The sequence below is a fragment of the Rattus norvegicus genome, chromosome 18 (genome assembly GCF_036323735.1).
Source record: "Rattus norvegicus strain BN/NHsdMcwi chromosome 18, GRCr8, whole genome shotgun sequence".
In the NCBI taxonomy this organism is placed as follows: Eukaryota; Metazoa; Chordata; class Mammalia; order Rodentia; family Muridae; genus Rattus; species Rattus norvegicus.
This window is the reverse complement of record NC_086036.1, coordinates 60042513-60186691: the sequence shown is the minus strand read 5'-3', so window position 1 is coordinate 60186691 and position 144179 is coordinate 60042513. Positions and strand designations below refer to the sequence as shown.

Sequence of the window (144179 nt, the reverse complement as noted above, 5' to 3'; positions counted from 1 at the left end):
GTATGTGTGTGTGTGTCTATGTGTATGTGTGTGTGTATGTGTGTATGTGTGTATGTGTGTATGTGTAAGTGCATGTGTGTATGTATGATCGAGTGTGTGTGTGTGTGTGTGTGTGTGTGTGTGTGTGTGTGTAGGCGGGGCACCTATATGTATGTCAAAGAGATGGACACCAAGAGGAAGTAAATTTTCACTGATACATTTAAAACCTTGAGGGAGAAACTCACAGCACCTTTCTTCATTTCCTCAGGAGTGGAGAAAGAAAGCAGGGCTTCTGGGTGCTCAGGGCTTGTACTCTGGCCCTACAGCTTTGCTTCAGTCAGTCTGTTTTTACTTGATGTATGGCCTCTCTGATCTCAGAGGCATGCTATAGAGAGGACCTAGGCTCTAGGTGCTCCTCAGAGCGTTCCCTTGAGAAGGGAAGCGCTTGTCCCTGACACCCGGTGTTGCTGGTGGTTGGGACCAGGCCCGGATGTTTCCAGCTTCTTGACCTCTTACCCACATAGATTTGTGAACCATCAAGATAATGTTATTTAGAACAGTGTGATAGTAGCATGTACTGCCAAGGGTGATGTGAGCCACATGAGTAAGAGTACTCAGTGGCCCCCAGAATGAATCCTGGGCTCTTTTTACAGGACCTAAAGGAAGGACTGTTTCCTATGGAGCACAGTTTTGGTGACTCTCTAGTTGGTCGGACAGATTAGGTTATACATACTTTTTCTATAGGATTTATGAGAATCAGCTTGTGTACATCCAGTCAGAAGCAGAGTGTTGGCAAGAGCCCTGGAGAGTGAAGATCTGAGACCTTGGAACTCTACAATCTAACAGATGGAGAATGATGTCCCAGCTCCAGGAGAGACAGCGATCTCCCTTTTCTTGGCCCTTTGTTCTTCCCAGACCTCTAGCTAATTAGACAGTTCCCACCCACACTGAAGGTGGATCATCCCCATGAGTCCATTGACCCAAATGCCGAGTTCTCCCAGAAACACCCTCACAGACATACCTAGGAATAGCATTTTACAAGCTATAGGCATGGCTTTGACCCAGTCAGGTTGACATATAAATCTGTACATGTGCTTTTCTCTTTTTCCTTTCCTGTTTAACTTCAATAATATTTTTGGTTTTGAGATTATATCATTTCCCCCTTCTCTTTTCTCCCATGTACCCCCTCTTTTGTTCTTTTTTAAACTCATGGTCTCTTTTCATATATTCATTTATCTTACTGTGCGTCTCTTTTCCTACAATGAGTTTTTAATCATTCACAAGTCCAGGTATGCAAAGACATAAAGGAATAAATAGGAGATTCTCCCTAAAAGGTTACCAGAGGGCACACTTTTGCCTTCCTGAACTTACATCTTGAACCAGTTCAGGGCAAACTGCTCTGTCTATTCTTCATACCCAGATACACTGGGAACAGACCCGAATAGAATCTGTTTCTCTTAGTTAGGGTCTTATTGCTGTGACCATGACCAATGCAAGGTTTTTTTTTTTTTTTTTGGTTCTTTTTTTCGGAGCTGGGGACCGAACCCAGGGCCTTGCGCTTCCTAGGTAAGCGCTCTGCCACTGAGCTAAATCCCCAGCCCCGACCAATGCAAGTTTTATAAAGGACAACATCTAATCGGGGCTGGCTTACAGGTTCAGAGGTTCAGTCCATTATCATCAAGGAGGGAACATGGCAGCATCCAGGCAGGCATGGTGCAGGAGGAGCTGAGAGTTCTACATCTTCACCTGAAGGAAGCCAGAAACAGACTGAGCATCCTCTGGCAGCTAGGAGGAGGGTCTCCAAGCCCATCCCACAGTGACACACTTCCTCCAGCAAGGCCACACCTTCTAGTAGTGCCACTCCCTGGGCCAAGCATAGGCAAACCATCACACTAAACGTGAATGACACCAAAGGTTGAGAACATGTCATTGTTCAGAGATTTAAGTACTCATAGTCCAATGCCCACAGGAGGTTGAGGGATTCTGAGGTTGCCGGATGCATTGTTTGGAGAGGGATGTGTGTGCACACATGTAGACACACACATGCACGCAGGCACATGCACACACATTGTAGTAGACATCTTTATAGAGCATGAGCACACAGGGAAAAGGTGAATTGTTGAGGAGACATCTGAGCATCTCTTTAAAAGACAGACCGTTCGATTTTATGCCTCAGCTTCTCTTCTCCCTTTCTTTGTCTTCAAGCCTACATTAGTTGGTTCCTGTGATCATCCCCATTTTTCTTTTTTTCTTTTTGGTTTTAAGATCTACACTGTTTTCAATCCATGAGAGGCTTCTCTAGAGATCCACCACACACCCTTGAGTTGTCTGAGTCTAATACTGATTCCGGGATCCTGGAGAGCTTGCCTGGCTCTCTGGTTCTATGTATGCCATTGTATTTGAATAACTGCTTATATAAATATATATGACCTCACATGGTCTTATCTTCCTCCAGGGTTGTTAGATTGGTTGCTTGCTTGCTTCTACAATATGCCTTGGAAATGCTTGTATTTCCGGTAAACATGGAAATGCTTGCTTAACAACCTTAAGGCAAATTCAGGGTTTAACACCTTCTTGTTTGAACAGATAGATGACCATTTGAAGACCGATTTACTTCCAACTCTCGGACCGTGCTGTCGTCCTGAGCTTTTCATTGATTGATGGGTTCCTGCCTTTCTAGCTTTTGTCCTCTCAGCTTTTGAGCGATTTCCGGAAGTGCAGAGCAGCAATTTACCATCTCTTCTTCATCAGCAAATGTTCCAGAGCGGAAGCTATGGCAAACAGTGTGCTTCCCACTGCTGTGTTCAGGTAATTGTCCTTACCGCCTTGCCGGGCCTTCGATTCTTTTACTATGCTGTCCCCATGCTTCATCCACGTGTCTAACTATTTTCTAAGGAGGATCCATCTGAGCTGATTACTCTGCCTTTACTGGTAGACCTGACAGTGCGTGGGTTCTGAAGGACATTCCAGGCAGTGGACAAATTGGGAATGCGGTGGTTAGTCCGGATTGTCAACTTAAACTAAAAACGATGCCTAGAAAATGATTACGGCAGATGGGAATCATAAGGGTGGTGGCAGAAGGAATGGTTTAATTCACTGATGGATTTTAAATTTGAATAGGCTACTGGGATGCTGTGGAGTTATGAAACGTGGGGCCTAGTTGGGAAAAGTTGATCCATCATTGGAGGTTGTTTGTCTTGCCTGTTGCCTGCCTACTGCATCCTGTCCATCATGAATTAAATGGTCTCCGCCTCTCCACATGCTTCTACCATTGCTAAGATGTTCAGTTTCAGGTTGGGCCTAGAAACAGTGCTGACAACCGTCACAGGCAAAGCCCTGCAACTATGGACTCCAAGAAACCCTTCCTCCCTCAGGCTTCTGTCAGGTGTTTTGTCTTGGTGACAAGCAAAACAGTGAATACAAAGAACAATCACACGGAATCGAGAAGGATCGTGGAGGTGTTTGGAGGACTGAAGGTGTTCCGTTCAGCTCAACATTCAGCCTAGCATGCACAAGGCTAGGGGTTCAGTTTCCCAGCACTACAAAAGCATTAAAAAAAAAAAGGAAGGCCAGACAGGAGGTAAAAGGGCTAACTCTCTCCTTTCATCCAGAACACTTGATCTCTAGGTTTCACAAAGAGAGCTGACTTCCTAAAGTCATCTTATGACCTCCGTGTGCACACCAGAGCATGTGAACCTGCACACACACACACACACACACACACACACACACACACACACACACGTACAAGCACAAAAATACATGCACACACACATAGAGGCATGTTACATGCACACATACAGTAAAAATCATAAAATTTAAAGATAATATATAAAATATATAATAGAAACAATAAATTGAAAATTATAAAAAATAAATGGGGAGTTGGGAGGGATAAATAAATAAATAAATAAATAAATAAATAAATAAATAAATAAAATTGAATGAACACATAAAACAACAAAAACCACCGTGAGAGTATTTGGGAGAAATGGTGCCTTGAACACCAGGTTCACGACTCAAGAAATAAAACAAAACAAAAGAAAGAAAACAAAAGACACAAGATATCTGGAAAGCAGGAAAGGGTGGCAGTCAAGAGTTTCAGGTGATAGTTTACAGCCTTATGACTCAATTGCAAGATTGTCTTCGGGAAGAGGAGAGATGAGGAGAAGAAAGCAAAACCTGTTGGGAGACTACTTCCTAGTGTTTGACCAAGGGAAAGAAATGGAGGCAGGGAGCAGAGGTAGGAAAAGTCTGAGAGGCAGAAACAAGAATACTTCCTGGCTTCCAGAAAATTCCTTGCTGAGCATCAGAGGTAAGTGTAAGGTTGCTGCTGAGTCCTGACACCTATGTAAGCACAACAGGGTGCGTCTATAGAATTCCCTATAATCAGATCACTCTGGAAGCGGGAATAGGCAGGAAAATTAGCTCGCTCTAGCTGTAGGGCTGAGCAAATGAAAGTGGTTATGGGGGAGGTAAAGAGCAGGGCCACCCATCCTCTTGGGAGCGTGTAGGGGTTTCTGTCATTGAGACAAAGATTTTTTTTTCTTCTTTTTAATTTGGAAGTAGAATTTTTCTCCCCCTTGGGGTCTTGAAGCCCGAGAAAAGCGAATCTAGTGCCCTGTGAGGGAAGTAATTTCCAAGCTCAGATAGGAAAAAGCAAAAATCAATCGGAAAGTTAGTTGTCATGAACTAGGGCTTAGAACTGGGGCTGCCTCCCCTTGACCTTAGAAAGAATTGCCCTGATCGAATTCCCAGCTTTCCTTGCGTTTGCTCCTCTTAAATCTAGGTCCTTAGAGATGTCATTCAGCAAAAATAATTTTAGATGATACCTACAGTGCTCTTCAGGGCTGTTTGGACTGGGTGACAAGAGCTTGCAAGCAGTGTGACATCATCTGTAACCAATAATTTCACAATGGGAGCAAATCTGTGTTGGGAGCCCTCCTGGAATAGTCTTTCTAATGACAGCAGCCCATTGGGACTTTGGGCAGGTTAACAGAGCTCCTTGGCCATCTGTAAGATGTGGATTAACAAGAGCTTCTCCCTTGCAGGTTTTTGGTAATAATTAAACTTCATTTAAAGCTTTTAGGGTAAATCCTGACACATAGTAAATTTTCTGTAAGTACTGGCTGTTATTTTCCTTTAAATGGCTTTAGCATCATCCAATCTTTTATTTATTTAACAAGTAGCTTATACATGTCAACCATTTATTAGGAAACATACTAGTTTCTGGAGACTAAAAAGGAGTACAAAATAACCCTTGCTTCTAAGCAGCTCCCCAAGGAGGAGGAAGTTAGCAGATTTCAGGCAGGTAGCATGGGCGTGTAAGAGACTTCCAGTGCAGCGAGTCATGAAGGGTTTCTCAACCAAAGAAATTCCAGAAACAAGAAGGGCTATATATAAAGGGCTATAGAGAAAAGACAAGGTGGAGTCCACAAATGCTTTCTTCCATTCTGGTTGGCCGTGTGATGGAAGTTGGTGAGAAGTGGGCTGGGGATATGAGCAGATCCTTGATGAAGGAAAGCCTTGTGTGACGTGATAGACCTCAGGCTTTATCCTACAAACACTGGAGAACCATTGACTGCATCAAGTAAAGAAATGACAGAATCAAACTAGTGATTTAGAAGTGAACTGACTACGATGTGAGTGATGGACTGGAGAGTTCTAGACAGTTCCAAAGTTAAAGCCCCTTTCTCTCTGTCCTTCATCCACCCCACTTCAAAATTTTGGACTGTAGAGGCCATAACAGGCAGAGCAAGTAATGTTAACTTTCAATTTTGCCTTCAATGGAAGACAGTAGCTTCCTTCTCTCACAAGCCATCTCTTTGGACCTTAATATGTCAACTCAGGCTGGAGAAATGACTCAGTAGTTAAGAGCAGTGACTACTCTTCCAGAGGTCCTGAGTTCAATTCTCAGCAACCACTTGGTGGCTCACAACCATCTGTAATGGGATCTGATGCCTCCTTCTGGTATATCTGAAGATAGCTAAATTGTACTGATACACAAAAATAAATAATTCTTTTAAAAATATGTCAATTCACCTGTGTTGTAATGGAGAGTTCAGTCGAGATCCTTTTAAAGATTCCATAGTGAAACCTCTTAAGAGATGGCTTGGCAGTTAGAACACTTGCTGCCCTATTATGAGAACTAGAAATCGGCTCACAAACACCTGTAACTCCAGGAGATATGGTTTGTCTATGGGTACACACACACACACACACACACACACACACACACACACACACGCACAGAGATACACATAAGACTTCAGAAATGATGGTAATAAAGCTGTGAGTTAGGTCAGAGGTTCTGGGAGAGAACAAGAAGATTGGAGACATATTAAGTAAGTGAAATTGTTATCAGTCAGTAATGAGATTAAAAAATCATCGAGGATGAGTCCCAGACAGGTGTGGTGTTACAGTTCTGTCTCCACTATTTGGGAATTGGAGCTGAAGGATCAGAAGTTCGAAACCATTATTGGATACAAGTTGAGTCTGGGGCCAGCCTGACCTGTGTAAGGGTCACCTTACCAAAACAAAGCAAATGAAAACCGCCTGAAATAAAACAATGAAAAAAAATGTATGACTCCAAGTTTGTGGTTTGTGGATTAGATGATCCTGTGTACTAATGCTGTTCGTTATGAGGAAGGTAAGAGCCACGTTTGGAGAAAGGGAGAAGTTGAATTTTAAGTGAGGTTTAGGAATACATAGGCATATGTATGTTTGTGTACCTATGTATGTATGTATGTATGTATGTATGTACATGTGTATGTATTTATACAAATCCCAGATGAAATGAAGATGAAACGAGTTATTAGTATGTGGGTAAGATCAGCCAGGAAGAAGCTACAGTGAGACAGAGCACGGGAGGCCCCCATGACTGTTCCCAGGAAGATTAGCACCTGGAAAAGACAGAGCAGCAACGATCAGAGATACGGGGAGTCATGAGAAAGGATGGCGTTTCAGAAAGGAAGGCACAACAGAATCTCTGGGGCTATTTGGAGAAGGATCTTCCTGATGGGCGGCAAGCAGAGTGCTGTGAGGTAAAGAGGGATGAGGGGTAAGGCAGTGGTGGTGTGAGAGCAAGCAGTTGCTTCAAATACCCTCATACACACCGAGAAAAAGAAATACCCTACTATGCAGATGCCAGTGGAGATCCAGGAGAAGGGGACTAGGAGGAGATCGTAAGACAACGGAGTCGTAAACAACCCAGGCTCTCGCAATTAAAATGAAATCATAAGAAAGAAGTAGAGCTGGGAAGAGGCAGCTCACTTGGCTTGGTGCTTACCTAGCAAGCATAAAGCCATGAATTTGACCTGCAGCATCCCATAAACCAGGCATAGTGGGGCAGGCCAGTAATTTAGGAACTTGGGAGGTAGAGACAGGAGGATCAGACGTCTACCATCATAGTGAGTTTGAGGCCATCTTGGAAGGACTACATTAAAACCTGTCAAAAAGTGGGGAGGAAGATCTTACATCATAGGGTATAGTGGACAGTGAGGGTGGTGACAGTAGACGTGGTACAGGTATCAATGTCCTAGGACAGTAAGCCTGTGTGGTAAACCAGGAGGGGCAGGGAATCAAGCCTTGTGCTATGGTTTGCTTGTGAGATGTCTCTCAAAGGCTTATGCATTTGAACACTTGGGGGCGCTGTTTGCGGACTCTTTGGGACCTTTAGGAAGCATGATATATCTGGAGGAAATGAGTCCCCCTGTGTAGTAACTGTCCTGGTCTGTGGAAATATGAACAAGTGACTCATACTCCTACCATAAGCTCCAGATGTTATAGAGCCACCGTACTTTCTCTGCCACGATGGACTATCTCACCTCAAACTGGGAGCCAAATAAAACCTTCCTCTTTCAAGTAGTTTTTTTGTTGTTGTTGTTGTTGTTGTTGCTGAGTATTTCTTCAGAGCAACGCGTGTGTAACTAGTTACAAGTAGATAATATGCTGTGCCCCTGTGCAGAGTGCTGATGTGAGAGCCTCCGAATCAGTGTTAGTAAAACTACTGAAACTCAGGCTGGAGGTGTGTGTATGGGGAGGGAACAGAAGGTAACAGAAGGAGTGGATTGGAGATCTTAGCAAGCGTGTTGTCAGGAAGGCAGTTAGTGCTCTAGGCTGGATAGAAGTCAAGATGGCAGGAGGCTGGGGAATGAGGAAAACAGAGGAAAGAGGCAAACCTCTGAGAGAACAGAGAAGAAGCATTTTGATTCCAGTTTAAGATTGTTTCCACCAGAGCTCCCAGGGACTGAACCACCAACCAATCAGTACACATGGAGGGACCCATGACTCCAGCCACATATGTAGCAAAGGATGGTCTTGTCCAGCATCAATAGGAGGAGAAGCCCTTGGTCCTGTGAAGGCTCGTTTCCCCAGTGTAGGGGAATGTCAGGGAGTTGAGGTTGGAGAGGTGGGTGGGTGGGAGGGGGAGCATCCTCATAGAAGCAGGGGGAGGGGCATAGAGGAGGAGGTAAAGGGGATAACATTCGAAATGTAAATACATAAAATATCCAGTAAAAATAAAATTAAAAAGAAAAAGGAAGATTATCTCCAGTCAAAGCTGAAGATGGTAGGTAGGGTATAAAACAGGAAGTTGCAACATTAAAAAAACCAAAGCCAAGCTAGGGCATAGAAATAGACGCTCTTTTCCATCGTGACTGTTGGCCAGCACAGGAGTTAGTCTGAAGACCCCTTGCCTGCAGCGGATGTGGAAATCCTGGAGAGTTTGCTTAAGATAGTCACTTTAGTTTAAAAACTTTTAAAATGCGTTTTTTTAAACCAAAATATAATTACATCATTTCCTTCCTTCCCTTTCCTCCCCACAACCCTTCCCATGCACTCTCCTTCTTGATCTCTCTCAAATTCACGGTCTCTATTTTTTAAATCGTTGCTATACACACCCATAATGTATGTATTTACAATACAACCTGCTCGGGCTGTCTGATGCTACTTGATGTATATGGTTTCACGGCTGACCATTTGGTATTGAGTTTGGAAGCTTTGCCCTGGGGAAGACTCTCTCTCCCACTCTTGGCATTCCTTAGTTTCCTGTAGTCCTGTGTCCAAGGTTGAGAACCCATGAAGTTTTCCCCTTTAGCATGCCTACTTGCCTACTGTGGCTGTCCTTGTTCGGATCTTATTTGGACAGCCGTATAAATGAGACCGTGTGGGTGTCGCTTCTCTGACATTTTAAGGAGACAAAAATTTCACAGCAAAATCTCCGATCCTCTGACCACTGTGGTTTTTCTACCCCACCTTCCATTGTGATCCTCGAGCTTTATGCCGAGGAGTTGTTTTGTAAATGTTCCAACTGGTGTTGGGTGCAACATGGTCACTCGTTTGTTCTCTGAATTTTGATCAATTGTATTTTTCTGTAATGGTCTCCGTCTGTTGCATGGAGACATTTCTTGATGGGGGGGGGGTGAGACCTGAACTTATCTGTGGGTATAAGGGGAAATACTACAATGTAGTTAGGGATTATGTTGGTTTAGGAAAGCGATACTTATTAGTTCTCCTCCAAGACCTCTGTTGCTAACCCTGAGTGGTTACCTAAGTTTCCAGTATCAAACTTGGTTTTCCCACTTGTTCAATGGCCTTACTTCCAATGAGAGCTGTTAGTTATGGCCGTGTTCTTCAAGCCACCGCTACAACCTTAGACTCATGGTGCCGTGCCGGTCATCGTGTTTTATGGACTTCATAGCTGGGTGTGATTCCTCTGCTGTGTTACTTAATCATGGCATATGTTTCCTCAAGTCTAGTTGGATCATTAACTTCCGAAAGATGGTAGGGTCTTTTAAATTCGTGTGTGTTTGTGTCTGCGTGTGTTTGTGTTGGATGCATATACAAGTGTGTGTGCAGATATACTCACCAATGTGGAAGTCAGGTTTCTATCAGGATATATTCCTCATTTTTTTTTCCTACCATATCTTTGGGAGACATGGTCTTTCTGTAAACCTGAAACATTTCAGCTTGCCAGAGAGGACCTTGTCTCCAACTTTAGGGCTGCAGTTTCAATGTTCACTGCGCTCCCAGCTTGCTTGTTACCTGAAGAGCCTTTTCCCAGTCTCCCTGATAGAGTGAGTTCGCTTTTGGTTGCTAACATAGATGATGCTGGAGAGTCCTCATGATTATTTGTGAAAGGAAAAAGGAGTCAGTGGATGTCTTGAAACTAAGTACACAGTAAAGGCTTCATGGTCCAGACTTCTACCAACAGGCTAGCTCTGGGAGCGGGCGTTTCAACACTCCCGACTGCGATCATCGAACAAATCATTGAAATTCAATTGCAGTACCAGCACATTTGAAAGGGATCTGATGAAAATGCAAAGCAAATGCTGTCTCCTGTGACTTCCGCTAAGTAAAATAAGCCTGGAGGGGGAAATAAACCGTTTCCTAAAACTTCACACAGGGAGAAAGCAGAAACTTTTGGGAGTCATGAGCAAGGACTAGTATTTCCAAAATGGAGTTTGATTAGGACTTTGTGAAGCTAGAGGTGGTTATGAAAACTAATGGGGCAATTGGGAGGTGCTGGGAACCATAATCAGCTCTGGAGAGGGAGCGATAGAAATGCAAATCTAAAGCTGCCCCTGGATCCCCTGGCTAAGTGCAAACACCTAGAGGCAGAATCAATTTTTCATTGCTCCATGATAGCCGTCTTTTCTACAGGGCAAAGGCAGAGGGGTAGGGAGTTTTCAAAGTTCTCAGGAAATAACAGGTAAACAGATGATGAGCAATTACTGCCGGTGCTGACTTGCACCCCCTAGCTCTTTTCTCCTCTGGAGAGGGGATGGTATCCACACGCAGGCTTCCAGCCTTGGTCACAGTTGGCTACTCCAGCTACTAATTAGCTGTGATTGTTCCCATGCTCAGGAGGGAAGGAAGGAAAAGAGAGGATAATGAACCAGGGGTGGGCACTTCAGCACTGGTCTGGGGACCAAAGGAGAAGCTCTGAACAGGAGATTAGGTTTGTTTTGTTTTTTGTTTGTTTTATTTTATTTTTATTTTTTTTTTTATTGGTGATTCTGCCTGCTTGAGGGTTTTGCTGGGCACTTGCTCTAGATCACGTGTGGGGTGTATGTGTGTGTGTGTGTGTGTGTGAGAGAGAGAGAGAGAGAGAGAGAGAGAGAGAGAGAGAGAGAGAGAACTGATGACTATGCTTTTTCTCCTTTTGTTGAGGATGAAAGCAGATTTGGTGATGTGGACTCCATTGTAAGAGAAGAGGGGTAGAGGTAGTCTACTTTCCCCCAAGGCAGAGAGGGCCTTGCTCCCTTGGCTAAGCCTAAAAAGGCCTAAGGGCAAGAAGGAAGCAGGGCATCTCCTGGCCACTGAAAACTTCTATCTCAGAGTAGAATAACAGTGGTGTGGAGACCTGACCATCAGAGCTAGAGATCTGGGAACACTGGAAACGTGGGACAAAAGGTGGAAGGAGGAGTGCGGCTCCTTAAGTGTGGGCTCCACACAGAGACTTCTTTGTTGAAAGCATCTACAGAGGCCAGAAACCGAGTAAGGACCGCCTCAACAGCCACAGGTTGTGTCGGTTGGGTGATGCCCTCCAGGGCTGCAGGAACAGGTTTGTCTTCTCTACCAGTTAAAGAATTAAAAGGAGGGGGAAGTTTGAAAGTCGAGCAAAGTCACTATTTACTCAAAGAGAATAACTTTACTAGTTTAAAAGAGAAACCTCAGTGCTGCGTCCAGGGTCTCAGACTTGACTAGGGCAGAAACAGAATGAAGAAAAGAGAAACATAGATGGACAGATGAACAGATGGACAGAAAGCAGGAGTTGGGTGGTCTGTGCTCTTGGCTGGAGAAACCACAGCACCCAGGAAGTGGTCAATGTGTTTATTACATAGAGTTGGACAAAATATACAGCTGAACCATTTTTGTCTTAAATGACCTTTTGAAAAGATAGATTTTAGATGTGTTGACCAGAATCAGAGCTCTCATCCTAAAGTGAATAAGAGGTCATTTATTTTGGGGCTATTATGAGGGCCTATGGCCTGGGAACACAGATTTAGATTATCCCTAAACTCCATGGTCCACCATGAAAGGCATTTCATGGGGTTTTTATATTGTTACAGAACAAGAAAATTCACAAATCAAGGCAAGTTTGAAATACATCAGTGGGTACACCAGAGAGGCTGATACATTGAGAAGGGAGAAGCTTTTCCATAGGCCCAAGATGTTCTTTGATGGCATTCTCAGCCCTTGGATTGACAGAAGCTAGTGTTCTGTTAAGTTAATAGTTTCTAAGAGTTTTTTTTTTTTAATCTATTATCACAAAATGTCACATCTAAAGTAACTGCTTCCGTGGCTTTGTGGTTATTGTCATGAGGTGTTAGTTCAGATACAAAGGGCAGCAAGAAAAATGATTAGCTTCTGTTTGAACCCACAGAATTCCAATCTCTGTACAAATCTTAGTTCCAATCGGTCTGTCAGTCTCTGCAGACACAGAAATGCCTACCAGGAGGCGTTTTCTTCGTAGCCACACAGAGTTCCTCTTCAGGGATTTTTCTCCATATATGTGATATCTAGATCTTTCCCTCATACCACATACAAAAATTAACTTTAAACCACAGATATGCAAGAAATAAAACTCTTAGAAGAAAACTTTTGTGGTTTGAATATGAAAGGTCCCACGCACAGGTTCAGATGGTGAAAGCTTCTACTGGTATGATTTTGGTTTTTGTTTTTAGTTTTTAAAAATTAATTATTTCATTTATTACATTCAAAATGTTGCCCCCCTCTCTCCTCCCAGAGTTCTTCATCCCCTCCCCCTCTCCCTTTGCCTCTGAGAGGATGCTTCCCACACCCTGTCCTGGAGCATCAAGTCTCTATGGGATTAGGCACACCATCTCCCACTGAGGACAGACAAGTCAGTCCTCTACTATATATGTGCGGCGTGTGTGTGTGTGTGTGTGTGTGTGTGTGTGTGTGTGTGTGCGCGCATGTGTGTGTGCGTGTGTGTATGTGTGTATGTGTGTGTATGTGTATGTGTGTGCATGTGTGTGTCTGTGTGTCTGTGTGTATATGTATATATATGTGCATGTGTGTATGTGTATGTATATGCATATGTGTGTGCATGTGTGTATGTGTATGTATGTGCATGTGTGTGTGCATGTGTGTGCATGTGTGTGTATGTGCATGTGTGTCAGTGTGTATATGTGTGTATATGTGTGTGTGCGTGTGTGTGTGCATGTGTGTGTCTGTGTGTGTCTGTGTATGTGTGTGCGTGTGTGTGTCTGTGTGTATATGTGCGTGTGCATGTGTGTGCATGTGTGTGTCTGTGTTATGTGTATGTGTGTGCATGTGTATGTGTGCGTGTGTGTGTCTGTGTGTATATGTGTGTATATGTGTGTGTGTGCGTGTGTGTGCATGTGTGTGTCTGTGTGTGTCTGTGTATGTGTGTGCATGTGTGTGTGCATGTGTGTGTCTGTGTGTCTGTGTGTATATGTGTGTATATGTGTGTGTGCATGTGTGTGCATGTGTGTGTGTGCGTATGTGTCTGTGTGTATATGTGTGTGTGTGTGTGTGTGTGTGTGTGTGTGTGTGTGGACCAGAGCTCCCAGGGGTCCAGGTTAGTTGACACTGTTGGTCTTCCTATGGGGTTGCCATCACCTTCAGCTTCTTCAATCCTTCTCCTAACTCGTCTATAGGGGTCCCCGACCTCAGTCCAAAGGTTGGCTGTAAGTATCTGCATCTGTCTCCGTCAGAAGATAGCCATGCTATGCTCCCGTCTGCAGGCACAACGTAGTATCAATAATATGATTTTTGGGAAGATTCTGGAAACTTTAGTAGGTGGGGTCACATTGGAGGAAGGAAGGATCTGGGTATAATAGAGTTTAGGCCTGGGTTCAGTCCCTTCCTCAATCTTCATATTTTGTGCACCATGAGATGAAACGTTTCTTCTGCCGCACACTCTAATTGTTATGATACTCTAGCCAAATGCGTGCAGCCAATGACTGTGGACTGAACTCTCTGAAAGAGTGAACCAAATAAGGATTTCTTCTGTGGTGTATGTGTGTGTATACACAGTCATGTGTACGTGTGTGCATATGCATTCCTCTGTATACATCTGGGTGTACTTGTGTATGTAGACCAGAGGTCAACCTCAGGTTTTGTTCCCCAGCCACTGCCCACTTTATTTTTTGAGACAGGATTTCTTCAGAGCCTGGAACCCATCGAGTAGGTAAGGCAGGCTGGCCAGGGGGCCACAGGAATCTGCCTGTCTCTGCCTTCACAATGTTGGGATTACAAGGACACATCACCACATCTGGCTTTTTCTTATGTTGAAGTTGTGAGCCTTGCCTTTAATCGCTGATCTATTTCTCCAGTGCGATCTGGATTTTTTTTTCTTTCTTCTGGGTTTCAAACTCAGGTCCTCATCCTTGCATAGCCAGCATTTTTACTAATCTTAAATCTCCTTTTCTTCTAAACTGCTTTCTTTTTCCTGGATATTTGACCATACATGTGTAAACTTAACCTATACGAAAGATATAATTTTCATAACCTTGGGTTAGGGAATGGTTTCTTAGATATGACAGCATTAAGTATCAAAGGAGATCAAATGGGAACAGAGGAATAGAGTAGAAACTTCGTAGATGAGGCCAATACCTGCAGGGGAACCCAAATCCACACGTGTCTCTGGCAGCCTTGGCACTGACCTCCAGGTGCGGATTCGTAGTGCTCCGAATGAAGGATGCTCTCCAGTCTTAGCACTGGAATACCTGGTCTCCAGTTGGTGGCATGTTTTGCTTCTGTTTCTTACTGTTATTATTGTACAGAACTATTTCCCCAGCCAACCTGGCACCATCTTAAGTTCTCCTGGGTCTGCTTGCAAAAGTCCATCCTCACTTAGCCTGTTGAGTGCTTATCTTCTCCTAGAAGGAGGAGGTGGGAGGATTGTGGGTCCCTCACCTAAGTATACAGCCTCTGGCCCCAACTAAGTGAAAAAAAAATTAACAAAAGGGAGGACGAGTACTCCTAAACCAGGGAGAAGATTTTTTTATTGTAGACACAGGGGAGAAAAGCAGGCATAGGGAAGGGTCCAGGATGAATATGGTTGGCTGCCTAAACAGGGCATCAGAGGAGAGAGCAGGAGGGAGAGCAAGAGAGGAGCCAGCAACCAAAAGATGTGGCCCTGGCCAAGGGGCCAAGAGCCCAAATGGTAGAGATCTCCAAATGGGCTCAGGCTGAGGGGTGGGAAGCAGAAGCTGAGCCCCTGTGAGGGAGAGGTTTAGGGTAGGGGGTGGAGTGAGGAATGCTGGGAATTTTTGTTGGTAATAAAGGGGTGACATAATCTCTTACTACTTCCTGCTGAAATTGGGGTGTCAGTTCTGGGGCGGAATGTTGTCAGACAAAGCTGGGAAGGGAGAGAGGAATGCAGGCTGGGGAATATCTGTTTCACTTGTTGCCCAAGTTCTGTGGCATCACTTCAGGCTAGTGAGGGTCTGGGCCATTCTGAAGTCATCTTGGATGTATGTTCCAAGAAGCCCCAGGGCTGGCCCATTGTAGGCAGTATTGGAGCAGCCTGCAGTTTAGAAATCTGCTAGGACAGATCCAAACTAGGAACAGAAAGTAAGTTAAAAGGTTAGGGGAATGTTTGGGGGTGTACATTTGAAACTTCCAGGCCTATGGTCCTGGTAGTTAGGAGAGGGGAATCCCAAGACCAGGGAAGAGAGAGAAACAGACAGGTAAGGAAACTCAGGAGTAATTACGGGAGTCCATTTGACCTGTGGATTCAAGTCAACATCTTGAAGCTTAGAGGAAATTCTTTAAAATTACAAATATATATATATACATCACTGTTTATAACCTGTACTGAAATCTACATTGTAGAAAAGGCTTTAGACTCATGCCTTTAGGTCATGGTTAAAGTTTGGGGAACCAAAAATGATTCTGGGTAACACTTTGAACGCTCTTTCTAGAGGCCTGATATATAGATTGGACAGAGATTTCTTTCTTTCTTTCTTTCTTTTTTTTTTTTTTTTTTTTTAGCATGATTGAGAAGCACTTTTAAGTTTACACTTAGAAGACAACTAAAAGAAATTTGAACTTTTGAGCTCGTGTTATCAGAACTCCATTGATTAACGTTAAACTTCTGAACTTTCGAAGTCTTAGTATAGCATTTATCTTAGACCTTTACGACTTGCGTTACACGCATTAAAACAGTTTTTGAGAAAAACTTTAAACCTCCCCTCCCCTCCCTGAATCTATACATTCACCACAAGATATAAGTGGTTGATTACTGAGATCAGTCACAGCAAAGCAAGTCCCTTTAAATAAAGGAAGAAGGAGTTGGGGATTTGGTTCAGTGGTAGAGCGCTTGCCTAGCAAGCACAAGGTCCTGGGTTCGGTCCCCAGCTCCGAAAAAAAAAATAAATAAAGGAAGAGTAAAAAGTTACATGGAAACCCGTTTTGTGAGTTTATCTCTTTAAGAGAGAAATCTGTCAGCAAGGTAAACTGTTTCTATGCCTGCCTTTCTCTGTGGACGCCTAGTAGCACTAGGAAAGTGAGGCAGATCCTTACATGAACTGAACTGAACAGGAAGCTGTAGTCTTGGTCAAAGGAGCTGGGTGCCTGCTTCTGTTAACATAAAACTACAGTTGGCCATCAATATTATCAGAGATCTGAGGAGGGTACATTATTGCAGGAAGTATAATCCAAATGGCTTATGGATCAATTAAAATGACAGAGATTTACAGCTACCGTGGTGGCTACCCTAAGCTCCTATGGTATTGATAGCTTCACTGGACGCAGAAGTAGTTGCTCTTCAGTCGCCACACAGGACAACATTGGCTTCCAGCTACCAGACCCGGAAGGACACAGATTTTCCTGAGGAGAAGGAATTTGAGGAAATTGACCTATCTTGGATATTCAACACAAAAATGCCCTGTGTGTTCACAGATTGGGCAGGGCCCTGGCTACAGTTGGGGCATGGGGCAGTTCCTTCCAGTGGTTGGCGTTACTACAATCCAGGTCTATGCCCCATAGTCTTCTTTGAAGACCTTAGAGTTGGGTCAAGGACCTGCCATTTCTGATTATCATAGGAAGCTTTTTCATTAAATACCTTAACTGCCAATCTCTAAAGGATTTGAGGACCATTATCTATTAAGTGTACCTGATTCAAAAGAATTTTACTCGCTTTTAGTTACTGGCTTTAGGCTTAGCCCTGAACACACATACAGGAGGCTAATTAGCTTGTCATCGCAAACTAATTGCATTTGAACTTACCATGGCTACAAGCGTAGCTCTGAGAACATTAAAGACTTCGATCCTTTATGAGGTGACTGACCATTAACTTGCACGCCTTGATTTCAAGTTTACAACAAGTTAGTAGCTTTTATAAGATTAGACTTTTACATCTTTATATCTGTTAAGTTTGAGACTTAGAATTTTGAGCTGACTACGTAGTTGAAGTCCCTGTAGTATCAAAATAAAGCATAAAACATAGATACAGTCTATAGAGAGATTGGGATCTCTATCCTTTACAGTGCACCATTAAGGCATCTCTCGGTTTCTGTGTGACTCAGTTTATCCAAGTATGTAAAGCTTAAGTCAATTGCTGTTAAACCCGAGTAGATCATAAAACTTTATAAGCCTTATTTATCAAGCATATGTTGTTCCTTATTTAAAAGACTTAGAAGCTTGGTGTTTAGCACTTAACAAGGACATAGATCAGATCTAGATCTCTAAGTCAGTCAGTTTTTGTTAACCTGAGTATATCTTAGGCATTTATCAACTATACAAAAATTTATATTAATCCAAAATACTTTGGAGACTGGCGGTTGTCTTCTTAGTCTTAGTGATACATGGAGAGCTCTTTATGGCTAAGGAGTTCTATAATTGCTGCTTTCTACTACACGGCCATCTTAAGATGGTAGGGAAGTCTCATGGCATGTACACTTTAGCAAAGATGGCTGCCTGTCACAGGATTGCCTCCCTACCTCCTGATGACATCATTAGCCAAAGGCAAATCACATGGTTGCCGTTTGAAACATCTCTTTTCCTAGCAGACTTATTTTTGAAACAAGAGTTGAATCCAAGTTAATATGTACCTATATGTGTATGTACATAGGTATGTTTACATACCCCATAGTCCTCAAATCAGTGGTCCTCAAATTCCTCAGAGATTTATTGAATATGGCATTTAAAGTATTTAATGATAAAGCTTTCTGGGATAAACAGGAATGGCAGATCCTAGATGCAACTCTCAGGTATCCAAAAATGACTATGGGGCATGAATACACTTTTGAACTAACGACTTTTTGTTACAAGTTTTAAGCCAACTTTAAAATAAGTATTTTATTATTTTATTTTTTGCCCATTGGTGTGAGGGCATCAGATTCCCTGAGACTGGATTTACAGACAGTTGCGAGCTACCATGTGGGTGCTGGGAATTGAACCTGGGTCTTCTGGAAGAGCAGCCATCGCTCTTAACCAGGGAGCCATTTCTCCAGCCCTTAAGATAACGTTCGTTTCAGAGTTTACAGATTCTTTAATAATACTCAATGAATTTACAAATCCCAAAATAAAGACAGTTTTCGGGGTTGGGGATTTAGCTCAGTGGTAGAGCGCTTACCTAGGAAGCACAAGGCCCTGGGTTCGGTCCCCAGCTCCGAAAAAAAGAACCAAAAAAAAAAAAAAAAAAAAGACAGTTTTCCACAATAGTCTTCGAAGATTTCTTGAGAGCAGAGAAATCATGGAGATAAAAGATTTTTAAGATTAGAAAGTTGGGAAACTTTAGAGATAAGAGACTTTGGGAGCATTTGCTTGTGGAGTAGCAGAAGTCGTTACCATCTGCAAGAACTTGGAACTCAAGTGTGACATTGAGTTGTACTGAAGCCAAGCTATCTTGAAAGCTTGAAGACTGAGACCTAGTAGCTCTAGAAATCATACCTTATTCTTGGTAGCTCAGAATCATACCTTGACTGGTGGTAAGGACCTTAGAAGGAGGAGGAGGTGTTGTTTACAGCTCCCAGGGAAGGAATTTTAGCAATGAGTGCATATCTTGAAAGCAGTAAGTACAGCAGGCTTTAATGAAATCTCTGAGCTCAAGAAGGGAATCGAGTCTTTGGAGAAAAGGAGGAAGGGTTGGGACAAGAACTCCACCCAAGGGAGGGTTCCATTATTTGAGATGTTACAAGGGCACAGAGAAGCCGTGTACATAGCAGGCAGCTCATAGCGGGAGATGAGAAGGAAAACAGGCTAAGTGTCTTATGCCCATGAGGTGGGCAGCCTGGAGAGGTTAGCAGGGTGATGCCTCAGAATGTGTAACAGGGAGATGCCTATGTGGTGGATACCTAGGAGGGCGTAGCAGGAGAAAGAGAGAAAGAGAGGTGCCAGGTGCTGGGTGCCCTGGATGATGTAGCAGCTTGCAGAGGCCAGAGATAGGACACTTACTGAGTAGGTGAGGAGAGAAGGATGGTTAGGTCAGATGGATCACAAACGTGGCTGACTCTTGAATTTGGAATCAAATATGGGGCTTGGCAGAAGCCAGCAGAAACAAATGATCCACGCATACCGTAGGATAGTCAAATCAGCAGCTTGGTTCAGAGAAATCGGGTCCCTTCCTTGTAAGAGAGCTTGTTTATGCCAATACCAGATTTCAGCACCAGATGAATGAAAAAAAATGAAATAAAAGAAGATATGACTACGCCTAACATATGGAGATGCTTTTCATTGTAGATATAAGGGAGAAAGCAGGTAGAGGGAAGAGTCCAGGCTGAACAAGGCCAGCAGACTAAGTGGCCCATGAGAGAAGAGAGGGAGAAAGAGAGAGAGAGAGAGAGAGAGAGAGAGAGAGAGAGAGAGAGAGAGAGAGAGAGAGCGCACAAGAGAGGAGCTGTGGACCAAGAGATGCAACTCTGGGCAGAGAGGCCCAGAAACCAGGAATCCCGGAATTGTCAAAATGGCTGAGTTATGCTGGGATCAACCTGGGGCAAGACAAGCAGAAGACCAGCTTCTGAGAGAGTAACAGGTTTAAGGTAGGGGGTGGGGTGAGGAGTGCTGGGAGGAGTGGTACTGGAAGAACTGGGAGGTGCTACAGGTACTGAGCAATGCTGGGAGAACTGAGAGAAGCCACAGGTTCTTAGAGATGCTGGTAGAACTGGGAGGAGCCACAGCTACTGAAGGATGCTGGGAGAAGCTAGAAGGATGTTGGGAAAACTGGGAGGAGCCATAACTACTATGATACTGGAAGAACTGGAGGAGTTACAGACGCTGTGTGGTGAGCGGGTGGGGAAGGATGAGGGGGGAGGGAGCTGGCCTATCTCTGCTTTGATATGTTAATAAGCACCACAGTTAAGTATTTGGTTCCAGGTTTCCGAGACCTAACATCAAGCAGTTGGATACAATTCTGCTCTAATCGCCTGGGGCCTTGGAGCAGGCCCTAACAGCTTTAACTGGGAAAGGATGAGAGGAGAGGCCTCTATCTGTGCAGCCATGGGGAAGCCATCTTCGCCACTGGGTTCAGATCTTCCAGTGTGGCTGCTATGAGGTCACTTGTGCTCCTTCTGGAGACCCTTCAACATTGCTCTACAATTAAGCCTAATGAGCTGTACGGACTGTGGTAAAATCATCTTGTCTTGTCATTCGGACCTTAGAAGGAGGAGGAGGAGGTGTTTTCATCTCCCCCAGAGAAGGAATTTTAGCAACGGGTATATAGTGTGTGACCTGAGAATTAATATTAATAATTAAGATCGGACTGAAAGAACCTATGTTTGCTTTAGTCAGGGCTATCAAGGGAAATAGGAATGGCTGGCATGATGGCTGCCAATGAAACACCATACCTAATACATTTATTGATACTTAATAAACTCAGACATTTTAGAAAGACAAACATATTCATCTGTATCTCTGACATAGCACATCCTGGGTATAAATCTTGGGCATCTAAATGGTTTGTTGTTAAATTTGTTCGTTTGTTTATTATGTGTGTGTTAGTGTGTGCTCCATCCAGGGTGTGTACATGTCAGGGTAACTTGCAGTACTTAACTGGTTCTCCCCCTTTACCCCATATGGGTTCCATATTGAATGCAGGTCACTGGGCTTGACGAGCACCTCTACCCACTGAGTCATCTTGCTGGTCCTCCTTGTTTTTAGACACAGTCTTGCCATGCACGGCAAACCGGCTTCAAACTTGAGCTCTTCCTACCTCTGTCTCCCTAGTGCCAGATTATAGGTTGCACCAACACATCCAGCCTCTCAGAAGTTTTGAGCAGTCACAGTTAGTCGCCAAAAGATGTGGATTGGTTATGACTAAACTGAAGCAGCTGGTTCATGGCAGTTTGTATGAATGGTCTTTATAAGAACAGCAGGCACATTCTAAAATTCTTCTATTCATCACATTCCTATTGTCAAAGCTAATTGTTAAACTAGGTGTCATGGTGGGATCCTCCTGTCCTACCACTCAAATGACTGAGACATAAGAATTGCTGTCTGTATACCATTTCTATGTTATCTAAGACATGGTGCATAACCTTTCAGAGTCCAGATCTCTCTCTCTCTCTCTCTCTCTCTCTCTCTCTCTCTCTCTCTCTCTCTCTCTCTTTCTCTCTCTCTCTCTCTCCTTCCCTCCCTCCCTCCCTCCCTCCCCTCTTCCCCCCTCCCCCCTCTCCCTCCTTCCCTCCCTCCTTCCCTACCCCCCCTCTCTTTCTTTCTTTAATAAAAACAAAGGGGCCTTGCTAGCCACTAGGGATCCTCAGTCTTGGTGTATGCCAGCTACCATCACAGCTTCCTGTTCTGAGCAACAACGGTAGGTTATGGTGGCCGATATGGGAGACGTCCAGTGGTCGTCTGGCTTGACCAATCTTGACACAAGCCAGGAGGGGTTATGTGTTCTCTAAGATGCTTCCCCCTGTCAGATAGGGCCTGATTCACTCTGGTGTGTGGATGGCCTTTTTATTTTAACTTGTATCAGCCCACACTAGGTGATAACTGCTTTGCAAGTCTGGTAGCTGTAAATCGTTTCTTCATAAAGTGAGTTCTGTGTGTGATCATGCTAATGGCATTGGGGTAATCAACAGATAAGGATAAGGGATTGGTGTGTATAAACAAAACAAAACAAAACAAAAACATACAAGAAAAAAAAACCAACCAAACCAAACCAAACCAAACACCCCCCCCACCGCCCAATATAAGATTTTGTGTGTTTTGAAAATTTAGCTGAGCATTTGAATCCATGGGAGATCTTTTAAGATGATATTGAATGTGATAGATGGCAAACACGGTCACCCTCTGACTCTTCTCTTGGTAGTGTGATTTTGCATCGTTCCCACTGAGGGGTGAGATTGCCTCATTTCTCCCTTATGAATCTGGGCTGGACTTTGATGTTTTGTTTTCAGTCAACAGGCTACAGCCAAAGTGACCTTACCAGCTTCACATTTGGGCCTCAAGGAATTTTTGGTATTTCCTTTGAATCCTGGAATTCAGCTGAGCCCTGCTATCTGGGAGATGAAAAAACTAGAGTTGTCCAAACTCAGGCCATCCTAGTGAACCTCAGTCAAACAGAGAACCAGTGGCCGATACTGTGAATGAGTTAGCACAGTCAAGATCAAAGAACCACTCAGCTGGGGCCAACTCAAGTTGGCAACCGCTAGAAGTGTAAGCTATATATTTTGGCAGAGGCTAGGTTCCCTGTGAGGCCCCCAAGATCTATATATGTTTGTCTGTGTGTTTTGATTTTTTCACAGGTGACAATACATTCTCCTTTTGTGATACCATTTGTACAAGGGCAAGACCACATAGAGCAGGCTACCTTCCAAGTTTTAATGAGTGAAGAATATGAAAACTGACAGGCATCCCTGCATGTTCTTTTAGTGATAACAAGAATGACAGGTTAGTTGCCCAGAGAACATGCGTGTCCTTCCAGGAGCCAGGCAGAACGACTTTGCTGTTCTCTATGAACCCTCAATGTGAGGAATAATATACCTAGTTCTTTCCATCAAAATAGAAAGAAGAGCCCAAAAGATGGCTCAGCTGGTAAAGATACTTGTGGCCAAGTCTGGTAACCTGAGTTTGATCTCTGGAACACACACACACACACACACACACACACACACACACACACACACACAGTAAAAAAAAAGGAAGAAAGCAAACTGAGCCATGATCAATGAATTAAAGCAGTTTATTTGACATTAATTGTAGAATTTACAGCACTACTATTTAATGATAGGGATAAAAATAGAAAGAATCCAGTGTAAGCTGCGTTGCAGACCAAATGTCGGGGTGGGGGAAATGAGCCATCACGAAAATGCAATCAACATTCAAAGAAATCTTCCAAAAAGAAAGGACTGGGAACCTACGAGGGTGAGCACCCTCTCAATACCGAGGCGTAACCTTCACTCCTGCCAGGATCTCAGGGCAGTCACGGAGTAGACACCCTGTTGATTATCGCCAGAAAATCGTTCACCTCAGTGTGACTTAGTGCGTCTGAGATGGGGTCAAACCTGGGAATAATGTGCTTGGAAACATAAGAGGGTGAAAAGAAGGCAGTGGGCCAGCATTGGGGCTTGCTTATTTATTCTTTTCAAAACAGGAGGGATTAAATAAACGGACTCACAAGGGATTGGCTAAAATAAAGTCCTCCACCTCCAATGAATTTCCTGGAGATAGTGTCAGCAAAGGCAAATAGGCAAAAAACGAGAGGTGTGCACATGACTGGGGTCTCATGGCTGTCTCTAAGTCAGGATGAAAATTTACGACAAGCAGTTGGATTTCTGCTAAAGGATTAGAGTCCTGGATCCACCACCACCCAGGGCAGGAAACAGAGTCAAGTCCATAGCAGGAAGGCCCACACTCCACAGCCCCGCCCCTTCCCGCCCCCTGTGACATCATAGGCCTCTTCCATTTCCAAACTTTAAAAAAGGGGTTAGGGGGCAAGTTCTCTCTTTACCTCCTCCTTTCTCTCATGATGGTCACTTTTAAATACCACCATAAAGCAGCTGAAAGACTAGAAGGGAGGCTCAAAGCCATATAGGCCAGCATGTAAAACTAGTGTTTCTTTAAACCCAAACTGAGCATACCTGAGGCCAACGTGAGAGTTGAACGAAACTATATACAAGAAAATATATTGGAATTTGGTTTTCCTTCTGTTTGGTGGGAGCAGTAAGAATTCACTGGGCAAGAAAGATTCTGCAGATCTATGCTAATCAAGCAAGGACCTGGTAGAAATATTCAGAGGAGGAATGAATGGAGGAGGGGAAGGCCAGCTCTTTCTCCATAAGCCATTGGAATGTTTTCTTTGAGAAAAGTAAAGGATGCAGAAGAGAAGTCACTAGAAAGTTAGTTTCCGATTCCCCTGACCCGTGAAAATCTTTGGTATCGTGGGTTTGTAGAGAAGGGACTGAAGTGTTTGTTCTAGGGACCGAGGAAAAAGATTTGTTGTTTAATGATATGTCCTAAGAAGGTACTGCTACATCGTATGAGCCCTTGGCCCCGAATTTCAGTAGCTCTTAGTTAACATCTCCAGGCGGAGGCTTGCATTCTTGTTTTGAGAAATCCAATGAGAGCCAGGTGCTCTGTAGTCTTTCATGAAGAGCTAGCTATTGGCTCACACTGGCCTTGGGTGATTCAAAGCAACCTGGTGGTGGTTGTGGTGGTGGTGGTGGTGGTGGTGGTGGTGGTGGTATGTTGTATTTTACATTTAAGGAAGTATATTCTAACTATGTGGCTCTTAGATGGGAAGCCTGTGAATACTTAACCTTTCTCCTCAAATAGCAGACTCCCTGACTTTATCTGAAAAAAGAACATGGACTAGAAACTAAGCTGGGTCAAGCTAAATGCCAAATGGAGCCAAAGGAAGGGAAATGGGAGAATAAGCCAAGTTCTACAACTATTTGAAAAGGATGCTCAAGCAGAAATAAAATAGCCATCAGTGGGCCACGTTTTTGGTAGGCTCAGTAACTGTGGTTCAACCTGACCCTAAATATGATCAACAGCTTGGGTAACCTGCCTAGCCCCACTGAGGTACAAGATGACGACCCCCCCCCCCACCTGCGTGCTTTCCCATCTAAGAACCATGAAGCAAATCACTTAGGAAAAAACACTTGGAAGCCCTACCTTTGATTCTTAAGGAATTGCCTCAAAAATCATAGATGCAAATGTATGCAGATATAGGTAAATGATATGCAGAGGGTGGCTAGGAAGGCTACTGATCTGTAAGAGTCTCCTTCTGACTTTGGTGAAGAACTGAAACCCTTGCAGGAGTCAAAATGGAAGAACATCCTTGAGTGAAGGAGGCTCAGGATCCTCCTGGGTGGAATCTGAGGTGAGTGGATACTTAGTGGTTCACAGGAGATACAGGATTACCAAGTTCCCTCCCTGCTCTTTACTGTGGGGATTAGGGTCTACCTTCATGCTGGCATTTGCTCCTGGGTCCTTAGAGAAGTATTGGGGTCCTAAGAGATTGAGGCTGGAAAATATGGGCCCAGGTCTCTTTAAAGCTAGCTGAAAGACACAGAGATCTCTTCCTAGTGCCCCAAACCTACTTTCCAAGCCCAGGCACGACCATTTATTTCCCAGGCAAGGTCCACACACCTCTGCAGGAGGAAAATCCAGGTCAAGTGGAGGTAATTTTGAGGTTCTTGTGTTTCCAAGGAAAAGGATTCATTGGCACAGAGATTGAGTAAAAACCCTTTAATAACAAAATAACATTCACAATGAAGCTACTTCAGTTGTCTGGAAAACTCAGCTTACACTTGATTCAACGTATCACTTTCCACAGTTTTTTTAAAAAAAGGAAATAAAACAGCATAACAAAATATACCTGGAATTTCATAAGACAAGTCTTCTTGGCAAATTCTAGTGAGCCAGACCCCAGGGTTGCTTGTTGTAAAAAGGGCCAGGCATGCTCCTGTCTCACACACCCCTTTGGATCAAAAATAACGCTGGAACATTGTAGGTATTATAACATCTGCATCAAGAGGAATTGTTTGTTTGCAGGCTTGTGAGTAGGAGGAGAACTTCTGCAAACAAATAGGGACTTGATTTACTGCAGAAGACTTATGTAAAGCATTCCGGGAGATTAAACACCATTACAATCAAAGACTGGCTTACAGAAGCTGATTTTAAAGTTCTCGTATCCATTCCCATCTTTGGCAGATTAATAAAAGGAAGAATAAAAAAAAACCCAAAAGACTACATTACAATGCTGTCATTATCACAACCTACTCATAAGGCCGTTCGTTCCTTGGCGCCATCAGTGAAAGAACATCTCCGACGTCCTCACTGACAGACACGCGTGCGACGCTCTGCTGTCTGGTGGTGATTTCCAGAACTCTGCATGGCAGACTGGTGCTCCGCTGTTAGTCCTCATCTCCGTTCTCTTCTGCAGGACTGCAGAACCTGGCAGCTGATTTAGTTGTGCGGGGAGCATACTGGTGTAGGAAGTAGGTATGAAACTCAAAAGCGGATCTCAGAACCCAAACATAAAAATATGTTTGCCCAGTCCCCTGGGTCAAAAGCAGATCTCAGAACCCAAACATAAAAATATGTTTGCCCCTGGGCCTGAAAACTACTTCTGGAGACAGAGAGACCTCAAAGACTGGGGAATTCAAACAAGATGGGTTTCATAAATTGGTTCTCAAAAACACAAACCCTAAAAAACCATAAAAACAAAAACTTTATAGTCCCCTTTAGAATATAGACAGCTTTGTAAGGAGCAATCTAGAGTCATTTGTGACCGAAGGAGGAAAAGTCTGATAGACCACGTGAGTGAAAGTTTAGGGAATGACCACATATTCTTGTCCAAATAACTGGTGGGCTTCTCTGTGAGAGTGTACAAAAAGGCCAGGCATGGATCACTGATACAGATGCTCTTTAACTGGGAACTGACAACAGAGTTCAATCCCCAAGGGGAAAAATCCAGAAAAGTGAGGCCTAGATGAACTAGCCTTGTCGTATACATGGCCCAAGAGGTCTGAGATCATGAACATAATGCTAAGATTCCCTTTAGTGGGATAAAAATTTAGAGGTGAGCTGCTCTCTCCAGCTCCTTTCTAGTTTGCTCAGCTCTATCTAGTGATACATCTGGGTTATGCGGCTCCCGATTTGTGGGGGTTCCAGTAGTCTAAACTCCAACTTGGATGACTTTCTCATTACAATTCAAGCCCGGTTCGATCTGACTCATAGCAAAATCCCAACAGGTGTGAAGGCATTTCTCAAGGTAATACATTTCCCAAGAAAACCGGTATGATCACTGTCTGAGGCCGAACTGTGTACGTTATTTTTTCACAGTTTAATGTATACACAACTGTTCACGACGGCTAACAAAGAATAGGCACCCATGCATAAACAATGTCTGTTGAACCAAAGGGGAGGATCTAGTACGAAAAGGAAAACGTTGCTATCAAGACCACAATGCATCACACGGCTAAGTTTTTAGTCTCATGCATAAAATCATAGCACTGATTGGCAGTTGCTAATTATAATACTACACCGTTAAACACAGAACAGTCAGCACAAATGTAGAAAATAACTCTCTTATTTTTCTTTTCAGCAGAGCAAATGAACACAGATTGTTTTCTCAGCAAAATATGAAACTGTAAACTTTGGGCTCAATTCTGCAACTTTCCCCAATCCAGAACAAATAAAGTCCAAAGGGGGAGAAGAAAAATTAAAAAAAAAAAAAAAGAACACATGTTTCTTTTTTTTTTTAAGCGCACATTTTCATCTATTACAAAAGCACAACCTAACTGTATAAAGCTTTTTTTTCCTTTTTTTCTCTTTTTTTTAAATCACAGTTACCAAAAGAAACAGTGAATAATTTATTACATACGCTATAATAACATTACTCTAAACACTATTATCTATGAGGTATATCTGAGAAAATTCGGTAAGGAATTGCGCGGTCTGCATTGCCACCATGCCCAGGTTCATATTAAAGCTTTGGAACCATGAGGGACTAGAAAAGGGGGGGCAGTGGGGGAGGCAGAAGGAAGAGACATAGAGAAAGAACCTTTGGTATTGGTACAAATCTTTTTCTTTGCAGGGTTGCGTTGCAAAGCACCACAGTACAATAAGCCTACCAATCTACTGTTTGGAGGCCCAGTTGAAGCTGAGGTATTCACCGGAAGGATTAAGAAAAGCACAGAGAGGTCCAGACTGGCTAAATCGTTGCTTTGGTTCAAGCAAGGCACTCGTCCCGTGGTAATGTCACACTTTGCAAGTGAAGCATGAGGCTGGGGGTGGGGGTTGTCGCTGAAGAGGGGTCTGCTAGTGGAGATATTTTCTGTGTTCAGGCTGCTGTTGTTCTTTCTAGGTCCTCCCTCCTAGGGGTTGGGTGGTTGGAAGGCTGGGGAAGGTGATGTTGCTTACAGGGAGTTGCTCTGCTGCTTGGGGAATTTATTGTTTCCCAGGTATTCTGGGGGATGTTTATTGCCAATAGGAATTTGGTGATCGACTGCTTGGAAAGAAAGCCTTGCAGGTTTGCCTAAGTCAGGAGCACACATAGAGGGAGGTCTATCTAGGTTAAAAGAACTTTCACATATGCCTGGATGGAGCATACAAACTTCAGAAAGATGACTGGCTGGACGTGGTGGTTCACAACTGTAACCCCGCCACTAAGCACATAGAAGCAGAAAGATTGAGAGTTCAAAGCCATCCTCTACATGATGAGTTTAAAGCTACCTTGGAACACACAAGACCCTGTTCTTTTTTTTTTTTTTTTTTTTTTTTAAGAGAATGAATGAAAAGAGAGGGGAAATGGTGTGTGCTTCATAGTCTATAAGTCTGTTGTAAATTCCTCTATCGGCTACACTCTGTTGGGGTGTGCAACGGAGGGGTAAATTGATCTTCCCTTCTTAGCTTTATCTAAGAGCCTCTTTAAAAGCTCAATGATAACTATTATGTGAAATGTAAAAATGTAGTATTCGGTAAAGAGCTCTGTAGACTAGAGATAGAAATCAGTGTGTAGCTAATTCCCACTTGACCAAAAGCTAAAAAAGAGCCGCTGGCTAATTTCTAATCACACTGGTGAATGATCCTAATAGTGATTGAGCCATTTTAATAGAATCTAAAGAAACTTAAAGAAGACCAATTAAGCCTTGATAAGGGAAAAAGAGAAAAGTAACTTTAGCCATTATCTAAACGGGTCTATCCATTCGTCTGATATTTTGGGATATTTTTCATTTGCAAGGAATACACTTTACCATCGAACAGTGTGAGGCTTATTTGCATTTCTTTTGTAAATAGGATTGGCTTAGAAATGAAATGGGAACTGTTAGGTAAAAAAAAAATAAAGAGCAGTTTTTTTTTAAAAAAAAGCTGACAGCTGGAAGAGTCTATCAGAGGTGATAGTCAGGTGCCCTTGCTTGATAAATACTGACTTCAGAGTAGCCGTAGTAATAAACTCAATAGGTCAAGACTGGGCTTTCTCCTCTCACCGACTGCAAGCTTACTTATTCAAGATGTTGTAATGGGTGCACTCCAATGTCACATTACTGTTTGAGTCAATATGCCTCCCAGGGCAGAACCCTGAATGAGCCCTAGAAGTTCAAGGCTGGCCACCCTACTAAGCAACATAATTTAGGGTGCGAGTGTTCGAAGATGATTCTTTAAAGGATGAAAATATTAATCCAGAAACTACAGCTTCTGTTCATTGCTAAAGGATTACTACTCTCCTAGGCTCAGATAACTACTTTGATTTGGGCCCCAGTCAGGTAAGGAGTGACTCCTAAAGTCCCTCCCAGCACTCCTACGCAATGCTTATTTCTGTAGTTGCAGTAGCTTGGGACACTTTTCCCTGTGATAGCTCCAGAGGTCCAGAGGCACAGGCTAGGACTGCAAACCCTTTCCAAGCAGTCTTCTTCACCAAATTGGAATGGGAACTTTATAAAGAATCCAGTGACAGCAGTGTCCGGACTCGCAAGTTGAGCGCGTGGGAGGGGGCAGCAGACAGACGCCAGAGACACAGAAAATTTCCCTTTCCAGGTTAGCAGCCGCCTTCGTTCGCACACATCATTGTTTCTTTGGGGAGTCTGAGCTGTGGTTGTCCATACTGTACGTCAGAGAGAAGAGTTCAAATCATAACAGAGCACAGGCGAAATGCAGACCGCACAGAGAAAGGAATCTTTGGTATCTTTGGTGTCGTCAACACGATTAAAATTACAAATAGAAAAAGTCAGTGAGGTAGCCTCCTTTGGTTCTCACTACAAATAGAAAGTTTTTCCGTTTTTTTTTTTCCTTTTTTTTTTTCTGCTTTTTTTCCCTTTTTGTTTTCTCGCTTTACACGCACACTGAGTTCTTTCTTGGAAGCAGCTAGTATAAGGGTTCTCTCTCTCTCTCTCTCTTTTATTTTTTTGGTTTTTTAATAATTTCTTATTTATTTATTTATTTTTCCAGTTTCGGTTACAGAAAAGCCCAGAAATCCGGGCTGGTGACGCTGGATCTCAGCTCAAGTTCTGAAGCAGGTTCAGGCTGACCGATCAGTCACTGCTTGTCCACAGACAGATCTGCTCTGTTGTTCTGACAGCAAACAAACTGCAGTGCTCTCTTGTTTTAAATAACAAACACAAACTATACAGCGCATCTGTCGCAGATGCTAAATAAGTTAAATAAATAAGTTACAATAGAAAGGCTCTGAGGGCCCCCCATAATTAAGAGGTGAAGCTCGCCTGGTACCAGGTGGGGCTGTGAACTTAAATTCAATAATTTAATAACCATTAAACCATCTTATAAGTTAATCCAAGAAGGGAAATACACCCAGATTGTTTTTTTTTCTTTTTCATTTTCATTGTAACCTATGTTTCTTCCCTGTAACAGAAGTTCACCGCTTTATGAAGCATACTACATTCTACAGCAGCCAGGGTTTTGCATCTCGGATGCTCCGCGGCTCTAGATCATGATAAATAAGAACAAGGAGTAAAATCAAACCAAGGGAGGAGAATTAAATAATTACCCGCATCCTACATGCTAGCATACAAGGAACTAATTTAAATAAATTAATTATATTAATAGCTTGTTGGGGTCGCAACTGAAAGAGAAAGGTTAAAACATAGCTGAGGTGTGTGTGTGGGGGGGTTGTCTTCCTTTTTTTTTTTTTTTTGGTGGACAAAATGGGTCATTTCGCTCTATAGTCTAAAATAAAATAAAGCAGCAAAGTATAACTTCTAAAGCTTTATCACATTAAAGACCACTTAGATGTGACAAACATGGAGGAAAAATCATCACCTCCTCCCCTCCCTGACCTAGCTAACACAACCTCCACAAGACCACACCATCATTCTTTCAACCCTGGACACCAGGTCCGCTTTCTGTCACTGGTTTGCACTATACTCTGCATCCCTCCCCCCACCCCGACGCCCACCCCGTTCTTTTGTTCTTTTTAAGGTCTTTGGATTTAGCTCTAGTTACTAGAGAACCAGGATAAAGCTATTTAACCAAAGTCGTTAAACATCTAACACAGACGAGAAAATAATATCGAACGTTCCACCAAAAGTTCTTTGTCGTGGCTGCACCCAAACGAAATTAATTTCAAGTATCGTGATGAATGAAGATGGCGGGATACTTTTGCTTACGTCTCCGCACTTTGGTTTTCAGCATTACAAAGAAATAATAGAGACAAGGTCCATTGTCAAAGTATCACATACATGTCGCACGGTGATTTGAAGTTTATTTATTGTAACAGGTTACAATTTGTATATGCTTTAAGCACGTCTGTACCCACTTGCATGTACACAGTCTAGACACCTCTAGGCAAATGGATGTGGACGTAAAGTCAACTGTGAGGATCTATGTTGAAATATGTATCTAGATCTGTATACATTCAAGCTCCCAGACTGTGTAAATGTCAGGCAGACTTATCTAACAAGGACAAGGTCTATGCCATGTAAAATGACTGCTGCTAAAAATGGAGACAAATGGAATATTCCCATGAAATGACTAACCTTTGGTGATTCTTTTGTTTTTCCTTATATACATTTTTTTCCCCACTAAAAATGTATAAACTGGGTAATGTCAAGCAACCTAATTCAAAGTCTAGAGAGGTAGAGTTTGGACTCTAGCTTTTGCTTCCCCATGACTGTTAGTTGTGTAACTTGAGGTCAATGAGCACTTGAGGTCCTGTGGACTTATAGCATAACCCATGGGCACTGATAAAAAGTTTTGCATATATATATTTTATATATATGACATCCTGTTATTTTAAGACTAAGTTTTGTTTCATAAGTACTTGGGACTTTCTAAGGTAAATCAATCATTCATCTACCCTTACCTCCTACCTGGCAAAGAAACAAAGCATTGATAGAAAAATAAGACTTCACAGTTCCAAGCAACCACCTGGGATACTGTTCTTCTTGAGTGGGACTTTTTTTTTTTTTTAACAACTGGTCTCTGCAGTTAGCCAATAGCACAGAACTGTTAAGCCATCCAGCTTTGAAAATAACTACCAGAAAGGCTCTATCCCTTCCTCTTCACCTGCTTCCCGCCCATTCACTTGGTTTGACTAGCAAGTCAGAGCGTTACTGCCCTGTTGCTACAAGACAGTAAGAAGTCAGCCCTGATTGGGTAGGAATCTCAAAAAGATACTGTCAAAGTAGTGTCTGGGCTATGTGGTCAACACAAATACCTACTTTCCCCAGTTTTTAATGACCCTAATTTTTTTTTTAAACAATCTTGGTTTGTTTGTAGATTTTGAAAAAAATCCAACTAGACAGGCTCCCAAAGACCCGTTTCTTCCAAAAGTGTATTTCTATGATATTTTGCTAATATCAAGCTAACAGATACAACATGAACAGTTTTGATAATGGAAAGTTCCTCTCTGTACCTACTGAATAGTGGTTATTTGTTTGAAGATTATTCAGTTTGATTATGTAAATTTTAATTATTAATATTTGGCTCCGAAACTCACTGCTCACCTTAAGAAACTATGTGTGCACGTGTGTGCATTTGTGTGTTCGGGTATATGTGCATTAGGTTTACCTTCCTGGGTTTTGTTTTGCTTTAGCCTGAAGGAACGACGAGATTGGGTCTTGAATGCTGAAGCTGCAAAGAGCCTTTGAGAAAACAGGAACCATGTATCCAACTCTGATCTTTCCTTCCTGCCTCAGAGTAGCCTGTACCACTATATGGTACAAACCAAATACTCTATTCCGTTATGGGAAAATCTTGTAAATACTGGAATTACATCTTATTATTGTCATTGTACTTTTAATATATTATCTATCCTTTAAAAGAATCCTAAGAATGAAGGAATCGAATCTTCATTTTTAAAATCGCATTGAAAACAAAAATAAAGCTTAGTTATATGAAGGCTTAGGGAAAAATATACCTTTCACTTAATAGCTTTGGATTTCTGTCATCCTATGGAGGTGAAATTTGGTTGTGAGCTCTTCTTCCACAGCGTCCCACTGTTGTTGATGGTGGCAGTAACCTGAAACTATTTTTGGATTAAGAATGTAGACTGTAGACTATAGCAAGTCCAAATAGTTATTTCCTCTGAAACTGTTATTTAAAATAAAAAAATCAAAGGCTTTGAGAAAAGACACTGGATTAAATTTTATAACCTTTCAGCATAATACTTTTTCTTTCAGCTATCTAGCAAAACAATACTTTGGCCTGAAATTTGGACACGTGTGTACAGATGCACCTACACATTTATGTGTTTGTGTGTATGTAAATAATTTTTGAAAGCAAGTATTCTCTTTGATATGATCTGAGATAGAAGAGCCATTTATGGAGAGTTCCTAGAGGGAATGTCGTGCCTTTTTCCTCCATGCCATTATCTTCCAAGGATGCAGAGCCCCAAATGTTGTTAATGAGTGTCAGTCACTAACCAAAGCAAGATGCTCTGTTCTGCAGTCTGTATTCAAGCGGAACCACTGTTCCCATTGTCCACAAGTCACAAGGACTCATTTTGTAAGACCCAAGATAATATTCATCTGACCAAGTTGAAATGGGAGGAAGCCTCTGAGGAAATATGCTTTTTCTTGGTCATTTGACCAAAAGTCCATGAATTATAAGCAAGGGACAAAGGGAAAATGAAAGGAACACTCCCTAGGTAGGATAAATTACCAAAATACCACAGGGTCACATTCTCTCAGCTTTAGATATGATGCCCCGTACACAGGACTGCCCACATGGGTTGAGTAAAGAGTCAAGGCAGATGATGTGGATGTGGCTCTCCAGGGACAGGGATCTGGAACTCTCCTCACAGTCTGCTGTATGTCTTTTCTCCAGGACTTTTCTCCTCCCCTCAACAATCCTGTTCTACCCCAGTGCCAGCTATGGTTGGGCTCAAGCTTGTCAGTGCAAACTGGTAATTACCACCCTGAGGAGACCTGATCCACCTATTGTGATAGAAGCTGGACTTCCCCATGAGAAGCCTGTGTTGGATCTACTCAGCGAGAGGGATCTAGAATACTCTGATGGATAAGGGCATGGATAAGGGCTGGAAAATGGATTTCTGGTGTTCTGCTCCACAGCAGATGGGAATGAATCACCGAGTATTCCCAGCAACGATGAAGGATAAGTTTCCCACTGCCAGCAGCACAGCTCTGAGTTAATCTGGTGGATAAACCTTGCTTCTGACAGTTGAGGCGAATAGAGATGACTGAATACTCACATCATGAATCCATTCATCAACAGGTTACAGGTAGAAATGCCTAAATGGACTTCAACTTTTACCATGAACTTATATGGAGATATGAGTACAACCACAGTGACTAATTAACGCTGGGATGGCGTGAGAATGGGCACAGTTGTGAACTGAAAACTCAACGAATGGTGCTTATGACAAAACAAAAAGTTGAACAGCAAAAACTTTGGGTTATCACCAATGCGGGTTAGTCTATATGTGTCCTTGTACATTTAATATATATCTATATATATATCTTTCTTTAGAAATGCAACTTTACAGCTGATCTTTTTTTTTAAAAAGCTAATAGAAAAGTAGAAACTGGTCATTCTTTTTACATGTTTCCCCACCCCCAAATGAAGCCCTGTTAATATGTGGCAATCACATGAAGATGAGGCTGTCAATTTCTCTATAAATTCTTTGGTTCTGGAGAGGATGGATCACCTAGACCCCCTACCCCCGGTCCTTGTTCCCCTCCCCTCCCCTCCTCTAATGACAAGACTGAACACAGAAGCAACCAAGCCTAAGGGTTAAGCCACGGACATTCAAGCGGCAGTAATATTTCCCATGCTCTGCCGAAGGGAGAAAGGAACATCTTTCAGTACCCCCAGCATCTCAAATTTGGAGTCCATGGAACCTTATGTGTAGGGTTGGGCGGGGGTGGGGTGGGGTGGGGAGGATTCCATGTTGGGTAAAAAGCCATGAAACGAAACTAAAGGGAAACAATAAAATCAAACAAATGATCCTTTCCTTTTGTTGCTTAAAGAAACAAAATCGATTACCTTTGTACAGATCAATGACGCTATAAGTATTTTAGCCAGGCAAAGGAAGGTAATGAACTGAGACAAAAAGGTGTGAGAATCCTCGTCTTTGGTATTGTAGCTGTTGAGGTTTCTGTTGCCGTCTCCATGTTCTTTTGAAAAAACTGCATAGGCACAAATTAAAGACAATCTTCAACGTTAAGATCACCGAGTGAGTCGTCATATGAAGCAGCTGCCGTTGAGGCTCCTCTGTACTTTGATTCGTGTCTCAACCCTTTCTTTCAAATTCTGCTTCCAAAAAATAAAATAAAATAAAAGATAAGAGTGTCCCAAAAGGTCTGTTCGAACACAGTGTGTCTTCGGTGGCTTTGTTGTTTCCTCATTCTAGCGTGCTTCTTTCCGTTGGTGGTGATTTCCAGTGATTGATGGAATCGTTTACTCATCCAATGGGACAGTTCTGTTTTGTTGCAGAAGTAGGTGCAGAAAAAAAAATTTCTTTGGTTTCAATTAAGTAATTCATACAAAAGTCAGTCTCAAGTGTCTGTAAAGAGTCATCGAAGCTTTTGGCTTGCTCCGAACACCTCGTGGTGCCCACCTGGGGCCATTCACTGGTAAATATGCACATAGCGACCTTTGTAATCTCCCAGAGTTCTGTGGGCCCTCTTCCACTTGCTATGAGAAGGTGACAACCAGAGCCGGCGGCGTGGTGAAGCCACTGCCTGGATGTTTGGCTAATGTCATTGACCAGCATAGCTGGTCTACTCAGCCAGGTGGTGAGCCCAAGACAAGAGCCGAATGCCACTCGGAGTTACAGAGGTGCTCTGATCTCTAAAAGTAATCACAGTATTTGTAGGCTAGAAAATGGCAGGTAACAAATATCTTTGGTTTGCAGAATTTCTGCTTCTTTGGTGTGCTGTGTTCTCTCCAGATTCCGTCGGCTGTTTTACAAGGACGAATCAGCAATGGAAGAGAGTTAGGAAGAGACGACAGGAAGTGGCTTATTAAACTGTTTCTTTGTAGAAAACAATAGAGACATCCCAACTAATGGGATGGGATAGGGGACAATACGAATCGGCAAGAACGACGAGAATGAACCGTAGTCATGATGCACACAGGAGGAACTGGGTGACTAGTAAATCAAGGAATGATCTAAAAAAATCTAGATCTTTTTAAGTGATGCGTTTGCTCCTGTACTGTAACAGTTAAATTGGCCTCCTGAGTGTGCGTCTGCATTATGTACAAACAGAATTTGTAACAAACTGCAAAGTGTGCTTGAAGCCATATTCCCAATAATTCCCTAATGACTTCACGACAGTAAAGACAGATGTAAACCGCCTTGTCAAACTGGATGCATTGAAACCAGAACCTTCCTTCTGTCTGTTTATCTTCGTTGTGCTTGATACTTTGAGCTCAAGTGAATTGACTTTTTTTTTTTTTTGACGGATCCAAAAAGACCACATGAGATTTCCAGGAGGTAAGGAAAAGAAAAAATTGTAAACTGAAATCAAAGCTTTCTAAACTATCCATTGAAAAGATGCCTGAGTTGGAAAAAACAGGTCCTTGGATTTTTTTTTATTGATTTCCATATTTAAAACTTGTGCTCAGTAATTACCATTCTGATTTTTTTTTGTAAAGTTATGGCTGAGAAGTTTAATATAGTGTGATAGAAAGAAGCTAAGCACTTGAGGCCTTTCTTGATAAATACTTCTCTTATCGTAGTATTTTGGAATTGTCTATGCTCAGGCCAAATACCCACAATTACTCATGGGGAACTAATGATAGCAAGAGGTTGACAGGGCCTGGATAAGACCATTGATGCTTACAGCTACACTGAGTTTGGTTGACACCGTGCTGTAATTGATTCACTCCAAGAAGGCCCCATTTGGATCTCTGGGTTGCTTAGCATACTCAGAGGACAGTGTCTGGTTCAAAGAGATTAATTTTCGGCGTGCACGTGGACTCTGTAGCCATTTCAAATGAAACAAAAGAAAATGGACACCTGGCCTATGATTACAGCTAGATTAGAAGTTTCAAGAGAATTGTGCTTTCAAGTCACCAGTGAAGGGCCCCAGTTAAGAATCTGATGTCTTTGTGATTTTTTTTTTCTTTTTGGTATGGTTTGGTTTTGGTTTTGGTTTTGGTTTTTGGTATGTGTTGTCCTCATGTGGAGGTGACTTGTGCCCAGGTGAGAGTCTTTGCATCATGCTTTGGTACAAGTGCCGGAGGTGGACGAGGAGCCCCCTGTGCCTAGGTCATCTTGCCATTTCTCCAGGCTGCGGCGCCGGGCATTCATGAAGAAGTTACTGACAGTGGTCAGCTCCAGCCCAAGTTGCTGGGAAATGGTGATCTGCATCTCCTTCGAAGGGCGCTTATTCTCCTTGAAGATGGCAAACAGTGTTCGGCGTTGGAGGTCCGTGAACACCAGGCGGGATTTCTTCTGGGAGTTGTTCCTGTCTTTGTTTGGTTCTTGCTCTTTGCGTTTGCATGCTTGAGGGGAAAGAAGAAAAGGGAAAGGAGTCAGTGTGGTACTGTGAGGACCTGGCAGGGAAGGTGAGCCATTGAAAGCACTGACAAAGTCATAGAGGGGATGGAAACTGTTAAGCTTTACCGAGTAGATTGCCCGAATGTCAATAGCAAGCCAACCCAGTTCATCCCGGTGATGGAGAACATCGGTTAGCAAGCGGGGATTGGGAGAAAGGAGAGGCAGGGCTGCTTCTCACCGTCTAGTTTGGATCTGATTCACCTTGCTTTTGTTTTCTTTCCTCTTTTACTCCTGTGCCTGCTTAACCCTGAAGCCAGCTGTGGTGGAAGAGGTGAAAAGGCCGTACATCAGAGGAAGAACTGGTGTGTGTGTGTGTGTGTGTGTGTGTGTGTGTGTGTGTGTGTGTGTGCGCGCGCCCCTTAGCATATCCACCCTCTGGAACTGTTGTCGGTTGGACTGAAATCACTCTGTCCAGACGCATGAAACAAGGCTGGAAGTTCACATGATTCCAGACATTGTGAACAGGATGGGAATTAAGGTGATGACACAAAGTCATCATAATCCAAATCCTGTCCATCCAGACATTTATAAAGCAAAACAACAACAAATTATTGTCATCATCATCATCATCATGGAAAATTTGATTTAGTCAGTTCTATTTTGGCCACTTTAAGGTGAAACCAATATGGGAAAACAGATATGTGCCTGCTTCCTTATAGCACCTAGGACTGCCACCAGCTCAGGGATGGCACCACCCACAATGGGCTGGGCCGTCCCCCACCAATTACTAATTAAGAAAATGCATTGCAGCTGGATCTTACTGAGGCATTTTCTCAGGAGAGGCTCTCTCCTCTCAGATGACTCTAGCTTGTGTCAGGCTGGTATAAAACCAGCCAGCACACGTGGTTCTCAGTGTCATGAGGGCTAAATAATGCAGCTCATAGAAGTCACAATGTTGAGATGTGAAAACACAGGTTACCGTGATTTGAGAGAGTCCTAAGCTTCCTGGGAGTGTTGCATAGCTTGGACGGTGTTACCTGAGAAAGTACAGGGGGAGATAGGCCGGGCAGCCTCTTCTACAGTCAAATTTCACTGGGTACCTGACCCCCAGGATGGGACTTTATGCTGCTGAGTGGTGAGTAGATGCTTTTCTGCACATCTCAAAGCACTGGTGTATATGTGTGCCTAGACCTTAGTCCGGGCATTCTTGCTCATTGTATTTTGAAGTGATATATCAGTGCTCTTGTGAGTTTAGGATTCATGGTTATCTAGCTGCTTATAGGCTCTTACCAAATTCATATGCTGAGATCCTAGTCAAGGGGCAGCATTAGGAGGGTGGAGTTGGGGAGGAGTGACTGGTTCATGGGGGTAGAGCCCTCCTGAGTAGGACTACTGTTCTTATAGGAGTGCTAGTGGGTGTCTTCCAAATGTGTGGGGACGCTCTGTAATACCAACAACATGAACCAGGAGGCAGGGCCCTGATCTTCTACTCCACAACCTCCAGAACTGAGACGAATGAACTTCAGTATGATATTTTGCCATAGCAGCTGGAATGGACTAGAAGATTTAACTCAAGGACAACACTCATGAGGAAAATGTTCTGTAAACCGAAGCTTCTCTCACCTAATTTGAGAACATTATCTATGCTCCATACAGAAACAAAGAGGACTCACTCCTGAAGTAAACAAGATTTGACACTGTCCTCCAAGGGCATCAGGAGTAGAGGGACCTCTGGTGGGAAAACTGTTGGGACATGTCAGTTTTGGCAAATAACTCTTCCTGGTTTGTCCTTCTTTTCTTGAGAAGGAAAGGGAGGAGGAGGAGGGAAGAGGAGGAGGAAGAAAAAAGAGAAAGAGGAAAAGAAGAAGGAAGAAGAGGAGAAGGAGGAAGAGGAGGAGGAAGGAAGGGAAGAAAAGAAACAAAGAAACAATGAGAATGTGTCACACAGTCTTCCAAAAGTAAGGGTATCCACACAAGAAATATTCTAGGAGGGCTTAGAGTTTTCTCACGAAGGGAGAGTCCCTGGAGATGTGGTGTCAGACTATAGTTACTGAGACTGCCTGCCACTCCACACTTGCACAGTTTTCCTTGCACACTTCTTTGTGCATTCCTGCCCCTGTCCACACCACCAGATTCTCACAGCTTGTGATTATAGAGGCTCCCATCCGGCCCATGGCGAGACTCTCATGTCATGTTTCAGTTCATCTATCAAAGTGATTCTGAGCCAGAGTCACCGGAAGAGCACTTTATAAATACAGATGTGGAAGCAGTGCGGCTTTATGGGTGTGAGGTGGGGCACCAATGTTGAGATTCTGCACCTAGATTAGCTTCTAGGTGATGCTGCCCCAGATGGTCCACATGCCTCAGCCCGAATAACGTGTACTCTACGATCTCCCAGGAGCACCTGCTTATGTTCAAAGCTCTGTGGCCGGAGGTACCTGGGTTCAAATTCTGAATTCTACTTCTAAGGCTTGGGATCTCAGAGTATCCTAACCATTCAGGGCCTGTATCCTTGAGTCAAATAAGGAAACCACAGTGCCAGTGACCACTCACCACACTACTCCAGCAACTCTGAGCTATAGACATCAGGCAGGATGATTTTCATCTTAAAAGAAATAAGGGGACACCTAGGAAGTGAACTTGATGGTCCTGAGGCCAGGCTTCCTCCTTTCCTTCCAGAGAACAGTATCTGTTGGAAGGGGAGGGACGTCTGTGGAGGGTAGTTGTTAGGACTCCTCTCCTGAGATCTAGAGGGATACTGTGCTTCCCCCAGGCTCTTCTGAGATCTGAGAAGCATGTGCTGTACCAAAGACACCAGCTGTGCCCTGACCTCCTGGGGTGGAGGAATCTGGAGGATTCATAATAAATATCAATGTGCAATTATCACCTGATAAATTCGGAGCGAATGTCTTCTGTAAACATTGGCTAAAGTCCTCTGTCAACTCACCCTCCTCCGGATTAGTCACCAGCCCTCAGTTTTCATACCAATATTGATCACCCTTCAGATAAGCCTCTGTTTGTGCTTTTAGGAGGCTGACTACACTGTGTGGGAGAAGCCCACATTGGCTGTCAGATTCTGTTTGGTGAGCTACAGATAAGATAGGTATTCATATTAGATTTATAGACTTAGAAAAATATTAAATGCTTAAAATGTTCAGCCCTGCGTAGAAATAATAGACCAATACTTTCTTCCTATTCCCTTCCAATTGCTTTCTGAAGCCTCTGGGTTCCACACCAGCCAATGGACTGCTACGGCCTAGAGTCTGTCAGTGGACAGTCTGTCAAAAAGGCCAGAGTAGTGACGTAGTAGGACTGAACTTGCTCAAGGTGTTAACATCTGGGAGTTGGCAACTCACGATTTTAACTCACTGACTTTGTGGTTTAACTCACTGGGCCGTGGTTCAAAGGTGGAGAACGTGTATCTGTGACGTGCTCAGCTGTAAATGGGACATGAATAACATGGCCCTCCCACCCAATGGTCAGGAAGCCTAGTAGAAGAGGGACCAGAAAGACTCTAAGAGCTGGAGCTTGAGGAAGGCTGGGGCAAAACAGTGTCTTTGGACACAGCAAGACCACTGTCCTCATGAACTCCCAGAAATGTTGGTGCCCGTACAAGTTCAAGCCAGTCATGATGCCAGCATGAATGGGAGAAGAGCTCACAATCCTCACCCCTGGTTGAGTAGCTATTGGCAGTTGATGGCTGCCAAGAGACAGAGAGCCAGTTTTCTTTATGGGTGTGATAGGTTAGCCAGGCTTCAGTGGACGGCCCCTCACCCATGTGTAGTTGAGCATTGATTGGACTCCATTGACGACGAGCTATAAAAATGAAGACACGAAGTTGGGAGAGGGATGTGAAAGAGGGAAATGTGGAAGGAACTGGAAGCAGGGACAAGGAAGGGGCATGATCAAGATACATCATATGAACATATTAAATTCTCAAAGAGTAAATTAAAATATTATGTTAAAAGAAGCCAAAAAGGGGGGTCAGTTGCTCAGAAACAAAATGAAATAAAGTTTTATTTGCTTTGAAAGTCTAAAAAAAGAGTCAACAGATGGAATGACATGTGGTGTGGGGTTGTGAAGTTCAGCACTCTTAAAACAAGCCACTGAGCCAACTATCCCCATAGACACAGATAGTCTGCAAACGGTTCAGGTATTGTCAAGATACTACATTCTACAGTCAATACATACCCCTTTCTGAATGGCTAGGAAAGTGCCAGGTGGCTCTGTACGCCTAAGGAATGGGTCAGAGAGCCCACATAACAGCAGATGTTCACAGGCGACGTTGATGGAGGCTCGCCGCAGCCCAGTGCTGGTCAGTCCTACCCAGCTTCCAGCTGCCTGGGGGAAAATTTGCAGTAGACAGTAGATCCCATCTCAGTCTGACCAACTGTATCTGTTTCTCTTCCTCTCTTCTCAAGGAAAGAAAGCAGGGATAACATAGGTCAGCCAGTGACTGGACTTGGTGCTAGTGAGGAGTGTAAATCCGGGAGGTTTCCAGTCATTTATGGCCTCACCTCCTTATGTGACGTGTAAGGGAGTTCCAGCTCAGTCCTAGCTCAGAGATGGGGATAATCATTGGGTTACCTAACATGAGGTGAGCTACCCACGCAACCATGCCTTTTCCCTCTTTCCAGAAGGAATTCCATTGACTCAGATTGGTCATTTTGGGCCAGAGCAGGCAGGGAAAGACAAGAATCCACAGATCTGTCCATAACCTGTGTCTAATAGCAAGGGGCAACAGCCAAATACCAGCCTACAAATGAAGGCTCATTGATATACTGAGTTTTTAACTATTAGTTTCTAAGGGAGGGTCTGGTCCAGGCATAAGCCAAGTCTCATATCTCAACATGTCAACTTACCTTTTACCTGGATGCTACCTTATTTGTCTCCTATATGGTAACAGGGATGTTGATAAGATAAAGAAACTGTAAAGCCAGCTATGTGACCCTTTCTCATAGCTGATACTTCTTAATTAAGAGATCCTTAATTCTCTCCAGACTGACCCTCTTATAGATATCTCCATCCAGACTCTCTCTATTACTGTGCCTTATTTGTTCCGGGAGGGGCTGCTCATGGAATTCTGGGGTCTCCATTGTCCTCTGATACTTGGGTCTTTAGCTCTGCCCACTGCTCACCATGGGCAACATGCAGGAATATGGCCAGAGACCTGAGGCAGAGTTTATCAGAACAGAGATAATTTGCACCTATGGAAGACATTGGGAATGTGTGCGTCATGTATGAATGCATGTGTGTGTGTGTGTGTGTGTGTGTGTGTGCGTGTGCGTGCGCGCATGCATGTGTGCATGTTTAAAGCAGTGTCTGGGTGGTTCTGGAGGCAGTTACAAGTAGGTGGGGTCATGCTGGTACCATACACTACCTTGACTCATGATCTATCCAATAAGTTCAATACCTTTAGCTTCTCAAGCACCTAAACACTATTCTGCTTTGCTTTACTTTTTAAAAAAGTTCCACATAGCTCTGGCTGGCCCAGAGATTGCTGTGTTTGATCAGGCTATCCTTGAACTTGTGGCAATCCTCCTGCCTCTGATAACCTGCTGGGATTCTAAGAACAAGCCTGGTCACCTGGACACCTTTTACACCCTGCAGCCTGGTCTTTGTCACAATCATAGATCTTTAGGGTCCTTGTCTGACCAGACTCTGTCACTTTCCTGAGGAAAATGAGAAGCTCAGAAGATCAAGCACCAACAGAATCAAAGCTAGTTCCAAGATGCCGCCTTACACTTTCTTTCCACATATTTTTGAGAGGAAGGCAGAGCAGAGGTATGGATTCCCACTCACGGTTCCTTAAAGTTCAGCAGCGCCTCTTTGTGGAGGGTCAGCAGGCTTAGAAATTCCTTTCTCCCTGGAAGCTCTGGTTGCTTGGCATTGTTGTACATATGGGGTCTCGAGCCCCTTCAAGCTCTTCCAGTTCTTTCTCTGATTCCTTCAACGGGGGTCCTATTCTCAGTTCAGTGGTTTGCTGCTGGCATTCGCCTCTGTATTTGCTGTATTCTGGCTGTGTCTCTCAGGAGCGATCTACATATGGCTCCTGTCGGTCTGCACTTCTTTGCTTCATCCATCTTGTCTAATTGGGTGGCTGTATATGTATGGGCCACATGTGGGGCAGACTCTGAATGGGTGTTCCTTCAGTCTCTGTTTTAATCTTTGCCTCTCTCTTCCCTGCCAAGGGTATTCTTGTTCCCCTTTTAAAGACTATACATGGACTGACCCTGGACTCTGACCCCATAGGTAGCAATGAATAGCCTAGTAAGAGCACCAGTGGAAGGGGAAGCCCTGGGTCCTGCTAAGACTGAACCCCCAGTGAACTAGACTGGTGGGGGGAGGGCGGCAATGGGGGGAGGGTTGGGAGGGGAACACCCATAAGGAAGGGGAGGGGGGAGGGGGATGTTTGCCCGGAAACTGGGAAAGGGAATAACACTCGAAATGTATATAAGAAATACTCGTTAATAAAATAAAAAAAATAAATAAAAAAAAAGAAATTCCTTTCTCAACCTCCCTAGGAGCTCTGTGAGGTAAAGGGGACCTAAACCAAGGCTTGAACGCCCCCTTCTGAAGTGACAGTGCTCCACATTGCCTGGACTTTGCAAATTCAGATCCCCAGTGAGTGCCCTTCTTGTACCAGGCTGGTTACGACTGGTTTTGGGTGTCAACTTGACACAAGCTGGAGTTATCACAAAGAAAGGAGCCTCCCTTGAGGAAATGCCTCCATGAGCTTCAAGGGTGGGAGGGCCCATGGTGGGTGGCGCCATCCCTAGGCTGGTGGTCCTGGGTTCTATAAGAGAGCAAGCTGAGCAAGCCAGGGGAAGCAAGCCAGTAAGCAGCTTCCTCCCATGGCCTCTGCATCAGGGCCTGCCTTCAACTTCCTGTTCTGTGTGAGTTCCTGTGCTGACTTCCTTTGGTGATGAACAGCAGTGTGGAAAGTGTAAGCTGAATGAACCCTTTCCTCCCCAACTTGCTTCTTGGTCACGATATTTTGTGCAGGAATAGAAACCCTGACTAAGACAAGGCTGGTACTCTCTTTAAGCCTGGAGATCTGCAACAGAATTATTACTGCGAAATAATGATAGAACCCCTGCCCAGTGGCCTCATTAAACAGGAAGAGATATTGTCATCCTTCCTCCACTAGCGGCTTCAGGGGATGAGTGTGCAGAGAAATATAGTGTCTCAGCGGAGGCTTATGAATTCTTTGCTGGAAAGAGCGGCCTCAGCAAGCCCTGGGTACCAAGCCGTAGCAGGATGAATGTGGTCTAGGGGGATCCCAAAGTTTGGGGACCCTGGTTTGTTCCCTCATCCCTGATCTATGTTTCTTCTAGACTTGTTTCCGTTTCCCTTCGGGTCTCAGATGTTTTCTTCTAGGACCGCCTTGTCCACCCTTGTCCTCCAAGAATCCAGCTGTCCTTTCTGTCCTGCATCCGGCATTCTTTTCTCCTTCCTCCCACCTCACCACCCAGCTCATGTATCACTTCCATGTACGACACTGCTTCCTGTGTGGATCTGGCGACACCCAGAACCTTCATAAATAACCTTCCCTTTTAACCCTCTCCCCTCTGAACCCAGAAGCACGTGCACCCAAAAGAGGTTACTACAGTTTGGATAAAGTTTAAGTGTGTTCTGGGTTCTAAGGGTTCAATGTGGATGCTCGAGGCAGTGCATTGAGAGGCAGCTGCCTGGTAGGAAGGCCTGAGGTTACTAAGGTGTGCCTTGAGAGTAATTCATATAACTCTTGTAGGATTCTCATGGGTCTCACATGTCTCCCTCGAGCTTCCTGCTCCACTCTATGATCTCTTTTCCCTCTCACTTGTCATAAAGTCTGCCATATGGTCTTCAGCTCTACAGTCCTCATTAAAGCCACACTGACACCAATACCACGTCACTGAACCTGACTTGAATGCACCCCTCTTTTTCGTAAAGTACCCAGCCTGAGGTCTTTCATCATAGCGAAGAAAACAGAGGTCATCGCTGAGAGCTGAGATAAGGCTCTGGCCCCATCAGCAAAACATGGTGTCAGCCAAAGATGCTCAAGGCTGGGTGTCAGGAGCCAGTCTGGTGACTTGTGATTGGGGCCCAGCGTTAGCACAGTCAGACTGGATGAAAGTCTGTCTAGGCTCGGAGAGCTCTACCAATAAACTGAGGCTAGCGGCAGGAGGAGATGGGGTGACTCGACTCCACAGTACTAGATCATTCCCAGCCGTCCCAGCAGGTGACTGCAGAGGCTTGGGTAAGTACAGTTGAGATCAGCCAAGTGTGGTCTGGATCAGCAAAACAGCCAGGCCAACCCACAGAGTTCTGGACAGAAATAAATGCTGACTTATACCACCAGCTTTGTGGTTATGTTATGCAACCTAATTGTGGTGAGAGACAGCGGACATTAAAGCCAAGAACAACCTTGGCCTTGCTGCTCCTTGGGTGAGTCAAATGCAGGGGAGAAACCTCATCTAGAAAGCAAGCACTCTTCCAGTCCTTCACTGGCCACTTTCAGCCTTACTTGCTTTACCTAGTGGGGACTCTGGTGCCCACCACTCTAGATCATCAACAGACCAGCTGTGGGTGGAGGACATGACTTGGTCAGGAAAATGCCTCCCATGCAAACACGAGAGCCTGAGTCTGGATGGCTACCTCCCATGTAAAAAGTTGAGCACATTGGTGGTGTCTATTTCTCCACAGCTAGGAGAATAGAGACAGGAGGGTCCCTGGAGTTGATTGGCTGGCCAGCTTCAATAGATCAATGAGCTCCTGATTCAGGGAAGCTCCCTGCCTCAGAAATAAGGTAGCGGGCAACAGTACTTGACAATAGCATCGGGTCTCCACACACATTTGTACACACACACACACACACACACACACACACACACACACACACACACACTGTTCCCCAACACACAAACAATGCTTGCTGTCTCACTCAGCACACAGATGTTCAGACTATGTGACACTCTTCTTTCTCTTTCATAGAGAAAAAGGAAAGTGGTTTCAGGAGGTGAGGTTTAGAGTTCACGATCTGAAGGGTGGGAGTGACAGTTCCATGATTAAAGGCATTTGCAGTGCTGGAAAATGACCAAGTGAGCTCCAGGCCCTCTCTTCTGGCCTCTGTGGGCACTTGCACACATGTGATGCACACTCAATACAGAGACATACACACACGTTTTCAAAGGCCACTTCCCATACGTACATGAGCTTGCCATGGGGCTAGAGGCATGTACAAGTTTGTGGGTTCTGTCTTCCTTGATTTTTCATGTAGTTCCCAGCTTCATGCAAAAGAATAAGATAAGGCGGTGGCACACTTTTTTCTTCTTCTTCTTCTTATTTTGCCTGTGTCAGAGGGCCTAAAAGGCTTTGGAGCCCTGGTGTTTCCTGTCATCACTAATTTATGTTCAAATACATTCTATCTGGGATGGGTCTGTAAGTCCCTAGGAAATAATGCAACCACCACACTCTCTCCGCTTGGCAATCAGTAAATACTCCTCTGATGAGTTCATTACCATCTTGCCAGCACAGAGGGTGGAGGTGGGAAGAAGAAACCCTCAAAGGTGTGAGTCTGTCGGCATCTGCAATTCTGTAGGTCTGAAGCTCACAGGAGAAGCCTTTGCCTTTTCAGCTGAAGAGCCTGAAGCTAGGGATTGTATTAAAGGGGGGTGAGTGGGGGGACTGACCTTCAGCAAGAAGGCACATCCCATGAGAGACCCAGGGAGACTGGGTTGGAAAACATCAATGGCAGAAAGTTCCCATTTGGGCCACTGGTCTTACTTTTTGCAAAGATGATGGGCTTTTGAGTAAAGAAGAAAGGAAATTAACTCCCTTCACTTCTTTGCTTTTAGGAAGTGACTCTTCAGTACTGACCGAATAGCAAGCTAACCCTTTCTTTGGAAGTAATTTGCACAGTCAAGAGACTCTACAGGAAGAATAATTGGATCCCTTGCACTCAAACAAGGAAGCAAGCGGGACCCACACACTGTGCTGGTACATATTTAATGTTCATTCAGTCATCAGTGCTGGTAAATCATAGTTCTGCAGGCTGCTTGGGCCAGCAGAGGGATGGGTGCCAGCACATTGCTAAAGGGACAAGGGGGAAAGAGGCTGACACACAAGAGACTGGGTCTCAACGGTTCCGTTGGCTACCAATGGTCAGGTGGGTTTATCTTGGTGGAGAAAGGACTTACTTTGGGAACACAGTGATTTGAAAATTATTATTCTGTTATGTTTTGTTCCATGAATTTAGGAAACTAGTTTTCAAGTATTCCCTGCCTGCCTGTTTTCTGGCACATTACGGTCTAGATACCCATAGACTTAGTACTGTCAACTTGGTTCTTGAAAGCTAAGCTTTTAATAGCCTCATTGGGGCACCTGTGGAAGGGGAAGCCCTTGATCCTGCCAAGGTTGGACCCCCAGTGCAGGGGAATGTGAGAGGGACGGTAAGGGGGGGTGGATGGGGAGGGGAACACCCTTATGGGGGAGGGGGAGGGAGGGGCTGAGGGGTTATGGACAGGAAACCGGGAAAGAGAATAACATTTGAAATGTAAATAAAGAAATATATCCAATAAATAAAGAAAAAGAAAGCTAAACTCTTAACTTCATTTAATCCTCTCCCTTGGTCAGAGTCAGATGGGAAGCATGCTGGCTTTGTCTAAAAGGAAAAAGTTGGTTTTCCTTAGGAACTCTGTCTCCACAGACCTTATGCCATTCCACTGAAGTGGCAGAGTCAGCCATATCTAAAAAAGAAACATCTATCTGGGAGGCCAAGAGAAGAAGCAATGTGCCACAAAAACCAGAATGGGGCACTTGTAATTACTGGATTCCTCTCTTCTCATATTCTTATCATTGTGGGTTTATGCAAAACCTTGGGAAGAAGAGCCTCCATTAGGCCCAGCATCCTTGACAAATGAGCAACCCCATATGCTAGGCTCAGAGCTTCAGCTCAGCTTATCAGAGCGAATATAAGTGGGAGGGAAGAGGAGCCAGTAGGAGCGGGGGGAGCAAGAGAAGGGACGTGGGAGCTAGAGAAGGGGCCGAGGAGATGGCTCAGTAAGGGAGGCTATGATCACTCAATCTGTAAGTGCTTATCTTATAGACATAAGAGCCTGGCTCCCAGAACCCACATGCAAATAAGCAAGGCATGCTGGTGCATCCTTGCAATCCAGTCCCAGTGCTGAGGAGGCAGAACCAGGTGGGTTCCTGAGACTTGCCGGCCAGACAACCTAGACTACATTTGGAATCCTAGACCAGTGGGAGACCTTGTCTCAAATATAAGATAAATGGCACCTGAGGAATGACACCTAAGGTTGACCTCTGGCTTTCAAATGAATGCACACACACATATATGTATACATATGAACATTCTGGAGTCTAGGCAGAGATTTGGGAGGCCAAAGGGGCTTGGTGCTGCCCATGCATGTCCATGCTGTGCTTTGAGCCTAGCTGTTGACCCGTGGCACATTGCTTGCCATGAGGTGTTTTCAAGCTTCTCCTCCTCTACGCTTTTGGAAAATGTGGGTGATAGATGATGAACAGCCTTCTTTCACATCCCAGAGTTCTGCTTTCTTGTGAGTGCTGGAAAAGGTATAATCGAGCTGGTCTTGATAAGCAACAAGGCAAAAGTACGTTGTCCATTTCTCATCCAACAAAAGACAGGCAGCACGGGGACTGATCTCAGTTCAAATGCCTCAGGGGCAGTCTTTGGATAAAACTAGCTCCATTTCCTGTCCTTATTTTTTGCGATCAAGACAAAGTCACCGAAGGTCTGAGAATCATAAACTGAGAGAGCTCAGATGTCTGGCTCTCGACCAGCAGCCGGCCCCAGTGGCACTCAGGAAGCCTGTGGAGAGACCATGTGCTTTCTACCTCTGCTTCCCTTTTCAGTTGAAACAATGATCACCAAATGATCCGCTAAAGCCAGATAGATGGCCGAGCTTCACTGACGAAACTGTGATGTTCAAAGACAGCAGGATTTACAGACCGCATGGATGAGTTAAAGAGGCTAGAACTCCCAGAGGTGGCGTTTATTTGGTCCTTGGGAATGGTTAAGAATGGAAGCTTCGAGAGTCCAGTTGTCTTCCCATCAGATCAGTAAGGTTTTCTCACTTACCTACTATGATAAATCTTTGGAGACTCTACTCTTTGAAATTACGACTGTTGACCATCCATTCTGCCCAGCAGAATACTGTCCTGAAGAGATCTCCAGCTCTCCACATAACTAAAGATAGCCAGAGCTAGCATTCTTCCAAGCCACCCAGAAAGCTAGGAGCTGCAAAAACTAGCAGGTGATTCTGGATAGGAACATCTGATTTCAAATGGCTAGAAGATCCAGGGCAGGCTCAACCTCCCAGTAAAATTATTTCAAAGAACAAAAGGAAAGCTAAAACTTAAACTATAGTAAAACTATAACTGGGGACTGAGGGGAAAGTATCAGCACAGAAGGAGAAAGGGAGGAAGATAAAGTAATACCAAAGAAGTCTGAATAATTCACAACAACTCACAGCATTATTTATTTGCCTAAGTTATATACAATACATGTAAGTCTGTATACACACACACACACACACACACACACACACACACACACACACACAATTATCCCCATTTTTTCTGATAATACTCATACCAAGGATTACAGACTACCTAAAAACTTTAAAATATTAGACATGAGACACATCTTTTTGAATTTTTGGTCAAGGGAAAAAAAAAGACTCTCAAAATGAAACAGTCTATGGCTGTGGCTCTTGATTGCCTCCCCAAGGCTGGATATAAATCTCTATTGCTGAAGACACCATGAATTTTGGACACAAGATCCAGAGATCTGAGCTGGATATGACTAGAAAGCCTCCTCCCTCAGGCTAGCACACCAGAAGGTTGTATGGAAATTATGACCTGAAAGCCTCCTCCCTCAGGCTAGCATCCATCACACCAGAAGGTTGTATGGAAATTTTCAAGGGATGAAAGCATCCAGTAGACCTACCCTGCTGCATTGCCCATGAAACACAATGATGACCAGAAAGACACGATAACCTCAAGATGTAAGTGCAATGGTGGCACTCATATCCTGGTGGTAACTAACCACTCTATAGACTAAAGGCCTACTCAACAGGAGAGAAATTATGCCTGGTACTGAAAACCTATCTGACCACCAGAGCTAGCAAGATCATAGAGTAGAACCTAAGACTTACACTTTACCAACGAGCATAATCCCTAACTATTTTAAATATATATCCTCAGAACCACAGGTAAGTGTATCTCTCTTCCCTCCCAGAAACACTTCCTACCACAGAAGGAGAGAGACCATTCTAGGAAATCGCAACCGGTGAAAATACAGAGAACACATGATCATGGCTGTCCAGCCCTAGTAGATACATCTAGAACACAACTTCTGCATCTAAGACCCAGGGAACATTGCAGGAGGAAGAGTGGAAAGAATAAAAGAACCAAAGAAACAGAAAAGCTGCTGTAGAAGATTGTGTCTTCTAGAAATAACAAGGGAGCTATACCCAGGAAGTCTCAACAATATGGCGGTCTAAACAAGGCCTGAAGAAGTACAACACCAATAGATACCCTAACATGCAAAGTCTTATGGTGCCCTACCCATAGACAAAGAACCATAGGTGTAGTGGAGAGCAGTTGAGGCTTGACACTGTGAGGTGGCAGGGAAAGCCATTGGTGAAGGTGCAGCCTCAGTGGCAGAAGGCCTAGGACTGAAGAGTTCATGCAAATAAGTTGAGGTTTGGCACTATGAGGAGAGTCTATGAGACGCTATTGGTAAAAGTGCAGCCTTGTTGCAGCAGAAGACCCCAGCGTATTGGAGATGCCAGCACCATGGAACGACTATGAAGAACAGCGGTAGCAATGGAGTGGAGTTAGCCAGAGCCCAGAATGCTACAGAGGGCAGAGCTTGAAGTGACCCAAGCCCTTTGGAGGAGCCCAAGAAGTTCATGTGTTGATCCCAGATATTGGAACAAGAAGCAAAGACGTTAAAGTTGCCTTGGTGACAACGCAAGATGTTAGGGAGGTCAGAGCTGTGGGATACCTTCTGAGGAAAGCTGCTAACAGCAAGAGGAACCAGTCCAGGAGAAAGAAGTGCGTTGCAGTCAACAAAGCTGAAAGGAGTTAGATATTGGACGTGGAGATGCAGAGTTTAGAGTCTGCTCAGTTGGTCTTGCTCTGGTTCAGTATTTCCTAACGACGACATTTTGGGATGGTAGTGTACATCCTGCGATGCTGGAGGCATGTGATCTGATTTTTGATTTTGATTTTATAGAGGATTACAGTTAAGGGCTGGAATGAATCTCAGTAGGGACTTGGAACTTTGGACTTCTAAACATTGTGGAGACTGTGATAGAAGATGCAGACTTTTGCAGTTGGACTAAGGGCATTTTTTCATTATGCTATGGCTAAGTATGGCCCCCATAGACTCATGTGTTTGAACAAGCCTATGGGTGCCAGGGAGTGGAATGTGGCCCGGGGGAAGTGGCACTATTAGAAGGTATGGCCGTATTGGATGAGATGCAGCCTTTGTTAGAGGGAGTTACTTTGTTACTGTGGAGGTGGGGCTTTGAGGTCTCATATATATGTCCAAGTCTGACCAGTGTGATCCAGACCCTCCTCCTCCTTGCTGCCTGCAGAAGACAGTCTCCTTCTGACTGACTTCAGATCAAGATGTAGAACTCGGGTCCTCCAGCACCATGTCAGCCTGGGTACTGCCATACTTCCCACCACGAGGCTAATGGACTAAACCTTTGAAACTGTAAGCCAGCCCTAAATGTTGTCCTTTATATGAGTTGCCTTAGTCATGCTGTCTCTTCACAGTAATAGAAACTCTAAGACAACAGGCAACTAAGAAAAGCTGAAAGTGGGAAAAATAGGCTTCTCTGGGGATTAACCCCCCAACTGGTTATCTAATCCCAAGTGGCCAGCCCTGAAATTATAAACACACAAGTAACACTAAACAGACTAAGCAGACTGTATTTATATATTTAGGTGTGTATGTATGTGTGTGTGTGTATGCATGTGTGCTTATATTTATGTATGTGTGTATTTATAGAATGCATGTGTGTGCACACTAAATAAATGTTTAAAAACTGCAAGAAAATGAGGAATGTAGGAGCAGCATTGAGGGGTAACAGACACAGTGCCCACAGTGCTGAACTTAGCTAGTCTCTCCCATAGGAACACAGTCTGTGTTCCCTCCTTGAAAGGGTAAATAGCTTGAAGATGTACTTCAAGTCACTAAGAGTTTAATGAAACACAAAAAGCTCAGGAATCTGATGCTGTTCTCTAACAGTGGATGGCCAGCGAGCATTGTGCTGATGTCATCGCAAGCATCCTCAGGAGGTTTGCAGCGTCACAAAGCATGTTCTCTGGAAAAGTTATATGAATGGGTCTATAGGTGGGGAGGTGTGTGGATGGGAAGGTGGATGGGGAGGCAAATGGGTGGTCTCTCACATCTCGGTGGTATTTAAAGATGATTTCAGCACCAACGTTTTCATTTATATGTGAATAACAAATTTAACCCTACTGCTTCAGATACATCAAATATGGAAAAATATCTTCCCCTACAACAACATCAGTAGGATATGCTTCAGGGCTTCAGGTGAAGCCTTCACATCCCACTACTACCCAGCACTGTTGGGAAAGTAGCCCAGTAGCCATTACAATGAAACAAATGAACAACAACAACAAAACCCAATGGAAAGGATGCTGAGATTTAGAAGGTAATGAAACTGGCTGGCAGAAGAAGACGAACAGGTGCCTCTCTTTCTTGGACAGCTCTGTCAGCCAATTACTGAAGCCACTCCATGAGAGGCTGCTTATAATGAGTGATACCAGCGTAAAGAGAACTAAGCAAATTCCTTACAGTCATATAATAAGAAGCAAAGCTGGAATAAAAACTAGGGTACTCTACAGTCAGGCATACTGGTGAATGAAAACCTTTAATTCCTGCACCCAGGAATGGGAAGCAGGAGAATCTCTGTGAGTTCAAAGCCAACCTGGTCTACATAGTGAGTTCCGGGAGGGGCAGGGCCACAGAGAGATCATGTCTCAAAAAACTAAAAGAAATTAGGGTAGTTTGACTCCAAACTCCTCACACTTAGAGCTAGCCTATACTCTTTCCAGACAGAAACATTGCATCCTTCATTACATGATAATCTCATTTTTATCTAGGGAATCCAAAAGCCCCTGAGACTGAGTATTAGAACTAATAAGGAAGTTCAATAAGATGACCAGTAACAAGATAAACATGAAAAAAAATCAATATTGTATCTGTATAAAAAAATCTTGAGAGTAAGCAAACTGTTAAAATTAATAGAAGGATTAAATTTTTTCTTAAACTTAGTAGACAAAACAATAGTATTTTGATATAATGTTACACATAGAATATTAAAAAGTATCGTGTATCTGGGATAAGTAGATGGGTCAGTGAGTAAAACCCTTGCTGTGCGAATGTGGGGATTAGAGTTCGGATCCCTAATACCCGCACAAATGCCAGGTAGAGGTGGCAGTCTACTGGTAGAAGTAGAAAAGGGGATGGCAGAGGGAAAGCTCGCTGGATAGACTAGCCAAGTCAGTGAGCTTTGGGTTCAAATGAGAAAACCTCCCTCAGGATATAAGGTGGGATGAAATCAAACAAAACACTCTACTGCAGCCTCCATATGTGCATATATGTGTACGTATCCCTGAACACATGTGCCCATACACATGCAAATATGCATTTGCACGTGCATGCATACTGTAAACACACACATATGTTAAAAAATACTATTTACCTATAGTGAGATGGAAACAAGTACATAGGTGCAATCTAACACCAAGTACTGTACAAGTCTACAAGTGTCTGGCAAAAAATTTCCAGTTTCTTAACAGGAATTACAGAGTATCTAAATAACTGGAGTGGCAGATTTGGCAGAAGGATTCAGTTCTTTTCATATTGGTCTAAAACACAATGCTGTCTCCAATCAGATACCAGTGGCCTTCCATTCCTCCTTTCCTTCCTTCATTCTTGGCTGTCTTTGGAGTTTGATCAGTTAATTCTGAGATGTACAAGGGTTGCTAAAGAATGCCCAAGCTAAGCTTGGTGGTAATGCATACTTTCGATCCCAGCACTTGGGAGGCAGAAGCAGGTGGATCTCTGTGAGTTCGAAGCCAGCCTGGTTTACAGAGTGAGTTCTAGTACAGGTACACAGAGAAACCCTGTCTTGAAAAAAAAGCCCAGAATGGCCAAGATGTTTTTCACAAAGCAACATTGTACCAACTACCAAGCTTTAGCTAGGCTTTAATGTGAACTCTGGGTATTCAAGCTCAGCTTCTTATACTTACCCAGTAAGCGCTTTACCTACTGAGTGGCTGCCCCGTACCAGGCCAGGTATATTCTCTACCTCTTCATTTCTTACACAGAACACAAGTTCTGTATGAATCACAAATCTTCATGTGAATACAGAGAGAGAGAGAGAGAGAGAGAGAGAGAGAGAGAGAGAGAGAGGAGAGAGAGAGAGGAGAGAGGAGAGAAGAGAGAAAGAGAAGAGAATTGCTCACAAAAATAAGACAGGATAATATATCATAATCCTGGGAAAGATCTCTTAAGACTCAGTAAGTATTAATTCAAAAGAAAATGATCTATTAGGGCCCATTAACATTAAGAACGTCTGTTTACTGGAGACTGTAATAAGACCAGAAAGAGAACCGTGGATATTTGCCATACATGTTATTGGCAAAGGGCTTGGAGCCAGGATATATACACTCTACCGGAAATCAATAAGCAAAGCTCAGACATCCTAATATGAAAATAGACAAGGGATTCCAGCAGGCACTCCACAGAGGAAACCTGAATGTCCAATAAGTATATAAAAAGTTACTGAAAATTATTGCTAATCTAGGAACTACAAGTTAAAGCATCACACACACACACACACACACACACACACACACACACACACACACACACGGGCGCACACGTACAAATGGCAAGAAATGTAAATGTGTTTCACCTTCAAGAGCTGCAAGGCTGGTCCTGTAGGGAGCTGACTGGACTATGTTGGGAAGGCACACTGGGAGAGCTTGGCAGACTCTTCAGTGGTTGATATATGTGGGCTTGGACAGGGTCTCCTTGGGTAGCTTGTGTTGGGCACAGGCACATGCCCCTAGGAGCCCTCATCATGTGTTCATGCCAACATCTTTCCCAATTGCTACAAGTGCCAGCACTGTCATTCCCTGATAAAAGCCTCCTCTGTATTCCAGAACCTGTGTTGCCCATGGGAAGACCAGGGTGCCCCTTCTAAAATTCCCCAATGAATAATTAAGACTATGAAACGAACTGGCTTCCTTAGCTAGGACAACTCTGAAGTGTGTGTGCATATATGTGTGCTTTCTATTTCTTTCTTCCTTTCTGAAATAAATTTTATTATTTTTTAAAAAAACTTATAAACACTGTACACCAAGGCTAAGGCCCAAAATTTAAATGTACACAATTCAATGAACTCTACACTATTAGAATGGGCAAACAGATGAGAGGCTGTGGAGCCTCACATTAAATTTTATACTCAGTATCAAATATATTTTATGCACTTACCCACCATCAAAACCAAAAAATCCATAATATGTGGTTTCTATGGGATGTTACCGAGTGTCACTGAAGGCCAAGGTCCAGTTGCTGACACTGGAAATGTTATTTCATAAAACAATTTTCCTTGGACTTTCTGTCACTTTCCCAACCTCTTACTGGTGCAGTGATTCTCAACCTGTGGGTGGCAACCCCTTAGGGGATTGAATGACCTTTTCACAGGGGTCACATAGCAGATATCCTACATATCAGATATTTGCATTATGACTCACAACGTTAGCAAAACTACAGTTACAAAGTGGTAAAGAAAATAATTTTACGGTGGGGGGTCACTACAGCATGAGGAACTGTATTAAAGGGTCTCAGTGTTCGCAAAGTTGAGAACTATTGTACTCGTGCTTGCTAGAATCCCCTTCTAAATAGACTACTTATCTTTAAGTCCTGGTTTCAGGGTCTTCTGAGGGAATCTAAGCCTCTACTGGAATATATGCTGTGTTCATTTACAGTATACATGCATTTAGAGTATCCAGAGTGGTCCTCTTTGTGATAAGACTAGAAATGACCTAAGAGTTCGCCAATACAAGAATGTTGTGGCATACTGGTTTGATGGAATGGCTTTGGAAAGAAGGGATAACTGTGTGTGTGTGTGTGTGTGTGTGTGTGTGTGTGTGTGTGTGTGTGTAAGATTAATGTTAAAACTCAAAAAGCTAAATTATACTGGTGGCTAGGGATGTTCATAAGACTGTTAGGACCCTTGAAATAAATCAAGAGGCAATACCCCTAAGTTGAACTATTGAGGAAGTTTTTTGCCTCTGAGGAGTTTGGATAAGGAACATCATATATTCCATCTGGAGTGCTGGCAATATTCAATCTGCTTTAGAATGTAAGCATGTATTTGTCTATGTTGTGTATCAGTTTTCTCTGATAATAAAACTTCTGTCTTGAAGGGAAGTTTGTAAAGGCACTGACTGTTAGAAAAAGTCAAACAATACAATGTCCTAAGGAGAGGTAAAACATTTACTCCCATAGGGAAGCTCCTGAAATTCAGGAAGTAAACAACACAGAGGTTCCTGGAAGTCCCTGAAACTGACCAGAAACACTAAGCTCCTCCCTCCGCAAGTATAGATATGCAGCAAGGACAGCTGTGAGATTCTCTCAGGGGGAACTCTTTCTGGAAGAGGCTTGGACCAATTGAGGCACCTAGAAAGGACACTTTTTTCAAACTTATTGAGCTGTCTGCGAGCTGCACAGTGTGCTCCGGGTCTCAGCTTTTGTGAACTCTTACACACACTGGGATGGGCCTTTGGTGATGTCACTCAGAATCATTTCTTATAAGTAACTCCTGACCCACACTCCTGTCAGTAACCCCAGTAAAGCGCACTGGTCACCACGGTAGAATCTGGTGGTCTCCTCTCTTTGGTTTGTCATTGTTCCCTGCTTGGGGTAAGTGGGTATTTGATCATGCCTTCCCAGGAACGGTGTTCATAACACAACAATGTGTTACGCACTTCAAGATATATTTTGCCTCCACAGTAATACATTTGAAAGGGGCATAGATTGTTTTTCCTACATATCACAAATGACCTATTAAAAAGGCAACGGGAAGATACGCCCTTCACGACGGTCATGGGTAACTACTAATGACTTTAACCAAACAGTGGAAAGGACAAATCTCAAACTCTTTTTTTCCTTAAGAAAGACATAAAGATTGGAACACGTGGGGCTTTGACCTATATGCAGTCAGGAAGATGTAAGTCGTTTATTAATTGCATCCTGCTCTGTAACCCTCTGGAAGAGTAGAAGAGTAAGGCAGACAAGACAAACTTAGAAACAAAAGATAGGAAGAAAAATAAGACCTGGCAGGGCTAGAGACACTTCTAGCAAAGGTCACTAAAGGCGCTCATGGCAGAGAAGCCAATGCATCCACAGGGCAGAGCAGATGTATGGGACTAGGCCCAAGTGTGTATGGGAACCTGACGTGTGCTTGAGAGACATTTACAATAGGGATGAAGATGATGACCAGAATGTAGTTCTAGACTGAGCAGTTCTCCCTCTGAGAGGGAGACTAGCTTGATCTCAGCTTTATGCTGCCATACCTCCTTGTCATGGCCTCTCACCCTCTAGAACTGAAACCCAAATAAACTGTATAAGTCGCCCTGGTCAGGGTGATCTGTCACAGAGACCAGAAAGGAAGCAATACATTAGGTTTCATAAAACAGCATGGGACCATGTCTGATAGTAGACACTTATAATTCTAGTATCCTAAAGTCCAAAGCAGGAGAATCTTGAGTTCGTGAGTTCACGGGCTACATAGAAAATTCTAGGACAGCCTGAGCTCATCTCAAAGAACTGAAGCTAAACTGAACAAAGCCAACGCCAACCTCAACCAAACAACCAAAACCAATTAGCACGGGAGACAATACTTTGCAAAATACAAAGGATTTCTCTGCAGAATACGTGAAGAACAGAAAAATATTAATGTAAAGAAAATAGAGACAAAGTATGGGAACAGGACATTGTCAAAAGGAAATGGATGTTGCTGGAAAGTAGGTGAGTATCTCCATATTCACTGGAAGTAATAGAAAAAAAAATCACCAAGAAACCACAAAGTCTATTTTAACTCATTTACCACGAAGAGGATAAGGGGTTTCTTATTGGTAGGTGTGGAAGAGCAGAGCATCTCTTAATGTCTACCATAGGAAGCATTTGCACGGGCACACGGGCACACGCAGGTGTTTGTGCAAAGTAGGTTATCAAGAAAAAGAACTCAAAGGATCAACAGCCTTGTCCTTTATGGTTGGTTGGTCTGTAACTGTAATCACAGCACCCAGGAAGCTGGGGTAGGAGAATATGTTCTAGGCAAGACGGGGCCAAACAGGAAGTCTCTCAAACAAGAACAATAATAAAGGCTGTCCAGCTGCTCGGCAATACAAGGATGACTAAATGAAATTGTCAATTTTATGTCATACTGTGCTACAGTGGGAGCTGACATGTACTTTAAAGGAAACTGAGGAGCCCTGGAACAACGAGGCCTATGTGAAGCCCTCATATCAAATCAACACTCACGATACTTTTGCGTGATAAAATCTCTACAGGTACGTGTGTAGGTAAATGGAACGCATGCCTGGATGGGCAGACTCCTTTGCAGCCCAAACAGAGCTTTCCTCAGAGAAGTAACGTAGGAGAAAGAGATTAAGGGGAGCAGGCAAAGGGGACTTTACCGCAACTATTTATAGTTTGATTTTTACACTGACAAAGGTTTTATTGTTTATTGTTCATTAGGATTGCTTCCATTTATTTGGTGTTTTAAAAATTATTACTACTATTGTTATTATTTTCAGATACAAGTTCTCTTTTTTGGATATTTACTTACATTCCAAATGTTGTCCCCTTTCCCATTTCCCCTCCAGAACCCCCTTATCCCATCCTCCCTCCCCCTGCTTCTATGAGGGTGCTCCCCCATACACCCACCAACCCACTCCTGCCTCCCCACCCTGGCATTCCCCTACACTGGGACATTGAGCTGACCAAGAGCCTCTCTTCCCACTGATGTCTGACAAGGCCATCCTCCATTACATATGCGGCTGGAGTCATGGGTCTCTCCATGTGTACTCTTTGGTTGGTGGTTTAGTCCCTGGGAGCTCTGAGGAGTCTGGTTGGTTGACATTGTTGTTCTTCCTATGGGTTGCAAACCCCTTCAGCTCCTTCAATCCTTTCTCTAACTCCTCCACTTGGGCCCCCGTGCTCAGTCAGGTTGGCTGCGAGCATCTGCCTCTGTATTCGTCAGGCTCTGGCAGAGTTACTTTTAATGTATGTGTTTAGGTATTTCACCCGCCTGTATATCTATGCACCATGTACATGCAATGCCTGCAGACGCCAAGAGAGGGCACCAGAGCCCCTGGAACTGGAGTTCCAGGCTGTAGTGAGCCACCACTTGGGTGCTGGGGATTGGATTTGTCCTCTGGAAGAGCAGCTAAGTGCCTGCTCTTAGCCACTGAGCCATCTCTCCAGCCCCAACAACAAGACTTTAATGCAATGCCTAGGTAAACTGAAAGAAGGAGAGTAATATTACAGCAGAACTTTGTTTAATTATTTTCAAATGTTAAAAAATTGAGCATCCATTACAATATAATTACATTTTTCTGTGTAAAATATATTATATAATGTAAAATTTGCCAACCTATACACACCACACACACACACACACACACACACACACACACACACACACACACACACACACACAGTCTCTTGATGTAGCATAGGCTGATTTGAAGACTTGATCTTACTCTCTCTGTCCATTCAGTCTGTCAGTGCTGGGTCACAGGTCACTGCACTCAGCTCTCATCGTAACCATTTTTAACTCTTAACTCTAGCCCATTAAGCAGTTCTGTTTTCCTTCCTCCCTGGCAACTACCATTCTGTTTGTTCTCACTTTCTTTCCTTCTGCTGTTTGCTTGTTTGTTTGTTTTAGGAGCAGTTTCACATAGCCCAGGATGGCCTTGAACTTGCTATGCAGTAAAAGATGACCTTGAATTCCTGGATCATCCTGCCTTTGCCTCCCCAGTGCTGAGATTACAGGCATTCGCCAACCCACATCTGCTTTCTGTTTCTGTGTGACTTACTATGCTAGACACTTTATAGTAAAATCATACAGTATTTGCTTTCCAGTAACTGCCTTATAATGTCTTTAAGGCTCACTTATATCACACCATGAATCAGAATGAACTTCCTTCCCTCTCCTCTCCTCTCCTCTCCTCTCCTCTCCTCTCCTCTCCTCTCCTCTCCTCTTCTCCTTCTCCTCCTTCTCTCTCTCTGTCTCTCTCTCTGTCTCTCTCTGTCTCTGTCTCTCTCTCTGTCTCTCTGTCTCTCTGTCTCTCTCTCTCTCTCTCTCTCTCTCTCTCTCTCTCTCTCTCTCTCTCTCAATTCTTTCATATAAGCTCTTGCACTGTAGCCCAGACTGGTCTCTAAGTCCCAGTCCTCCAACCTCAGCTTTCTGAGTACTGGAGTTATCAGCCTGTGCCACCATGCCTGTCAAAATTTCCTTCTTTTCAAAGGCTAATAGTCCAATACATGTTTTAATGCATGGTGTTTGCTCACTTATCTGCCCATGAACGCTGAAGTTCCTCTCTTTGTCTATAGCAACAAACGAAGGTGTGTATTTGTGTACAAGCATTTCCTGAGACCTCGTGTTCTGTTCTTTTCAAGTATGGACCTAGAGGTCGTATTGCCAAACAAAATATTTAATTCCCGCTACCACTCTGCTTCCACCCTTAGCACTTTCCATTCCCATTGGTGGTACCTAAGCCTCCAGTCTCTCCACATCCTTCCCAACAGTTATTTTCTACTTGATAGCAGCCATGCTAATAGCCCCCCCCCAAACGTCTTACTAAAAGAACAAAACAGCAGAGTGTTGAGAAGGGAAACTCTAGCACGGCCACATGCATGCTGAGTTCAAAGCATGAATGCCCACCATCCTTCCTTATCTGGGCTGCAGAAGGAGCCAATGTGATGTTCACATGCCAAAGCTCCCTCGTTCCTCTCTCTCAAAGGGTCTGCTCTCCTCTCTCTGCTGTCCTGGATGTTTTTCTAAGCACAGGGTCTCACTGTAAGCTTCCCTTCTTCCTCCCCTCTCCCTGGACATCCGCAGGCCAAGGACCGGGGTGCAGCTGTAACCAGACCCCGTCGTAGCTGCTGGGCTGTGCAGGTGGATCAGAAGTAATGGCATTAGGCGATCACTCAGGGAATACAACTGTAATTACCCCTCGATGCTTTCTCCGGGATGACCACATGCAGAACACCGGGAGGGGAGAGAGGTAATGAATCATCAAGTGAATTAACTGGAAGCTGCTCTAATTAGCGTTGTAATCTTTCATGAAAACACAAATGAATATGAAATAATGTGGCCACGAAACCACCAGGACAATTAATGCTTGGGAGTAATTTGGGGTCAGGCAGGGATTCTGGAGGTTGTTTCCACAGCCTGGAACATTGACAACTCAGAGGCCATGGCTTCAAACCCTTACCCAAGCAAATGCGTTGTTGCATTAAGAAGAGCAACAGCTGGTTTTGTTTTGTTTTGTTTTGTTTTTCTTATTGAGATTGGTGGACACGGAAGCAAAGACTATGGTGTGAGCACAGCAGCCGCTCAGTTTCAATCCAGTTGAAATGGATTTGGCCAGGGTGGTAAAGAGGCAGGGTTTGGGCAAGTTGAGAACAGGAAACACGGACGGGAAGGGGGAGCCATTTTCCTAAGGACCAGTAGCCACAAGAGCCCCTTGGTGTAGATGAAAACATCTCTTGGTTAAGACCACATTCCCATGCTGGACTTATTATGGGTAAGGATAAACTGAACTGGGTGCTTCGGTAGCAATATCTATACGCCAAGTGGAGAATGTTGCTTCGATTAGCAGAACCCTTGCAAAATGGACCCATTTCCTCCCAGCATGAGTCTATAAGGATTCAGCTGGATATACCATGTGTCCATTCAACACTGGGCTCCAATGTGAACCCAGTGAGCTCTGTTAGCCAAAAGCTGTAACTATAAAGGAAGCATTGAATGGAAAGAGTGGATTCACTAGAGGAGTGTCCAGTCTGCAGATTTCATTAATCATTCTTCTGCATCTGCAGGTGACATTCTTAAGAGTGTCACCACTGAAAGTGACACTCACTACTCAGGAGGACAGATGTGTCCAGGTGTCTTTACTAGGGACACCAGAGGTGAATGTGCCAGCACCCAGCCTACTCACAATATCCCTTTTAGTCTACACAGCAACCAAAGTGAGCACAAAATTCTCCTGGGTCTTTAGAGGAGGGAAGTGTGGTACAGAGGCTACATAGCTAGTAATGGTGCCAGAGAAAAACTGGGGTTGACTCCCATGCTCATGTGGCATGCCAAACAAACCAACACGCATGCGCGCACACATACATGCCCCTGAGCATGCATGTACACTTCCCTGTGGAGGAGCCACTGAGGCAAAGTCTCCTGCTGCTACTCAAAGGAGCTATATAAGGTTAGCAGTGAACGTTGTCGGTATTAGCAATTAGCAACCATTTGCTACACATAAGTTGTTCTGAGCATCTATATGCATCCTCTGACCTTGTCTAAGCCCAAAGACAAATACATTAAGCCTTAAAGAGTTTGTAAGACTGACTATTCTAATGAATTCTAAAGTATCCAAAGGGAAGGTAACAGAGCACTTCTTTGGGACTATTTTGGAAGTATTAATCCAGTGCTTAAGGAATGCCAGCCCTCCACTCTCCAATCATATTTCTAACACCAAAAAGGGCCAATGGAATGGTTACTCGGTGAGATCCAGGATAAAAGAAGAGTGTTACCCGCAGGAGAGCAGGCCCAGAGATAAGGCTACCCCTGTGTCTCTTTTCCAAAGATGGGGGAGGGGGGCATTGAGATTCACATCTCTTGTATCAAGTAAGAGTCCCATGAAAAAATTTACAAATTGTAACACTAAGCACTGAGTAGGCAACAGGCACAAAACACAAAGACATTGGAATGCCAAGGTAAACAAGCTTAATATCACGAGACAGCACATGCCTACTAAGGCTGAAACCTCTTCACATCCACAGTGTGCTGACTACTTGTTTTTGTCAACTTGACACAAACCTAGACATATGGGGAATAAGGAATCTCAATTGGGGAACTGCCTCCATCAGATTGACCTGTGAGCATTTCTTAATTGCTAATTGATGTAAGGCCACCCAGCCCACTGTGGGTGGTACCATCCCTAGGCAGGTGGCCCCGGGCTGTATAAAAATGATATCTGAGTAAGCCAGTAAGCAGCATTCCTCTGTGGTCTCTACTTCAGTTCCTGACTTTGGGTTCTTGCCGTGAGCATCTGGCCTGGCTTTTCTTGATGATGGATTATAACCTGTAAGCCAAATAAACTCTCCCCAAGCTGCTTCTAGATATGGTGATTGTCACAGCAATGGAGAAGCAAACAAGGGAAAGGGGAGCTGTGTATCATAGGTATCATTGCCTATGTACGCAGAACAAAGTTATCTACCCAATGGAACTTGAAAACATTTTCTAATTTAAAAATCTTAAACATTATGAAGTAAAGAGAATTTAATTATGGGAGCTATATAGAGCACGACGATATGTTTGTCAAAATCACTTCTAGAGCTATAAAATATTTTCCCTTTTCAGACAGTGTAGCGAGAGCACCTTAAATATCTATGCTAGTACCATGTCCCAGAGTACAGGTCTTGGAAATCAATGAGCTCACCTCTCTGAATTAAGTATGCACAAACGAGTGCAGCTGACGTGCATATAAATCATCTCAAGTACCAGACCATTAGGAGACAGGCAGAGAAGAAAATGCAAATGAACACGTTATCTGGGGCATGCTCACTAATGGAAGACGTCCCTTAACATCTGTACAGAGAATTGTGACAAAACACTCAAGTTCTTTTTTTTTTTTTTTACTCCTGCTTACCATTTGAAAAAAAAAGTATGATCCAGAAGTAGAACCTGAGGCTTAAACACAAGACAAAATTCAAGACACTGGTTGACTTATAAATGAGGATACTGTGTCTTTTGGATACGGCCTCCAAATGCTTCTGTAGCCATTGGAAAACCACACGACTTCTGCATCTTTGTTTTGGTTTTATCAATACAGAATAACCACGCTCTAACACCCAAAAATAAACAGCCATTAAATACATAGCCAGCAATACAAAATCCCCTAGTAACCTCTGGGAGGAAACTCTAATCCCGCCAACACCCACTACACACCGGGGCGTTGTGACAGGTTGAGGAGAACATGAAGCAGTGCAAATCTTGGGGTCTTAGACTGCTGTGATCAAAATAGGGAAGCTCAGGCATGTCCTACAGGGGCACAGCACCCACAGGCATGGTTCCTGTCCTTATGGCTGTCAGATGCTTTTGCTCCCACATTTACCTTCTTTCTGCTGCCACATCGGTATTGTTCTGGTAGACATCCCTTCATGTTCATATGTCACTAAGAGAGTGTCTTCCTACGCGAACAAATGAGTCAAAATATGCATCATGAGGTAGAGCACCAAGAGAGATTTGAAAGCTTCAGTCCCTTGCCTTCTCCTGTACCCTACTGCCATGTAACCCAATAACAGACTCCTCTCTGTCTCTAGGTTCAGCCGTGTGAGGTGCTGTCATCAGTGGGAGGGCAGAGATAGTTACTGTTCGGATATTTTAGCTCGGCTATCACAGTGACTGGGCAAAGCTGTCTGGGATCAGCCTATATCAGCTGGTTTCGGTCAATACATGAGAAATAAGTGTTAATTGTCAGGTCATATGAATCTGGAGGTGATATATTACATACATTTACTATACAACAGTATCAATATCAATACATATCTTTGTATATTTACTATACAATGTATTTTGTATAGGAAATTCTATATTTGCTATACAATGTATCAATAAAATTTGTTCTTCTTATACTTTGTTTCCCCTTAACACCCAAAGGCATTTTGTCTCTTGGGTCATTATGTTAGGCAGGGGTTTCCATAAGGAAACCATGAAGATAACATCACTCTGCTACCTGATAGTACCTTCATGTCTAATACATGTGCTCTCCAAGGTGGACGTATTATTCCCATTTTATAAAGGAGAAAACAGAGGCTCGTGGAAATTAGGTTAGAACTACGCGAAGGCAGAGTTATGTACCTGAGCCTGTACACTTCTAAACCCAAAGATCATTGCACTGTGCACCTGCTGTTTTTACTGTTTCTGTAAGATCAGTCAGGGTAAGGACCAGCAAGATGGCTCCTGAGGCCCCACGGTGGAAGGCAATGAACCAAACTCCACAAGTTGTCCTCTGACTTCCGTCCACGTCATACCACATATGTGTGCCTGCGTGCACACCAACACACACCACAGGTACACAAAGTAAATAAGTAGATGTGAAAAAATGATTTGCAAGGAGAGAAGATCAGCAAGGAGAGAAGGAAGAAAGGAAGAGAAGGAGGGGCAGGAGGAAGAGGTAGCAGGAGGAGGAGGAGACAGGGAGGAGGGGCAGGAGGAGGAGGGAAGAGGAGGGGGCAGAAGGAGGGGTAGGAGGAGGGGAAGGAGGGGGCAGCAGGAGGAGGTGGGCAGGAGGAGGGAGGAGGAGGAAGGGACAGGAGGAGGGAGGAGGAGGAAGGGACAGGAGGAGGGAGGAGGAGGAAGGGACAGGAGGAGGGAGGAGGAGGAGGGGAAGGAGGAGGGAGCAGGAGGAGGAGGAAGGAGGAGGAGCATGTTTTCTTTAATCCCTTTGAAGCAGCCTGGAAGTGCCTCAGGGTGGGGCTCACCAACTAGGAAATGGATGCTCCTAGATTCATAGCCTTGGGATTTAAATATAAATTTAGGTTACAGATAATTAAAATGATTTACAAACCAGTCTCTCTGGTTTGCTAACCAGGCTTTCCGGCCCTGCTGCTCCAAGGTGTGTGGCATTTCCGGCTTTGGAATGAAGCAGAACAGCCTTTATCAGCAACCAAGCAACTAGAAGTGCCGTTTGAGCCACGCTAGACTGGCTTCCGGCTAACTGTGGGTTAACACTGAAATCTCCGTCTAATTACATAAGCGAATATTCCTATCAATTATCTTACCACCCAGTTGAAAAGAGCTGCCAGAAAGGCAACAGGGGCTGGGACTATAGCTCAGTTGTAGAGCGCTTAACATGCGTAAAGCCACGGGTTCAATACTCTGTGAGGACAAAGGAAGGGAGCAACAATGGAGGTGTGCAAGCATACACAACCTACTCTCAGGATGACTGGGATTCACGGATTCTAAAGTCCAAAGTGATATGAAAAGCATTGCAGTGGATATGGCTACAGATGGCAGACAGGGGCAACAAGGATATGACTTTCCCCCTAAAGCCACAGAAAGGGGAGCCACAGTGTGTGTGGGTGGTGGTGGTAAAGAGAATGATGAGCTAAGGAGCTGTGTTGTGCTGTTTGGGCAGATGACTATACTTAGATGTGCAGGGTCAACTCAGCTGGAATGATGTCATCAAGGAAGAACAGAGGAGGTGAGGAAGGAAGAGGACGGAGAAGAGGGGAGGCATTCCGGTTGGAGAACGCAGTTATACATGGGCTTGATAAACAGGATAAGGCATGAAGCAGAACTGCCTGGCTGGAGCTGGCTACCTAGGGGAGCGAGGCACAGAAAAATGGGTCCCCTTTCAACTGTTCATTACTCTGTATTCCTTGTCTTACTACTGTGATCTGAAGTCCTGGTTAAGACTTAACTCTAAGACTACCTTTAAAATTAGTCTTCATCAGTGGTACTGGTGAGAACTTGATGATGAAAAATATTCAATATTTGTAAATGATGCAATAATTCTTATTTAAGTCCCCCCATAATATTATGTAATAACTCGGGGGTGTCTATAATGGTCAGAAAAAGTATCCTGTAAAGTATTTCTAAATTCATTCACAAATATTTATTGACCTGATATATGTATCTAACCTCTGTCCTCTCAGACTTAGTCAAATGGGGTCACACTGTCAAGTGAACAGGTGGTCCATGCTGTGTTCCAAATGCAACAGGAAGGGTAGCTCACAAGTATCTCAACTTAAGAGGCCAGGGAACACTTCCTAGAGCCAAGACCGGAAGCTGGGTTCCAGTCCATTGAGTGAGGGGGAAACGCTTTGGCTTAAAGCATTAGTCTGGTGTTTGAGGAATTACAGCAAGGGCAGCTTGTGTGAATGTATGGGACTACAAGAGGAAGAAGTCACAGATCAGAACGCACAGGGGCAGTGTGTCCCACTCATGGACCTGGATGTGGCTAATTTATGCTTGACAGATGAAAGGAGGAGGAGGAGGAGGAGGAGGAGGAGGAGGAGGAGGAGGAGGAGGAGGAGGAGGAGGAGGGAGAGGAAGAGGAGGGGAGGGAGGAGGAGCAGGAAGAGAAGGAAGAGCAGGAGCAGGAGGAGGAGGAGGAGGGAGAGGGAGAGGAGGGGAGGGAGGAGGAGCAGGAGGAGGAGGATCTGAACTGATATCCTGACTTATAGAATAAGTTTGTATACGAGGTATTGTTATTCAAAGACTGAATAAAAATCTCAAATTCGATGGTGGTGAGAAAGGCTGAAGGATGAACAAATGAGTTCACTCAAAGATAAATTGTGTTTGAGGCCATTTAGGCAAAGATGACCCAACACAAATGGAAACAGGTTCCTGGAGCTTCAGAGAGAGGGAGAGAGATACCAGGGCTGGAGAGAGACCTGGAGTCCTTAGTATAGGGAGATAATAATCACATCGATAAGATCTTCCAGGGTGAGGAAACACAAATGGCCAATTAATATTTGAAAAGTGTTCGATATCCTTAGCCATCAGGGAAATGCAAATTAAAACTACACTGGGATTCCATTTTTATCCCAGTCCAAATGGCTATCCTGGAAGAAACACACAGTGGTGAACATCAGAGTGGATATGGGGAAGAGGGACCCTTAAGTACTGCTGAAGAGATTTCAAACTAGCAAGGCCAGAGGAGAAATCAGTTCGTAGTCCTCCTTCACCCCCCACCCCAGAAAACCCCTGAAAACGGACTGTAGAAAATTGAGTGTGTGAGGGTCCGAGTGGGTGTATGTTGACTTGGGCTGGCCACGTGAAGGACTCTGGAGCCTCAGATCCATGGGAAAATGGCAAAGTCTTCCCTTCTGGTCTGTGCGGATGTTGGTAGTATGTAGACAATGTCCACCATAGCTTTTCCCCCTGGATATTTACAACACTGCTCCCTGTAGAGAGTGTTTATGCCACAATTAGCCAAGCCTGTCTCCTCATTCCAGCTGTCCGTCCGCCACAAACCCCACCCCCTTATTGAGCTTTACGTAATAACACTGCTTCCCAGTTCAACTCTAGGAAATAAACACCCTGCATTTCAGAGATGGTATGCGTTCCTCAACCAGCCAATCCCAGAGCTTCTCTGTGTGTCTGTGTTGTATTTTCTTCTTTGTTTGCCACCCGAGTCAGATCTATCCATGGAGTCATTCTGGATGCTGTATAAACTACCTTATGGTCCAGCTATACCACTTCTAAGTCTATCCCTGAAGGATCCTAGATCCGTGTACTACACATATACTACACATGTATGTTTACTGTTGCACTAGCCACAGTAGCTGGAGAATGATAGCCCAGATGCCTATTAACAGACAAATGGATAAAGAAAATATAGCACATAGACACATATTTCATTCAGCTATAAAGAAGAACAAGATTGTGACGGTGGCTGCAAAGTATATGAGACTGGGAAGCACTGTTTCTCCAAAGACACCAGGCACAGAAAGATGAATATCATGTGGAATCTAGATTTACATGTATACACACACATACTCACACACACAAAGACATACAGAGACACACACCTACATACATGCATACAGAGAGAGAGATGCATGCACACAAAGACTCACAGACAGATGTACATATATACACACACATACACACTAATACAAAACAAATACACTCATATAAACTGACAAAGAGATACACCCAAACACACACACACATGAAGAAGAAAGAGGAGAAGAGAGGACTAAAGTTAGTGAGGGCAACAGAAGGTACGCCACATGAGAGGGACTGTTTGAGAGGGAGGAAGGGAGACTCCGAGAGACAGGGAGAGAGGAAGGGAAGGCACTGAGGAGACAAATAAGCACAAAGTGTAATGACATACATTTAGAAAAATGTTACAAGGAAACTCATTATTTTGCATTCTATCTCAAAGTTTAGATTAAAATATTAAAAAGAAAGATCTTCAATGTTGAGTATCATGAGTGAAGAGAATCACACACCCAGGGGAAACACTGCTCTAGAGGGACACAGTGAGAGGATGCTGGAGCAGAGGCTAGGAATGTGTACCCAGGAACTGAGATGTGAACTCCAGTTACAATGACAGTAGTAAATAGAAGCAAGTTTTGGATTTAGGAATGGCTGGGATCGAACTGCCAAAGATTGAGGCTAACCGCACAGGTAAGGGACACTTTGGGCTACAACAAGCCTTTATAGCAATAGAGGGAGGAGATTAAAGTGGGATGGGGGGACATTTTTAACAGGAGATGGAAGTGAGGGCCTGAGGATGCTGATGTGATGAAGCCAGTTGAAAGGGAGAGGTGAAGGGAAGGGTAGGGTCCTGAGGAGGGAAGAGAGCCAGAGGCTCAGAACAAGTCAGAGGTTCAATACCAAGGCCATTTCTCCCTCTTTAGAAAAATGGAAGAGAGGGTCGGGGGCAAGACACAGAGTGTGAATAAAGAACCTGTTCCTGTACCTTCAGTGTGACCCAGAGTGAACTTTGGTACATGGTAGAACCCAACTGAGTCCATTAAAAAAACATCCTATATATGTTAAAGTTAGGGGTCTATTTGGAAAGGGGCTGATTTGAAAAGATGTTAAGCTATTCAACGTTTAAAGTCAAAGACTACAGAAGCACTTGTCAAAGTGCATTTCAAAAGCCACACTGAGTCCATCACAATGACAATAAATTCAGACTACTACACTGCAAGAGAGAGAGAGAGAGAGAGAGAGAGAGAGAGAGAGAGAGAGAGAGAGGAAGAAGGGGGAGGAGGAGGAGGAGGAAAGAAGAAGAAGAAGAAGAAGAAGAAGAAGAAGAAGAAGAAGAAGAAGTAGTAGTAGTAGTAGTAGTAGTAGTAGTAGTAGTAGTAGTAGTAGTAGTAGTAGTAGTGAGGAAAGGAGAGGAGAGGAGAAAGGAGAGGAGAGGCTCTGCTGATTGTCAAGGCTTTACCAGAAAAGATTTTCAAAAGTATAACCCAATACCTGCTTAGAAAGGGAATCTGAAATTTGAGATCACAAAGCTTGAAGAAATCACTTTAGTCAGAGCTTTCGAAATGCTCTCGAAACTAGTTTTTAGATATGACCAGTTATCTTCATAAAGAGCCACCTAAAACTTTAACATGAATTGCCAGGGGAAAAGAAATGCATGTATTATGCCCATGGCCTTCTTGGGAAGGAGCTGCTGTCACTAGCTATGCTCTGCCTCCCCAACAACCACTTAGTAATAGATTAGGCCAGGACTAGAGTTCCTTAAAATAAAGGAAAAGAGGGCTTTATATGTTCATTAGTTTCGGGGAACTTGAGGTATTTTACTAAAAGTCAGAAAGATGCAAACTGTGCCCAATTATTGACCGATGGGACTCCTCACATGCTTCTGAGTACCAAAGGCCAGACAGAGCCAGAGGTCAGCACCTAGAGTCAGCTCTTGCCTTCTCCTGAGTAGCCTCAACATCTTGGCTCTTTCTGTGTTGGGGGAGCAACTTGAACTAAATATCTCCTTAAACACAGCCCCATCACCAGTGACCACTGAGCAGCTAAACTTGGACTTTAAGTTCATATGTCTTTTTTTCCTTTTTTTTTATTATTATTAACTTGAGTATTTCTTATATACATTTCGAGTGTTATTCCCTTTCCCGGTATCCGGGCAAACATCCCCCTCCCCCCTCCCCTTCCTTATGGGTGTTCCCCTCCCAACCCTCACCCCATTGCCGCCCTCCCCCCACTTGCAGCCTTATTTATAATAGCCAGAAGCTGGAAAGAACCCAGATGCCCTTCAACAGAGGAATGGATACAGAAAATGTGGTACATCTACACAATGGAATATTACTCAGCTATCAAAAACAACGACTTTATGAAATTCGTAGGCAAATGGTTGGAACTGGAAAACATCATCCTGAGTGAGCTAACCCAATCACAGAAAGACATACATGGTATGCACTCATTGATAAGTGGCTATTAGCCCAAATGCTTGAATTACCCTAGATGCCTAGAACAAATGAAACTCAAGATGGATGATCAAAACGTGAATGCTTCACTCCTTCTTTAAAAGGGGAACAAGAATACCCTTGGCAGGGAAGAGAGAGGCAAAGATTAAAACAGAGACTGAAGGAACACCCATTCAGAGCCTGCCCCACATGTGGCCCATACATATACAGTCACCCAATTAGACAAGATGGATGAAGCAAAGAAGTGCAAACCGACAGGAGCCGGATGTAGATCGCTCCTGAGAGACACAGCCAGAATACAGCAAATACAGAGGCGAATACCAGCAGCAAACCACTGAACTGAGAATAGAACCCCCGTTGAAGGAATCAGAGAAAGAACTGGAAGAGCTTGAAGGGGCTCGAGACCCCATATGTACAACAATGCCAAGCAACCAGAGCTTCCAGGGACTAAGCCACTAACTAAAGACTATACATGGACTGACACTGGACTCTGACCTCATAGGTAGCAATGAATATCCTAGTAAGAGCACCAGTGGAAGGGGAAGCCCTGGGTCCTGCTAAGACTGAACCCCCAGTGAAGTTCATATGTCTTATAATGGGGTCTCTCTGAAACACTGCTGCTGATTTAGTGTGGGAATTCTGCTTACTACTGTGAGGCTTGTGCTTTCAAAAGCCAGCAGCACACAGTTGGAGAGCAGAAGCCCTCATTTGCATACATTCCGGGGGAAAGGGGCCACCAGGCACAAAGCTTAGAAGAGAGTCCGGGTCTTAAAACACGTGTTGAGAGTGTCAATCACTTCCTTTGAACGCGACAGGGAGAAAGAAGCCACATCTGGACAATTCCACCCTGCCTTCTTGCACAGACATCCTGCTCTTCCCCCTTGGGAGGAAAGGTGGGTTATCTTATTTGTTTTTCCAAGAAACCATCCAATGTGAGAGGAAAATCTGAGGCGCTATCCCCCGGCACCTCTCTGGGCACAGAAATCTTCAGGACTGGAGTTATGTCCCTACTCAGACATCTATCTCCCTGATCTAGGCAGAGGGTCCTACAGCCAGGCACCGCAGCTGGAGGGCTGCTCCGTGGCGCTGTTCAAGGTGCTGAAACTCTTTAAGCGTGCAGGCTACAACCCACCCACAAGCACTAGGCTGGGGGTTGTGGGCGAGGCTCCTGGCTGGGCAGACAGGGGGGAGATGATGTCAAAAACAGCTACACCCCATAAAACCACAGTCAGCCCCACCCTTAGCCTTCAAGTCTACTTCACTGACTCAGGTCTTTGTTTTTCTCTTCCTCACCCTCACCATATCTCCTTCTCTCTAGTCTCCTTTACAATATTTTACCTCCGTGGATCAGCTTATCAATCATAGTCTTCTCTGGCACCATCAGCTATGCCATTCTTCTTCCACAGATGGCCACTCCTCTTTGGTCCCACACACATTTCTTGTTTTCTCTGCCCTTCCACCCAACACCACCCAACTGAGCAGGATGTTGTTACCTCAATTGCTCTGTGGTTCAAGACCTCACTCACAGTAGAACTATTGGCTGGTTTCTCCTTGACAATGAAACAGAGGCTTGATTTTCAAAGGAGCATGGGAAGGCCTCCTATGATATATATCTAAGACGGTAGTGTTAGCAGCGGGCAGCAATGCGAAAGATAGGGAATGAAGCATCAGCATGAGACAGGAAGTGAAGGAAGGGGCCTTGGGTGAGGTGGAGCTGATCACAGATCAAGACTCTCAGCAGGTGCAACTGCAGTTACCAGCGTCTCTGTAGCAAGCCTTGACTCTGCTCCTACTCTAGTCCGTACCTTCTGCTTGATCCAAGTAATGCATCCATTGTTTATGATCAAAGCGCTGTGTGCACAGTTCTATTTACTGTAACGCATAGTAATAGAGGGAACAAAAATAGACTAGGGAGGGTTAGTGGGGGGAGTGTGTGTGTGTGTGTGTGTGTGTGTGTGTGTGTGTTAGTGAGCACGCATGCGCTCATGCTCAGATCAAAACTGTTTAATCAGCAATACTGTGATTCAGCAGTTGGGAAATGTAAACAATTGGTGAAACTGCTTGCTTTGGTCAAAACCTTGGAGAGGCCCAAGAGACTGGGCCAAACTCCAAGGAAGGCAGTGCCAGCAAGATGCCCCCTCCCTTGGACAAGGGGCAGAGGCTGGCTCCACCAGCAGATGACTAGCGTGACCTTTGGCTTTTGCACACACATTTGGGTTGGGGTTAATGGCACTTTGCAGGGAGCTCCAATTGAGTAAACAAAAAAAAAAAATGCCTTGCCCTGTTCTAATGGATCACATTATTCCAAGGCCCATGCCTTCATCTGGGCCCCTGCAGCTGCTCTGCAGGTCAGGCTACCAATAAAGCAATTAGCCAATGAGAAAACTCTTCTTCCCGGAGGGGGACTCTGGGCATTTTGCTGCAGTTGCTGCCCTTTGCTTTGGATTGTTTTTGTTTTTTAACAGGCAATCTGCATCAATTGGAGCCTCTTACATCAGACTCCAGAATAAGGGCAGTGAAATTGTGTGTTTGCTAAAGGTGATATTTTTAAGGGGCTAATCCCTTGTTCAACACAACCTAGAGAGCCCACTGCTTCCTGTTCAATTAACCTGAACCATAGCTGAACTCTGCCCTTTGAACCCACTCGGCAGATAAATACATTAACTCACCTAAGGAATCATTAATATTTTTCAATCATGTAAGACAAACATGAGTGTACAAAAACAATCTAAGAGATAGCCAATGGAGAAGGGTCCATGTGCCATTTTGAAAAAAAAATCATGAATTGATGTAACTTACGGAACAAAGAAGGGCTGGAAAAGAAAGGATGGAGCTGTGCCAGTAATTCAAGGGACGAAGGGACTTTCGTTTTCATATCTGCAAGCGAGAGAAATGCTAGACCACAGGCGGCAACTCTCACTTCGTCTACAGTGCTCTATGAGAAACCCTGTTCTTCATACCTAAACTGGCTTCTGTGGCTTCCATCACCATGACTCTAAGTCCCTTCTTAAGCAGTTTTGGTGTCCACGATCACATATGGAGTCCAAAATATTGCAATGGTAGGTACCAATTCTATTCTTGATTGTGGCAGAAATAGTGCTTTTACACGAACCGTTTAAATGAGCCAAGTTAGTGGTTCGATGGAAATCCCCTTACATTAGGAAATGCTGTTCCTAAGACACTGCTGGTCTTCGCCTTAGAAACTGACTTTCATTTGTGAGGGGGAAAAAAAAAGGAGGGGAGTTGCTAAATGCATCTAATTTATCTTTATCTCTGCGTGTCATTTCAGAGTGATCAAAACATGCCCAGCTGTGTCACTATATGTTTTGGTCTGATTTAATTTCACTTCCCACAGTTCCGCCTCCTGCCCCCCCCCCCCGCCTTCAGCCCCCATTTTCATTTTTTGTTTGGCTTGGAATGTCCAGCTACCCTAGATGAGAACACTTAGAGGAATATCATAGGCACGAAGGGTAAATCTATTGAACGAGGGTCTTTAACTATGTGGTTTCCTTAAAGGGAAAGGTTGGATCAATAGGATCAATATGAAAGGTTTCCCTGGCCCTGCATAAAAGGGTAAGGGCTTCTCTTTTCCCTGGTTTAACTTTACTCTCTGACAAATGCAAATCAATGGATCTGTGTTTACAACTGATTCCCTAACAGACTCAGCTTGGGCAAAGCCCAAAGCCTTACCCTAGGAGGTGGGGAGACCAAGCTGCTCCAGGGAGATGCTCTAGGGTAGAATGGGAAATTGCTGGTAATAGCCACCAAGCAAGAACTGGCTTAATATACATCCAGACTCCACTGCCCGTGACCTCTCCAACAAGGGGAGTAAAATGCAAGGCAGACAGGTTCCTTTAAGAATGTCAGGCAGCATAAAGCTCATGTTCTGGGAGCTGGCGAGGCAGTCAATATAGCTTCTTATCAATATAGATCTAACAGGCTGACCATATAGAGGCTGTGCTGAGGTTTCTGCAACAAGAGAGGCTGAACACTTGAGTCCTGTCAGTGCTCATTTTGCCCTTTCTTAGGTGGCAACTGGCGCTTCTTGTTCATGACAAAGCAAACCATGAAAATGGTGGTTTGCCTTTTAAAAATGTGATGCCTTCCAGAAATTCCATGATTTTGAGTCAATACCAGTCACACAGAAATTATTTTCCTTCCTACAGGAGAAGGTATATGTATATTTGATTACAGGAACCAAAGTCTAATGCTGATTAAATTACACTGGAGGTGTGCTTCTAACCCAAACAAAGTCTGCTTTCTACTGAAAGAGTAATGGATCCTCAAGTGGTGAGAGATGCACCAAGGAGGTGTGCAGAGCCTGCTGGCCCTTGGGGAAAATGTGTGTGTGGACTCTTATTCATAGTAAGTGCCCACAGCCTCTAAGAATCCTACTTCCCAAGTGAGACAACCTCTGTCTCTGGGCTCTGTCTCCTCTACCAGGAATCACAAGTCTGGGATATCTAGTTAACTCTCCTGCCTCCCATGTCTCTGCCCAAGTGATCTTTAAGGTCACTGTTTTGCCTGACACTTGGAAATCAAAACACCACCCTCGGAGGCACTAAGGTTGTCTGAAGGGAAGGCTGGGCTGAAGAGGAGTGGCATTGTCTCTCACCAGGAGGAAGTCACTCAGGCTCCTCTGAACCAGAAAGGCTAGAGGACCACACAAGACTTCCTCTTTATCCACTCAGCCCTCACCCTCTGAAGGAAATGGCATTCCTCAGCTCAATGGGGGTGGGGGGTAGGGGTGGGAGAGTCCCTAAAAGACTGAAAGCAAATACTACCCAGAGAGTGTGTCCATGAAGTTTAAGCCCAAGCACCCCGTCTCACCCTCTTCCCCAGAGCCATTTATCCAGACAATTATCTCTATTTAAGCTCTCTTTGTTTCTCTTCCTTTGGCAAGAACCCAGAAACTACAGCTCTCTGCTTCTCCTTTGAGGTTTTCATTTCTCTGGAGATTCCCCAGGATGATACCACCTTTTGCAAAGACATTTTCTGACCACCCTAGCTACCAGCCATGCCCTAAGCTATACTTTCTTCCCAAGAGCTCTTCTTCCTCTGTCCCCTGGTCTCCTGTATACATAGGTATTTTAAATCCAGAGAATTCGAAGGGAGGGACTCATCTTGTATCCAGAGGTGATCGTTAAATGAATGTCTCGAAAGAGAGTCCAGGGTCTGGGCAGTCTTGACTTAAGAATGTAGCTGTTGCTAAGACATCATAAGGACAAAGAAAATGTGGAACAAATCAATTTAATCCTCGTCCTACACATTCCGGCAGGAATCCTGCCATTTAGATTTTAAATGGGGTTGGGGTAATCCAGGAGCTCCACTCTACAAAGACCATACTCAGCCCTCCTAGAGGGGAGAGGGTGACAGACAAGACTGATGTCATCCAGAGCTTATGGATAGTGGACCAATCCAAAGGGAAATCATCTATGCTTCTTGGGGTATCTTGTGACCACGGGCTTTTAGAGACTAGGGTACTTTGCTCCCCTGTTTTAAGGAAAGCCACTGGTGGGAAGATAAGAAATCACCACCCACATTCAAAGCAAAATATAAGATTTAAATCTTCTTTTCTTCTCTCTCTCCTCCATTTTTCTCTTGGAGAAAGTGGTAAAATACCCCTTTCCATCATGTCTAAGACACTCTTGAAGGAAAATATTAGTTTACTCATACATGTGAATATTTTTATAACACGCACGCATGCACACACACACATGTACATACAACCAGCTAAAACAGCTTTTGCTCTCTCTGTAGAAAATTCACCTCAATGCTCCTTCCCAAAGAACAAGCCACCATTTAGCAAGAAAAGGGATTAAGAGTGTAGTTCTTTCCCCTCGCCCATAGATGGAAAGAAAATTTTCTAGAGTTTTCTATCTGGTGGATGATTGGATGTGTGTCTCAGAGCAACCACCCGCCCCCCCACCGCCACCACACACACACCACGGATGGTTCTGTAAGCCTCAGAGTCAGTTGGGAAAATGTGAGGCTGGTGTGCCCCTAGTTGCTTTCCCTAAGACCTCAGCACGTCAAGATAGAGGATGAGGTCCTTCAAAGTGGTTGTCCTGATTAGTTCACAGCAGATCCAGCCACTCTGAGGGGTGAAGCCTAGGCTTTTGGTACTGAGGCTGAGTTCAACAGTTCAACCAACTCTGCAACACTGAAACCTGTAAGGACCCGGCCATACACGGATCATTAAAGTGCGATGCTTACCGACAGCTTTAGACACATTTCTAAACGAATTTCAAAACGAAGAGGCTTTTCAGGACGATTTTGATAGAGGGAGGGAGGAAGGGAGGAAGGGAGGAAGGGAGGAAGGGAGGGAGGGAGGAAGGGAGGAAGGGAGGGAGGGAGGGAGAGAGAGAGAGAGAGAGAGAGAGAGAGAGAGAGAGAGAGAGAGAACACTAGCCAGAGATCCGTTGGATCAAGTACGATGGTCAAGGGCAGGGAAGACGAAGGCATGTTGTTGTTGTTATTTTGTTTTAGAGCAGGATCACCAATTGTCACCCCAAGTAGCGCAGATTGTTCAGTATACGCAACGGTGGGTAAATGGGACCCAGGAGCCCTGTGCAGGCCAAGAAAACCGTTTATCGAAAATGTAGCTGGCTCCAACGGCTGCTCCCGGGAGGAGTTGCGGTCAGACCTGAGAACCCGGCCTCAGCTGGCGTGGCCGGAGCGCCAGGGATCCTGGGCACTGGCGAGCGCTCTTCTGGGAAGAGCGAGCCGTCCGTCCGACTTACTGGAAACGCGCCGGATCAGGTTCCAGATCAATGAAATCTGGGTCCACACGTTTACGTTATTGTTGCCAGCATTAATGCTCTTTTAATCTTCTAAACATTATCAGCATCGATCTCCCTCCATATACACATTTGTTTGAGAAAGTGACATAACCACACTGTGGAAAGCTTGGAATAAAAATAAATGCGCCGCCCCTCTAATCCACCGCTGCCGGCGGCCCGGAATACTTCTCGGAGCTCGGGTTCACTCAGCTCCCTCGCGGCCCGCCTTCCTCTACAAGTTCCGTCTCAATCTCTGTTCGGAAGGCGTTCTTTGGGGACTAGGGACTTGACACGGCAAGAACACCGGTAGTGAGCTTTACAGTTATTAATCTGATCAGCCAGCAAGCTAACAGATCAGTCTGTTCTGCACCGGTGTGCACTGGGTTTGGCCTCCTGACTCGGATCCCCAAAGTAAACCCCCAGCGGGCTGGGCCCCCGGATTGGACAAACAAGATGGTCGGAAATGTTGGGTGCGAAACGGAAAGAACGTTGTGGCGGAGGCCCACTTCCAGCCCTTCGTTTTAGCAAAAACCTGTCTCCCGCGTCATCTAAAAAGCACCTGTACGGCGCGGCAGGAGATGCGCACGTATGAATGCAGGAGCTATGGGGCGATCAATGATCTGACCACATCCGCTGAGGCGGGCGACAATTGGGCCCGAGGGCATCGAGTTGGCTAAGGACTTTAAAACCTCCTGGACTGAGTAGGCTCTATTCTGTCTGTTTAGGGACTGCTTCCTGGAGAAGGTCTTCACGCAGTTGGCACTGGAGCTCGGCTCCGGGAGGGCCAACAGCGAAGCCTCGCTCCCAGGAGGCAGAAACCTCTGTTATGACGGTAATAGCAGCCACGCTATTGTTTTCCTGCGTTGAGAAAAGCAACAACAACAACAACAACAACAACAACAACAACAACAATAATAGTAATGACCCCCCTCATGGACTCAGGTTCTTCCCTGAGCTCCCGCGGTTCCTCCTAGTTCGCTTTTGTGCGCTGTGCCGAGGCCCTGGAGGATCAAAGCCAGAGAAAGTGTGCTCAAACCTGCGTGAGTTTGTCCTCGCGCCAGGCTAATAAGAACGGCCCAGCGGGATCCCGTCTTGGGCCACTCCCAGCCTATTTGACCGGTTGTTACTACTAGCCGTTCTCACCACCCAGTGAGGGTAGAGTTTCTTTCCCTGACTTCTACTTTGGGACAATCCGAACTTCACTAACTTGGTCCGGAGGAGTCGTCTTTGCTGTATACCCAAGCTTGACAGTAGAAAGACTGGGAAGGTTCATGGGCTGGCTGGACGGCCCAGCTTTCCGGGGTGACTGGTATACTTGACCTAAAAATAGAGCTTGACAATCAGAGTCCCTCTGACCCTTGTACAGATGGGTCTCAAAATGATGAAATGAGAGAGAGAGAGAGAGAGAGAGAGAGAGAGAGAGAGAGAGAGTGAGAGAGTGTGTGTGTGTGAAGGTGCTGGGCTGGGACGGCCGGCCATCCTGGGAAGTCACTGACTTGCTTAACCCCAGGGCCCCAAAGACCCGGACTCCGGGATGGTTCCCAGCAGGGTTTCCCACCGATCAATAACAATCAAAGGCCTTCCTTTTCTACTCTGTGCGATTCTGTTCCCTACTCTACCGAGCACATAATACCTATTTACCCATCTCCAGCTTTTGACAGTGTCTGAAGGCACTGATCTACTGACCCCATACCGAAAAGCCCCCTATAACTACTCAATACTTGTAGTTGCCGACAAAACGGCCAGATTTAAAAAAAAAAAAAAAAGGGAAGGCGCTTGTCCCCATTTCTCCTAAGGTTATAAAACAGACTCACAGTTAAATGTTTGAGCAAAACCGGGTGCTCCGCTTACTTTCCCTGTCTGCGATCCCCGCCGGAAATCACGATACAAGTCTGGAAGGTTTGCCCCAGGAGTCACCTGGCAACTCTCCAGGAGTTTGGGGCTGAGAGCCCCAGGTACCACACTCTTCCTCATCCACTGTAGAAAAGCTCGCTGCAAGGGGAAGCTTTAACTTTCAACACGGACAGAATGCTAGTGTTTTTATACAGCATTGCCCTTTGCCGGACGGGCGTGAGGGGGCGGCAGCGCTCCGAGATGGCCCAGAGAGGAAAAGCTGTCGTGGAGCCCTTTACTGTACCCCTAGGAGCAGCTGCCAAGTTCCTTCTGCGCCCCCCCCCCACAAGCGCAGGAAACCAACCAATGCTTGAGACCCCTTAGAGCTCCTACAGTATCGGGGAATGGGAAGTCTAAAATGAAGTTACCATAACGAGAGCAATCATTAAGCCTCTAGCTTTCAAAGCTTTATCTTTACCCGGGACCAGGAGCACAAAACGAGGAGAGTGTATAAGAGGATGGAGAATAAGCTAACGGAGAAAAAAAGATTAAAGTCGGCCTCAACCTCTAGTCAAAACTGTCCATAGCCCAGAGATTTTGAGGGGAGTTCTCTGGAAGAAATCGTTTTTTCTTTCTTTTCCTTACCCTTTTAGATTGACACGGGAGGTTGCTGAGAAGCGAACAAAACCCAACATTGGGCAAAGGAAGGGACTGTAGGTGGAAACGTCTCCTCCTTAGGAGCAGTGACCATACCCCGGGACACATCCCTTAGTTCTGCTAGGAACGGTAGGATGCACCGCACAAAACCCGGTCTGGTGGTGGAAGAAAGTCTTGAGGGACCGGAATGGACACCTGACCTAAGAAGATCCAGAGCTCGTGAGCGCCGGATTCAGAACCACGCGAGCCCTAATACGGGTTTTAAGCAAATTAAGGCCAACGCTAGCTAACTGTTCCTAGAGCACCAAGAAGCACGAAGTCACCCAGCCAAGGTTGCAGCTGGTTATTGTTATGTCCTCACCAGCGGGAGGTCTGGACTCCTTGCCCCTCTGGGTCCGCGGTTCAGGCCTAGGGGCAGAGCAGTCGTAGCACTCTGGGAGTCGGGTCTGTCTGCACAAAAGCTCGAAACTGTGTCAGCCGCAGCCCAGGCGGCGTCTTTCGCTTTTGCACTCACCGCCCATACCGGAGGTTTCAGTGTTCCTAGAACAATAGAGGGCTGTACCTCGCCTCTCGGCCGCTAGAGGAGGCACAGAGAGCCGTGCCCGCTCCGGAACAATGTAACCCGCGCGTTGACCGGTCCCCTGCCGCGGGCAGCCGGGCCTCCGCCGCACTCCCCTGCGCGCACAATCAGCGCCCACTTTAATGCAAAGGCGGAGCTTACAGCCTGCTGAGGCCCAGAAGCATTAACTAACTCGCGTCTTAATTTCTCAGCACCTCTTTCCGAGAGCACCTTAACCTCTCCGGAGACCTAGCATAAACCCTAGTAAATGCTTGCAGCCCTAGCAAGGGGGTACAGCTGAGTGAAGCAGCGAGCTCTTCACTCTGGTGTCTCTTCCCTTCACTTCCTAAAGCGATGGTGGGTGGGAAGGTTTGTGGCAGCCCCAAACCTTGGTCTTTGCACTCTCTTATCTGTAGGCAGTGACACAGGAGCTGGCCACACTCGGCTCACTTGGTGGGTCACAAAGTCCTTGGGTTAACATGAAAGCATCGGATAAGTTCTGGCTCCGGTGTTTTATCCTGGCTGTTAGTAGCCGTAAGGGTGTACCTCCTGCCAATGACTAGAGAAGTTTGCCGGCTTGTGTGGATAGGAGGTGAGTGAAGAAGTTTTTCTTCTCTCAGAATCAGAGACCACTAACAGTGAAAAGCATCTACATCGGGCATCCCGGAAAACTGAAATCTGTTGTCCTGGGAGTTCAAGTGTACTGGGTTTTGGCTGAGGGCTGTTCTCCATTTTCATGAGTTCGCAAAACAGGGTTCTTAGAGTCCCGAAAACAGGGCTTCTAGAGTCCCGAAAACCGGGCTTCTAGAGTCCCGAAAACGGGACTTCAGAGTCCCCAGAACAGTGCTTCTGGGGAACACTAGTCCCCAAAACAGGGCTTTAGGTGACATTAGTCACCAATACAGGGCTTCCAGGGGACAGTAAGAGCCCCGACCCCGCCTAGGACTGAAAGAGGAGAGGAAAAGGTTGCCACACTGATAATAGGGCAAAGAAATGGGGGGGGGGGTTGTCTGGTCATGAAAACTCAGAGTCAAGGCGTGTGAAAGCAAAAGATGGGAAAAGGGAGGAGAGAAATAAGGGGAGAAAGTGAAAATGGAAGAAAGAGAAAGAACTAAGGGGACGTATATGGAGGAGGAGAAGGGAGAAGAGCTAAACAGCAGAGCTCGCGCGCAGACCAGCCCCACAAGCACACTGGAGCGGTTACCCCAGCAGGCTGGCTGCCGGCTGCCCTTGGGCTTACCTGCCAGGCGTAAGGCAGACATGCGCTGGAACTCGGGCTCCTGCAGCCACTTCCACATCCTGCGGAAGGTCTCCCTGCCAGATTTGAGTTTACTCCAGGGTTTGGGATTCCGGAGCAGGTCGGAGAGAGTCCCCTGAGACCGGCATAGAACCCTCTGTGCGAAGATCGCCTGTGGGATGCTGTAACGCTTCAGCTCGGCGGTGATCCGCTGGGCCACCTCTTTGGTGTTGATCTCTTCCAGCTGCCCCGACGTGGCCACCTGAGAACCCGAGGAGGACGAAGGGGGCCGTTCGCGGCTAGGAGCCAGCACTGGCCCATGGGACTGAGTGTGGCCAGGGTGGTGCAAGCCATTGAGGTGAGACATCATGGCCGCAGGCGGGGTGCCCAGGCCTCGGGACAGGTGTTGCTCACCGCGGGTCAGCATGGCAGTGTGGTGCGCGTCGAAATTGGGGCTGAGCATTTTGTCATGGCCCGGCGGACCATAGTTGGGCAGGCTCTGCTGAGCATTGTGAAGGCCACCCAGCCCGTTGCCCAGCGGCGTGGCAGCCAACGGAGACAGGCTCTGGCTCATACTAGGCATCTCCTTGTAAGGGCTATAAAGGTTGTTCATGGACGGAAGCCCGCGCTCGTCCCGCATGAGAGTGAAGCTGCCACTGACGTTGCCGGACAGACGCTGATGGTGATGGTGGTGGTGATGATGGTGGTGAGGGTGGTGGTGAGGGTGCGGGTGATGGAACTTGTCTGAGACCGTAGAGATGGGTGGCAGCGGCTGGAGCGGCGTCAGCGTAGTGTAGGTGTTGCTCATACCCATGCCTGGCGGGGACGAGTCGCAGGACATACTCATGGCGTGGTGTAGCGGGATGGAGAGCTCTGGCCGGTAGTCGCTGCCGTCCAGGATCGAGGCCATACTGGTGACCATGGCCGAGCGCGACGCCGCGGCTGCCGCCGCCGCTGCGGTGCCCAGCTCCTGATGCGCGGTTGGCGGCGGCGGGCCGCGCAGCGAGCCAGCAGCACCGCGGCCCGCGTGGTGGGGGCTGGGGCTGGCCAGCAGCTCCTGCTCATGGCCCGGGCCCCCGCCCCCGCCCCCTCCGCCCCCGCCGCCGCCCCCGCCGCTGCCGCCGCCGACCGGCCCGTGCAAAGTGCCCAGACTTTCCATTGTCAGCTCCGGGTTCATGGCGCAGCCTTCTAGGTCTTTGGTGAGGCATCGATAGGCGGTGTAGGCAGCCTTCATTCAGTCCATCGGGGCCCGGGGGCGGTGGGAGCGGCGGGGGATGCCGGCCGGCTGGCTAGGCACGCGTGGCGTGGTTCGGCCACGGGCTCGGGGGCGGGCGTGGGAGTGCGGGAGTGTGTGCTGGGGTAGCGTGCGTGCGGGTGTGTGCCCCGGGCTGCGGGCGGGCGCGCCCGGGGTGGGGGTGGGGTGGGGGCGGACAGGGCGTGCGTGCGGGAGAGGGGAGGGGGTGGGGAAGGAGGGAGGGATCACCGGGCCCCGCCGGTTGTGCGGGCGCGCTGCCTCGCCATGTCCGAGCCCACTCTGGCGCCGACGTCTTCTGTTTGGGTGAGCGGGAGCTGTCCAGAAGGGCTCTGCCGCTTGCGAGAGCAGCCAACCTATCCTCCCGGGCCCGGGGCGGGACCGTGCCCGATGGGCATGAGGAGAAACCAATCGGCGGTAGGAGCTGCCTCGAAAGGCAGACCTTCTCCGAGCAGTTGCCAATGGATATAGAAGGGGCGGGGCCGAGCGTTTCAGGTTTGGCTGACAGCTCGGTTCGCCCCCCCCACCCCCTTTTTTTTTTTTTTTTTTTTTTTTTTTGCTCCCAGAACCAAGCATCAAGGAGAAGGGAGGAGACGGGGGGGGGGGTGATGAGGAGAGAGAAAGAAGCAAGAGTGCGGCGGACTAAGGGGGATTATGTGAGAGATGCCGCTTTCTGCCTCTCTTGAGCAGCAACGATTTGGGCTGATTGCTTCGGCTTCTTTAGTCTCACCTCAAAGCTTTCTTCACTCTTGTAAGCTTGTCGTACGGTAAAAACAAACGCGCGCCTCCTAGCTAGCCACTTCCCGAGAGTCGCTCGCAGGGAGCTAGCAGGCTAGCTTTTAAAATGCAGGCGCTAATGTGTTCTAATGCACGGTAATTTTCCGAGATTGGTATGTGCATAATCTATGGGAGAGAATAACTCGAACGCCTGGACTGTTTGAGAGCTGGGGCCGGCGGCGGCGGAAGGTTTACACTGACGGCGGCCCAAGCAGCCCTAATGCATGCAAAGTTAACACAATAACATCACTTAATTATTTGGCCAGCCCATAAATCTCTCAGTTATGAGGCTTCAGAAGGGCCCTACTAGATTGCAAAACGAGACTAAAATTTCAGCAGCTGCGGTTTCGAGGTGACCAGATGCTTGCTCTTTCAAAGAACGGGGAAGAAGGGAGTGTAGAACCCCTGGGTCTGGGGGGTGAAGATTGTTATTGAAATTCACAGCCCGGCAAACTTCTCCTGGGGACAAGGTGTATGCAATAAGTGGAGACAGTATCCGCGGATCTTTCCTCTAGCAACACACACACACACACACACACACACACACACACACACACACACAGACACACACACACGCGCGCGCACACACACAGACTCACACACGCACAGACACACACAGACACACGCACGCGCGCGCGCGCGCGCACACACACACACACACACAGAGAGAGAGAGAGAGAGAGAGAGAGAGAGAGAGAGAGAGAAAGAGAGAGAAAGAGTCGTTCACTCATATCGCTTTTCTGGAATCCTTAAGAGGACTGTTCACCCTAGGTTACTACCGTGGGTAGGTAACCATAGCCTCCTCTGGTATTTACATTCTACAATCCGAGCCTGGGGCATTGACTACCTGGGAGAACGCTCTCTGAAAGCTGCAGCTTTCAAAAGTACACTTTCATCTTCCTAGAATTACCGTTGTTTGACAAACCCAGGTCGGGAGGTCGGAGTGGAGGAGATTTCCGCGAACTGTGTGGGGGTTGAGGGGGTGGTTGAAGACAGCCAGAGAGGCCGACACTGTGCACTGAAAGCCGTAAAAGCAATAGATTCTTCCAAAGCAGGTTGCGCTCCGTTTGCCTCCGAAGATTCAAGCGAGCTGAGGTTGCGCAGATGTTGCCTTTGTTTAAAGAGACAGTAATTAAGGACAGGGTGGACATAAGTTTGAGAAGCGTGACCTATTTTCTTTTGATCAGCTGTCAAAAGAAGAGCAGGGGGTCTTCTTAAGACTGCCCCCTCCGACCATTTCCAGCTGTTAGAGAAAACTTGATAAGAAAACAAGGACAGCCCACAATACTGTATGTGCCTTCTTGGGACTAGAGAATGGTTTGATTCATTTGGACAACAGTTCTTCTCGAAGTGACCTTTTCTGCTGCTCTGTCCTCTTTTCCAGCCACAGACACACCCTACTTACCACCCATGAATGTCCGGTGATGTTGTTCATAGATCAACTTTGTTGAGCTTTTGGTCAACATGCTGCCAATTATTCTTTCCAATAGCATCCTCTAGGACATGGGTAAGAAAGAAGCTTGGGTAAGAAAGAAGCACGCCCCAGGTCGCTAGTTTCCTAGCTATTCACATCTTTATTGTTATAAAAGAGACGAGTGAAATAATGTAGTTTTCTACACTCTGGCTTCGTCCCCTCATGCATCCTTCCCTGTATCTCTGGTGACTGGACCCAGGGAAATACGAATTAGCTAATGTCTGAAATACACACCTAGTCAAACAAAAGTTCTCCAGACAGCAACCTGCTTTGGTCCCCTAGTGTTCATTGATAGAACCCCCCAAAACAACAGGGAAGGGCAGGGCTGGGAAAAGTCTCTCTGGTGGACTCTAGTGCAGAAGGTATCTTACAGTTGCTGTTGTCCTGGTTCCAGGCTCAAGGAGTAATCAGTGACCCCTAGGCTGGTGCTTCATGCAAACAGAACCCTAAACATATAAATTTTCATTTAAATATTTCTTTCAAAATGCTAAACTAATTCGCCAGACCACCAAGATAACTCTGCTCCTGGGAATTACGTTTCCGTGCTGTAGAGCCGAGAGCAGCAAGGTGAGTTGCGTTTTTCTCGCTGCTGCCTGGCTTCCTCCTCTCCCCCTCCTCCCTTTCTCCCTCCATCCCTCTCCCCCCTCCTCTCAATCAATATTGACGATCTCAGGAAAATCGTGAAATCGAATTGGGCTTCTTTGTGTATAATTTCATTGGGTTAAATTAGAGCAGATTTTTTTTCCACGATGTTTTTCTAATAGCTTTGACGGTTTATATTCCAACTCAGAACCTAATTAAGGGGGAAATGAAAGGGCTTGTTTACTTAGCACTCTAATTTTTACTGATTTAGGTTTCACATGCCCCCTTCCCTTCCTTCCTAAAGAGGGAACATGACTTATCTTCCACTTAGACAATTTTAATTGTAGCAATAGTAGTGAAAATTTGTAATGTGTTGGTGATGCTTTCTTATTATTATGTCTTTGATAAAACAAAAGGAAAGGGCTGCTTTTTAGTCAGCTCTTGTTTAACCCCATGCTCTGCCTTAAGCTTAACAAGTTCTTTAGGTCAGGGGTTTGCCTTTTAATGTGAACTTATATGCCCCTCTCCCTCCTTCCCCAGCATTTGATTCACAAATAGTCTATGGAAATGTCCTGCCACAATAGCCTGTTCCTGTTAGAATCCAAGGACCTGTGTCAGGCATTGTGTCAGGACCTGGAGGATTCTACTTCTCCGGTATATCACATCTGCAGGTCAGATGTCCTTTACAGTCAGAAATGTGAATGAGTACAGATAGAATGTTCGACTAGGTTTTTTGTTTTTTCATAGTAGGAGAAAAAGAACTCCGAGCTTAAGTTAGAAATGTTACGAAAACACTGAAAATACTATCCGTTTTTCATTTGTATTTTTTTCCATGTTAAAACTGGGGAGATTCAGTTAAAACAGGAACCCCATGAATTATTCACGAAAAAATACAAACAGACCCCCTCCCCAAAGTCAATACCCTCCGGATAAGATACCATCGGGTCTTTTTTTAAAGCACAACAAAACAAACAGACAAACAAACAAACAAACAAACACCCCCAGGAGTAGCTATAGTTCTGTCTAGGAAGGCTAGAAAAAAAACACAGAAACACTCAGAATGTATTCGGGTTTTATACTGGCCCCAATACATTCATGCTCCAGCTAGGTTTATCTGAACAGTACCAAAGGGGGTGGGGGGAGATGATGGTGGGCTGTTTGGGGCTATTTTATTTTTGCCCTTCCCCAAACCATCTGGCGTGTGAGTGTAGGGGTATTGATCAGGGTCTGTGAGATGCAGACCCCATGCCAATCCACAGCCTTTCTGGGAATCAACATCGCCCATGAATTGCAGCTGTCTGCGTAGCTCCGGGACAAAAATCGTCACACGCACAAAAAAGTACCCCCCTTATCAAACACACCATCCCTTCCTGGGTAAGTCAATATCATTTCTTTGTCATTGTTCGAGGGAGGATTATTCAGGAGAAAGTTTTTGTTGCTTCTGTGTAGCTGCTTCTGCTGCTACACCAGCCTTTCTTTTTCCTCCTTCCTTCCTTTCCTCCTTTCTTTCCTCCCTTCTTTCCTTCTTTCTTTCTTTCTTTCTTTCTTTCTTTCTTTCTTTCTTTCTTTCTCTTTTAGGGAAGGAGAGCAATTTCCTAGCCATTGAATGGTAATAGTTTTCCAGTAAGGCCTCAAGCATTTATATAAATCGTACAACAAACGCTGTTTCAATATTGTGGGGGGGGGGCGGAATTTCAAGAAGAGAAAGACATTTCTTATGTTGTTATACACAAATAATGGTGGTGATAATCGAGGCTTCCTTTTAACGACAGAGAGTCTTCTTCGCTTTTCCTCAGAGTCCCTTGTAATGAAGACCCGGCCGGCGAGGCTCTGCGATTACACGATTACACGTGCAGATGCATGGTGGGTGTTTGTGGCAGAGAGGGAGGCTTCAGAATTGTGGCTCTGTTTGAGATCTCCATTAACTTCAATTTTCTTGTGTCTGAAAGCTCGGGCTGGTTGAACACGGGAAGGAGAAAACTAAAACTAAAGCGTAGGGCCAAGTCTCTCGAGCTTCTCAGCCTGAAAAAAAGAAAAATCTATCAAGGCTTTTCAGATGTCCTGCTGGGTCTAGGAAATTTAAAACAACAGACGAACAAGCAAACAACAAACAAATGAATCATTAAAGTTTTTTTTTCTGTTGATTGAGGCCAAATCAGTTTTTTCGTGTGTGTGTGTGTGTGGGGGGGGGTGCCCTTTCTTACGAATCATATGAAAAGTAAAATCTAGGCATGCAGATCCTTCAAAAAGCCTGCTCCTAACTTGTATCACTGGCAGAAGACAGTTTGCTTAGGGATGAAGACAGCTATTTTTTTTCTCGTCTTTTTTTCCTCCAGCTTATTTGGCCTTTTGGGGGTTGGAGGTGGGTGGGAATGAAGCTATGAAAGCCTGCTTCAGGAGAAGCATTTTCTTGGAGCCACAAGCTCAATTCTAAGGCTGGAAGGTGGAGTTGGATGGGTGGGTGAGGTGGGGTTATGCTTGAGAGCAGGCTGGAAGGGGCAACCAATCAACCAGTGGGCCCACCTGTTTAGTTTTACACCCAGGGACTAGGTTGGCTAATGCTAATCCTTCTCTATTCCCATAGATTGGAGACTGCTAAAGTTTGGTGCCCAGCTTCTCTCTAGCTGTGCACTGTCTCTCTGGCTCTCTCTCCCCTCTCCCCGCTTTCTCTCAGGCTGAAGGAGTTCTAGCAACAGAGGGTATTGGAGCCTCTGAGCTGGACAGACCATAGCTGAATCTTGATAGTATAGACTTTGTCAAGACACCTTTCTTGTCCAGCCCACCATACCCTTTCCTGGTGTGTGTGTGTGTGTGTGTGTGTGTGTGTGTGTGTGTGTGTGTGTGTGTGTGTGTGTGTGTTAGGCTGCCAACATTGCTGAAGCTTCTTGGAGAAACACTTTCCCCCTAGTTAAAAAAAAAAAGTAATCGTAATAAAGTGTATGGAGAAAGTTGAGGGCTCTAATTAGAAGACTTCTTTGGGTGAGGGAAGAGCTTGTGACAGTTGAGATGAGAGATGGTTACTTTTCTTGTAAACAACTTGAAACTTTTAAATAAACAACTTGAAACCCAAGGGCAAGGAATTCCCCAACCAGACTGCCTGGACTTCAAGTTCCCCAGTCCAACGGCACCAGTTTTCAGTTCCCGTTTACCTGTCACTTTAGCCTCAAAGTCAGTTTAGGGTTGGTAAATGACTTCCGTTACACCTTCTTCTTAAAGAGGGTTTCCAGATGTACTGCTCAAGTAGGCTGAAGATAAAGTTTTCCTTTTTTGTCAGTTGTCACCTTTCAAAAGGAGATTGGGCATGAGGTCCCTTTGTCTGGGTCAAGTTGCGCGTGAAATCTTTTTGTTGTCTTTTCTAAAGAAAGGCAAAAGTTGCAGTTGGTTGTGAAAAGGACAAATTTAGCTCCTTGAAAATGGAACAGTTTTTAAGTTGCCCGGAGACACTAAATACAGCACCACTGCTCTTATTGTCCTCTGAAAACCACCATTTATTTGTTCGTCAAATAACACGTTTTGAGGGTTTAGCATTGTTTATTCATTACTACGAATACCTAGTACTTTCTCAATAAAAACGAGAGTTTAAAATATCTTTAAATTGTGTAGGTACCACAGGAGAAGATTTTTTTGAGCTTAAAGTATTTTAGACACTGGCCAGAATTGAAACTGGAGAAACAGAATTTTCGACTTAAAATATATATATTTATTCGGAAACTAATAAAACAGGGGGTTTAAGAATATTTATGTGAATCCGTTTTGTTTATTAAAATCGTACAATTTTAAAGACTTTTTAACTCTCTGCTCTCACAGAAATTAAAAAAAAAATCGTATCGTTCCGAGTTATCTTTCGAGCTAATACTATTAAAAGGCACCAAGCATTTTGAGGTTGTTTTAGGAGAAATTTATGCGCGCAAAACTGTCTCGATGTCACCTTAAGAATTCTGAATCGTTTTGCTTGCAAACGCTTGTAATTTGAAATCAACACTGGCGGCCGCGCGAGTTGCAGGTGACCAAGGGGCTGTGGTCAACCTAGTAGCCGGACTTGTCCTGGGAACCAGAGAGCTCTCCGGCCGGACTTAATTGGTAGGACTGCGGAGAAGGAAACTGAGCTCCGAAGACCTTCAGATCCCGGGCTGAGCGAACCAATCGGCCACCCTGCGAATTGGAGGGCCGTGGAGACCTGTTGGCCCCAAGGACATAGCGTTTGCTTCGCGGAACGCCCGGACGTGGAGCCGACTGAGTGGGCTAGTGGTAATCCAGACCATAGGGGTGGGGTTGGAGATAAGCCAGGAGGGCGTCGAGGCCCTGGGGATAGGTGTGGAGGCCCTGGTGTACAGGGAACAGGCTGGGTACCAGATCTTAAGAAGCCCCCACATTCTTCAGAAGGCGGATACCGTAGGGACTGGGCAACGTGGCCCAGGGCGTTGGCCTCCAGCCTGAGGGTGGTTGGAGGCCGGAGGTCCTTGAGGCTGGTATCAAGGTTGTGGGGGTGGCTGGTGCTCAGGTCATGGAGGCAGGGTGGACGTGGAAACGGTGGGTGCGGGATTGAGGCTGTGGAGGGTAGGTTGGAGACCCTGAGGGATAGCATGCGGGCTGTCGGAGGATTGCTGTGCAGTCTGTAGGGCCTTGAGTGAGCGGTTCTGATTGCCAGCCAGTCGAATCCCGCTGGTGAAGGTTTCCTTCATGAGGAGGGGACGGCGCGGCCCAGCCAGTAGAGAGGAGGGGGAGGGAGAAGGGAGGAGATCAGGATTGATGTCTAAATCAATGCCGTTTCTAGGCGCTTCTATCTTCCTCAAAGGCAACTGGCCTTCAGAGGGTGGATTTCCTGTTCCTTCGGAAAGTCGGGCAGAGAAGGGTGTCTGCATAAAAAGCGACCGCAGCTCCGAGCGAGGGACTTGAGTGTGAGTGTGCTGGTTGGATCAAAAGGAAGGCGCTGTCGAGCCCGGGCAAGGCCTCTATGGAGCGCTCCACTTTTCCTCACCTTCCTCAGCAGCCAGGCCGACTCCCAACACCTCCAATCACATCCAGAAAGGCGCCCCCTCCAGACAGCTCTCCCAGCCTAGGCGCAGGCAGGCGGTCCTCTTAGCTTCCCAACAACTCCCAGTTTGAACGATCTAGGAGGGGCCCCCTATATCCCAACGCCAGGCAGGCCTGGCTGCCTCTGATTTAATTATTCACTGATGAATCAGACAGCTGCAATTGTGAAAAATCAGCGCCCACTATCGATTCCAGAGCCGAATGGGGGTGGGGAGGCTGCGGGGAAGGCAGAAGAGTGGCTGGGCCCTGGGGTGCCCTCGACCCCGCGACCTCAGCGGGAGGATGGGTTAGGCGCGGTGCTCCGGACCTAGGAGAGCGCTCCACTCCCCTCGGGCGGGCTCTCGGAACTCAGGGAGCAATGGGGCAGCTGTCCCCACCCACGCCTGACCGGAGAGGGAGAGGCGGACTCCCAGCAACAAGTCCCTGAGTCTCCGCAGCTGCCAGGGCAGTGGGTGGCCTGGTACTCTTGTACCAGTTCTGAGAGATGAATGTTTGTCCTGCGGAGAAAGAAATACCCGTGTCCTCAGAGCAAGGAGCATCAGTGTTGAGTACAAGGTAAAGGGCCAGTATAGTTTGAGCAGCATAACAGATGCTACAACAGAGGACGTGGTCTGATGAATTGACCCAACGCCTTTGTCTTCCTATCTACACTAGACAAGCACAGAAGCCAATACATAGGCTTCACGTCTCTTATTGGTCTACTGAAAGACATGTATATGGATTTTCGTTACAATTTGAACTTATTTTTATAACTCATTTTTACAGAAATCACGTTATGCACGACAACCAAGTCAATTAAGCACTCTTCCAGTATTTCTTTCCCCCCAATCTTTTAGAAACTACTGTTAAGTATCAGCGACCTTCTGTGGGAAGTGTTCTTCTAGGTTTATTGGGATAGGGTTGAGCATCAGCTCCCTGGAGATCGGGCATGGCAGGAGTGGGGGTGGGGGTAGCTAGCACTGAATCCTTCCGCTGTGCGAGCAGTGTTTTCAGAAAATGGCCTTTTCTTTCTTCCTCACTGGACTTGGCTTAGTGAATTTTAAATTTGGGGTAACCTAGTTTGGGGGGTTGTGCTCACATAAACCAGCAGGACACACTCCGGTAAATTCTTTATCTTGGTGTAAATTGATAGCAAGATGGTAGAATTCTTAGGGTCATTCTGAACACCAAGTCTTTTACATTTTAAACGGGTAGGTTTGTGACACTCCCTATGCAGATTATTTTAGGAAAGAGGAGACCTCTAAGGACATGGGATAGGTGAAGATGTTCTTGAGAATCTACAGATCAAACGATCTGTCCTGGTTTAATAGAGCCAGTGAAAGCAGATGTGTGTGTGTGTGTGTGTGTGTGTGTGTGTGTGTGTTAGTACTTTTTGTTTCCCCCCCTTCCCTTTCTCCAGGTCCCCCCCCAACCCCATCCATACACTTAGCACACCTTCAGATGTTCTCTTAGAAAACATTTATCTCTCTTTCATACCCCTTCTTTCTGGTTTCAACTCCCCAGACCATATTCTAAGTTTCCCTCTTTCTTTGTTTCAGCCATCCGGAATGTTATGACAGACATTTCACAGAACACTTGGGAGAAATAATATCAAGCCTAGTTTAGGTTTTTTAAAGTTTTTTTTTGGTTGTTGTTTGTTTGTTTTTATTTGACTCATATCAAAAAGAGCCTGCCTTTGTTAAGTATGATAACTTATCTGGAATGTAATTGGAACAAGGTCAAAAAGAGTGGAAATTGTAGTGTTGGACATAACATAATAGGTAATTGATCCTGTTAGCCTAGTTTTCAACCTAAGAAATAATTGAGTGTCTACTGTAAGTCTGCTAGTGGTTTTGCTTGTAACAGAAGCTGTCTTACACTAACACACTAACGTCAGAGGGCAAGAACTTCCATGGACTAAAGCAGATAGCAGACAGAACTATAGGAAAGCCAGAGTACAAACCCGGGAGGGAGAACAAAGCACCGGAAGGAGCTAGGATCTTGCCACAGGCTGCTGAGCAAGCGTTTGCTTATGCCGTATTCCAGCTGCTTCCATTAAGAGTAGCTCCATCCGGGGCTGGGGATTTAGCTCAGTGGTAGAGCGCTTACCTAGGAAGCGCAAGGCCCTGGGTTCGGTCCCCAGCTCCGGAAAAAAAAAAAAAAAAGAACCAAAAAAAAAAAAAAAGAGTAGCTCCATCCTATCCCTTAACTTTTTGTCACTTTTACAAGAGCTAGCTCCGCGTGTTTGTGTGTGTGTGTGTGTGTGTGTGTGTGTGTGTGTGTGTGTGTGTGTGTTGTGTCCTACGCTGCTAGGACTGGAAACAAGAGCACCATATTCCCTCTTATAGTGTACACATCAGGTTATTTCTTTGAAGAGGGAGAGCATTTGGGTATCGGGAACAAAGAACACCCAGAAGTATGTAAGCACACGCGTGCTCTAGTATGTAAGCACATGTGTGCTCTAGTATGTAAGCACATGTGTGCTCTAGTATGTAAGCACATGTGTGCTGTGGGTAGAACAGGGAACAGTCTGGAGGTGGTCGTTTTCTCATAGACCTTGCATTTTCAGTAAGCGATCTCTCTCTCTCTCTCTCTCTCTCTCTCTCTCTCTCTCTCTCTCTCTCTCTCTCTGTGTGTGTTTTAATGTAAAGAGTAAAGCAACAAGGAATTATCCAGATCCCATTTATAAAACAATAGGCTGTTTTAATCTTTTGGTATGACTGTCTGTTCATCAGGAGAACACAAAAATTATTGGTTCAGGAGGCTCATATGTTTAGTCAATGACCCTAAATCTCAAGGTCAAAATGGGCAGGGACCAGCATTTTAGTCCTTTCTTATTATTGGCCAGCTAGTTGATGAAGGGCGTTGCGGTTCTCCAAGGTCCCCTGTATTTAAAACCTTACTGACATGGGTCAACTGTGATGAAAATGGAGTCTTTAAGTTTCTTTATATTTTTACTTTTTGTTACAATATTTTTACCAATTTTTTTTGAAAATTTCATACGTTTTCTGACCATACCACCCTCCCCAGTCCCTCCTGCAGTGCATTTCCTCATTCTTACCTCCCTCCCAACCGACACTGAGTTTTCATTTATTTTCCCATCCAGTCCGATGTGTGCTTTCTAACTAGTCTCAGGAGTGAGGCAAAATGGGGTCTAGATGATTGGGCTTACTCTCCGTGGGCTCTTTAGGTGCCTTGATTCTGAATCCAAACGGTTTTAGGACTTCTTTTTTTTTTTAAGATTTATTTATTTATTATATATAAGTACACTGTAGCTGTCTTCAGACACACCAGAAGAGGGCATCAGATCTCATTACAGATGGCTGTGAGCCACCATGTGGTTGCTGGGAATTGAACTCAGGACCTCTGGAAGAGCAGTCGGTGTTCTTAACCTCTGAACCATCTCTCCAGCCCGGTTTTAGGACTTCTGGTCTTAAAAAGTTATTTCTGGGGGACTGGAGAGTTGGCTCAGCAGTTACGAGCACTCATTGCTCTAGTAAAGGATCTGAGTTTGGCTCTCAGTGTCCATGATGTCTCTCCGCTATCCATGACTCCAGTTCCGGGGGACCTGATGTCCATTTCTGGCATCTTCCAGCACCAGGCACAGGTATACTTGCACTCATGCAGACAAAACACTAATACACATGAAATGAAATGAAATAAAATGAATCCCCCACCCCCCTTCTTTTTTTGAGACAGGGTTTCTTTGTGTAGCCCTGACTGTCCATGAACTTGCTCTGCAGACCATGTAAATAAACCAGGCTCGTCTAGAACTCAGAGACCAGCTTGCTTCTACCTCTGGAGCACTGGGATTAAAGGGGTGACCACCACCACCTGGCTTAAGAGAAATCCTTTTTTAAAAAAAAAGTTATTTCTGATGGATAGATTGTAAGAAATGACCTCACATCCTGGAAGGCCTTCAGTGTTCTCTTTTTCAAAGATAAATCTCATTTCTGGCTCCGCATGATGCTTGTCAGTGGATAGCTGTCACTTTCAGTTCCCGGTGGTAACAGTTGGCTTTTTTCCTGCAACTCATTTTCAGACTGAAAATTCAGAAGTAACGAACAGAGGCTGTGAGAGAACCAGAGACTATCGTAATTTGAAGTGATTGTTTCAGTTCATGCCACTTCTTGGGGTGTACTATAGATTTTTAAGTATTTCCTTCAAAAATAATTTTAAGCTGTTTGGGGGAAAAAAAAACCCCTGCTGGACAGGGTGAAATCCTTCCATAAAACTCTTGTTTCTTCAACATAGAACTATACTGACATTTATTCTAGCATCAAAGTACCTTTGACTGGAAAAGGCTAGGGAGCAGTTGCAAGGGTCATGTTTAACATTAGGCTTGTTACCCAATATAAGCAAACAACAGCAGCCCTTCATGTCTTTGCATCCTTGGTGTACTAAAAAACTTGGGCATTGATCAAATAAACATACCTTAAACTTGCTTTCTGTATTAGTCCTCTGTATGACCCATTTAAAGAGGTGAACAATCTCCTTAGACATCCAACAACCATCTAAAGATACAAACACAAAATACTGATTTCTACATATTGGTGTAACTTAGAGGCGGGGGGGGGGGGAAGCTGGGGTGCCACCCTGCCACTGGGTGCTAAAAGAATCTTTTGACTCTTAATGAGTCGAGATTTTTTTTTTCCTCCTGGTTTGTTTGCCTGTTCTCTCATCTACTTCAAATCCATTAACAGCACATTTGCCAACTTCCTGGATGAGATTCATAGTAGGAAATGGTCTCTCTCTCTCTCTCTCTCTCTCTCTCTCTCTCTCTCTCTCTCTCTCCCCCCTCCACCGTGAGTGCACCTGTCTATGTGTGTGTGTGTCTGTCTGTCTGTCTCTCTGTCTCCTTCTCTATCCTCCCTTCCTCTTTCTTCAGCAAGGATTATTTTAATTTAAAAAATTTCCCCCTTAAAAGGACATTTATTTATTTAGTGTGTATGTGTTCAGGCCCGCGGAGGTCAGAGGACAACACACAAGAATCACTTTTTGCTTTGTGGCATGTGGGTCCCCGGGATTTAACTCAGGCTTGGGACTGTTGAGAAAGACCTTTACCTGATAGGAGACATCTTGATAACCTGAAAAAAGTAAAAACATTTTAATTGACAGAAATTGTATATACTTAGGATGTGCCGCATGCAAGTCTGAAATGTGTGTATAACGGAGTGGCTCAATGGAGCTAACTAACATACGTGTTAATTCACTGTGTGTGTATTCAGAATGTTGAGTTGACATGGAACAATATACATTTCGAGTTTACATTTTTCAAACTGAAACTTCATAATCTTGGACTAAGTCTCCCCGAATCTTCCCAGCTGCCACGCTCTTGACCCTGGCAATCACCATGACACTTCTTCCTGTAAATTTGACGTTTTAAGATTCCACACATAAGGGCAACCATGCATGCCATTCTGTATGCAGCTTGCTTCTCTTAAAGTGGCTCTCCTGGGTTCATCTGCATAAAACCACAGACCATCTATTACTCAGTGTGTAGTGTACTCTGAACTATTCATATTCCTGCCACAGTTCCTCTCTCCACCCATCTATTGGTGGACACTGAGTGTGATTCCCTGTTTAGGTTATTAAAATTGCTTCAGCCAACATGAGACTAATTAACAGTATATCTCTTTGATATGCTGATCTCATGTCATTTGTAAATTTCTGGGACATCTGGTAGTTCTTTTACATTTCCTAAGAGAGGCATCTCTTAAATATATCCTTATAGGAAAACTCAGTTTAGATTAATTCCGGTGCTGCAGGAACACGCTGTTTTCTCCTCAGTGCTTGCCCCCTCGCCCTCACAGGCTCATTTCCTACATGCCATCGGAGGCTTGGCCTGGCACTGCAGTTTGTGTGTATAGTATTGATATATCATCTTGTTAGGTGATATTTCGGGGTGCTGCCATCCAAAATGTTCCAGTGGCAAGTCACAGGGCTTTTGGTTCTCCTTCGTACAATGCTTTCAGTAAAATCTTGGCCGAGGGTTAGGGGTTTGGGAGTTTAGAGTTTCTATTCCGGAATGTCGAAGCATGAAAACTCGTTTATGCTTTACCTCCGACGCAGAACCTGTAAGTCATCGTGTGCAGTCTTTTCAGTGCCTCTGTAGCACGTCACATGAGTTTAAGTGTGTAATTTCCACCTGCGGAACCATGCTGGCACGTGTACCAAGCAGATTTTCGGACCAAGCATGCTCGATCTGTGTTAGTACAAGCATAGTTGTCTTTTGCGGTGCAATCTACTTTAGATGGCATTTCGAAAACTATGGTATAAAGCTGGTAAAGATGCTAGCTGCTGAGCCTTGTGCTCTGAGCTCAGTCACGTGGTAGAAGGAGGGAGGCAACCCCATAAAGCTATCTCCAGACCTCACCTTCTACACCCGCTTCGTAACACACACACACACGCACAGACACACACACACACACGCACAGACACGCACACACACACGAATGCATGCACACACACACAAACGCATGCACACACACATGCACACACACACACGCACAGACACATGCATATGTGCACACACACTCACACACAGAGTAATGTAATTAAACACAAAAGAAAAATACAATGCGCATCTTATAAGGCAGAGAGTGGGTTCCCTATATTCTAAGCTGTTGATCCATTCATTTCTGGACACCTCACTTAAAGCTTAGATAAATTACAGCTCAGTCCAGACTATCAGACTAAGGAAGAAGAAATCCGTTTCCTGTAGAAAAGCTGGAGCAGAAGTTCAGCTTGGAGGAGAGGGAAATGACCTGGCACCACGACTGTCCTCTCAAATATTTGACTCTGTCACACGGCAGGGACAGGCCACGTAGCTTTTCCTACCCCCAGTTCAGATTTAGGAGCAAAGGGTAACACAGGCTGCTTTGGATTTCAGTGATTACGCTTGCCAGAGAGCACGGCATGTTGCCACACAACAGCGTGAGTTCTTCACGTGTAAGGAGTGTTTCACCAGGGTTCTGCGACTGCTGGGTGAGGGTGCATTAGTAGGTAGCAGTATAGGCAGGCAGCAGGTTGAAGTAAGCCATCCCTAATTGAACCACGGGATTTGCTTAATCGAGTATTTGAGAAAAATAAGCAGTGAAAGGGATTTGATTTAGATAGCTTAAAAAAAAATAAACCAGCATCGAACATTTTCAAACTTATACATTTTACGTACGCATGCCGAGATCTTTTCTCTCGCAGAACACTACAAATGCCTTTCTTTGAAGAAATATAAATTCATTATTTATTTGTTGCATGGATTTCTACAGTTAAATAAAATCTCCGGACAGCCAATCACGTTTGGATTTTGTTTGTTGAAATAAGCTTAACTGATATGAGACTTCTATCATCTTTGTTCTACTTACAAGCAATATTTACACAGCTGGGCAAGGTGGTACCCACCTTAACGTCCTCCCAGCACTCTGGAGGCAAGGGCAGGCATATCTCTATGAGTTAGAGGCAAGCCTGGTCTATACGGTGAATTTCAGGCCAGCAAAGGCTACATAATGGGACCATGTCTCAAAAACTAAACAAAACAACATCTGCACACACACACACACACTCACACACACTCACACACTCACACACACACTCACACGCACTCACACACTCACACACATACACACACACGCGTGTGCACACACACTCACACACACATGTCTGCAGATATGGTTCTGTGTTTAGTGAATGGTTGCTGACTCAGACCCTGCTGGAAGCTAGTAATATATGATACCATGAATAGCTTTCAAATATCTGAGAAACTTCAAGTGCATGTCCAAGAAATCTACCTCAAGGATTGTGCCCTAGCATAGCATTAGGAGTCATACAATTAGATATTTCTTTTTCTCACAGAGGGACTTAAATTCATTGGCCTGAAATGTAGGTAATAAGCCAGAGTCCTACTCACCCATGCTAGAATAATTCTCAAACATGATAACCAAGCCTGTAAAAGTTGCCACAGAAAGCGTTTACTCTACCAGCCAAACCCATACTATATAATGAAGCTGTGAGTTGTTCTGCTATTTCTACGTTTACTTTATAAAGAGATTGGGCAAAATGGCCGGTGTCGAGGGTCTCTTCCCAAAGAATAGGTGACATTATTTAATGCTGGCTGTGGGTGACAAAGGCATACTTTGCTGGCCAGACAGGAGGATTTAGTATCGCACTAAATTAATGGCTTTTACTTTACATATCCTTCCTAAAACTATTACTCATTCTGCAGACATTTATGGAACACCTGATCCTGCTGGTCCTCAGCTAGGCAGGGCTTGTCACAGAGACGAATGAGACTTAAGACTGTACTCACTGTGATCACACATTCGTGGGCCTTTAGGAGAATATGCGAGGTGAGCTGGGAAGATGTTCCTACTTCTTCATAATTTTATTTTAACTTAAAATATTTGTGTATTTATCAATATCGCGTGCATGTGTGTGTGTGTGTGTGTGTGTGTGTGTGTGTGTGTCTGTGCGCATGTGCACACCTGTATCTGTGTGAATTTATGTGCAGGTGGCTTTGTAGACCCAAACAGGGCATCAGATGCCCCTGGAACTTGAGATAATAAAGAGAAACACCTGATGTGGGATCTGTATGTTCAGGTCTTCTGCAGAAGACTAGTCCTTATTGTTTCCATTTTATTGTTTTTAATAAAGGTTTTATTTATTTTATGTATGTGAGTACACCATCACTGTCCTCAGACGCACCAGAAGAGGGCATCAGATCCCATTACAGATGGTTGTGAGCCACCATGTGGTTGCTGGGATTTGAACTCAGGACCTCTGGAAGAGCAGTCAGTGCTTTTAACTGCTGAGCCATCTCTCCAGTCCCATTTTATTTTTTAAATATTTATTTATTTCATTTACATGAGTATAGAGTAGCTGTCTTCAGACATACCAGAAGAGGGCATCAGATCCCATTACAGATGGTTGGGAGCCACCATGTGGTTGCTGGGAATTGAACTCAGGACTCCAGAAGAGCAGTCAGTGCTCTAACCACTGAGCCATCTCTCCAGCCCTTGTTCCCGTTTTAAAGATGGAAAAGTGAAGCTTGGAATATATGTGCTTACTAAGGATTCCACATCTAATAAGCGTCACAATGGGACTTGAATCCAAGGATTCAGATTCTAGTTACATTTTTACCACAATAATGTCTACATCACTGAGAACTGCTGTTTGACATAACAAATGGCTCATTTCCTCATCAGCTCCGTAGCATGGACATTTATTTTTACTTGGCTCCCAGAATAATCGGTGCCTATATTTTGTGTTTAGAGATTTTTTAAAATTATTTTTTAATATTTTAAAAAAGATTTATTTATTTATGTATGGGCATACATTGCCACTCTCTTCAGACACACCAGAAGAGGGCATCGGATCCCACTACAGATGGTTGTGAGCCACCATGTGGTTGCTGGGAATTGAACTCAGGACCTCTGGAGGAGCAGTCAGTGCTCTAACCACTGAGCCATCTCTCCAGCTCCATCTTAAATATTTTAAATCAAAATAAAATTACGTTACTTTCCTTTCCTTTTCTTCTCCCACCCCTCCCAGATACCTTCTCATGATCCCCTGTGAACCCTCCCAAGTTGATGGCCTCTTTTTCTTAGACTTTGTTACCTTCATACGTATATGTATGTGCGTGTACACAAACGTGTATAAGGACAGTCTAATGAGTCTGTTTTGTTGGTGGTGTGTATATGGCCAAGGCTGGCCACTCTGCACTGGACAGGCAACACCGTGGCTCATCCCTGGACGAGGAGACTCTTCTCCCAACAGTCATTAGTTGTCTAGAGTTGGGACCCATGAGCATTGCCTGCCCCGTGAACACGTTCACTGATGGTACCAGTGTTCTGCTCTTATTTCTGTAGCCATTTCTAGGAGGGACTGTTTCAAGAAGAGTTCCTGATCATCTGGCTTTTACCATTTTTCTGCCCCATCTTCCTCCATGTTCCTTGAACCACAGATCCAGGAGCTGTGAAGTAAATGTACCTATGGGGCTGGACTCCCCAGGCTTCACTGACTTCAGCTGCCCATTGTGTCCAGAGTGGTTTTCTGTGGTGGTCTCTCTTTGCCGTCAAGAGTGTCTTCTTTGATGATGGTTGGTGGCCATACTTATCTGGGGTTCTAAGAATACGATTTAGAATGTGGTAAGGGATAATGCCAGTTTAGCAAAGTGGCAATAGTAGATCCTTTCCTAAGATTCTAGACTCAGATATATGTGCAAGAAATGACATATACAGATCCCGTACCCCTGACATGGCTTCTACGAATGGAAACACTACAGCATTAAACACAGTATTAGGATGCTCACAAGTAGAGACAGAACATGTCCTTCAGTTTCCTGTATTATTCTCTCACATCTCCATTATTTTTAGTTTTTTTTCAATTTAATGGCTTCAAGAATACACATAGGTACAGTCATAACAGACATGACTCTTTGAGATAGACTCTACCCTGCTTACACCTTCACAGACCCACCAGGGTTATCATGTGTGTGATTGGTGTGTTCTTCTTCATTGCTGAGTAATATTTCACGCTGAGATGTACCATGGGTGTTAACCTTTGTAATCATTCAGTTGCTAGTGACTGTTTCCAGCTCGAGGCTACTCTGACTATAGATGCTATGAATACACATGTTTCTGTCCGATTGGACACATGTCTGTATTTCTTTGGAACGAGCGCTTAGCAGTTGCGGTAGTTATTTGCCTGTTGCTGTGCTAAACCGGCAGGAACGAGGAAACGTATAGAAGAGAGTTTATTTGGGTTTCTGGTCCCAGGAGTATAGGAGTCCCTCATGGCAGGGAAACAGGGCAGCAAGTAGCAGGTAATGTGGCAGGGGCAGGGAGCTGAGCACTCTGCAGAGAGAGTGAACTGCACATGAGGTGAGACTATAAGCACTCAGAGCCGTCCTCCAATGACTTACTTTCTCCAGCAAGACCACATCTCCCAGACTTCTCCAAACAGCACCACCTACTGGCAAGTAAGTGCTCAAACATTGGAGCCTACGGAGAATACTCTCATTCAAACCTCTCTAGTGTAATTGGTGGGTTACCTCTCCAGTGCCTGTATTATTATTATTATTATTATTATTATTATTATTAATCATTATTTTATCATTATTATTAATTATTAAGCTGAGAACGACCTTGGATTTCTGGTCTTTCCTTGCTTCCATCTCGTAAGTGCTAGGATTACATGCCTAAACCGCCAGACCCCGTTTATGCCACGCTGATGAGATAGAACTTGCTGGGCAAGTGCTTTAACAGCTGAGATATAATCTCAGCCCACCTCCCTCATTTTACAAAGAAACCTCTACTCCGAGTGATTACCGATCCGGTTTCCCACCAGCAAAATGAGAGTAATTCAGTTTTATCGTTCCATTGCCAGCATAGATATTGTTGGGTGTTATTTTAGGTGGAGATGAGAAAAGTTTTTCAGCATGCAATAACTTCATGTATTAGGTTTCCCTCTCATGACATAACATGTTTTCATGAGCTTATTTGAAATCTATATGTAGTGTCATATATATGCATATGTCATGGAAATGTATGCTCATGTATCTTGCCTATTTTCAAGTGGCATGTTTAATAGTTTTGATTATTGGATCTTGAGAGTCCCTTTTGCTTTAGACAGTAGTTCTTCTGTTGTGTGTTATTTATAAGTATTTCCACCCACTTTCAGTGTTTCTGTTATCCTCTAAACATGAATTTTCACAAAGTAATTATTAGTTTTTAAGTTTAATTTATTATTTTTGCTTTTATGGACTATGGTGTTAGCTTCTAGGGTAAGAATAATTTGCCCTGGATCCTGGGGCTATTCTCAAACATTTTTCTTTTTCTATAGTTTTATGTTTAACATCAAATTTGTGATCCATTTTAAGCCATGTTTTGTATGAGGGAGATTTCAGCGTTTATTTTGCATATAAGCGAGTGTTTAATTTACTCAGCTCCATACGTTAGGAAGCCTACCTTTTCTCCACTGAATCATCTTTGTGCCATTGTGAGAAGCTGGTTTGACATATGCAGTGGGCTCTCTACTGATGAGCTCTCTGTTTCTGATAGATGTTTCCTTCCACAATTATGACATACTAGTGATTGTCGCAGCTATGTGAGTCTTGAAGTTAGGTAGACAAGTTATTACCATTGTCCTAGTCTCTTTAAAATTTTGTCTGAACCATTTTATTTTCTTTAACCTATTTAAATTTTAGGATAATTATGTGTATAGCTATAAGAACCTTCTAGAGATTATGGTAAGAATTGTTAAGCCATCTCTCGTTTTGGAGGCATGTGAAATCTTTGCTGTATTCATTGTTCCACAAGCACAACATGTTCATTTCTATCTAGTTTGGTTTCTTTTACTACGATCACTTGGTTTTCAGGGTAAATATCCTAGGTCTTTTTCCTCCTAAAAGCTTCACTTTTCTGGGTGGTAAGAATTATAATCACATCGTATTTTACATTTTGATATTCACATAATGTTGCTGTATAGAGTCCAATCGATGTCTTGTCATCTTTCGCAATTTATTAGTTCTAGTTTATTATTTTTTGTGGATTTTTTTGGATTTTCTATATACATATTTATGCCATCTACAAATAAAGACAGTTTTTAACTCATCCCTTCTGGTCTGCACAATTTGTTTTCTTTTTGCATTGTTCTCACTATGCTTTCTATGGTTAATACAATAATTGGTGACAGTGGGCCTTCTTGCTCTTAGTCCTAGCAGAAATATATGTCATTTTAAAAGAAAAAATCAGTTACTGTAATTTAGCTGTAAGGTTTTTGAGAAAAAATTTCTTTATATTCCTATGTTGAAAGATTTTTTGGATAGGTGTTCAATTTTAACAAATAAATTTTATGCACTGACTGATATGATTGTATAATTTTCTTCTTTATTCTGTTAATATAGTGGGTTACATTGATTGATTTTTCTAGCATTGAGCTAGTGTTCCTGGAATAAAACTCATTTGGCCATAGTTTATAATTTTTCCGTATACTGCTGGATTCTGTTTGCTAATGTTGTGTTAAAGATTTTCACATCTACGTTTATGAGGAACAATGATCCACACGTTTATTTTTTAAATGTCGTCTTTGTCTGCTTCCAATATCAGGATCATCTTAGCCTCATAAAAGAAATCGAGAAGACTTTTTATACTCTTAGAGACAGTGACAAAATATGGAGAAACAGAATGTTCTAGAGAAAAAATATGGAGGGTCTTTCAAACCGTTAAAGCAGAACTACGTTTGCATATGCCATGACAGGATGTGGGATCAGGTATGGCACAATTGACTGCGGTCTCCTGCTCATTGCAGTGGTTAACCATAGCTAAGATGTGGACTCAACCTAATTGTGCACTAAAAGATGAATCGATTGGAAATGTAACACACATGCATGCACACACATGTGCACACGTACCCATTACAGGTATATAATGTGTGTGTATATGCACACATGTATACATGTTCACAAAGCTACACCCACATAGGTCTTCACACAGTGGCATGTAATTAAGCCTTATAAGGTGAGGAAATATTGTCATCTATAGCAACAAAGATGAATTTGGAGAATATTATGTTAAATAAACCAGGCACAGAGAGGCAAATGCCTAAAATCTCATTTATATGTGGAATCCAAAATTGTCAAAATTCTTGAAATTCAAAGGAACAGAGAGTAGACTGGTATCCTAGCTCTCATTCTCTGGCTGTGATAAAGACCATGATTCAAAGCAACTTGGGGAGGAAAGGGTTTATTTGGTCAGCTTATCTTAACCCACAGCCAATCACTGAGGGAAGTCAAGCACAGACTCAGGAACTTCAGGAACTGAAGCAGAGTTCAGGGGAAATGCTGTTGCTGCTTACAGACCTGCTCTCCCTTACTTGAGCAGATTAAGATTTTATACACCCAGGACCACCTTGCCTAGAGGTGGCACCACCCACAGTGGGCTAGGCCTTCCAACACTGATCACTAATCAAGGAAATACCCCACGCACTTGCCTGCAGACTAATCTTATAGAAGCATTTTCTCAATTGATGTTCCTTCTTTCCAGGTGAGTGTACTTGTGCCAAATTAACAAAAAAATTTTTGACCAGTTTGAGTCAAATTGACAAAATCTAAGTAGCCATTACCAGGAGGTTGGGGAAGGGAGGTTTGAGGAGACACTTGTCAAGTGATATGAAATTTCAACACAATTTGAAGGCTATATTAACAATACGTTGTATTCTAAAAAAAATTACTAAAGAATAGATTTCTAAACTTTTATATATATATGTGTAGTTTGTGTATATGTATATGTGTGCATATACATTCATATATATGATGTATTCAGGTGTGTATGCATAATATTGTCACATTTGCATACAGATATGCAAAGCAATATTTATGCTATTAGACTGTTATAGCCATTTTGCAGAAGATTTACATATATATCAAGATAGCATGCTGTTATGCCAAACATATCTTTACATATATGCACATATATATCTTTTCCAATTAAAATAGAGGATTGGTGAGATATCTCAGTTGGAGACATGACTTCTGTGAAAGCACGAGGACTGGAGTTCAATCTGAAGAAGCCCAGTGACACACTCGTAATGCCAAGCATATTCCAAGAGCTTATTACCTAGTCAGCCTCGGTTGATTGGTGGGCTCCAGGCCAATTAGAGACCCTGTTTGCATGGACAAGGTGGATAGAGCTTGGGGACACTTAACATTGCTTTTAGTTTGTAGAAGTTTGACCGTACTTTATCTTGATGGGGGATTCTTTGAATTTATATGGTTTGAGTGTTAAGTGTGGTTTGTAAGTATGTGATGCCACCAGATTTTAGAAACCCTTTCTATTATTTTTTTTTCACCAGAGCTCCTCTTACCTCTCAGGGGTTCTGATTCCATGGTTGTCAGTGTTTTTTTTTTTTTTTTTTTTTTTTTGTACTCAGCTCCTCTTCTTTCTGTTGTTTGGGTTGTGTGATTGGTAATGTTCTGTCTTTTATTTTACTCTTCTTTCTCCTGCTTACTCTCTCTGTTCCTTCTGATCCACTAAATTGTTTTCTTCTATGTTATAAAGCTCTCTATTTTCAGCAGGCTTCTTTATAGCCTATATTTTTGAGACCATTTATTCACCGTTAGTAAGTGTACACAGTTGTTAAATTGAGGATAGGTAGAGTGGATGCTCTTTAGTCTTCAATGATTTTTTTTTTTGTTTTTTTGAGACAGGTGTAGCCCTGGCTGTCCTGGAACTCTCTCTGTAGATCAGGCTGGTTTCGAACTCAGAGGTCCTCCTGCCTCTGCCTCAGAAGTGCTGGGATGAAAGGCATGCACCACACCCAGTCAACAAAAAAAATTTAATATGTTTTCATCTCAATGTTCGTGATTACTGACTTTTTAAAAAAATAATGTTAACAATGTTCTGATAATTTATGTGCATATTTCACTAAAGGTATTTTGACTATAATTCCGTGAGAATATGGACCCCATTTAAAGCATTCATTTATCTATTGAAGATGTGTGTACATCTGGCGTATCATGAGCATGCGTAATTTATGTAGGATTGGAGTTCTAGACTAAGAGGTGGAAAAAATGGAGTAAAAAGAATGTTCAAAGAGATAATGGCTAAAAGTTCTGAAATAAAATAGTATCGAGTCATAGTTTTAAAAGTTCCATGGACTTTACAAAGAATGGTTAAGAATGTGTTTCATTAAGAAAATATTCTTAATAAAATTTCTAAAAAAATATTTGGGGAGCCTGAAAACAAAGAAAATACACAATGAATATACAGACTCCAGAACGAGGCAATGATCTGGACCATAACACAGGAGCCAAAAGAAATGGGATGGCATATTTAATGTCCCAAGGGTATAAAGAGTGTTGGGATTGAGTCTAAGGTGTCCTCTGATTGGGGGTCACTGGAAAGATTTCAATTTGTCTTTTGTCTCTTCTCTCTTTACTTCTGTCCACGCTGAGGTATGCAACATTTTCCAACCATGTCCTTCTGCTTTGCCACAGACCCAATGCAGTGCAGTCAGATGACCATGGACAGAAACCCCTGGCATTAGGAGCCATGATAATCTCTCCCACCTTTAAGTGGTTTCGTTCTGTGGTGGAAAGTTTGGCTAGCTGTGGAGAACCAGAACCAAAATTCTTTGGCCAGTGAAATAACATCCTTCAAATATGAAGGCACAACGAGAGCGTTTCTGTCCCTAGTGTGTTTTGCCAATGCTTCAGGGGGAAGGAAACCAGGCACAAGGACAAAGAAGAGGAGGCTAAGAATGCTGGGAAAAGAGGAAGCAAAGAATGTTGGGAAAAAGGAGGCAAAGAATGCTGGGAAAGGACACGTAGAGAAAGAGACGGAACAGTGGCAGCATAGAGCAATGCACTGTAACAGGCGTGTGAGTACATGTGGCAGTAGCATTCCAGGTAGAACAAAGGGCGGTGTGAACCACATTAATATGTTCAACATCCATAGCATTTCTTGGGAAGCATACAATACTAATTCCTTTCAGGTTGTATATCAGATCAGTGAAATTCATCTCAAGCAATTGTAAAATCTGAAAGCCCCAGGCCAAAGCAGTGGATAGGAGACTCTCAGGCTGGACCTGTTATTGTTTTGATGCAGAATTTTATCTTTGTGGAAACTTCATTTTTGCCTTTTAGGCTCTCTGGATAACGCTCTCACGGACACACCCAGGAGTGCACACTACTAATTTCCTAGGGGTCTCTTAGCCCAGCCAAGTTTACAGCCAAGATTAACAGTCACAAGGACAAAAGAAACGGTGTGGTAGGGACATTAAACAAGATAGAGAGACAGACAATAGCCTAGCCTGAAGTTTAAAAGTAAATGCTTTGGTTGGGAATGGCTCAGTGGTTAAGAGCCCTTGCTAATCAGAATGAGGATCTGGGTTATAACAAAAAGCCACTATACCTGAAACTTCAGCTTTGTGGATGGTGGAGACAGGATGATCAGAGAGGCTTGATGGCCCAACTCCAGGTCCACCAAGAGACCCTGGCTCAAAGAGATAATGTAGAGAATGACAAAAGACATCTCCCCCTCTGGCTTTCTTATGTGTACATGGGTATACATAGTCACAAATATACAACAAACACACACACACACACACACACACACACACACACACACACACACACACACACACACAGCTTGAGCCAGATGTAACAGTGTAGGTCTATAATCCTGACACCCAGGAAGTAGAGACAGAGAAGGGTCATGAGCTCAAAGCTACATAATGAATTTGAGGAAAGGTTGGGCTATGCCCATTGTGGCTAAACACACACACACACACACACACACACACACACACACACACACATACACACACACACACACACCAACCATAAGCATCACAACCATTACTAAAGGTTGATAAAAATAAGGGAGCAAGAAAAGATGCAAATACCTTTGTGTTACGGAGGGAAACCTTAACATACTTTTGTTAATAATTTAAGAGAGTAAAGAACCAAAGCAATACTTGTACAATAAAAGAAAAACTGTGGAAAAATCCACATCAACTTTATTCTTGTATAGAACTTTGTAAGCAACAATAATGAGAACGTATCTTATTTTTAAATACAGACAGAAAGTTTGCCAAAATTGTATGCTAAGATAAAAAAAATCACATCTCAGCTGATTTCAAAATTTTGATCTCCTACAACTACAGGGAATTCTAGATGAAAGCAACCGTAAAACACTAGAAAATTCTTCGATGTTTCGGAGTTGAGCACCATGCTATTAAAATAACCCTTCTGTCAATGAAGAAATCACAGATTATTTCGAATGCTAATGTAAATGCTGTTTATCAAAAGCTTAGGGGAATAGAGATAAACTCCACTTAGAAGTAAATTCATAGCATTAAATACAAGCCTTAGACATGAATGAAAATAAGCAATATGTATCTATCTATATATAAAGTCATATTGCCATATCTATATACCCATCTCAAGGTGGGAAAAATAATGAGAAATTAAGCTCAAATTAGGAGTAAAATCATAAAGAAAAAAGAGATCAATGAGAAGGGATTCAGATCTGACCTTGTAGGGTGTTCACTGTCTTCCGATGTGTTTAATCCTGAGGAGGCTTGGGCTTATTCTCAGAGGAAGTTGCAAAGTTACAGAGTAACTGCTTTTTCTAGGAGAGAAGCCCAGCCTAGACCTGAGCATGGTTGGGTCCCAGTCACGTGACTTCTCCATGCCGCAGTCGGCACATTCTAGTCAAATGGGACTGTGGTGTCCTACCTCCTCCAGAGGGTTTTACATCCTAGAATGAATCAGAAAGCCATGTGAAGACTTAAACCTGGGATCCTGGCTTGGCTCCACTTTTGTCACTGACATGACCTTAGCAGCTCCATTGTTAGTCTAGAAATAAGATTTTATTCCTTCCAGCTTTCTCTGTTAAAAGATGATCTATAATTAATCCATATTTCACAAATGAGGTCCCTAAGATCCAGCTCCATAGGATGACGGGCAGAGCTTGTTGCTTAGGAACAGAAGTAGAAATGAGTCAGCTCGCTCACTGGTTTGTCCTCTTCCTTTCCTTCTCTTTTACCCACTAATTTGACCAGCTTGGAAAATATTTCAAATTATTCCTCTGATCACTGGGACACAAAGATGAGCGAGACAGGACAGATTTGGTTGTGAGCATTCCACATAGCAATCATGTTAATTAATAGCTTCGTTATTTTAAGGATAATCCACCAGTGTAGACTATTGTGACCAAATATGATTGGACAGGCAATTACAATACATAGAACACAAGACTTCAGCAAAGAATCTCTGCTTCAGTTGATATAATATTTTTGTTTATCTAGAGAGATGGGAGGCTAGGGCGTGATTCCAGGTGTGGGCTATAGCATCCTATAGACCAGTGGTTCTCAACATGTGGACTGTGACCCTTTTGGGGTCTTTACGGTTGGTGGGGGGGTCACCATAACATGAAGGACTGTATTAAGTGGTCTGGGATTTAGTTGAGTTGAGAACCACTGTTCTAGATTGTTCCTTCGATTCCTTCTGTTTGCTGCGGGTCTGAAGTTTCCGTGTACCATCATGTATGTCATCACACTTGTCTCTGTCACCTGCTGTGGCACATAAGTGACACTGTCTCCCCTGGTTTATCTATGAAGAATTGGAAGCCTAGAGAAAGGCGTGTTGGTTCCATGAGCTCACCCGGTTATTCACTAATTGGTTTTGACTCAGAGCTGTCCGCCTCCTCACGGCCTCAACTGTCCTCACAATTAAAAAGAAAACACCAGTGGTGTTTTTGCAGTTGCTATACCCGAGTAGTGGCTGGACTTCTCAGCGGTCAAATGTTGGCTAGAATCATGCAATGCCTGGAGCTTTTCTGTGGGCTTTGCTCTCCTAATGATTACCCACTTATCTCGTTTATCCTTAACTAAGCTTGTGAAATAGGAACTTCTACCACCCCTCCCATTTCACAGAAGGAAAAACAGAGGATTAGAGCCAGCATTTTGATCCTATTGTTAGTAAGTCAGAAAGCTGAAATTTGAATGTAGGTCCACCTGACCATGTCTTTAATTATCACTCAATGTGGGCAGCATATTGCAAATCTAGTTGATTAGAAGCATTGGGCTCAATGTGATACCCAGGAGTAGGTTGGGGGAAGAAGATAGGATGCTATCTTGAATGGCAGCAGGGTAGGTGTGTGCATCTTAACTCTTGGTCTGAGGAACCAGGAGAGTGTTGCTCCTTAGCTTGGACCCTTCTCACTAGTTCCTGCAAGTGCTGTATTGTTTGCACTTAACCCCATCTGAGCGGTTGAAGTCTTTTTTTTTTTTAACCTAAAAGTGGCCACTACCTACAATGATACAATGTGACAATGTTTCTGAATTTTTTGTACAAATGTAATTATTTCCCTGGCTTGCGGAAATTCTAAAATTTCCATCCCCTTTTATTTCTTTAAGGCTAGCTAGTTCAGACTTTGTAAAAACAAGAAACAAAAACCAGCTACCATCCTAAAAGGGCGCCTGTAATCAACCACAAAGAATCCAGCGTACTGCTTCAATCACGCTGTTCTAGCACAGAGAAGTTTTTAAAGGGATAGAACTCACAGAGACGGTTTTAGGAGCTCTTTAAAAGTCAGATGAAACCCAACTGCTGTGATTCTAGGGGATCTGAACCCAACTTCTGCACACACCTTATGAGTATAGTGTCTCTATTGTGAACAAAGAGAGGATGTGAACGAGGAAAAACACTTCTAGTAGTACAGTGTCGATGTAGATAAGGGAAGAAACAGCATATTGTAACAGGAATGAGTGAATATATATTTGGTAACATATCTTCTCCAGAAAATGAAGAGCTGTCCCTTAAAGACCAAGAACTACTTAGTGCATTGGATGATCATTATATGATTATTACAACTTGGTGATATGTTGCTGCTGCCTGTGCCTTGCATACAGGCTACAGGGTAGCAGAAAGGCTGGTTACATTATCTAGCTTGACCTCTGCAGTGGTTGTTTTCATTGGAGAAGGGGTGTATTTCTAAGTTTTTAAATGAGTTGGGTTCTAGGAGTCAATGTGTGTCAGGAAGAAGTAAGGCTGAAGGTAATGCTGGGAAAGCAAGCCATTTGGCTGGTGCAGGGACAGGGCGCGGGCACAGAGAAGGAGAAGATGGAGAAAAGTTAGCGCTGTTCAGCTGAGAGGTGCACATGATTTAAGTCCTCCTAAAGATGAGATTCACAGGGATAGATTGCACTGATGGAGTTCTCAAACCATTCTCATGTTGAGACACACTGGCATTTCTGAGTAGTTTTTGGATTTCCGTCAATTAATATCCTCACAGTACATGGGCCAACATTGAAGTGGACCGGTGATGCGGAAGCTGTGATTCATGGGATCACCGTGAGGAGGAAGACGGACGTTTTTTTCTAACCATAGAGCTATTTGGCTACATTCGGGTCCCACTTAACAATATTGCCCAGGTTTAAGATAATCCTTAAAGGATTTCTATTCCATTAAAAAGTTTTAGTGTAGGATAGATACAGCCCCAATTTCTTCTTCTTCTTTTTAATACAGATGGAGCTGGGTCACATACACCAGCATCCTGAGACACCAGGTAGTTAGAAGTACGTTTTGGTTGGGACACGTTCAGACAGAGGGATACATTTGAAATCTCTGGATGATACTCCTGGTGACTTTGGGGGGAAGGCAGTTCTCTCTTTCCTTTTTCAGTCTGATGCAAAACAAAAGCCCAATCTCACTCAAGAGGTTTTACAGAAGCAGCTGATCTTTCTGGAAGTCAGAAGGTGGGAAGGCACACTATTACTCTCTGGACCACTGCTTTGCAAATCAGGAAAACTGCTACAGCATTTGCCCGGTGGAAAAGACTGCGTTGGTATTGCTTTGAGGTTAAATGAAATGGGAGAGATAGGGTCTCTTTTTAAGGAGGCAGGCTAAAGCTTCGAAAAAAAATGTATAGTGTTACATATCAGACACATTATAATCATTACTACACCTTTTTGTTACTTGTTAGAGTTCTCGGGTATGTTTGCAAGTATCTTATTTGTTACTTGACATAGGCATAGTGTATACCATGCAGAGAAGTTGTGTTACGTGACCTCATTTAATTGTTCTCAAAACCCCAGGAGAGATGTCTTACAGAAACAGATCAGATAGTGCTTTTTAAATTGATTAGGAAATGGAAAAGAAAATTTAAAAACAGGTTCAGAAACTGTCTTGTGGAAGTTAAAGGACTTCCTTAGAGACATTTCCCCCCAGTGATCTCCTCTTTTTTTTTTTAAACTTATTTATTTTATGTACATGAGTACACTGTAGCTGTCTTCAGATACACCAGATCCCATTACAGATGGTTGTGAGCCACCATGTGGTTGCTGGGGATTGAACTCAGGACCTCTGGAAGAGCAGTCGGAGCTCTTAACCGCTGAGCCATCTCTCCAGCCCGTGATCTCCTCTTCTTAACCATTTCTCATGGGCTAGTCTCCATCGATGAAACCAAGACTAACTTTCTGCCATTGAAATGTCCTTCCCGGGGCTGGGGATTTAGCTCAGTGGTAGAGCGCTTGCCTAGGAAGCGTAAGGCCCTGGGTTCGGTCCCCAGCTCCGAAAAAAAGAACCAAAAAAAAAAAAAATGTCCTTCCCTTCCTCTTTACTGGCCACTTGTGTTAGAAGAAGCAGGTTGTATGTAAAGTTTTATTGAATAACGTGTGGTGTAGTGTCATCGGTTCAAAACAAGGCATGTGGGGTTGTCTATATGAATGTTGGAGATAGCTACATTTGATGAAATGGAGATGAAACCAAGAGAGATGGCTCTGCTGCGCTCTCCTCCCTGTCCTGTTGGCTTGTGACATGTGATGTGTATGCGCGAACGGGGCTCTCAGTTTACGGGCTCAGAAATGAATGTCTAGACAGAGTTTCACGGGGAACTTAATACTCTTTTCAGGATATGTGTCTGCAGTGTGGTGGTGACGAAGGGGTGGGTGGGTGAAGACAATACTCTACATTCCTGTGTCAGGCCACCCTCTGATGGTTCTGCAGGGAGCTAGGATCTTCTTTCAGACCTGTCCCACACTGAAGCATGAAGACCCAAGTGTTGCCCTGTCTCTACGTAGGCAATAACTTGTCATATGCTTTTCCCTGGAAGAGTTTATCATGAAGCAACTTGTAGGTGAAGGTTACTTAGCTTGGATCAATAATACCTAGAATTCTTTTTTTTTTTTCTTTTTTTCTCCAGAGCTGGGGACCGAACCCAGGGCCTTGTGCTTGCTAGGCAAGCGCTCTACCAATGAGCTAAATCCCCAACCCCAATACCTAGAATTTTTATCAACTGGGGGTCATGAGTGTTCTGATGAGAGATCGTGGGTGGGGCACTTTAGTGCTATTTGAACTTCCTTACTGCTTATCATGAATTCATCCTACCAGGAATTTTTACTATTGAATAGGTTGGGCTTAGACCTCCCGTGTGAAGGTTTAATGGGAATATGCTAGCTACTGTTGCTATCCCGAGCTCAGGGCTAGTCAGCTGATATCAAGGAGGATGCCCTTCCTCACCACTCAGTACTTCTCTCAATCAGACTAGCTTTTGTTCTGGTCTAGGTGGCTTAGCTCTTGGAGGCAATCAAACCCCGAGCCTTGGTTCTGAGCCCAAGATTTCTATGCTCCTCTCAGGCAATGGCTGCTGTTTTTACTTATCTGACACCTAATAGTGAACATGAGAACATCAAGATGTCCCTGGTTGGAGCATCTGACAGGTGATTTCCGCTTGCATTGCATAACAGCGGAAGCAAAGTCCCTCACATAACCAGGACCAAATGCACTTGCTAGATTGGTCAGTTTCTTTCTTGCTTGTTGGTATCTTAGCATGAGGTCCTGAAAGGTATTGTTTGACAGCAGCAGAGTGTCAAAGTTTGGAGTTTTGTAAAGGGAGCCTAACTGTGCCTAGCATAGAAACATTTCTCCTTTGTAATTAGGCTCTTGGGAGCCTAAAAATGTGAGGATGGTAAGCAGAAACATGTCTCATTTCTCCTCGGCTCCTCTAGTTTCCTCCAGGTCTCTCTACCCATGGTTGGTCGTTCCTTCAGGGTGTGTGCTGAGCTTACATCATCCCTTTGACTCGTCTGAGTCCTGAGATTTCATTTCTTTCCTTCTCTTCTATTCAGTCTTGTTGGGTGAATCCATACCTGGATATCGCTCTCCTCCCCCTTCTCGCCATTTATATGAAAGCCAGGGTCACAGTTCGCCCAGGATAGACCTCTGCCTACTTCATCTTCCTGCTTTTCATATTACTGCAGGAAATTTAATCTCTAGAGAAAAGCCAGCACATAATATAAAATGTACACCACCGGCTCAGTTCATATTTGTCAAATAATTATCTGGCAAACATTATTCAGCAAATAAACAGGGAATCCTGTGTGTGACTGACCAGAGACATCATGTTACCTCCCAATTCACAGTGGGTGTTGAGACAAAGTCCCTTCCAGTGAAAAGGGTACACGAGTCTATAAAGTATGAGGCAATAGCTCATTGGCTGCCACCCTTATCTTTGCAAGGTACATCACCTTGTAGCTCTCACATAGGAACCTGGTTAATTTTATAATAGGTCCGAAGACTCATCTTCTTCCTCCTTTCTTTTTGTCTTTGTTTATGTCTTTCTTCTCTCACTAATATGGAAGCCCCAAGAGCTTCCGTTTCACTAATGACTTAGCTTTCTGTCACGTGACAGGTCCTCTATACATGCTTGTTTAGTAAACGAGATCCTTCCAGCTGGATAAATCCAAGCATGCCTGGCTTGTTGGCAAGTAGAAGAGTTCTTGTGGTTGATTTCATAGGCCACGAGGAATCATACACAGCGTGGCTTGGCTAACTGTTGTGAAGTACCACGGACCCTTCAGCTTGGTCACTACACTTGCCATGTTTTCCCTAAGGCTCCTGCGTCAGTGTAGTGGCTTCTCATAGTCCCAGATCCAGGATAGCTCCAATTTTGTTGCAATGATTTGAGGGCTTACTCAAAGGTAGATGCTACATAGACCAGTCTTCTCTTCCTTTCAGAGCAAATGTAGAAGAGTGATCTAGTAAACTCAGCTAATTGCCTTTTTCCTCTCACTCTAGCTGGTTCATGGGTTATGTTCTCTCCCAGTAGATTGATAGCTCGTTGGTCTAGTCATTCACTCTAGCTGTGATATGTAACACAACTGCAGGACCGTAGCTGGGAATGGGTAGACAAGATGAGTAAGCTCAATGATTGTGTTACACACTGTTAGCTCGTTCAACCTCTTCATACAGCAAAAGAGAAAACCAGTGCTCACAGATTTAAATACACACCAGAAAGTGGGCTGAGGTAGACCTGGTTGAACAAACACTGGGACTTTCTCACTAAACCAGGCAGTGCCCAGATTGCCCGTGACTTGGAAGATACACAGGAATTGTAGACTGAACGAGTGAATGAACTCATATTAACTAAGCTCTTTCCTTGTACCCTTTATATTTGGATATTTTATTTCTACTCCCTGACGTTGGTAGTTCCTCATGGATTTGCCACTCTCTTCTCTGTGGCTTTTCTTTCAGTTGCACACTCAGCCTTCCATCCATGCAGACCTTCAGGTCTTCCTTCTATCCTTTTCTTGACTCTGCATTTGCTAGGAAGCTCGTAAGATAACGTAGCACATCATATGATAAAGTGGAGTCTGTTTATGGTGTTCGTCATGCACTTACCCATGTCTTTCTAGGATAGTTGCTTTAGCCCAGAGTTCTACCCCAGAAGGTTACTATTTCAAGGGCAACTGCAAATAAGTAGTGAATTCGATTTCTGCTGGGAAGGAGTTTTGATGTCTTTTCAATCATCTTAGGCTCTCTGCTGTTTCTTCCAACTATAATGCTGTAGAACTGAGAGCATGAATTATGCACAGTAAGAGTGTATGTCTGGGAAGGAGAATGGAGAATCTAGGATATTTCAGCTGTGGTAAAAGGTTAGCTTTATTGCTGCTACCAAAACACCCCCACAGGGATAATTTAGCTTGCACACGGTTTCACAGATGGCTGTCCATCGTGGCAAGGGGTGTGTGGCAGGGCAGTTCATACCATGGTGGGTAGGAAGTGGAATAGAGCAGTAGCAGGAAGAGCAGAACCCCCAGGGAATGTTCAGCTAAGCCCAGTGTTCACAGACCCACCACTTGCCATCATCGTTTCAAACTTTGAAACCCTCATGATCAATACATTCATTAAGTCAGAACCCTTATGATCTAATTCTTCCTGGGGAATACCCTCACAGATGTACCTAGAAGCGTGCCTTATAATCTCCATGGTGCCTCTCAATGTGATCAAGTTGACAATCAAGATGAATTACTTTGGGGAAGTCATCAGGGGACAAAGACTCAAATTTTTGATGCTGAAAAATGACAAGAAAAACATATCTTCTGGCTAACCTTTCTTCATGAAAGCATTTAATGAACAGAATGGAGATTTTGTTTTCTCAGCCTTTAAAAAAGAGTGTGTCTGTCGCTGCCCTTCTAAGGTTTCAAGGTCATTGCAGAAGAGAGGGCAGATGGAATGCACAAGAAGGCAGGGAACAGGAGGACTTTGTAACTCTGTGTTCTGTAGATGGGACAATTAATTAATTAATGTGTCACGATCTCACAGTAGCTGTGGCTGTCTGCACCGGGCCTGTACAAATCTGGTCCTATTAGCAGTCAGTCATGGACTGAGGAGGACCTTACCTTTCCTGATAAAGTATTGGCTACTGATGAATTCTTAGGGAGAGGCAACCATTGGCTTCAGTTACGAACCCACTGAGGAGCTCAGCAGGGTCATAGAAATGATCTTGGTTAAGTCAGTGGGTCTCAAAAACAACAAAACAAAAACAAAAACAAACAAACAAACAAAAAAAAAAAACCAAACCACAACAAAATAAAGAAAAATAACAGCGAAATGTTATAATGGTGTAAAGGGATTTGTATGCAAGAAATTGTCAAAGAACAAACTCAATGAAAGTTATTAAAAATAACACAACAGAAGTCTCTATTAATAACATCTACTATATCTTATGAATGTTCTCACTATAAGCAAGGGGATACAGTCACATAAGTAGAGGTGTTTACTTCTGCTTCCTTCCTTACCCTCCCTCGTCTCCTCCCACTTCTTTCTCCCTCCATCTCTCTCTTCCTTTCTCCTTCTTAAAATCTCTGTGTATGATATATATATATATATACGTACATATAAATATATCAATCATGTATTATACATATATATGCACATATGTTGATATATATGTATATGTATGATTGTTGTCTTTTTCAAACATCCATTTTATTTATTTTAGGAAGCAGTGCTTAGCATTGAACCTAGGGTTTCCAACGTGCTAGTCAAGCACTCTCGCTGCGGTGTACCTCCAGCCCTTCTGGGAACCTGAGTTTTTTAGACAGTCTCCTGCTGTATCTGGGGGTCATTGATTTAACTAGGCCGACTGGCCAGCAAACAATCCCAAAGGATGTGCTAGTCTCAGCCTCTACAGTGCTAGAGTTATAGATATGTCCTTGGCTTTTTATGTGGGTGCTGGGGCAGGGAATCCAATCGCAGGCCCTTCTGCTTTTCAGCAAGCATTTTACCATCTGAGCCGCTCTATCAACTCCCCTCGAGCCTTTGCAGGGTTGCTTTATAGATCTGAGTGGGAGACTGAGCCCTGGACACGAGTCATGCCCATTCCTTCCTAGTGTGATATCATCTCAAGAATCTCATTCTCACCATTTGCTGGCTCCTGCGATAGTAATTGTGGTTAATGCTCACCCCTGGCTTCAGGCTCTCAGAAGGACAGAACCAGTTTCCTATTCTCATTGGAAATTACATAGAAACCAGATGTTTCATACGTGGCTTGAAAAGGGTTAATGGTTAACTTGCCCTGTATCCCTGACCTGCAGGGGCCAAGTACAGAAGGCAGGATGGAATTAAAGTTGTAACAACACTTTGAAACAAGACATTCTGCTCTGGGCCTGGGCATCTTTATTTGGAGTCTCTGTCTGTATGTTAAGTGACTCCTAAGTACCAAGGAGAAAGTCTGCTGCTCTTGCTCCCCCAGTCCCTCCTCGTCCCCCCTCCTGCCTTCTTCTTAACCCTTACGTGTATATGTGTATGCCCATGTGCACACATGCTCACAATGGGAAGAAGAGACTGTAGGTGTTAGGAGGGAAGGGATGCCAGAAATTTAGATATTGATTCTAATCGACAAAGAAAGAAGATGTGCCAGAAAAGTCCTAAGTACAGTTGCTGTGCACATCGTTGTAATAATCACTGGATTTGATCAGTCACTGAACATGGGGCTCAACTTCCAAATGTTTCCTCTGGATATAGCATATACTCAGTCACTAGTTATAGGATGTCTGTCCATCATGTGGCTAGCCCTAGGGCTGGTTCTGTGAGCAATGCATGACTTAAGCCACCCATGAAATTGAGGCTGACTAGAAGAGGAAAGTCAGCTATCAATACATTAACAGTAATTGTGCTTCTATTGGTGGAGTGTTCACTGCATGTCTTGTATAATGCTCTCCACTCCCACTACTGTAACACCCTTGCACAGAGATTCTGGGACCGCTATGTGCTGGAGCAGAGACTGGAGTCTAGCCCATTCCACACCGGATCTCATAGGAACAGGGACAGGAAAGTAGAAGGCAGCAAGAGCAATTGCACTGTGATTACTGTGAGCCCACTCGGGTCTAGAATCTCACTGAGCTTGCAAAGACCTACTGGGATGGCTAATCTGCCTCCAGGCAGACATTCTGGAGGGGGTGTCTTCTTGGATAAATAGTACAGGGAGTGGAGAACGTAAATTTATTGGGGAATTGATTTGGCCTTGACTTAATTTTGATGTGCTTAGGAGGCAAATGAAAGAAAGCAAGAGCTAGGTTCCTCCTTCCCACAGTCTTTCCCTTCAGTAAGGAGAAAAATCAAACTTAAAGGATACAAGAGGGAATCTGCCCATCAGGGTGTCTTTCTGCTGTGCCGAGGCAGGGAAGCCAGCCTCCTTATTCAGCCTCTCTCCTCTCTGGCTGGAGCTCAAATGCTGCCCTCTGTGGTTTTCACTTAACAAATGTTAATGAGATGGCATTGTAATCACTCCATTTTATAAATATCTCATCCGCAAATTGGACCACAAAACCCCAATGAGTCAGCTCAGCGCATTCCACTAGCCGATATTTTCCCCACAGTCTTAACCAAGGGATGTAAAATGTGTTCTTGCTTTGCAGCCCTTTGGGCCCATGGGTGTCAGATGCGGGAGACGACTGCTGTTTGCCTGCCCCCCAACTCAAGTGGCTTGCTGGGTGTGTGAGCCTTTCACACAGTCCTGGGTGATGTAAGGGATTTAGGCTTGATCAATTATACCCCTTTCAAGTTAACACTAGAAAAATGAGAAATTGATTTTTTTTTTGTTTGACGAAACAATATTTTAGAAATTCGGCATATAAAGATGGGATTTGACCTCACGTTTCAAGTTAGCTATCGCGGTGACGATGAGAACCTGCAATTATGCCATATTTTGTGTGTCACCACCTAATGTGATGAGCTTGTCAGATTTGTTCAGGGAAAGGATGCTCTGTCCTCTGTGTGATGTAGCCTCCAGCTGCGGCTGCTTGTGGAAAGGGGGTGGGGCAAGGGCCCACAGGATCCATCTTGTTCAGCAAATCTGCTGGCGTGAGAATCCTCAGACTCCGGCATCTAATCTGAGCTATCCTGTTCCATCAGTAGGCAAAGCCTATACTGAAGACTTTCCCTTCAAGTCTAAACTTTGAGGGTTTAAACTGGTATTCTGTGATTATAAGTTCATTCTCCTTAAATGATACATTTTCCTAAAGAGCAAAGAGGAGACGCCGGTGGCAGACATTCTATCTACTCAACCGATGGGCTACGTGGCATTCGGAAGATGGAGTCAGGTTTCCATCAATGATGTATCCTTAACCACTGGAACATTTCTTGGGCTTAATTTTTAATAAACTCAGCCTCAGAAAAACAAACATCACATTTTCTCTTTCATTTGTAGGTCCTAGACATTATAGACACACAGAATCCTCTATAGGTGGGTAGGTCCCCTGCCGATGACGCCAAAGTAGATGTGAAACTTTGTGAACGATGTTCACACAAAAGCGGCCTTAAGTAACTGCGTAGTAAAAAGGCTTGCTATGGACATGGGCTTTAATTTACATTCACTAAAAACTTGTAGTTTTATATTTTATCCATGGAAATATCTGAAGAATATACCTCAGGGTTTTTTTCAATTTTTAACAGATTTGTTTGTTTGTTTATTTGTTTACTTAATGTACATGTGTACATGCCTTTAGCATATATATGTGCACCGTATATGTGTGCCACCTGCATGCTGTGCCCATGAAGGTCAGAGGAGAGTGCCTGATCCTCTGGAACCAGAGTTACAGGTAGTCGTGAGCCACCTAATTATGGATGTTGGAAACCGAATTTTGGGTCTTCTGCAAGAGCAGATGTACCCTTAACTGCCAGAGCTCTCTCTCCAATCCTGCCTCAGGGTTTTCCATTGGAGCTAATGATATAAAAGGAGTGCTAAGCCTTTAAAATTTATCAACAACACCTCATTAGATGTGGGAACTCGAATGCTGTAACTTTAACTCTCTTACTGTTTATTCCAGGATAATTAGCGGTTTTCCTTAATGCCATTCCTCTGCGAGAAAGCAAAACTCAACGTATAACAATGTATTCTTGTAGTAATTAACCCATTCTCATTGGAGCCAATTAATCCCTTCATGAACTATCTTATATTTCCCTCAAACCATTATATTAAGAATTAAACAGGTGAGAAAGAGACCCAACCGCCTGGTCAGGTGGGCACTCCTGAGGCTGCAGAGCAGAAGAGACCACCAACACTGCTCACCCCTGCCCACATCCCTGGCCCAAGAGGAAACCGTATAAGGCCTCTGGGCTCCCGTGGGGGAGGGCCCAGGAGCGGCAGGACCCCTGCCAGAGACACCGCCGGACCCTGAAGGAAACAGACCGGATAAACAGTTCTCTGCACCCAAATCCCGTGGGAGGGAGAGCTAAACCTTCAGAGAGGCAGACAAGCCTGGGAAACCAGAAGAGACTGCTCTCTGCACACACATCTCGGACGCCAGAGGAAAAAGCCAAAGACCATCTGGAACCCTGGTGCACTGAAGCTCCCGGAAGGGGCGGCACAGGTCTTCCTGATTGCTGCCGCTGCAGAGAGCCCGTGGGCAGCACCCCACGAGCGAACTTGAGCCTCGGGACCACAGGTAAGACCAACTTTTCTGCTGCAAGAAAGCTGCCTGGTGAGCTTGGCACACACGGAAGCAGAATTCCTCTAGGACCGGGCACGTTCTGTGTTTACCGGAAGTCCCACACCCTCGGATCCCGGCCCGCAGCAGCTCTCTGCTCCCAGACCCTGTGAGAGAGAGACCCAACCGCCTGGTCACGTGGGCACTCCTGAGGCTGCAGAGCAGAAGAGACCACCAACACTGCTCACCCCTGCCCACATCCCTGGCCCAAGAGGAAACCGTATAAGGCCTCTGGGCTCCCGTGGGGGAGGGCCCAGGAGCGGCAGGACCCCTGCCAGAGACACCGCCGGACCCTGAAGGAAACAGACCGGATAAACAGTTCTCTGCACCCAAATCCCGTGGGAGGGAGAGCTAAACCTTCAGAGAGGCAGACAAGCCTGGGAAACCAGAAGAGACTGCTCTCTGCACACACATCTCGGACGCCAGAGGAAAAAGCCAAAGACCATCTGGAACCCTGGTGCACTGAAGCTCCCGGAAGGGGCGGCACAGGTCTTCCTGGTTGCTGCCGCCGCAGAGAGCCCGTGGGCAGCACCCCACGAGCGAACTTGAGCCTCGGGACCACAGGTAAGACCAACTTTTCTGCTGCAAGAAAGCTGCCTGGTGAACTCAAGACACAGGCCCACAGGAACAGCTGAAGACCTGTAGAGAGGAAAAACTACACGCCCGAAAGCAGAACACTCTGTTCCCATAACTGGCTGAAAGAAAACAGGAAAACAGGTCTACAGCACTCCTGACACACAGGCTTATAGGACAGTCTAGCCACTGTCAGAAATAGCAGAACAAAGTAACACTAGAGATAATCTGATGGCGAGAGGCAAGCGCAGGAACCCAAGCAACAGAAACCAAGACTACTTGGCATCATCGGAGCCCAATTCTCCCACCAAAACAAACATGGAATATCCAAACACACCAGAAAAGCAAGATCTAGTTTCAAAATCATATTTGATCATGATGCTGGAGGACTTCAAGAAAGACGTGAAGAACTCCCTTAGGGAAACACAGGAAAACATTAATAAACAAGTAGAAGCCTACAGAGAGGAACCGCAAAAATCCCTGAAAGAATTCCAGGAAAACACAATCAAACAGTTGAAGGAATTAAAAATGGAAATAGAAGCAATCAAGAAAGAACACATGGAAACAACCCTGGATATAGAAAACCAAAAGAAGAGACAAGGAGCTGTAGATACAAGCTTCACCAACAGAATACAAGAGATGGAAGAGAGAATCTCAGGAGCAGAAGATTCCATAGAAATCATTGACTCAACTGTCAAAGATAATGTAAAGCGGAAAAAGCTACTGGTCCAAAACATACAGGAAATCCAGGACTCAATGAGAAGATCAAACCTAAGGATAATAGGTATAGAAGAGAGTGAAGACTCCCAGCTCAAAGGACCAGTAAATATCTTCAACAAAATCATAGAAGAAAACTTCCCTAATCTAAAAAAAGAGATACCCATAGGCATACAAGAAGCCTACAGAACTCCAAATAGATTGGACCAGAAAAGAAACACCTCCCGTCACATAATAGTCAAAACACCAAACGCACAAAATAAAGAAAGAATATTAAAAGCAGTAAGGGAAAAAGGTCAAGTAACATATAAAGGCAGACCTATCAGAATCACACCAGACTTCTCGCCAGAAACTATGAAGGCCAGAAGATCCTGGACTGATATCATACAGACCCTAAGAGAACACAAATGCCAGCCCAGGTTACTGTATCCTGCAAAACTCTCAATTAACATAGATGGAGAAACCAAGATATTCCATGACAAAACCAAATTTACACAATATCTTTCTACAAATCCAGCACTACAAAGGATAATAAATGGTAAAGCCCAACATAAGGAGGCAAGCTATACCCTAGAAGAAGCAAGAAACTAATCGTCTTGGCAACAAAACAAAGAGAATGAAAGCACACAAACATAACCTCACATCCAAATATGAATATAACGGGAAGCAATAATCACTATTCCTTAATATCTCTCAACATCAATGGCCTCAACTCCCCAATAAAAAGACATAGATTAACAAACTGGATACGCAACAAGGACCCTGCATTCTGCTGCCTACAGGAAACACACCTCAGAGACAAAGACAGACATTACGTCAGAGTGAAAGGCTGGAAAACAATTTTCCAAGCAAATGGTCAGAAGAAGCAAGCTGGAGTAGCCATTCTAATATCAAATAAAATCAATTTTCAACTAAAAGTCATCAAAAAAGATAAGGAAGGACACTTCATATTCATCAAAGGAAAAATCCACCAAGATGAACTCTCAATCCTAAATATCTATGCCCCAAATACAAGGGCACCTACATACATAAAAGAAACCTTACTAAAGCTCAAAACACACATTGCACCTCACACAATAATAGTGGGAGATTTCAACACCCCACTCTCATCAATGGACAGATCATGGAAACAGAAATTGAACAGAGATGTAGACAGACTAAGAGAAGTCATGAGCCAAATGGACTTAACGGATATTTATAGAACATTCTATCCTAAAGCAAAAGGATATACCTTCTTCTCAGCTCCTCATGGTACTTTCTCCAAAATTGACCATATAATTGGTCAAAAAACGGGCCTCAACAGGTACAGAAAGATAGAAATAATCCCATGCGTGCTATCGGACCACCACGGCCTAAAACTGGTCTTCAATAACAATCAAGGAAGAATGCCCACATATACTTGGAAATTGAACAATGCTCTACTCAATGATAACCTGGTCAAGGAAGAAATAAAGAAAGAAATTAAAAACTTTTTAGAATTTAATGAAAATGAAGGTACAACATACCCAAACTTATGGGACACAATGAAAGCTGTGCTAAGAGGAAAACTCATAGCGCTGAGTGCCTGCAGAAAGAAACAGGAAAGAGCATATGTCAGCAGCTTGACAGCCACCTAAAAGCTCTAGAACAAAAAGAAGCAAATACACCCAGGAGGAGTAGAAGGCAGGAAATAATCAAACTCAGAGCTGAAATCAACCAAGTAGAAACAAAAAGGACCATAGAAAGAATCAACAGAACCAAAAGTTGGTTCTTTGAGAAAATCAACAAGATAGATAAACCCTTAGCCAGACTAACGAGAGGACACAGAGAGTGCGTCCAAATTAACAAAATCAGAAATGAAAAGGGAGACATAACAACAGATTCAGAGGAAATTCAAAAAATCATCAGATCTTACTATAAAAACCTATATTCAACAAAACTTGAAAATCTTCAGGAAATGGATAATTTCCTAGACAGATACCAGGTACCGAAGTTAAATCAGGAACAGATAAACCAGTTAAACAACCCCATAACTCCTAAGGAAATAGAAGCAGTCATTAAAGGTCTCCCAACCAAAAAGAGCCCAGGTCCAGATGGGTTTAGTGCAGAATTCTATCAAACCTTCATAGAAGACCTCATACCAATATTATCCAAACTATTCCACAAAATTGAAACAGATGGATCACTACCAAATACCTTCTACGAAGCCACAATTACTCTTATACCTAACCCACACAAAGACACAATAAAGAAAGAGAACTTCAGACCAATTTCCCTTATGAATATCGATGCAAAAATACTCAATAAAATTCTGGCAAACCGAATCCAAGAGCACATCAAAACAATCATCCACCATGACCAAGTAGGCTTCATCCCAGGCATGCAGGGATGGTTTAATATACGGAAAACCATCAACGTGATCCATTATATAAACAAACTGAAAGAACAAAACCACATGATCAGTTCATTAGATGCTGAGAAATCATTTGACAAAATTCAACACCCCTTCATGATAAAAGTCCTGGAGAGAATAGGAATTCAAGGCCCATACCTGAACATAGTAAAAGCCATATACAGCAAACCAGTTGCTAACATTAAACTAAATGGAGAGAAACTCGAAGCAATCCCACTAAAATCAGGGACTAGACAAGGCTGCCCACTCTCTCCCTACTTATTCAATATAGTTCTTGAAGTTCTAGCCAGAGCAATCAGACAACAAAAGGAGGTCAAGGGGATACAGATCGGAAAAGAAGAAGTCAAAATATCACTGTTTGCAGATGATATGATAGTGTATTTAAGCGATCCCAAACGTTCCACCAGAGAACTACTAAATCTGATAAACAACTTCAGCAAAGTGGCTGGGTATAAAATTAACTCAAATAAATCAGTAGCCTTCCTCTACACAAAAGAGAAACAAGCCGAGAAAGAAATTAGGGAAACGACACCCTTCATAATAGACCCAAATAATATAAAGTACCTCGGTGTGACTTTAACCAAGCAAGTAAAAGATCTGTACAATAAGAACTACAAGACACTGAAGAAGGAAATTGAAGAAGACCTCAGAAGATTGAAAGATCTCCCATGCTCATGGATTGGCAGGATTAATATAGTAAAAATGGCCATTTTACCAAAAGCAATCTACAGATTCAATACAATCCCCATCAAAATACCAATCCAATTCTTCAAAGAGTTAGACAGAACAATTTGCAAATTCATCTGGAATAACAAAAAACCCAGGATAGCTAAAGCTAACAAAACACCAATGGCTTACGCTCTAAGATCAAGAATTGACAAATGGGATCTCATAAAACTACAAAGCTTCTGTAAGGCAAAGGACACTGTGGTTAGGACAAAACGGCAACCAACAGATTGGGAAAAGATCTTTACCAATCCTACAACAGGTAGAGGCCTTATATCCAAAATATACAAAGAACTCAAGAAGTTAGACCGCAGGGAAACAAATAACCCTATTAAAAATGGGGTTCAGAGCTAAACAAAGAATTCACAGCTGAGGAATGCCGAATGGCTGAGAAACACCTAAAGAAATGTTCAACATCTTTAGTCATAAGGGAAATGCAAATCAAAACAACCCTGAGATTTCACCTCACACCAGTGAGAATGGCTAAGATCAAAAACTCAGGGGACAACAGATGCTGGCGAGGATGTGGAGGAAGAGGAACACTCCTCCATTGTTGGTGGGATTGCAAACTGGTACAACCATTCTGGAAATCAGTCTGGAGAATCCTCAGAAAATTGGACATTGAACTGCCTGAGGATCCAGCTATACCTCTCTTGGGCATATACCCAAAAGATGCCCCAACATATAAAAAAGACACGTTCTCCACTATGTTCATTGCAGCCTTATTTATAATAGCCAGAAGCTGGAAAGAACCCAGATGCCCTTCAACAGAGGAATGGATACAGAAAATGTGGTACATCTACACAATGGAATATTACTCAGCTATCAAAAACAACGACTTTATGAAATTCGTAGGCAAATGGTTGGAACTGGAAAACATCATCCTGAGTGAGCTAACTCAATCACAGAAAGACATACATGGTATGCACTCATTGATAAGTGGCTATTAGCCCAAATGCTTGAATTACCCTAGATGCCTAGAGCAAATGAAACTCAAGACGGATGATCAAAATGTGAATGCTTCACTCCTTCTTTAAAAGGGGAACAAGAATACCCTTGGCAGGGAAGAGAGAGGCAAAGATTAAAACAGAGACTGAAGGAACACCCATTCAGAGTCTGCCCCACATGTGGCCCATACATATATAGCCACCCAATTAGACAAGATGGATGAAGCAAAGAAGTGCAGACCGACAGGAGCCGGATGTAGATTGCTCCTAAGAGACACAGCCAGAATACAGCCAATATAGAGGCGAATGCCAGCAGCAAACCACTGAACTGAGAATAGGACCCCCGTTGAAGGAATCAGAGAAAGAACTGCAAGAGCTTGAAGGGGCTCGAGACTCCATATGTACAACAATGCCAAGCAACCAGAGCTTCCAGGGACTAAGCCCCTACCCAAAGACTATACATGGACTGACCCTGGACTCTGACCTCATAGGTAGCAATGTATATCCTAGTAAGAGCACCAGTGGAAGGGGAAGCCCTGGGTCCTGCTAAGACTGAACCCCCAGTGAACTAGACTGGTGGGGGGAGGGCGGCAATGGGGGGAGGGTTGGGAGGGGAACACCCATAAGGAAGGGGAGGGGGGAGGGGGATGTTTGCCCGGATACCGGGATAGGGAATAACACTTGAAATGTATATAAGAAATACTCAAGTTAAAAAAAATATAGAAATAAACAAAAAAAATAAATAAAAAAAGAAAAGAAAAAAAAGAATTAAACATAAACATGGGTTTGGACATGATTATGCTCCATCTAAGTCATAGCAACCAAAATCAAAACAATGAATTATTGACTGTTCCTAAAAATTTCTTTCTGCCCCTGCCCTGTTCTGTTGCATGAACTCTTCCCACGAATCAATGATCTGCTATAATTTCATCACAATTTGAATTCTGAAAAATGTTATCATCATGAAGCAGAGGAAACTCATTACCATAATAATTAATATTTACTAATTAAAAACATTAGATTATTTGGAGACAACGTTTTACCATATAATTCTGGTTGTTCTGGAATTTGCTATATAGACTAGGCTGGCCTTGAACTCAAGTGATTTGGCTAGCCCTGCCTCCTGAGTACTGGAATTGAAGGCATTTTGATACCATACCTGGCATTAATGTTTTTTAAAATATTATAGTATATACTGTTTTAGCTTTGCTTTCTTTTTAAAGCAATTTTTAATAGATTTATTTATTTTATGTATGTGAGTATACTGTAGCTGTCTTCAGACACACCAGAAGAGGGCATCAGATCCCATTACAGATGGTTGTGAGCCACCATGTGGTTGCTGGGAATTGAAGTCAGGACCTCTGGAAGAGCAGCCAGTGCTCTTAACCACTGAGCCATCTCTCCAGCCCACATATGTGGTGTGGCGTGTTCAGGTGTTTTAAGGATCCTTGTCACAGGTCTATACCCACTTTTTTTTAGTACACTCTTTTTAGTGTACTCCATTTAGTGTGCTTTCTTTTAGCATTATCTTCAGATTCACCAGTTTTGCTGAGTATATCAATAGCCAAATAGTTATCCCTTTTTATTGCTGAGTAGTATTTTATTGTATAGTTAGTTTTTAAATTTTCTTTTGTTTGTGTTCTTGGTGTGTGCTTGTGTGTGTGTGTTGCGACTGCATGTGTGAATATGCATGCACGTGAACGAGTGTGTGTATGTGTGCATGTGTGTGTGTGTAGGGGGTTCTAAAACTTGAACTCAGGGCATCATACATGCTAGCCAATTGCCCTGGCTTGACTACATCCCATAAGTACTACATAAAAGCTATATCCACTGGGGCTGGAGAGATGGTTCAGTCGATATGGACACTGTCTGTTCTTTCCAAAGGACCTGGGTTCAATTCCCAGCACTCACATGGCAGCTCCTAACTGTCTGTAACTCCAGTTCCAAGGGATCTGATAGTTTCACACCACTGCACATTAAACAAATTATTTCTTTTTAAAGAGAGCTACATCCTCAGCACTTATACCATAGGTTTGATTTTCTTCTTTAATCAATTCATTTTTCTGTTTGTAGTATTAAAAATGGGGCTGCTGTAATCAAATGCTTGATTATAGACAGTTGTGAGTTGCCATGTAAGCGCTGGGAATTGAACTGGGGTCTTCTAGAAGGGCAGCCAGTGCTCTTAACCCCTGAGCCATTTCTGCAGCCCCTAGTCTATATATCTTTTATGATGGAGTATATGTTCAAATCTATTTCTACATGTGGTGTGGTGTGTTCAGGTGTTTTAAGGATCCTTGTCACAGGTCTATATCCACTTTTTTTTTTAGTACATTCTTTTTAGTGGGCTCCATTGAGGAAGTCTCCAGGAAGGCTAGCTACCCCATTAGTCTGTCAGAGTTGCTAGGAGAGAGAACCACAGCTGAGTGGCTTAAATAACATGGACTTACTGTCTCTTAGTTTTGGATGCCAAAAGTCTAAGATAATGGTGTCATCAGCTTTGATTTCTTTATGTTCTAGGACTCTTCTCTAGGTTCCGGTTGTCGTTGGCAATTTTTGATGCTTGTTCAATTATAGATGGATCATCTAGCTCTTCTAGATGGTCATCTTCATGTGCTCCCATGTTTGAAATATCCCAGTCACTTCTCTGTTCTTTAAAATAAAAACCCAAGTGTACTTACTAAGAGGAACACATTAATATGACCTCAATGAATTATTTGCCTGACCTCATTCCCAAGGTCACATTATTAGATATTCAGGGAAACAAAATTCAATCCCTACATTCGAGGCCAAGAGTAGGAGCAGAGACATGGACTGAATCTAAGTAAAGCAAGAATAAAACCCAGACTCAGTTTGACTTCACATTGACTTGTTTCCCTAAGTGTACATAGGAAGCATATGACCTTTTGTGGGTAAATATTGATTCAATACACATTATTTTTAAAAACATAACATCTGATGTGACAGTTTGAATGCTTATGAGACTTGTACTTGATTGGCTGAGTCATTTCCCTAGCGCTAGACTCCTCTTCGCTGTGATCAGAACTCTCCTTTACAATCCAGGCATGCTGACACACATCTATATTCCTGGCAATTGGGAGACTGAGGCAGAAGGATTGCAAGCTCAAAGTCAGCCTGGGTTATCTTCAAAGCCTTACTTATCCTCAAAGACTCATGCATTTGAATGCTTGGTCTGAAGTTGGTGGAACTGTTTGGGAAGGATTAGGAGGTGTGGCCTTGTTGGAGGAGGTGTGGCCTTGTTAGAGGAGGTGTGGCCTTGTTGGAGGAGGTGTGGCTTTGTTAGAGGAGGTGTGGCCTTGTTGGAGGTGATGTGCCACTTGGGGTTGGGCTTTGAGAGTTCAAAAAGCACATACCATTCCCTGTTAACTCTCTCTGTCTTGTGCTTGTGGGACAGATATAAGTTCTCAGATATTGCTTAGCACCACATCTGACTTACTAGTGCAATACTCTCTGCCATGATAGTCATGGACTCACCCTCTTAAACTGTAAGACCTAATTAAATTAACGCTTTCTTCTATAAGTTGCCCTGGCCATGGCGTCTTACCATAGTGACAGAAAAGTAACTAAGACATTTGGAGTATGCAAATATTATAAACATGTGAACTGGTAAGGCAGTGTGATTTGTGGTAAAGAGAGAGAAGTATGATAGAGTTAGTCATAGAGAATGACCAGAGTTAGAGTGATTGACAGAGCCTTTAAAACAACTACTAAATATGTTAAAGGAACCAGTGAGAGAGTAGACAGCATGTATGAACACATAGAGAATTCCAGCAGGAAGACAAAGAGCATAGCCAAGAGGCAAAAGAAAATGCTAGGAAGAAGACCACTATAACAGAAACGCAACTTCAGTCTAGATCGAGCAGAGTGAGCTGGAATGTTCACTTGGTGTCTTTTTAGAGACACTGGGAAATGGATTATGGTGGTAAAAGGGTCAACTCATTTAGAAGATTTAACGCTCCCAAATGTGCCCACAACCTGATGAAAGAACTTTAATATTATGCTATCTAACAGATAAAGCTACAGTCATTGTTGATTATTTTATACCCTCTCAGGCACTGACAGAAAAACTGGGGGAAAAACTCAGTAGTGAACAAAATTGTGTTTTCTGAGTTTTCTGGATCTTTGATTTAGAGTCATTAATTTTGAGAGGTTCTCTGCCATCATTATAATCTTCTCTCATTTTTTGCATCATTTTCTCTTTCTTCTGGCATTCCAATTATATATGTCTGGTACATATTTTTCTTCATCGGTGTTTCTCCCACTGTCTCTATTCCCTTCTCTTGTAGCAATGCAGCCAATATTTCCTTGAAGGCTTCACCATTATTGATTACGTTTTCCACTCTTGGGTGAGAAAAGAAACCCTCATGGGGCTAGAGTGGGAGGAAGTGGGTTTAATGTCCTGGCAAAGTCTTTTCCCCTGTGGAGTGAAGCAATCTCTCAAGTAATGGTCTCACTAAGCATATTTCACAAAAATTACTTTTCTCCATCCTCCAGGTCCATAAAGTGCATGATATGTAAAGTTCAAGAACAGATAAAATATCCTGTGGGAATGAAAATTAGAATGTGTTTCCTTTGGGTTGGAGACTGAAGGGGGTCTGATGAGATTTTAGGACCAAATGAAATGTTTTATGCACCAGATAGGGTGTTAAAGGTTATGAATGAAACACAAGATCTGTAAACTTACTGTGTATAAACTTAATATGTATATACAATATTCCCATGGGTGTGTGTGTGTGTGTGTGTGTGTGTGTGTGTGTGTGTGTGTGTGTGTGAAATCCAGCCTGAAAATATGGGGCAATACCATATTGTCATGTTTATATGAGCAGACTTTGCAGCAGCCCAGGCAACTCTTTGGAGAGCAGTGAATGGGTTTTGTGACCGTTAGTGTCAATTGCTAACTTGACAAGCTCTAGAATGACTTGGCAGATGGGCCTTGGGACATGTCTGTGGGGGATTATCTTGATTGTGTTATTTGAGGTGGACAGCGTCATTCCCTGCTTGGGATCCTGGACTCTATAGATGGAGAAAGGCAGGTAAGCACCTTCGATTTCAGCTTTTAGATTGTGATTTTGATGTACCCGGCTGCTTCAAGATCCTGCAGTCTTGAGTTCCTTGTTGTAAGGGAATGTGCTTTTGAACCACGAGGCAGAATAAACCCTTTCTCTATTAAGTTGCTTTTGTCAGATTTTGTTATTACAGGAACAAGAAAGGAAATGAGACAAGCATCGTCATTTTGCCCACTGAGCTGGCATCTCTCAGGCACTTCCTGGAGTTTAGGACCCTTCTCTATGGAGAAAGGTGATTGGTCCAGATGATCAATAAATAGTGTGGTCATATCCTGTCTGAATCATGGCATTCTGGAGAGTGAAACGAAGTTCAAGAAATAATTACACAAGGAGAAGTATTTTAAAGCTCCCCTATGCTAGGCAGAGGGAGACAAACAGTTGTCCTATCAATAGGAATCTGACCTACATCCAGCATTCCCATGATGCTCCAGTAGTGTGTACCCAGAAGCTGGGTATTCTGAGTAATCTCTTGGATCCTGTCTGATTTGACGCCTTGCTAGGTTTTGTCATCAACAGCTGCTTGCGGGCTAGTGAGAGAGTCTAAAAGGCCGGCAGCAGTCAATGGGTTGCTGGTCTCCACACTGGCAGAATAATTCACACTTTCTAATATTGACATTTCTAGGTTAAAAACTATTGTGATGAAGCTAATTTTTCAACAGGATGAAAAATGGACTTTGCTTTCCGTTGCTCTGATAATATGAAAATAATGGGCCTACTTTACAATAGTCACTTCTTCCCAGATGTTGAAGACAATTACCCTGTGCTTTATGAGTCTCAGAGTCAGTAAACTGTCAGAATTACCTTGTCACTGCCAAAGCTTTAAAGGGACCGTAAAGGTCCTAAGGGACAAGATCCTGGCCATTGTAAATTATTACAACGTAAAGCTGATGGAATCCAAATTACTAAAATAGACAGAGGAGTGGAATTTAGTCCTGGGGAACATCCAATGAGCAAAACACATCTGTGTATAGAAGCAAACAGAGAGCAGAAGCATCCAGGAGTATTGGGAAGACCACTGGAAAGTGATAGAGGTGAAGGTTATAGGAGGGAAGTGGGATTTAGATGAGGACATAGGTACACTACTTGTAGTAAGAAAGATAGACTAATAAACTCAGCCCCTTTGCTAGAGCATGAGATAGCTTTCTGCTTTAAAAAAGTGTGTGTGTTTGTGTGTGCACGCGTGTGCATGTGTGAGTGTGCATGTGCACACTCTATGTTATGAATGTAATGTTTATGTTTGTGCACAAGCTCTAGGTTGACATTTGGGAGCTTTTCTTAATTGTTCTTTACCTCGTTTATTGAGGAAGAGTCTCTCAATGGAACCTAGAGATAATGGGATTGCTAGTCTAAATAGCCAGCTTGCTCCAGGATCCCCTGTCCCTGCCTTTGGATCACTAGAATTACAGGTAATGCCACAATACTTACCTGCTATTTATGTAGCTTCTGGGGTCTTGAACTCTGGTCCTCGGGCTTGAGCAGCAGGCACTTTTCCTCTGAGCCATCTTCCTAGTCCCAGAATTAAACCTTTGTATTCCTAAGCAGGACTTCTATGTTCCTCATCATGCACCCATCCTATGTTAAGAACCAGGACAGATGATTCTGGAACCAGTCCAATCCTGCGTAGGTTAGATTGATTTGACTCATAGTTCAAGGTCATGTTGATAAAGTTCATACACTTAACTACCACTTTATAGGATGTTTGGGGAGGATAATATGAGTAATGTGTTTAAATCCTATAACGTAATCCTTAGTACATAATTTTATCACTAGGGAGCTGTGTAAGGTTCTGCCTGGAGCCTTGGCCTCATTTTCATTATTGGATCTCTTTGGTACTCTGGTAAAGTCTGCAGACTATGGTTCAGGAATTCTTATAAATCACGTGGTTTATAACTAGGTTTTGGTATAGTGATAAGTGCTTTTTCAACGTGTCGAATAAGATCTAGTGGTAGCTTTGAACCCATTTCCGTCATGAGGCATGGATAGCATTAAAGATGTTGGGGGCAATTGAATGTGACTTAGAAACATCTAGGACTTGTACCAGTGACGACGTCACAGATATTGTTAATATCATGCAGTTTTTCATGGCCTACTTTTATACTTGATGGAATTTTGTCAATTTAGTTAGAGGCAAACGAAAACAAAGGTGCACCCCATTCCCACACAGATGCAGGGGCTGTGTGAATGTTAGCCGAGGTGATCGACTATTACAGTCTGCCAAGGGCACAGGGATTTCCAAGAACTTGGGACCTTCAGTTGATACCTGATCCACTGTAACCCCAGATTAAGCCTGTGTTCTCAGAGCACTGTAGTACGATGATGTAATGTCCTTCTCAAAGACAATATATTCCTCACTGTTGCCTTCTCTTCTATAGAGAAGAACCAGAATTAGCCCCAACGATCACATTTGCTAAGCAATATACTTCTTTTAAACTTTGTTGTAGTTTCTAGTGGAACCCACCATTACACTACTGTAATATTGATATGTTAATTGTAAATTACAGCACAGTGGGGACTATTTCAACTCTGAGTTGCTGCCCTTTTGATCTGGGTCCTGTCAAGGCTCCATGCTCCAGTGTAGGGGAATGCCAGGGCAGGGAGGAGGGAGGAGGGGGGAGTGGTTGGGGGATGGGGGAGCACTGTCATAGAAGTAGGAGGAGGGGGGATGAAATTCGGGATTGCCAGAGGGGAAACTGGGAAAGGGGATAACATTTGAGATGTAATTAAAGAAAATATCCAATAAAAGAAAAAAATGATTAAAAAAAGAGGAGCACCAAGTAGAGAAAAAAATGTCTGGACTCTGAGTTCAAGGCATAGGTAGCCTCAAAATGCCACAGTAGGAAGAAGTGGAGGTGATGATGCTAGGGATACAGGAGGAAGCCATCTTTGTTTCTGACACTATGTGCTGTTTTCAGCAAAATGATGTAGGATCCAGAAATAGGGTACCTGGATTTCAGCCTTTCCTCTGTCATTTACACACTCTATGATTTAGGGAGTAGTAAGACTATTTCTATATGCTTCTGAAGTTCTTTCCTTAAAAAAAAATGTGTATAGGCATTTTGTCTCCTGTATATCTGCACCATATATGTGTCCGGTGCCTGAGGAGGCCAGAAGAGGGCACCAGATCTGTTGTAACTAGAGTTACAGATGGTTGTGAGCTACCCTGTGGGCATGAGAATGGAATCCGGCTCTTCTGGGAGATCAGCCAGTGCTCCTAACCACTGAGCTTACAGCTCCAGACCCCTGAAATTCTTTTTTATGCTACCTACCAGTCCCTGGTTTTCCCTCTGGGAAGAACAGACTCTTCATGCCTAGTCATCTAAAAGTCATGCTTCTCTTTTCTCTTCCTCTTCTGCATTTGTTTATTTATTTATTTATTTATTTATTTATTTATTTATTTATTTATTTATTTGACAAGGGTCTCTCTATTATGGCTGTCCTACAGTTTACTACTATAGATGAGGTTGGCCTTAAACTCACAGAGAGCTACCTGTTTCTGCTTCCCCAGTGATGAGAGTAAAACATGCTCCATAAAACTTGACTTTTTCTTTTCTTTCCTTTCTTAAATTGGATATTTTTTTATTTACATTTCAAGTGTTATCCCCTTTCCTGGTTTCCCATCCATAAATCCCCTAACCCATCCTCCCTCCCCCTTCTTCTATGAGGGTGCTCCCCCTCCCTACCCCCCCACCCCTTCCCACCTCCCCACCCTAACATTCCCCTACACTGGGGGGTTCAGCCTTGGCAAGGCCAAGGGCTTCTGTTCCCATTGGTGCCCAACAAGGCTATCTTCTGCTACATATGCAGCTAGAGCCATGAATCTGTCCACGTGTACTCTTTGGATGGTGGTTTACCCTGGGAGTTCTGGTTGGTTGGTATTGTTGTTCTTATGGGGTTGTAAGCCCCTTCAGCTCCTTCAATCCTTTCTCTAACTTCTCCAATGGGGACCCCATTCTCAGTTCAATGGTTGGCTACGAGCATCCACCTCTGTATTTGTCATGCTCTGGCAGAGCCTCTCAGGAGGCAGCTATATCAGTCTCCTATCAGCATGCACTTCTTGGCATCAGCAATATTGTCTGGGTTTGGTATATATATATATATGTGTGTGTGTGTGTGTGTGTGTGTGTGTGTGTGTGTGTGTGTGTGTGTGTGTGTGTGTGTGTGTGTGTATGCTGGATCTTGAGGTGGAGCAGGCTCTGAATGGCCTTTTCTTCAGTCTCTACTCCAAACTTTGTCTCCATATCTCCTCCTATGAATATTTTTGTTCTTCCACACCTGGCAGTTTCTAAAAGGAGAAATGGAAGTATGCTGAGTGTCCATTTTCCTCTCCCCTCCCTGATTGGAACTAGGTGTCAAATTGTCAATTACTTGTGACTTAGGGAATTGCTGCTTCCTCATGTGGGACCCTGTAGGGTGTTAATACTGAATCATTGACTGGGGAAAACCACCCAGCCATATCTTCTTCTTCTTCTTCTTCTTCTTCTTCTTCTTCTTCTTCTTCTTCTTCTTCTTCTTCTTCTTCTTCTTCTTCTTCTTCTTCTTCTTCTTCTTCTTCTTTCTTCTTCTTCTTCTTCTTCTTCTTCTTCTTCTTCTTCTTCTTCTTCTTCTTCTTCTTCTTCTTCTTCTTCTTTCTTCTTCTTCTTCTTCTTCTTCTTCTTCTTCTTCTTCTTCTTCTTCTTCTTCTTCTTCTTCTTCTTCTTCTTCTTCTTCTTCTTCTTCTCCTTCTCCTTCTCCTTCTCCTTCTCCTTCTCCTTCTCCTTCTCCTTCTCCTTCTCCTTCTCCTTCTCCTTCTCCTTCTCCTTCTCCTTCTCCTCCTCCTCCTCCTCCTCCTCCTCCTCCTCCTCCTCCTCCTCCTCCTCCTCCTCCTTCTCTTCTTCTTCTTCTTCTTCTTCTTCTTCTTCTTCTTCTTCTTCTTCTTCTTCTTCTTCTTCTTCTTCTATTTCAAAATAAAGAAACAATCATACCCTTTTAATGTTCTCAAAGGCTACATAAGAATCAGACATGGGGGGCACACATCTACAATACCCATTTATCTGAGGAGCTGCAGGATGAGAGCTGTGAGTTCAAGGCAGAGTGACTTTCGGGTCAATCAGGGATAAGTAACCTAAACATTTTATCTGTAAAAAGAGGGGGTAGAGACTAGGAATGTATCTGAGTTGGATACATAGTTCTGCCTTTATTATGAACTGGACCCTGATTCAATCTTCAGTTCTGAGAAAAGAAAGAGAAGAAGGAGGGGAACAGGGAATGATTAGATTTTGTGAGGAAGGTATAGAAAGATGCAAACAAGAGCACAGGTCTGTTACATGTGGAGATGAACCCTCCAGCCTCACCCCTGCTCCCATTTAGGAGTCTAAGCTACTCAGTGACATGCCTAGTTTAAGACAACATATTTTTTCTTAGAGTTTATGCAGCAGGAGGGTTCTAGAGTCACTTTGTGGAGTGTATTGGTCAAATTTTAGCATGCTCTTAATTGCATCATTCTGAATGAGGGCATCAGATTAGTGGGGAATGCTGTAGAGAGAGTAATGGTTAATAGTAGTAGTAGTAATAACAACAACAACAACAACAACAATAATAATAATAATAATAATAATAATAATAATAATAGACAACCTTTTCTCTAAATGGTAAAAATAAATTCAACTGGTGAAAATTTAGAAAATTATAGACTGGCATCAAAATTCTAGCATAAAGAGGTAGCCATTGTTAATTAACATGTTAGTATCTGACCTTTGAGATAAAAAGATTACCTAATACAAGGTGCTACAAGGTAGCTTAGCCATGAAAGGACTAAACCTGCTAGTTCTTTGGAGGACTTTGCTGTTGAGGAGGAACAACAATGACCACTGCAGAATGTTCTGGCTGTGCTTAGGCAAGGGCAATCAATGAAAAGTAATTTCTTCTAATTATGCAGTTAATGCAAAGATCAGGTTCTGAACTCCACCCTCTGTCTCCCCAGTTCAGCTCTGGACATATATGAAACACTTTCTGATGAAATAAATGCTGCTGCCCTGGACGATGTATTGCAGGAACCTTACTATATGACTCTAAGAAGAGACGCAGGCTACGTCTGAGTAACCATACAGTCAACAAACACTGCCTGCTCTGGATGAGTCAGAGCAAAGGACTCGGAGGAGTATGGGATATGGTTCTTCATCTCAAGGAACCAATGTACATCGAGTTGTAAAGTACAGAACAAAAACACAAAGCAAGAGGAGCCAAACGTTAATGAAGCAGAAAATGTAAAGAATATACTGAGCATGTGAACTTTTAGGACAGTACAAACAATTCTGCATCAGGATGAGGTAATGTATATGGAGAATGTAAGACTATTTGGGGCAGGAAGGGGGCTATAATTAGATACAAAGATGTAAATTGGAGTATTTTCTGGATGGATAGTGCCTCATGGTTGTATTTGTTTCTGAATTTGAAGTCTAAAGAACTATGTTAGTCTAGATAATCCAGGCCATGCTTTGATCATAAATGAACACCAATTGTCAGGGATTTTAAACAACAGAAGTAGACATGGCTCACCCAGGCATTGGCTGGGAATGAAAACTCATGGGTAGAGTTCCTGAGGATGACATTTTTTAGTGACATAGTCAAGAATATACTGACGTGCTTGCTGTCTACCTAGTAGGAACTTTGTCCCTAGCCACAGGGACTTGGCTAATTTCTTTCTGTCTCTCTCCCACCCAACTATGGCCTCCCATTGGGATTCCCACTCCAAGGATGCCTGATTTCTAGTTCTCAGCCAGACAGTCTGATGGCTGAATGTCTTCTTTAGATGGGGCTTTGCTTGTGTTTGAAGAGGTACACTATGTCAGAACTTACGCATATTGAAGAAGTCTTGTTATAAAACCAGTGTGGAGTCTGAGGTTGGAATCACTTAACTTTACACATGGGCAGGGAAGTTGATATGACCCTGAGAGTTGACCAGGGGAAGGACTCTGGGCTGAATATAGAAGAAAGGTCTATGTAAATAAATAGAAGAATGAAAACAAGGGGGTTTTCTCTGAAACAATTCTGGACTGTGTATGACACCCTCAGAAAAATGGCAGTGGGTTTGAATTGCTATAACAAAATACCATAGACTTGGTAGCTTATAAACAACAGAAATCTTGGTGATTGGGAAGTCTTAAGATCAGCGTTGGCAGGTTCAGTGTCTAGAGAGAGCACACTTGCTGGTTCACATCTGGTTCACATTAGTTATATCCTCATTCAATGGAAGGGACAAGACAGTTTCCAGGGGTCACCTTTAATAATCACTGTCAGGGTCTTGGCCTGATAGCCTAATCATTTCCAACAGCCCCATCTTCTAATCTCATTGGAGATTAGTTTCCAACATAGGAGTTGGAAGAAACACAAATATTCAGATACTGCAGATCATTCAGGAAAGTTATCAGAGAGCGAGTCCACCCATAAAGTGGAAAGAGTCTAGGTACCCACCAAGAAGACCTAGAGATTGACAAAGATGGGGTGAATGATAAATCCCTTGTCCCTAATTGTTGCTTCATGAGGCTCCATATAGTATCCAGATCAGTCCGACCTCTCTTCTGCTACACCAGAGGCTCTATGAACCTAATTCTTCCCGATACTCTTCTCTGGTTTGCTGGATCTGTCATGTGGAAGATCTCTTCTCTAAGAACGAGAAGGGAAAAGCCAGATAGCACTTTGGACATCCAGAGTGGGCAGGTATGTTATATGTGATATGATGTGTGTTCATTACATCTGGTTTCTTGCTTGAAAAGTAGGTCATTTTCTCACCCAGATCATCACATTGCATAGTCATTCTGGTCTGGACATATTTGATTGAAGAAATGTTCCTTACAGATATTCCATTTTGAAGAATTCAGTGTGCCTAAAGGAGGGCAGCAAGTTTTGTGCTCTATTTTCTATAGAACTCCAGCTTTCTCCCCTTTAAGTCATTCAATCAGCCCTCTTACTGGCTACACATGGTTGACTTCAGCACAGCCAATTTTCTTTTCTTTTTTTTTTTCTTGTTTTTCTTTTTCTTAGAATAATATCTCCAACTGAATTCCCACTTTTCTTCCCAATAGACTCTGTTTGCTGGTTAGGTCACAAGGTTTCAGGAAGCTAAATCAGATACATTAGTGTTTGTGACTAAAGTTGCTTAGATCTATATCTATCCGTGTTATCTGCTGCGAAGATGAGAATGAGTCTTAAATTGATCTTTAAGGTGTTGAACAAATGTGTCTACTGAAACATTTTAGACATTTCTTTTAAATTTATGGTTTCATGTCATAGGTTGGTCAACTTTCCTATTTTCTTCATCCATGTGTTTTGCTGATAAACACCGTGCATGGACCCCAAGCTAGAAAACTTACTCACACAGATCAATATCGCTGGTGCTGAACAGCTCTTTGATGTGGGAAATAAAGTCTTGTCTTCTAGGAATGCCTTTAGAATCTGTTGATTTTTGGTGGTGTGTGATTTGTTTCAGAGTCTGTTACAAGAACACCCATTTCCTGTCAACAGACAATGGAGAGCTCATAAGATCTAATTAATTTGAAGATAGAACTTTTGTCACTCAATAACACTGCTGTGTTTCTATAGAAAGATGTGTTTCTTTGAAGGGGCGTCTTACTTGGGGTTTCTACTGCGGTGAAGAGACACCATGACCAAGGCAACATTTAACTGGGGCTGGCTTACAGTTTCAGAGGTTCAGTCTGCTATTGTGGGAAGCATGGCATTGTGCAGGCCGACATGGTGCTGAAGGAGAGTTCTATGTTTTGATCTGAAGGCAGTAGAATGGAATTGGATTCTATACTGGGTGAGCTTAGGAAACCTCAAAGACCACCCTCACAGTGACACACTTCCTCTGACCAGGCCACACCTTCTCCAACAAGGCCACACCTTCTAATAGTGCTACTCTCCATGACCCAAGCATTCAAACACGGTTCTATGTGGGCCAAACATACTTAAACCATCACAGAGAGTTATTACAGAGCATATCAGAGCATATAATTTGATTGTATTCTGTGGCACTCTATGGGTTCTTGAATCATTTTGTTTGTATGTATGTATATATGTATGTATGTATATATTTATTTATTATAAATGAATGTTGGCAAGTAAATTGTAGCTCCTCAAAATATGTCTATCTGAAAACGCATAACGTGACCTTATTTATAATAAGAGTTGAGACAAAAGTACCCAGAGTAAGAACTTGAAAGGAGATGGTCCCAGGCTCATTTGGGCTCCAAGTTCAGTCTTTCTGTCTTTAGAGTAGAAGATGGAGGCAAAAATCTGCATTTACAAGTCAAGGAATACCCAGGGTTCTGGCATCTAAGGAGAAATGCATGCAACAATTATGTGTCAGAACTTTCAAAGGAATCGGCCTTGCTGAAACCTTGTCTCTACACATTTGTCCTCTAGAACTGTGTGTTATTTTAAGCCACCAACATTGTAGAAATTAATTATGACCACCGTCAGAAACGATCAAATTAAATATTTAACATAATAAAGGGGCTTCTTGTTACTTAAGGCAGAAGGTGCCAAATTACGACCCGACGGACTGAATCTAGTTGCTGTCTGATATTACAAATAAAGTTTTATTGGAAGAAAGCCACTGTCATTTGTATATATCATTCATTTGTTTATATCATTTGTGGCTTTTTTTTTGATGCCAATCTACTTTACTCATGAAAGAAACAATTGTTCGTTGGGGATTTTGTGCCAACTATTTTAGCAAGTCTTAATATCTGCCTCAAAAGATTTATGTTGCATTTTCAAATTTGGTTAAAACAGGTCTCTCCCATAGAACTGATGCTATGGAGTAAAACATTTCTGATCATATCCGAAACAACCAATCCGTACATTTTGTGGTGGTTCAATGTAGATCGTTGGGTACAACCTCCTCATTTTGACTTACTGGGACTTAATGTAAATTGGAAGCATTATTAGGTTGGTAGATTGAGTATGCAATAAACATGCTCTTAGAATAAAGGGAAGAACTATCTATCATTGTATTGAAGGACTGTCTTTCCCACATGATCTAGGTGCCTCTTATTTGATTAGTAATGAGAACACAAGCAGATGAGTTTTCCTTGAGTGTGTGAAGGTCTCCAGCTCCTAAAAGAGAGACATAGTGACTGAGTATACGACACATGCAAAAGCTTAGCTACTTACCTGCAAAGTATGAAATTTTACATATAATATACACTTTTAGATTATATATAAAGTATATAAAATTTTATACTACATATAAAATTCATCATTTTGCCATTAAGGACGTTATAGTCAATGACAATGTATGATTTTTCTCCTAACCTTTTTACAAGTTTTCTAGGAGAACATTTAGAAATTCGATCATTGAATCTCTATGTGAATATTTTTGCCTAGCTCTGGAAAAATGTGTGTGTGTGTGTGTGTGTGTGTGTGTGTGTGTGCACTCCTATGTTCATATATATAGGGGCATAAGTGTGCATGCTTATGGGTGTGTGCTTGACATATGTGTGCATGCGAAGACCAGATGTCAACCTCAGGTGCTGTCTACTTTGCTTTTGGACACAGGGTCTCTCATTGGCCTGGGGCTTGCCCATTTGGCGAGATTGGTTGGCCAGCAAGAACCAGCTATTCTTCCAGTTGCTGTCTCCTTACTGATGGGGTTATAGGTGCATGCTATCATGCCCAGATTTCTATTTTTTAAATTAATTAACTAATTTATTTATAATGTGTGTGTGTGTGTGTGTGTGTGTGTGTGTGTGTTGCCCAC

The 144179-nt window shown here is 43.8% G+C and overlaps 2 protein-coding genes and 1 long non-coding RNA gene across 6 annotated transcripts; 1 reads left to right on the top strand and 2 right to left on the bottom strand.

Moving 5' to 3' along the window:
- Window positions 1–25596: 25596 nt before the first annotated feature.
- Onecut2 (one cut homeobox 2) lies at window positions 25597–84725 on the bottom strand. Of its 2 annotated transcripts, none has more exons than NM_001400633.1 (2): window positions 83137–84719; window positions 25597–37794 (listed from the first exon to the last, which is right to left on the bottom strand). In NM_001400633.1, exons 1-2 carry the CDS (start codon window positions 84365–84367, stop codon window positions 37508–37510), a joined length of 1518 nt encoding a protein of 505 aa, NP_001387562.1. In that variant the 5' UTR covers window positions 84368–84719; the 3' UTR covers window positions 25597–37507. The 2 variants fall into 2 exon arrangements, with proteins under 2 accessions (NP_001387562.1, XP_038953340.1); XM_039097412.2 differs by lacking the exon at window positions 25597–37794 and adding an exon at window positions 77300–80167 and having other exon boundaries at window positions 83137–84725.
- A 287-nt stretch (window positions 84726–85012) lies between these two features.
- Window positions 85013–89360, top strand: RGD1562699. Of its 3 annotated transcripts, none has more exons than XM_039096683.2 (5): window positions 85013–86669; window positions 87141–87203; window positions 88478–88592; window positions 89015–89081; window positions 89168–89360. In XM_039096683.2, exons 1-5 carry the CDS (start codon window positions 86577–86579, stop codon window positions 89334–89336), a joined length of 507 nt encoding a protein of 168 aa, XP_038952611.1. In that variant the 5' UTR covers window positions 85013–86576; the 3' UTR covers window positions 89337–89360. The 3 variants fall into 3 exon arrangements, with proteins under 3 accessions (XP_038952611.1, XP_038952610.1, NP_001099611.1); XM_039096682.1 differs by having other exon boundaries at window positions 88991–89081; NM_001106141.1 differs by lacking the exons at window positions 85013–86669; window positions 87141–87203 and having other exon boundaries at window positions 88488–88592; window positions 88991–89081.
- On the bottom strand, window positions 87363–92630 carry LOC102553013 (uncharacterized). The gene is made up of 3 exons (XR_361427.5): window positions 92197–92630; window positions 90368–90573; window positions 87363–89240 (listed from the first exon to the last, which is right to left on the bottom strand). It is a non-coding gene; the product is annotated as an uncharacterized LOC102553013 (long non-coding RNA).
- Window positions 92631–144179: the final 51549 nt, after the last annotated feature.

Coding starts and splice junctions, on each gene's coding strand:
- Onecut2 (NM_001400633.1), bottom strand. CDS start 84,367: ATGAAGGCTGCCTACACCGCCTATCGATGCCTCACCAAAGACCTAGAA. Junction 37,795..83,136: donor GTCTGCCTTACGCCTGGCAG/GTAAGCCCAAGG, acceptor TTTCCCCTCAAG/CATGCAAACGCAAAGAGCAA.
- RGD1562699 (XM_039096682.1), top strand. CDS start 86,577: ATGTCCGGTGATGTTGTTCATAGATCAACTTTGTTGAGCTTTTGGTCA. Junction 86,670..87,140: donor TAGCATCCTCTAGGACATGG/GTAAGAAAGAAG, acceptor CTAATTCGCCAG/ACCACCAAGATAACTCTGCT. Junction 87,204..88,477: donor GTAGAGCCGAGAGCAGCAAG/GTGAGTTGCGTT, acceptor GCCAATCCACAG/CCTTTCTGGGAATCAACATC.